The following is a 144,179-nucleotide window of genomic DNA, read 5'->3' as shown; positions in this document are numbered from 1 at the left end:
ACATTATGTATTCAAGCTTTTGAAATAGCTTGTCCGTGATCCCATACAGTGCAGTAAGGGGTGTCTGAGATGGCTTTGTTTATATGTAGACAGGCACTAGTAAGCTCATCTCGCAAGAAAAACATTACATTTGATGAATCTGTATCTCTGTCCAGTGTCCCGCTTTGTTTGTAGTTCTTGTAGTCCACAGTGACAGGTAATTTATTTCAGGCTAACATCTATAATCAACAAAGACGTGGATGGAAAAATGATGCAAAGTATATCACCCTGGCAACCCATTTGTATAGCCGTATAGGACGGAGTCTATTGTATGGGCTGCTTTGTTGTTACTTGGTGATGGGGTCAGTTTCCAGGTCTCTGAAATATTTATCTGGTGTTTTGAGAACTTTGCCAGCACGCCATTGCATTGTCTGTGTTATAACTTGAGCTGGTTTATATATTTCATCATTTTCTGCCCATTGTGCTCAATACAATCTGATCAGGTGATTTGTTTCGTTGCTCTATAAAAACTGTTTGCTCTTGACCTTTTTGAGTTATCTGTGTTGTCTGCTCATGAAGCGAAACAGTCAAATGTGCTACAGGTATTACCTCTCCGAGTTTTGAATACGCTCAAGAATTGGTTTCCATATGTCTGGTAGTACAAGACCAGAATAATCTCACATCAGTATAACTTAAGTGGTCTCAGAAAATGCACATCAAATTAAATGTCAGTTCTTAAAAAAAAAAGAGCCAAAGGGTATGCTGCTTATCTGTATTCCCTTATGTGGATTAAGTTCCATAGTTGTGCATTCAGAAACTCACTGAGAATGCAAGCTGACCTATCTTTGACTTTAGTGTAGGAATGTTTTGAAAGATTTGTTCTACGTTACTTTACTTTTTAAGTAAATTGTTCAACAACAATAATAGTACATACAGAAAGTACAACAACAGTATTATGTAAATATCTTGCTATATGAATGTGGTTGTAGTTCAGTAACATGCGAGTCCAGTAGGAAAGTGCCACTCGATACCATCTCTGTACCATAGTGCCACCACAGTATTTTTTTTGTAAAGGGCTGTGAAACTGGTTACTGTATTTACTTACTAGTATTACATAATTCTTTCTTGTGGTAAAGAAAACAAAGCCTATCCTTTTGGTCTTTGAAGCCGTTGCGTTACCATCAAAGAGACATGTTTTTCTTTGTGGTCATTAACAATACAGTGGTAATTTATTAATCTATTATTTGTCTTTTACATCTACAGAGCAGTTATCCCATCTGGGAGGACTTCATCAGCAAAGCTGTGAAGCTGCAGTCGCAACTCAGGTAAGTTTTATTTCGGCCCGCATGTTTACCATCACCCATGCTCCGGTGGTGAAAAGGAGCGATGCTGTTTGGGGTTATTTGTCATTTTTTAATATATTTTAACAGAGTGAAGCCCTGAGTACAGCAGACCATTGATAGATCTTTATTAAACGGTGGCGTTCACCTGTGCAGTGTTAAGGGGAAACATGCGGCCCTCCCTTAGAACTTGTAGCTATAATTTGTAGCCTGTGAAGATCTGCAGTTGTCATTAAAGCCCGATCTTGTGTTTCTACTTAAGCTGTGAAGAATGCATGACCCTCCTCAGCTTAATGCAGACGTGAGAGCCATGTTTGCAAGATGTAGTCGTTTCTGCACCTGTACAGATTGCATTGAACTTTAAACAATAAATTTTTGGGGGGGAAGGTAAGCTTATAAATTATATCGTATTAAATCGTATTAAATTATTATTATTATATTGTTTTAAATTAAATTGTATCTGACAGTTCAAATTATAAATCATTATTATGAGTTTTAATAATGATTTATAATTTGAACTGTCAGATATGATGCATTGTGTGTGAAATGTAGCGGCATCTAGTGGTGAGGTTGCGAATTGCAACCAACGGCTCACTCCACCCATCCCTTTTGAAGCACTACGGTGGCTGACACAGGACTAAGATATCGTCACATTTTCGCTTCTTTGCCGAAGGAGATAACGTATTTACGATATGTGCTCTGTAGACTCAGTTAGTCGGTTTAGGGCTACTGTAGAAACAGCATGGCGAATTCTATGTTAGGGGACCCGTGGTGTATGTAGATAGAAATAGCTCATTCTAAGGTAATAAAAACATAACACTTCATTATGTAAGGTCTTTATACACTTAAGACATAGTTGTGTATATTATATTATATTGTATTTCTGTCAATACATCCTCTTAAAAATTACACATTGGACCTCTAAATGTTGCAGAATTGTTGTCATTTGTCATCATCAGTATGCAAACTAACCTACAATTGTATGTTTTAAACATAAGGGTTTGGTTCCAAAATGAGTTTAAAAAAAAAATCATGGTTTTTATTATGTTAGCATGTTTTATTGTGTTAGTTAGTTGTATTTTTTGAGTTATTATGGCTTAAATCAAAACAAACCAACTGCAGTTCGATTGATATTAATTGAAATGCAAAATAAATAAAAAAAATTGAAAATTTTTAAAAACGTTTTGGAACAAAACTCTTCATATATTAGATGTAAAAGTTTTAAATTGCAGCCTTAACAGATCATATTTAAAGATGAACAGACCTGTGTTTGTCAACATAATACTCTTCATCATGACATCATGTGTTCACAGCTTTGCTTTAAAGTCCACATAAGGGTTAATATAGCTACATTAGTTCCCTGAATTTAATGGTTGCTGCGGTTTAAGCACCACTGAGAGAGTCATGCAGATCGCGAGCATTGGTTTCCTTCATGTGCGTTGGTGAATGGAGAGTTTCCATCAAGCCATGAAATATCTTTCATTTCAACTATAACAAACACACTGAGAACCTCTGATGTGTCTTGGCTAAATATCCACTTTAAGCAGACTTAATTCTCTGTGATATTGCCAACGTGCTAAAATTTCAACGTGATATTCAATAGTAGGCATTAAAGAGATATTCCAGATGTGCTTTTGAAGATCTTTAATGGCAGATACACGAGGCACCCGTTTAACTGTGCGTCCTCATTTGTTGGTGAGTCATACCTATTCAGTACCTCAGCGACTCTGTTTACACAGGCAGTTGTAAATATGGGGAAATTTCATCTGCAAAAAACACGTCTGTTTGGTCAGGCCAGGCAATAGAAAGGTCAAGAGCGACATTACGCATGTTCAGACCGACAGCATGTTCAATGGCTCAAACCTGAACGTGTAACTAACCTTGGTTATCTTTAAACTCTAAGTCTTACAATATGCGGTTTGATCGTGCAAAGAGAACGTGTTTTAAAATTTGATGCCCTTCATTCTTAAAAGACCATTTAATTTGGGTTTGGGGTAGAGCATATTCACATTTTGGTTAGTGGTTAGCTTGAGAGAACGTTGCTTTCAACTAAAGACCAGTATTTAAAGTCCCCATGCGTAGGATACTCCCAGGTACACTTCTTTGAAATTTTGGTAAAACTACTTCTCCTATAAGAGCTGATGGTTAAAGTTCATCTCTGTTCTGTGATCAGTCTCTGTAATGCTAGGGCACTGTTGTCTGTTGGGAAGTACCTAATGAAATCCAAGTCTCACGTGCTCAATAATCACATCTCTTTCAAAGAGGCTAAAGACGCTGTGCTCCAAAATTACAGTTTTGTTTTCTGGGTCGTCCGTTTAGTTTGTGGCTAAATATCGCGTCTCTTTTCCTGTCTGATCTGACCGCAGCGACGGTTCTGAAAATCCAGCATGCACATGATCCGAGACGTGCCTTTTTCCCCTTTCCCGCTCTGATTCGTAAAGCAGCTGCTTCTATCTCCATATTTCTTCCAGTTTTTATAGCCACTTTAACTTTTGACACGTTCACTTGTGAACCCGATGCCCTCCAGCGGTTTGTGTGGGTCTGTTTACGTTCCGGCCTATAAGATACTAACCCGTGTTATACGGCTAATGTTTAATTGCTTCTGGTACTTGCGTTGTTACACTCAAACCTTGATGTTATTGAATAAGTTGAGTCTTCACTTCTGTCTAGCATTATGAAGGAGTGTGTTGGATTATTGCTTCTATTGGTCATCATGTGAGGGATGTTGTTTTTATTGGTGTGGGAATTCACAAGGGTTGTGATTCTCTTGTAAAAAGAAACGGCATCGTTCAGCAACTCCTCTGAATGCCAGAGATGATTGGAAATGTTTACAGGCGAAAGTGAAATGAAATAATAACAAACTCAACAAGCTTACTAAAACGCTTTAAAGGGATAGTTCACCCAAAAATGAAAAATCTGTCATCATTTACTCAACCTCTTTTCATTTCAAGCCTGTATAACTGTCTTTCTTCCGCAGAACACAAAAGAAGATATTTTGAAGAATGTTGTTAACAGCCCCCCATTCATTTGCATTGGTTACAATAGAAGTGAATGGGGGGGGCTGTGCTGTTCTGTTACCAACATTTTTCAAAATATCTTCTTTTGTGTTCTGCAGAAAAAACAACGCTGAACGATGCAGGTTATGTCATCAAACCCCTCCCTGTCACACGTTTCTGTTTGATCACACCGTTGGTTTATTTCAAATTATCAAAACATCATGTTGCGTAGGCCATTGAGTAGTGTACAGTAGACTGCCTGTGGCACTCCCCGCCTAGTATCTGTTTTGCCATTTGCGTCACGCATTCTAAAACCAGATCTGATCAAACACGGTTGTACGGCCGTTCATGAGGTCTGTCACATGACCTCCCAGTCAAACCTTTGCATGCTGCCGTGGAAACGCGCGATCAGATTTCACAGTTGTCTGCTTGTGTCAGGCGCTCCACCCGCGTTGGAGGAATTCTTGTAGTACCGAGGCAAGCGTTGACTTTCCATTTTCACTCCGTCTCGTTTTCCATTCAGTCTCTGGAATGGCGCAGCATTCCCGGTCATGTTACGTTTGAAGTTCGTGCATTATCAGTGCATGATATGGGTCTTTGAGTCTGTACACAGCTGGCAGACAAACACAGAAGTCTAGCAACCAGCACATGAGTGAATGTCTCTTTATGAAGCCATTAACCCCCATCAACATCCGTTCACCTCCAACAATGAAATAACCTTTGATATCATCATACGAGTGAAGTTAACAACCAGGTGCCCCTGGTACACATGAGTTTGAATGTCTTAGATAAGGGTGGAATGTTGACCAGGTGTGTGTGATTTTTCTTTTTCAGGACAACTGTGGTTGCAGTGGCAGCATTCCTGGACGCTTTTCAGAAAGTGGCTGACCTTGCCACCAGCACACGAGGTGAGCAGATGGAGGAGATGCAGAGATGCTTGAGGGGGAGAGAGGGAGGAGCTAAAATAAGATTACGGAAATACAGCTTTATTTGGCCCTTTGCTAGGAGTGATGTGCTTTTAGTGGCATTTAAACTCTGTTTCCTTCACAATCTGTGTGCAAATGCATCTTATCGGTGAATGTAGTATAAGACGAAGCACCGTGCATGTCCTAATGAGGTTGAGATTTCAAGGAAAGGAAGATGATGACTTGTTAGTCTCCTCTTATAGGTGTAGTTCACCCAAAAATTCTTTTATCATTTATTCACCCTCATGTCATTCCAAACCTGTATGGCTTTCTTTCTTCTACAGAACAAAAAAATATATATTTTGAAGAACATTGGTAACCAAACAACATTGACCACCATTCACTTCCATTATATGAACACAAAACCACTAGGGATGTAACAAGTCGCTCGGCTCACGATGCAATTCACGATACTGATCTCCCGATACGATTTATTTTTACTAAATGAGTTGAGACAAATTAGAAATGAACCACTGCCCTTTTATTATTTCTTAAATGCAGCACATTTCTTTGTGAAAGAAGTCCCTGTGAACCGGAAGTTGCGATCGTTTTTGCTTCCGTATTTTGACACATTTCCGAGTTAAATGGGATTTCGAATGAGAAAAATAGTGGGCGTGGCTTTCATCTTTCTCTGCGATTTGATTGGATATATAAAAACAGCCATTGCATTTTGAAATGGAACTGGCAGCAGACTGACAGTTGAAGGGGGGGAGTTAACGGATGCTCCGCCCAAGCCATCTAACATACGTCATTTAAGATGAGTAGTCATTACACGAAGGAAGTGCATTTTCAGATTTTAACTAAAGATTATGAGGGCACACAAATTTTAAAAAGAGAATGACCCACATTGATAATCTTTTTACAATAAATGCTGCAATACTTCATAAAAAAACAGGCATTGTAATTTTACATTTCACTGGAACTTTAATGTCAAATAACAAAACTAAACTGCAATTTTAAAACAAATTTCAAATCAAATAAAAAATGCAGAATTCTCTTTAATATAAACAAACTAAGACTTTGTGCTTTTCTTGGATTTTTTACATTTTACATTTAAAATTTATGTTTTCCAAGTTTGCAGTAAACCCAGCGGCCCCCACTGTTCAAAACATGTATTGCGATTTCAAATAACATCTCAACCGGCTTGAATCATCACATATTATAATCGATTTTCAACTGGCTCACGGTGAATCGTTACATCCCTAAAAAACACTGAGGCATTCCTTAGGTGTTTCACATATACAGGTTTTAAACAACATGAGGGTGAATAAATGATAACAGAATTTGTATATTTGGCTCAACAGTCCCTTTAAGAATGTTTTTTGTTAGCTACTGTTTTAAGTGGATCTTTGGACTACTTGATTTTATTTGATCAAAAGTTTCCTGATTTTTGCTTGATATCCGCTATTACTCTTCTGGGCAACCAATTTCCTACATAGCTGTGGTAGTTTTTCCAGTGTCATTTTGTAGTCTTTTTCTTCTCATGTTTTAATGTAACAAACTCAAATCAATATTTCACGACCACTTTATTTCTTTAGTAAGTGCAAAATCTATTTACGATCAGCTGGTCATTACCTTGCAGGTTTTTTTTGCGATAATGATCGGCTGACTGTAGATTATGCATATTTTTTTGGTCAAATATGAAATAGGCAAACTGTCAATGTCACAGAATATGAAAAAGAATTGAGAAAGGAGAGGTACCTACTACGGTAAAAGGACAGCGTCTGAGGTAGCCTCAGTCTTGGTCTTCACACCCAGATCTCCACACAATCCTATTAATAGTCACCTATAAAGCACTTTCATTCATCACTGGCCTGCAGAGCTCTGGAGCTCCCTGTCATCTCTCTTTCTTTCTCTGTCTCTCTTCATATTGCCTCTTCTCTGACTGATGTAACCTGGTGAAACAGGTCTACAGTGTAAACGCAGATGGTCTTCTCTCCACATTGACAGTATTGTTGGCTGCCATCCGTGTCATTCTTCATTGGTGCATCACTCACTCATCCAAGTTAGACTTGAAAACACGTAAGAATGTATTTCAGTTTTGCACCATAGTAATTGAGCAAGACAAAATGTAAATGCCAATGACTTGAACATTAAACACTAAACACAGACATTGACTTAAAACATTCATTTAACAGCTTCCAAGTTGGTGCAGTGGAAAAACAAAGAAGTACAAATCAGCTTTTAGGGCATTTTTTAACTACGGCTGCACAGGTGTCATCACACATTACCACCATGTGAACATGTGTGAAGGCTAAACTTTCAGTTTACTTGCTGTTTGCAGGTGTGGCAATAAGTTTATTAGGCATGTGGTTATATGGGTGTGTGTTTTTTGGGAGGAGATGCCAAAACTGATTTTGATCTCTGATGTGACTAAAAAGAGCCACAATAGCAGTGATGCTCTCCAAGGGCCACGCTCAACTATATACAGTATATGTGGGTTTTATTGAATGTTACTGGGTGTTTACCCATAGCATACGAATACTAGGAGTCTCAGGTTAGACCACATGTAGTCTCTAGATACAGGTCATTAGTCACATAACACTGACCTTTTTCCCTTCTCTTTATTCTACTCTTTTCGTATTCTTCATTGAATGTGTTACGCATTCATAAACACCGTCTCGATTTTCTGCAAGGTAAAGCAACAAGGTGGTGTGACCTCCTCGCGGCATCAAATCTCAGAGGCATGCAGCAGTCTCCATAGCAACCAAATGGAAATTGTGTGTGTGTGCGGCCAGGATCACACCCTGTTCGATTCACTTTTATAACTCAGCTGTTGCCTCAGTGATGTCACATCTGCCTAACATTTGCGCTGCCAAATTGCTCATTTCCGCTGAATGCAGAACGTACACGTTTAATTAAATCTTCGAGCCTTTATGCCTGTTATCAGCTCACATCTCGGATCTGTTTGACGGGAAGAGCGCTTGATTTATTCACCACACACATGCACCCCCCCCATCTCCCCCATCAGCGTTTCTTTCGATGGGTTAATGACTGTTGGTTTTGCTAAGCCTGTGGGAGTGACAGATGCACAGATATGTATCGTACATACATGTCAGAGCATTAACCCATTTCCCACAATTCTCATGATCGTGACCGGCCTCCGTCTGAAAGGAAATTCAGGGGATATTGTCGTCGGTACTGATTTGTCTGAATGAGCATGGGTGGAGTTGACAGTGCCTCAGTCATGGCTGCCATTTTTGTCTTTCATATCTCTGAGCTTGCTTTTATATTCGGCACTTGAAAAACAGATTGGGGGTGAGGGGCTGTCACCATGACAACATATTTGGATGTTTAAGAAATGGGATGGTGGGGGTTTGGGATTGGGGGATGAGGTCTCTTTATTTCATCAGCTTTATTTATTTCATACACTTAGCCCATCCGCTTTAAACATCACAGCATTAATATTAGACGAATAATTACAGAAAATGACATGCCATCTCATTTCAATCTGATGATACGGTGTTAAAAGTTATATAAAAATGTCATCCCGCTGGGGTTATTAAAGCAGGATTAAGCCACACAGCAGTGGATTGTGGGAATGTGTCTATGGTCAGCAGTTATTACCTGTTTTTTACACCTTTTTGTTTTTCCACTGCACAAATTTTGAGACTGTTAAATGTATTTGTGTTTATGTTTACCCATGATGCACTAGTCTGTTTAAACACATGTTTCATGTCAGTTAGAGATGCTGGAAGTGGAATCTGACCTCTGGAGTTTGAGATGTACGTGCTCGAGCAGCATTACACTCCTGTTTCACTTTCAGGCTATAAATAAGTGTCCCGTTGCAGTGCGATGTATCAGTGTTGTCGGTGCTTTTGTTGTAGCACATAAAAGAAAGAAATATAAGGCAATATAAACATGTTTTTGATGTGACATGATCAATAGACTGGTTTATTCGATTTGGTTACTGATTAAACTTAATTACAGAATAGTGCATCTTAAAAAAATTAAAAGACCTTTCCAACTTTTTTATTTAATAAGCATTTCTAGATGTATGTGGCCATTTCAAGCAGTGTCTGTTTAATATTAACCAAACCTCGGGAGTGACAACGTCACCCAACAGCAATGTGAAAGACAGCATGACAAGAAACAAAAAATCTGTGAATATGAAAAAATATAAAAGTGAATATGAACTTGTTTTCTTTGCAGTATTTGAGGTATGAAAAAATATGCTCTTTTAAAGAAATTCTGTTATTTTGACCTGTTTCTCCAGTTTTCGTTTTCTGCAAATAGATGCAAATAGAAATTTGGAAGAAATAGTGTTAGTAGTTCACAGAATTAAACAAAAATGATCATTTTACCTAAACACATAAATAGTAAACTCAGAAAAACAGAAAATAATTTTGAAAGGGTCTCTTAATTTTTCCTGCGACTGTATATTTTTTGTTGCTCGTCCTATGTATGCACTTACTGTATATATTTGGAATATGCATATACAGCTTGGGCTGGCTGTTTGGGTCACATCTTATATTCTATACATTCTTTATTTATAGGTCACACGAATCATTCATGTTTCACATGTTAGTCTGATCTACAGAGATGTTAAGAGTGAGTAGCTGTCATCTCTTGAAAGAAATAGTGCAGTTTCTTACGTGTTAAGAGCCTGCATGCCTGTGCACAACCCTGAGATTTAAAATCTGTCAGACGTGAAGCGTGTTGGTGATGTGCTGACATGCTCAGGAGAGAGTTTCAACATTGACGTGTTTTCTTTGGCACCGATCATGGCTTTGCTTGTCATCGAATGAGTATGTTTTTGAAACAAAGGATTTGTGGAGATTTACAGTATCAACTTATTCTAATCTTCACTGTCCAAGCGGTGATTTAAAGTTTGAAGTGCGTGATGTTGTTCTTTTTTTTTTTAAGGAATCCTGTGAGGAATCCTTTGTGAAAAAAACAATCCTCTCATTGTTTTGGAATCTTTTTCTTTGTTCAAATTTTTCTCTCTTTTATCAGATTTAACGTCTTGAAACGTATCTCAACGGCATCATCGTGCTTCATTTGTATTCATAACCTGTAAAAGATGTCCAGATTTTCTCTCCCCGTCTCTTAATGCTTCATGACTTGTTTACCACAAGGCCATTAATTATTAAACTCAATTTTCACAGATTTGATTAAATAATTAAGCAGATGCATGGAGATAAAATCATGTGTCTCAAGCCGGGCAAAGTCTTACAGTCAAGACATGAAACCATTGACCTCTCCTTCCAAGTACAATATCTGCCTTGAGGTTTTCATAGTAAACCTTAAACTCGAAAATCACAAAGGCAGACACTTAAACACTCAGCAGATCATAAGTAAAATTCAAAGCCGCCCGTCTGCTCAGTATTTGCGTGAACACTGAAGCCAATTCATTTTCCCATCTATTCTGATTACCCTCAGATCATTTTTCCTCTGAATGTCTAAATGCTCCCCGTGGGCAGATTGAAGCGGCCTTGTGTGCGGGTCTGTGTAAATGCTTCGACTTTATTCTGTTCCATTGTGAAGGCAGAGGCTCGAACTGGGCCGCCCATTCAGGCTACTGTACGGCCCAACAGTGGGTCCATTGTGAGCTTTGTGGGGTCAAGTCTTCACCCCTGCTAATGCCAAATGATAGAGCTTGTGAACAAATGGGCATGAAGTCATGGCTTTGAGATAAATGTGATCCAAAGTGAGGCCTGGTTTTGGCCCGTAGTTAATTGGGCCTTATCTGCAGTCGCCTCCATCCCGAGTTCAGTTTCACATGTACCCCATTTCACAGGATGGAATGGGCGGCTGTAAGCAAACCACAATATGTGCAGCTCTGTTGTAAAGCCAACTAGGTTTATGACATTACAGAAACTGCCTATTGCAATACAGACCCAGAATACAGTCCCTCATATATTGACTGCTGTAGCGCCGGATGATGTTATCATGGGGCTTAACCTCTGACCTCAGAGCTGTCATCACAGTAGTGAGTGATCGCTTCTTTGCTGCACTCACATTGTTATCTAGCCACAAATGTAATTATGTCTAAATTTGTTTGACATGTAGTAGAATAACTTAGTATAACTATGTTTTAAGATGTCCTCAGGCAATCCGAATGGTGCTTTGTTATTCTGGGGCCGGAGTCACGAAACTGTTCTTAAGACCAAATATAAGATTGTTCTTAAGATACATTATAGAATGTCCGTAAGTATGTTCCTAAGTGCGATTGTCAAACATTTCTTAAAAAGTTCTTTTTTCGTAAGAAAGCGTGTAACACGCCGGTCCTCTCGAAAATGCGTGTCAGGGTCATGATTCGACTCCTCTAGGTGTGAACATGACACGCATGTATGAAGGTGGAGTAATGTTTTCAGAACGGGGCGATTTTCTCATGTTTTTATCATTCATGATGTGTACTGGGTGTACATGGTATTTTGTGTATGTGCACAGCGCACAGTTTCAATAATTGCTGCCGGAACGTCAGCTTCGATTGTGAAATGGTTTTGGCTCTTGTGTGTCTTGTAACTGGTTGCGTCATTACTGTTCGCTTATGTTGTGAAACACCATTGGCTGCGTGCATTGCTTCCTGGAGCACGGTCGTCGGTGATTAAAACCTGCTCTGCTCAGCCACACAATCGTACGGCTATAAAAGACTCTGAATGCAATGGGACCTGTTCATAATGTTTTATACTATTTTTGCTACGTGACTTCTATTTGCTTGTTTTTTAATCGTCAGGAGGTGGGTAGGTTTAGGGTAGGAGTTAGGGCTGTGCAAAAATATCGATACATGTAACTATCGCAATATTTTTTTTTTCAATAGTGTATCGATAGTGATACCTATACTATCAATATATATTTTTAAATCATGTCATATACATACGGCCAAAAGTAAGTGGAAGCGAGCATGGCGAAAAATATAAGAACGCTTGGATCTCTCAGAGCTGATGTGTGGGTGTGCTTTGGTTTTCAAAAGAAGTCATGGAGTAATGAGTTATATAAAATAATGCCGTTTGTAGGCTTCGCAAGTCATGACACAAGTCACTTGGCTACAGCAGTGCATTAGACAGAAGGTTTATTAAGAAAAGTAACAATGACATTTATTGTGCTTTCACGGATGTGACACCAGCACATTTACAGCACGGATGAACCAGAGGTTTAAACTGCCCATGTTCATTGTTTTAAGTGTAATGCACCACAACAGCCAAGTGACTTGCGTGACCCACCTTATTCCCCTGTGCTACCCACTTGAGGGGCGCAATCCACAGTTTGAGAACCCAAACGGTCCATGCATCACACATCATGGACACTCTGCAGAGGTAAGGGATGTTTTTACACTTATCCTTACAGAAAACCCCCGGTGGTGCACAGCATGTTGTATTTCTAGCTCTACTTTTTACATTTTCTATTTAAAGTATTGCAATATACCGCAAATGTGTATCGTATCGAAATGCACTCACCTAAAGGATTATTAGGAACACCTGTTCAATTTCTCATTAATGCAATTATCTAATCAACCAATCACATGGCAGTTGCTTCAATGCATTTAGGGGTGTGGTCCTGGTCAAGACAATCTCCTGAACTCCAAACTGAATGTCAGAATGGGAAAGAAAGGTGATTTAAGCAATTTTGAGCGTGGCATGGTTGTTGGTGCCAGACGGGCCGGTCTGAGTATTTCACAATCTGCTCAGTTACTGGGATTTTCACGCACAACCATTTCTAGGGTTTACAAAGAATGGTGTGAAAAGGGAAAAACATCCAGTATGCGGCAGTCCTGTGGGCGAAAATGCCTTGTTGATGCTAGAGGTCAGAGGAGAATGGGCCGACTGATTCAAGCTGATAGAAGAGCAACTTTGACTGAAATAACCACTCGTTACAACCGAGGTATGCAGCAAAGCATTTGTGAAGCCACAACACGCACAACCTTGAGGCAGATGGGCTACAACAGCAGAAGACCCCACCGGGTACCACTCATCTCCACTACAAATAGGAAAAAGAGGCTACAATTTGCACGAGCTCACCAAAATTGGACAGTTGAAGACTGGAAAAATGTTGCCTGGTCTGATGAGTCTCGATTTCTGTTGAGACATTCAAATGGTAGAGTCAGAATTTGGCGTAAACAGAATGAGAACATGGATCCATCATGCCTTGTTACCACTGTGCAGGCTGGTGGTGGTGGTGTAATGGTGTGGGGGATGTTTTCTTGGCACACTTTAGGCCCCTTAGTGCCAATTGGGCATCGTTTAAATGCCACGGCCTACCTGAGCATTGTTTCTGACCATGTCCATCCCTTTATGACCACCATGTACCCATCCTCTAATGGCTACTTCCAGCAGGATAATGCACCATGTCACAAAGCTCGAATCATTTCAAATTGGTTTCTTGAACATGACAATGAGTTCACTGTACTAGAATGGCCCCCACAGTCACCAGATCTCAACCCGATAGAACATCTTTGGGATGTGGTGGAACGGGAGCTTCGTGCCCTGGATGTGCATCCCACAAATCTCCATCAACTGCAAGATGCTATCCTATCAATATGGGCCAACATTTCTAAAGAATGCTTTCAGCACCTTGTTGAATCAATGCCACGTAGAATTAAGGCAGTTCTGAAGGCGAAAGGGGGTCAAACACCGTATTAGTATGGTGTTCCTAATAATCCTTTAGGTGAGTGTACATACCAATATATTGTATCGTGACCCATCTATCGTGATATGTATCGTATCGGGAGGCACTTGCCAATACACAGCCCTAGTAGGAGTGGGGTTAGTGCTGTAAAATATCTATTATAAAAGTACAATTAATACGTATTTTTAAAATCGTTTCAGTTTTACAAGTGCAAAGAACTGAGCGTGTCATGTTCACGCCTAGAGGAGTCAAAGCATGACACTGACACGCTCTTTCGAGTGGACCTTTGTGTCTGTTACACACTTTGGTGTGATACCGGGTTGCAAAATGATATGCTTTGTCAATGATTACACTTGCCTGCTCGTGTGGTAACTGTATATACTGTATGTTTATCTATACAATAAACTTTTTTTGTGTAACAAGCACCTAGCATTCTTATATATTAGCATGTGATGTGTTAAACAGCATTTGCGATCGCATGGCTAAAATGTTAGCAAGTGTTACTAAATTATATTTTACCTATTATAATACTTTTTGTGTGTTACTACGGCATAATATTCTCTCCATTTCGAGTCACTTTGTCCCAGAATAAATGTAAAAAGCACTCCGTTTTTAATAATGAAAGCTAAAGTAAGGGAGCTAGACCTATGATTATTATATCAATATAAAAATTCCTCAATGGCAAGTAAACGTTACAATTATGATTGTGGCTCAATACAATACATGTCAAATGTGAAACAACCAAATACATGAATTAAACATCTTATCTTTTGAGATTTAAGACAACTGTGAGGCTGTCCTAATTTTAAGATGATATTACGACTGCTTTTGTATCGAGAATTTGGATTCTTCTTCATTTTTCCCTAAGATTAATCTTAAGAAGTTTTTTTCGTGAGTACATAATTCTAATTTAAGAAAAAAGTTAGGAATGTTAAGAAAAAAATATGTCAGAATTTTCTTAAGAATGTTTTGTGAATCTGGCCCCTGGTCTCTAGATATAGCTCATGTCCAGCCCAAAATGGGTCTATTGAATTTGTTTTATTATGATTTTTTTATTTGTTTATCATTTGCCAAGCAAAAAGCAGAATGAAAGCAACATTTTTTTCTTTTCTTTTTTGATTAACAGAAATAAGCAAGCATATACAGTAAGATAACACAACAACAAGAAACAATTAAAGGCAATTTTCCATTTACATTTGAGAAATCCTAAACATGATTGCTTAACTTTGTTTGCATATTTTCTTGTGTTATCCTATTCCTTAGCTTCAATGCTGTACCTACTTAGCATTAAAGGAGTAGTTCACCCAAAAATGAAAATTCTGTGAGCATTTACTCACCCTCTTGTCATTTCAAACCTGTACAACTTTCTTATGCAGAACACAAAAGAAGAATTTTTAAAGAATGTAACTGAACAATGGCGGTACCCATTCACTTCTATTGTACAGACACAAAACCAATGCAAAGTCAATGAGTACCGCAATTGTTTGGTTACCAAAATTATTTTGACTTAAGGAGGTTTATGTTTTGGCTTGCCGCTTGTCCCAAACATCCCAAAAGTCAATTTTCACATCTCTATTCACATGGTCTTCACAGTTAAGTCATTGTGCATATAAATAGCTTCACGAGCACCAGGGTAAGCGAATTCAGCCAAAAGAGTGTGTGTTATTGTTCGCGCAGCCCGCTGCACTTCTGTCAGCACCTACGATGAGCTCAGACTCGTCCAAGACGATCACATTTCAAGGAAAACCTGTTCCTCTCCGTATCTTTTAAAGTCTTTGGAAAGCGATTCATCTGTGTGGTGTGTCACTCTACGTGTTCTTGGAGACTTTTCAGTGTTGTTGTTTTTTCTGATTTGTGGCTTTAATTATTTATTCGGTTTGTTTCCTCAACATCTGATGTGCAGTTTGAACAAGTTGCATTGTTCTTCAGATGTGCTTGCAGCAAAAACATGATGGTGTACTGTGAAAAACAACACTGTTTTTTTAGCTTTGTGATTTTGATCAGGAAATCTTCTCATTGTGTTGTTCCAGTACAAATAAAAAGCATTCTCGCTGTCTTTCTAAATCAGTATTGTTTGCTTTAGTTGTGGTTGGTGAACAAAGGCGAAATCCAGCTTGAGCTATGGCAGTATGTTTTAGACTAGTTTTAAGGAACACGCGGCAGGCCGCATGCCTGTCGCTTTCTAATCTGTCGTCATAATTGACTTCATATGAAATGCCGCGAGAGATTTTGCTGATGAAGAGGCCAGCGCTCAAGTTTGCCATCTCAACGCAGTTTCATCATAATCAAGTCAGATGAGATGAAATAAATACCCAGAATGCCCAGCACTGATGGCTGTGGTTACGTGTAAAATGAAGGATCATCCAGAATGTATGTTAATGCTGTATTTGAGTGGGCACATTATCCGAGATTGTCCCCTGATTTGACGGGCGCTGTCCCAAAAACCATCTCCTGCCTCATTTTACAGCCGTCCTTCTCTACCAAACGCTTAAGGTATCAAACCAAAGGCCATGGGTTCGTTGCCCAGGGAATGCATGTATGGGTAAAAAGTCTAGCTGGAATGCATCTTGGTTAAAAATGTTTGCCAAATGCATAAATGCAAATGTTTTTCTTGGAACCCAGCTTTTTTCCACCCAGCCGGTTTTTCAAAAATGGTTTGACATAGTGACTCATTGGGAAGAAATGACTGAAACCAAACCTCTTGTTGTGGTTGAAGTCTCTGCCTTTATTTTTGAATCTCTCTTATCCTGTTCCCAATTCAAATCCTTTATTATTTGAAGTCACAGAGCCATCACTGAAATTCAATGGGATGGGGACAAAATTTCATGGCTGGGGTTCCTCACACTTCAGTTGTTTAAGTGGGCTGTACTACAGAGAACCTTGTGGCACCTTCCATCGCAAAACCCAGGAGGACACTGTTACTACCCCTAAAAGAATGTTACTATGAAAGTCTAATGGCAACTCCAGAAGAATCCTCACGGGAATATCCCACGACGATGCTGAGGCAGCAGAGAGGGTCAGATGGGAGTGTGAGCTCAAACCTGAGGCTGTGGTAAAAGTGTGTGGGTTCATTTTCAGGGTTTCTTGCATTCCTGAATCATAGTCAGACATAGCAGAAGTCTAGAGAGGCCCCTCAGTGACAGGCGAGGCTCTCAGCTGTCTCCATAAAATGTTAAAACAGCATACCTCTGAGGGAAAGAAAATAATGCACAAAGTTTTAGAAATTTGGGATGTGTAAATGGATGGCTATATTTCAATGTTCTAATCATAGTCAAATGGAAGCCCTCAATAATTTGTTTAGTATCTTGATACCAAAATGAGGGATATTAGGGACGTATGTTCAACGAATAAATCGGGAAAGTGACTATAAACCTTTGTTCTTTACTTTGACCTTTGTTTGCAGGAAATGGGAAAACTAGGGAATAGCCAAAAAGCTATGTGGTGTTAGCTGGAAAGAGGGCAGATGTGAACGGGTCTTCAGCCCCTCTGAGGGTACCTCTAATTGAAAACCATTTGCTGTCATTTCACAATACACATGGCTGGCAATGCATTCTTAATCTAGTAATGAGGCGGTTAGCGGCCCGATACTGACCCCTGCGTCAGTCTTGCAGGGTTGTTAACAGTAGCTGGGTGGGTGTGAAGGTAATGACCATGTTTTAATGTTGCTGGCTAGACATACGCTGCCATTTTTATTAGGGCCCGAGCACGGAGGAGCAAGCCACCGGCTTGCACCGTAGTGCAGAGCCCTTTTGTTTCTGTGTTGTTTATTCTTCTTCTTCTTCTTCTTCTTCTTCTTCTTCTTCTCCCTCTTTGATCACTAATTTGAAGGCCTAAACATGCTCAAAAACTCACAATAATTTGCACACGCATCAGACCTTGCAAAAATTTACATCTGATATGGGTTTTAAAATTAGGCGTGGCAAAATGGCTTGCTAGCGCCACCTAGAACTGCCCAGGCCACTACGCAATACGTACATGCACCAAATTTGGTGGGCTGATAGAACACCCCGAATCATTAAGAAAAGTCTCTTGGAGCATATCTCTAAACCCAACAGGAAGTCCGTTATTTTTGATTTCCTGTGCAATTTTGTAATTTGTTTCAATTTCCAGTCGTCGTACTTTAACGAACTCCTCCTAGAGTTTTAATCCGATCAACATCATCTTCATGTCATTCTAATCTTGAGGTCTTTGCGAAGCTAAATTGCGGAGATCTTGACTTTTCGTGGGGAAACGTGACCCTGGCGGCCTGCCAAAGTTTGGCGTTTCGCCATGAACAGGAAGTTGTTGTAACTCAGGCATACAATGTCCAACAGGCCCCAGACTTCACCCAGACATCACACATTTGATAAAAGTCTTGGCCTGAAGACATCTACTTGGTAATATTCAGATACAGTTATAGCGCCACCTGCTGGCAACAGGAAGTGGCATGTTTTAAACTGTGATTGACTCCTCATAGACATTTCAACAGATCAGCATCATATTTGAAGTGTACAGCCAGTATGATCTTCAGACCTTTGTGAAGATACATTGCAAGTTCCTGACTTTTCGTTGAGGGGCGTGTCCGTGGCGGCCTGACAAAGTTTGATGTTTCGCCATGAAACAGGAAGCTATAGTAACTCAGGTACACAATGTCTGACCAGCCCCAAACTTCACATGTTTGATAAGAGACCTGGCCTGAAGACATCTACATGGTAATTTTCAGATACAGTTATAGCGCCACCTACAGGAAACCGGAAGTGACATGTTTTAAACTGTGATTAACTCCTCATAGAGATTCCAACAGGTCAGCATCATATTTGGCCAGTATGATCTTCAGACATTTGTGATGATACAATGAAAGATCCTAACTTTTTGCTGAGGGGCGTGTCCGTGGTGGCGTGACAAAGTATGATGTTTCGCCATGAAACAGGAAGCTATAGTAACTCAGGTACACAATGTCTGACCAGACCCAAACTTCACATGTTTGAGAAGAGTCCTGGCCTGAACACATATCCATGTCACTGTTCACTCATAGCAATAGCGCCACCAGCTGGCAAAAGGGAATGTGACACATTTAAATAAATAACAGGAAATCTAGTACATGTAAATAAATTAAAGTCTTTCTGTAATATAACTTTCTAGACCTTTGTGATGATACATTGCAAGTTCCAGACTTTTCATGCGGGGCGTGTCCGTGGAGGCGTGACAACGTTTGATGTTTCGCCATGAAACAGGAAGCTATAGTAACTCAGGCACGCAATGTCCGACCGTATACGTTCATATGTTTTATAAGAGTCCTGGCCTGAACACATATCCACGTCAGTGTTCACTTATAGTAATAGCGCCACCAGCTGGCAATAGGAAATATGGCACGGAAAGATCTATAATGTAATGTAACTTAATGTAATGCACGTTGCCCACCGTTCACTGTTCCTGAGGCCGACGGGTGGTGATGGCACAGGGTTGCGGTTGCACTTTTGCGCGAGGGCCCGATCATCGCTGCTTGCAGCTTTAATTGACTTTATAATCACTAACATCGTGCATGTGTTTGCAGTTACACTGTACCAATTACATACGCCGTCCTCTGTATAACCCCCTTCAGACTCTGACCCTTGTCCGATGGCGACCGTTTTTCAGCACGTGGTGATTGTCCCGCAGTTCCTGCGTCGGAATATGATTTAGAAATTATCTTGTAAATCACCGCTGTGTGTGTTTAGAACAAAGCCAAATGAACCGTGGCCAGAAATGCTCCGATTTCATTTCTGAGGTTAAGGTTCAGTTGGTGGGGGGGGGTCGGGGGTGCTCAGTAGCACTACAGACTTTGAACGTTTAGATGAATCTGAAGGCTTTAATAAGCACGTCAATAAATGTTGTCGATAGTGAAAAATGGACCATTAGTGAGCACTACATGCATCATTTTCCAATTTACTGTAGTATAAAAGGTAATTGCAGATGTAGTCTAGTGCATTATGGAGGATGTAAAGCAAGTACTTTTGTGTACATGAGTTAACTGTCAACTCAATTTAGCTGAATGGCTAATCCATTTTAGCGACATAAAGTGACACCTGAAACCTGACGATTTTGCAAGACGTAAACAACACTGGTCCAGAAGAACTTCCTGTTAAGTTTTCGTATCACACAAATGGAAAACATAAAATTAAATACTGAAACAGGAAGGCTGTGTGTGTGAGTGAGTGCATATACTATATATATATATATATATATATATATACTGTATATATATATATATATTAGGGCTGTCAACGTTAACGCGTTAACGCATGCGATTAATTTTTTCAAATTAACGCGTGAGAAAATATTTATCGCAATTAACGCAGCATCCGTTTGTTTTGACATCCTTTGTCTAGCGTTACATTATGTAATCACGCTCTTATTCGTGTACAGGCTTTTAAACCACTTAAGCGCGATTTGAAACAGTTGCTTTGACGCGTTCAATGGAGATAGACTGCTTCTAAACTGTGGGACGCGGCAAAACGCAACGCGAGGTCCAGTCTGGTGTAAACAGTCACCTGCTAAGGGCTGCGTCGGTGAATCTCTGTCAGACAGCGCATCCGTGTTAAGTTCTCTTTCGTGCTTGAATGGATAAAACCACACAAGATTATGTCAGAAAGCCCGTTTTGTCTAGCATTTTCTTAAGCACAGACTTCAAAGTGTAAAATAAAATCTTAAATGAATGCAAAGTGTTGTGAAAATGGGAGTGCGGTGACGGTCAGATCTGCGAACTGAGACAGCTCTTAAAGGGACCACGTTCTTAAACGTGCTGCTCTGACTCCTGTCACTAATGTTAATCAAAGAACAAAATAAAAGAAGAAATCAATGTGATTTTGTAGCTTTAATGAGAATTCTTCTGCATTTAATTTATAATTTAGCATTAATAAAGACTGTAAAGTGTCCTTCAATTCCTGTATGTTTCCTACATGAGCTCTCAATTATACTGTTGAATGGCTATAATTCATGTTAAAATAATCAATTTAATAGAGACATCAGTTACAGTACTAATATCAAAATGCTAGCTTTCATAAAATGATGCTGTTAAAGAAATATGTTGTTTCTACATCAATTTGAAGATTAAATGTGAAATTATTAAAATGTAAAAGTATATTTTAAAATATAATAGTTATGTGCGATTAATCGTGATTAATCACAGAAAAAATGTGTGATTAATCCGATTAATTTTTTTAATCGATTGACAGCACTAATATATATATATATATTATATATATATAATATATATATTTACTGTATATATATATATATATATATATATATATACAGGTGCTGGTCATATAATTAGAATATCATCAAAAAGTTGATTTATTTCACTAATTCCATTCAAAAAGTGAAACTTGTATATTATATTCATTCATTACACACAGACTGATATATTTCAAATGTTTATTTCTTTTAATTTGATGATTATAATCTGACAACTAATGAAAATCCCAAATTCAGTATCTCAGAAAATTAGAATATTACTTAAGACCAATACAAAGAAAGGATTTTTAGAAATCTTGGCCAACTGAAAAGTATGAACATGAAAAGTATGAGCATGTACAGCACTCAATACTTAGTTGGGGCTCCTTTTGCCTGAATTACTGCAGCAATGCGGCGTGGCATGGAGTCGATCAGTCTGTGGCACTGCTCAGGTGTTATGAGAGCCCAGGTTGCTCTGATAGTGGCCTTCAGCTCTTCTGCATTGTTGGGTCTGGCATATCGCATCTTCCTCTTCACAATACCCCATAGATTTTCTATGGGGTTAAGGTCAGGCGAGTTTGCTGGCCAATTAAGAACAGGGATACCATGGTCCTTAAACCAGGTACTGGTAGCTTTGGCACTGTGTGCAGGTGCCAAGTCCTGTTGGAAAATGAAATCTGCATCTCCATAAAGTTGGTCAGCAGCAGGAAGCATCAGAAGCGTCTCGCCTGGGCTAAAGACAAAAAGGACTGGACTGCTGCTGAGTGGTCCAAAGTTATGTTCTCTGATGAAAGTAAATTTTGCATTTCCTTTGGAAATCAGGGTCCCAGAGTCTGGAGGAAGAGAGGAGAGGCACAGAATCCACGTTGCTTGAGGTCCAGTGTAAAGTTTCCACAGTCAGTGATGGTTTGGGGTGCCATGTCATCTGCTGGTGTTGGTCCACTGTGTTTTCTGAGGTCCAAGGTCAACGCAGCCGTATACCAGGAAGTTTTAGAGCACTTCATGCTTCCTGCTGCTGACCAACTTTATGGAGATGCAGATTTCGAAAGATCGAAAGATAGATTTGCCAGTCGGTTCGATGTGTTCATTGTGTGAATGTGTGGACTGCTGGGACAAGCAATTAAGCCTTTAATAGGCCAGACGCAAAGAGATGTCCCAGCCCTGATTTACGACGTGGCCTGAATCTGTGCATCTTTGCTTTACATTTATGCATGTATAGCTTTTGTCCTGCCTGATTTTTAAATCCACAACTCGAGAAAGCAGGTTTGTGATTCGCTTCAGTTCAGTGGAGCTTCATCTGGCATCATGCTTGACTTGATTTGCTTAAACCACCTTCTCTGTTTGGACTGTACATTTTGGATGGAAACGCACATGCTGACAGCATTGTTTATTTTCACACATAACTGTTGTTTTAGCACCCAATTTACAAAAGGCATTATGCAAATAAAGTAATGGCAGAAAGACGTCCAAGAATTCAGTGCTGAATGCAGTTTGGACACTGCAATGAGCAACTGTCAACAACTGTTTGGTCAATTTGCCCTTACCACTGTGGTCTTGCGCCTGAGGCAATGGGTTTTTATAGCCAAAATAAATTCTAATATGAGCTCATCACAACATTTAACATATATCATCATTAGACCGTTCAGCATTAAAATTCTGTGGGTCTTTGAATATATTCTTTGTAGGTTTTCCTGGAATTTAGCAGCGATGGCTGAAGTGATGAAAAATGACTCTAAATATGATGTGCATTAAAATGTGACAAAGCATAACTCATAGCTACGAATGTAGTGCACTCGCATATCAATTTTGGGTGAGTGCCCACCCACGGTCGAACAAGTAAATAAAATGTGAAAGTGTTTGAGGGGTTGTTTTTCCCTGGCAACATGTTGTATCATAAAACATCCTCCAGGGTGCAAGTCTGTTTTCTTCATAAGATGTGGCTGAACTCAGTGTTTCTATATGTGAGGGTATAATGTCCATGTTCTGTTTTCCTTTTCTTCAGTTTGGATATGTTTCGGACAGGTTGTTTCAAGGACACAATGTACAACGAATATACAAAAGCATATCATGTCGGAAGCGTTGAGGACAGGAACAGATTTCTGCTTTCTGCAAAACAGGGGGAGGCTCATCTGTCTATTTCCTACCTGGGTCGACCATCTGCCATGGGAACAGGCCGTTCAGTGGCTTTTTGGATGAAGATGCCCTTCAATAGACTGATCTGAGAACAGTTTTCAAAGCAACTCAGTATGTGGAGTTGGCATTAAGACTGGTCCTAGAACACAACCCTGGGGCACTTTTGCTGCAGTCATACAGTCTGTAAACATGACCTATGCAGTCTATCTAGTATCTACTGAGATTTAAGCAATCCTTCCCCCTGCCGAAGTGGGTAGTTTTTCAAATGCCAGCATGTTTTTCCCCATGGCAAAGTTAAAGCAAGGGAACTGGGTGCAAAGTTGAAAGCTTCGCATATGAGTCATTTGCCATATAAATAGTATTGAGACCTATAAACTCAAACATCAAAAAATTGGCTTGTAGTTCACAAGCCATTGGCCCTTGATTTATAGTTTGGCTAGAAACAGCCAAATGGCTAATATAATGAAAACAAGACCTCATTCTGTCACCAGCACAGCTTGTTATTTCAACTACAGACCTTCATAATACATGGTTAGTTTAGCTTATCTATACTAACTGACAAACTAATACAGACATAGTGAATACTCATCTTTACATGCAAGTGAGAAATTATTTAAGAATGCATAAGGGTATAGGGGTTTCTTAGCAAGGTGCAGTGAATTTTGAAGCCCCATTCGCTTCCATTATTTTGCATGTTGAATTTAACTATATGAAAAACAGCTCTGTTGTGCTAAAGAGTGACAGTTTGTGGTTGTTGCCATGGTAGTAGCAGTCACGTATCATGTCATCAACATCATCTTTGATGAATCTGTCAGTCACCTCAGAGTGAAGAGATCATAAATTCAGCTTTTCCAGAATAAGCTTTGTGGCACGAAAATAACAATCTCACATTCAGGAAATACAGTGGGTTTATGGTTTAATTTTCTCACTATGTACAATGTCATCTGTAAGTGAGCCTTACGAGATCAACACATTGTCATTTCCTCGTGTGCTGTTCCTGTAGAGTTAGACAGATGAGGCAATGAAGTAAATACTGGTCATGCTTTTACAGGAGGCTTGACTTTGTCCCGTTATCTGTCCTGATCCGATTTGCCAACGTGCTATCAGTCACGGCAGTCAGTAGATGGTTTTTATCTGTACAAGCTGCTCCGGTCTTGCTGAAGCTGGCTAACCTGTTATCGTTCTCTGTGGTTCAGTCTTTTCACCAGTGCATTAGGACTAATGTAAGCTGTCGACAAGCCAGCTTGAGGATAAGACCATAAGACCAAAGTATTTATTTTTCCACAGTTACACCTACTGTATGTTGAAGTTGTATTTCGAGAAGCCACAGGCTTATCCTCAAAATAGTGGAGATTTTCTCTGGTCAATTATTCAGGTCATGATCCGCATGTCTTGGTAGTATGGGCTCATCCACCCGACAGTTTAAATGAACATTCCTATTTTTTTCCCCTGAAGGATCCATCAGAAGTTAATTTGTGGTTGCGACTAGATGCTTTTCAGCAAAACAAAACGCAAGTGTTCTGCTGTGAGCGTCTCTTTTTTTTTAACCCACAATTCCCCATTCAATATTTGTGATCATCACTTGCTTTCTGTTTCCAGACAAGCCGTGATGCTTGTCCCGCTTTGGGATTCAACTCTGACAGACTGATACGTGACCCAAATAATCTTGTCACAGGAATGTGTGTCAGGCATAGCTAGATTAGAGGTAGATGCCTGCTTTTGCCCAGAAAAGAAGAAGGCTTTGGAAGCTTTGAAGGGTTTACAGAGCTGTTGGATTGATTGGTGGTAGTGGATAGCATGATAAACTAACACCGCAGCATGGAGAATAGACCTCTGGGCTTCAGCGAAGAACAAGACACAGCTTTGCTCACGGGACACTTGAGAAATGAAATTCAAACCCTTCGAATCCAGTAGCTTGGCCTGCGAGGGAAATGCAGTTCAGGGGAATGTAGTCATCTCTTCTCCTTTCCCATCATGCTCCTCTCCAGGTATCTTCTTACAGTGAGTTGTTATCACAGGTGAAACCCACGCATACTTCAAGTCTTAAATGTGTGTGGATATCCTCAGTGGAACTGTTGGAATGTGTAGATAAGCAGAACAGAATATATATCTTCTCACATGGGTGGTTTCGCTTCTACATGATATATTGCTCAACCTTGGCAACATTATGAATGACTACAAAATACTTGAAGTAGAATTCATAAGAAAACAATTTTATGAATGCCGCAAATGACATTATCTGCAATTACTCCATACATGATTCTCGATTCACAATTTAATCATGAAATTTTGAACAAAAAGCAAAAAAGGGAACTTGAAATTCAACGGACAGAAATTTGTTATTTTGTTAAAAAATTGACAACATTCAAGGTTTAATGGAACGTTTTGTATAAACCAAAAAATGTATAGATCTCTCACTAAAAAATAAAGCTGAATTTGACAACAAACTTAAAATTAAGAAAAGAATTAAAGGTGCTGTGTGTAATTTTTTGTAGGCTCTATTGACAGAAATGCTATATAATATAGTGTCTTCAGAGGTGTTTAAAGACCTTACATAACGAAGCGTTATGTTTTATGACCTTAGAATGATCTATTTCTATCTACAAACACCGCGAGTCCCCTTGCATGGAATTCGCCATGTTGTTTTTTTTCAGTATCCCTAAACAGTAGGGGTGTGATGAGATAACGCGAGATCACAATATCCTCATGCAATTTGCATGATGGAGTGCTGGGCTCGAAATTGCGACCATTTTAGTCGCATATGCTCCCTAAATTTAACCTGTGCGACCTCAAAATATTTTTGAGAGCATTTGTGTGAGTGCACATTTTGTTGTGGTGCGACCTTTTTTCATTACTGTGCAGAACACGCTAATACTGTGCTGTGCTGTGCTGTGCTGTGATCTACAGAACACCTGTCATCCATGTAGACAACGGGATTTTCCATCCCGCTGCGCTACTTTCCCCCCGTTTCTCTATGTAAACACGTGCTTGACGGATGGGTTTCAACCTTCACACAAGTCTCTCGCATCTGAAAGCACCTAATGTTTACGGCGGTTCGCGCTGCCAGCAGCACTTTGGGAGCGTGCTGCTGAAAAGCAGCGGACTGTACCACAAGTAGAGTATAGTAATTGCAAGTTCACATTACATTATTTTAAATACATTCACAGGCAAACCTCTTTAAAAACGGATCATCTGTCTCTTACATATGTGCAATGTTAGCATAAAACATGATGTGAAGTAGTTTTATCTATGAGGGTTCAGTCAGTGGAGAAAGGAGGATTGACAGTGTGACATGATTGCCAGCTCTGCTAAAATGAGCACTATATGAAAGCGTATAGAGAAAACAACCACAGCTGCACCTGTTAAGAAAACGAAGCATCATTTTTGTGCAATTACTGCCTGTCAGTTGAGTTTGTGACAAAACATTTTTCAGTGTTTATGTATTGTTTATTACTGCATAATATAATTCAATTAAAATAGAAGTTTAATTTGTTTCATAAAGTACAATATGATTTTATAATGCCTACTTCTTTTGCATTTTGTGATTTTAATGTGAATAAAAGACTTTCCCATATATTTCATCATTTAGGATTTCTTAAAAAAAGTCTAAAAATCTCGTCTCGTTCTCGTGAACTCAGTCTCGTGTCTCATCTCGTGGGATAAGGGTCTCGTCACACCCCTACTAAACAGACAGACTGCTCTACAGAGCACGCTTCGTAAATACGTGATCTCATCCGGGAAAGAAACAAAAACGTGATGTCATCTTAGTCCTGTGTCAGCCACCATTGTGCTTTGAATAGAAGGGGGGGTGGAGTGAGCCGTTGGCTGCAATTCACAACCTCACCGCTTGATGCTGCTAAAAAATACACAATGGTCCTTTAAGAAAGCTAAACCCGAAGAGAGAACCTCTTAAATTAGTTGAAGTAAAAAATTAAGCATTAAACATAAGTTGACGCAGGTCACATGTTCACATATCTTAATCGTTTTGTACCATAAAATGCAACACATCAATATATATAGTTGCACCCCCATGAACCATACAAAACGCTCAATTTACTGACCAGTTTCATTTTATCAGGTTAATCGATCGTTGTTGTGTGTGTATTTCTAATTGCCGTAAAGTCATGTTCTCTTTGGAATAATAATTTTTTAAAGCCCTTCACCTAAATTTAGATCTGGCCTATATGGAATCTATGCTAGCATCTGTGGCTATTTCTGCTGCTTGGCATAGTTTCACATGACACACACGCACACACGCACAGGCTTTGGTTGACTATCCCCGTGGGGACAGACACACACACACACACACACACACACACACACACACACACACACACACACACACAGGCTTTGGTTGACTATCCCCGTGGGGACAGTCCATAGGCGTAATGTTTTTATACTGTACAAACTGTATATTCTATCCCCTATCCCTAACCCAACCCCTAAACCTAAAGATCATAGAACACTTTTTGCATTTTTAGATTTGTAAAAAATATTGTTCTGTACAATTTATTAGCTTTTTTGCCCCTGGGGACCTCAATTTTGGTCCCCACGGTGACACGAGTCCCCATGTGTTGGTGTGCATTCAGGTTTAGGTCCCCACCGGGATATACAAACATGAACACACACACACACACAAAGTCTTCTTCTCAGCAACATTTCACCCAAGACTTATTTTTGTGTCTTTTTTTGTGACTTGCACGCATGCAGAAAAGCCCCTTAATTGTTCCACCAGCAAGATTTTTCTTAAAATGGCAAGTACCAATCTGATATGCTAAAATGTGGACTGTATTGTTGAAAGTCAAAAGTCTATTTACATATGTTAGGTACAGTTCAGCTTGACCCAGTAATATAATGCATCATCTGAAAGCAACACGCAATATAGCAATATCTGTAGGCTGTGGTTGCCTGTGGATTTTAGCATCTCGCCATTAGTCATTTTACAACAGCTTCCTGTGTGATTTTCAGAACAAGAATATCTAAAACCTATTCGTGATTTCCTCAATGGCATTTTTGCACATTAATCAATAGATTGTCTAGATACGACCAGTTTAAAAATGCCTACATTTAAGACTCCGGAATAAAAAGAAGGCCTTTTAGGGAGGTTGTGTGCATTGCAACTTTTTTCTTTATGTTCTATAAAAGGGAAATTATATAGTATAAATGCAAAGGAAACGTGTGGTGGTCTGACCGTGAATAGGAGAGACAGGAATATAGCAGCCAAGTAGGTTTCGAAATATACCATGAGGCTTTTCTGTGGGCTCGTGCCAGATGCGCTGCGGCCCCTGTCCTGAACTGAAGCCAATCCACAGATTTTGACTAGCGTATGTATACATAATGTATTATTATACCACGTGTCCTATTTTCCATTACTCATGTAGCCCCCATATACCAGACCATAGAAACTAAGAATCTTGGTAACCAACTGATCAACATTTGTATGTATCTTTTGTCCACAGCACTTTTTCCCCCAAACCTCCTGTATCCCTGAATACTTCTGGTATGCTGGCAGCTGTCAAGTGTGCCTCCCTGAGACCAGTCGGCAGGCTCAGCAAGTTTGCATGCATGCGTGTATCGACGTACCAGCCGAGTCTTGCGGTTTTCCTAATGCACACATCACCCAGCCCTTCTCCTCCCACAAGCCTGTGCGGCGCTCACTCACCACCTGTCTGTCCTGCTCTGGGTGGGTGTAGTCATGTAGTCCATCAGCTGTTGCTGATAGATGCAGTGGTGTGGTTCGGATGGTGGCTAATTAAAAGGCGCATATGTAGGCCACCTCTGCGAACGACACCCTCTGTTAACCTCACGCTGCTTTTTGCGCAAGCTCATGGCAAGGAGGCTGTTGGGAGCGTGCGGCTGCCACTCCTTCGGCTGCTTGAGTTTGCCGTGGAAGCTGCGTCCGCCCTACATGTTGTAGCATGATTTTGCCTCCCGGCCTCGATTAGAGGGATCCTGCATTTAGCCACATGTTGTCACAGTCAGTATCAGAGGGAAATCTGATAATCTCATTCTCAGGTGATTTGTTAATACACGTCTATAACACGCGTGATTAGGGCTGCATGATAAATCGTTAATTAATCGCACGTGATTAGGCGATTTACTACGATTGTTTTTGCGCAGTTCTTCAGTAAAGTACGGTTAAATGCTGCTGCATCTGAAAGCCAGAAGTTGCTCTCGCACAGAAGTACAACACCACATGTAGTTCCAGAAAATGCTTATATTTATAATGATGATGTTTGACAGGTGTTGCTTTTTCAAATGCACGTTATAAGCACCTAAAACTCATATTGATTTCAGATGGGGTAGCACTTAATACTGATCAAAGAGTCGTCCTTCACGGACAAGCTGCACATAAACACATAATCATAACCGTTGCGATAACGCAATCGACAGGTCGATTTACGTGTTATTTTTGTGAAATTAGTGAAATCGTGCAGCCCTACGCGTGATGTATATCTGTGCGTTTGGTAAAGTGTGGGGCACTTCGCGGCATTCATGCTTATTGTTGCAAAGAACCATATGAAGGTGATTGATTGTGAAGGTCTAGAAAATGCTTTTAGGATTGTTTGTTTTGCTTCAGGTAAACCAGTCTTATAATGATGGCTTAGTTTTTAGAAAGAAGTAAGATAAAAAAACAATAAATATACGAGTTACATCTTTTTGCTTTAGGGGCATTTATATGCTAGCGTGCTTTGAAAATGTACAAAATTCGAAGATTTCGAATATTTCTTTCCATACTGAGAAGAACTGAAGACCTGATCCATCATTTATGTTCGGTTAACTGCCTCTTATTGTATTTCACATTATCCATACTTTTGCTACTAGTAAACAGATATATTTCTTTTGTGTTAATCGCAGTATGCTTGAATCCTAGACTATCATGCAGTGATTTGTTCTGTATCATTTAAAGGGATACTCCACCCAAAAATGAAAGTTCTGTCATCATTACTCGCCCTGGTTGTTCTAAACCTGTATACATTTCTTTGTTCTGATAAACAGAAATAAAGATATTTGGGAAAATGGTTTTTTTTTTTTGTTAGGTGGAACACAGAATAAGATATTGTAAAGAATGTAGGAAGGCTAACAGTTCTAGAGCACCTTTGACTGCCATTTTAATTTTTCATACTATGGTAGTCAGTGATGTCCCAGAAATGTCCGTTTCCAAATACCTTTCTCCGTGTTCAGCAGAACAAAGAAATGTATTGCAACAACCTGGAGGGGGGAGGGAGTAATTTAAGACAGAATTTTCATTTTTGGGTGGAGTATCCCTTTAAAGCAGACCATTGGGTGAGTGGGAAGTGGGGGATGTCAGGACTCAGGGGTCTCAGTGTGGCTTCGACAGAAGTCAATGAAAGTGGCTGCCTGTAGGCTAAATGTAATCGAATTTGTCACGGCTGTCAGAGCGATCATATCCCCACTGTCAGGGTCTCAGACAACAATATGAATGGCAAATCTCCAGCAGCTTTGCTTAAAAGCTCTGAACTAAAGTTTTAGATCGCCTAAAATTAAAAATATGGACAGTTTTGTTTGTTTTAATGAAGCCGTGCTTCAGATTAAGTTTAGATTATTTTACCTTTGAGAGCAACATTTGTTTAAAGTACTGTGCACCTTCGGCACTGTGGTGCATTCTTGGAGAACATAAATAGCAGCTTCATGCTGGTGGCTTTTCAAAGCCCTGCATTTCGGAAATGCCATGCCTTTGGTCTCCATGGTTAGCCCGAACCCTCTGGAGCGGTTTCATCCCCAGCTGCAGCAAAGCAGCAATCATCTCGATCAGTCAGGGGCCGGTCCGGGATCTCCTTCCTCACTGCCTCTAATTAACCATCAACAAGCCACTTGTTGGTTCTTATCTCATGCGTCTGGCTGGTGGGAAACGAGAACATCTGGACGGCAAATAATCTTTAGTGTTTCACTAATAAGCTCCCTTAAGTTACATAACAAGAAACAGTGAGTAGTGTCAATCTGTTGGTAATTAGGCCTCTATCCATTTTCTCAGGATGCGGATTTCTCCTCATACTGTACGTTATCATTAGTGCTGCTTGCTGAGGCACTTTTACTCATCTGTGGGGTTAGAGCTTTGTAATATTTGTCACGTGATGCAAGGTCTGCATAAACTTAAATGAGACTTCAAATCATGCGGCATGTTGAGCATAGATGTGGTATTATTTTTTCTAGGCGATATGATATAATATTTTCTCCTGGTGCACAATTAAACAGTTGGAGAAAAATTGGGTCAAGAAGCAACCGTGCAGCACCCAATCAAAACACCCCAGCAACCTCATAGCAACGTTCTGAAACCAATCAGAACACTCAGAGCAAACCCTTAGCAAGGCCCTAGCAGAGCCATTGAGAGAGAGAGTTGCGTCAACTCCGTTGACTCCAATGGAACAGTTTTTTCACAACAATGGCGGTTCATGGAGCCTATCAATAGTTTCCGGAAGTTACCAGTAGCGCATGGAACTGCAGGAAAACAGACCGATTGTGATGAACTTTTAACCCATTTAAAGACGTAAGTCTTATAAAGTATTCATAAAAATGAAAGAAATAAAGCATTTATAAACATAACGTTCTGGAACTATCTCAAGGCTCCATGAATCGAAAATTTTGAAAGTTTACTTCATATTTCTTTAGACAGATTTTGTAGCTCCGTTCAACTCTATCTGTTTCTTTGGCGTTCGCTCTTATGACTGCAGGTGTCTCCTGGGTCCTAAAGCACACCCAATTACTCACGACACATGCAGACAGAGGATTTTCTGATTTGTGTTGCGTTTAAATGAATGTCTGATTTACTTCAGGTTGTGTTCAACAAAAGAAACTTTTACCTAATGACCCCATTGTGCCAGAATTAATATTAATGTTATTTATTTGATGTTAATGACAACAAAAAGTGCTTTTAGCAAGTCACATGAATATAAAACTAGGTATCAGTACTTTTTGGATATTTCCAGCAGATTGTAAAAAAATAACGATAATACTGATAACCGTGATAATTGTGTTCACTAGAATCGTCATACCGTTACATCTCTATTCCGTTGTCACGACTCTCTCTCTCTTTTAATGGCTCTGGGCCCTGGCAACCACCCACATTTTTCTCAGAAAATATATTAAAAATGGAGCTGTAAGAAAAAGCTACGTAGGACCAGTTAGACAACACTGCGCATGATATATAGTCTACATTAAATTAGCTTAATCTTGTTTAGGACCGCTGGCACAAATTGAGGATACTTATTCGTACTTGTTGACACTTTTAGACAATACTCCCAAGATTATTTGGCCCCGAACTGACGTAAAACAGTTGCTATTATCTCTCATTATGTAAACTGCCTCTTTAAGGGAAACTTGAAACTCTGTACAGAACATTCTCTCAACCGTACCTGCACCCTCAGGGACGAAAAGCCAATTTTTTTGTTGCTGTAATGCAGCCCAATTACATTTGCCAATGTTTGCGTTTCTATTTCTTCTTCACTAATTTTGTTTCCCCTAGTATCAGAGAAAGCTTGTGTAATGCAATGCTTGTGTGATGTGAAATGAGTGAAATCTGCATATTTTTCTTGTGTCTCAGATGAGATGGTTAATCCTTAGCGTGCACGATTGGATTTTCACACAGAAACCACAACAAACAACACTAGACTGAGATGTACTGTACAGCGAGAATGAAATGTGAAGCTAATTGAAGCACACAATTGATACATGACCCGCTTAAGTTTGCTTTCGTGAGGTCATGTGACATTTCTCTTTCTGCCTAATGGCCTAATGTTACCTGTGACAAATGACAATACCGTCGCTTTGATATGTTGATGTCACCTGTATGCTTTACAGCAGGTGTTGACATGAAACATCACAAATTATCTCAAGGCATCTAACCTGTTTTAATGATAGAAACGTCATTACCACAGGATTACAGAATATTCTCTTATACCCAAGCATGTTGTTATAGTATGCTGAGTCACGGGACACAGTTTATTTAAAACCGCTCATAGGACATTATTTGTACATCCCTCGACACACCCTGTATCGGTTGGCCAGTTTTTTTCTAAATCTCTAGTGCATTCCTTTCATAGCACCTTCTAAAACCTTGCTGGGGAACCATTCACTGACCCTTCCCTCCATACGAGCTACCAAGTGTTATATAATGCCTACAAAGAATGAGAAAGCATCTGTCAGAGAGGACATCCAATGGTATGTATGAATGGACTTTCCTTTTCCCTAAGAGACTCACTATTGTAGATGAGTTACATACCAGCTGTTATGCAATTGCAGAAGGCATGTAAAATTGAAGTCTTGGAATATCTAATACCTTTGTCCAGTTGAAGGCTGGTCTTTGATCTTGTATTGGGAAAAATGGGTGGGGCCAATTGTCCCTAAGATTTAAACAGAATTTGGAGATGTCTTACAGCAAGGTTTCTTCAGAAAATGAAAACATCAAAAACAATTACAGTTCTTGAAGCGGATCTTTATACTCGGGTGCCTCTTTCTTCCAGAACATTTTGTCCAGCTGTGAACAGAGGGGCTGCAGTCAGATAGACATTATGCAAATGCATCTGTTGTAGAAGCTCAAATATAAGGGGGTTTCAGTCCGCCAGCATACAATCAGATTTGGGAAGAGCAGATGTATTGAGTGTGACCTCTGAGATTTTCCAGAAACGGGTGATAGCCTTTCAGACACGAACTGGCAGTGTACTGCATATAATGGTATGGTAATAGTAATGCTTACTGTTGAGATGCTGCTCAACAGTTTTGTTCAAAAATTATTTAATCATTTGCTCATCCTCATGACATTACAAACGAGAATGACTTTCTTCTGCAAAACACGAAAGAAGAGACAGTATTTTGAAGAACGTTGGTAACCACATCGGACCCCATTGACTACATTTCTCAAAATATCTTCTTTTGTGTCTTACGGAAGAAAGACTCATATACAGGTTTTGAATGACACGAGGGTTACTACATGATAACAGAATGTGTATTTGTGGGTGAATTATCTCTTAAACTACACTTTATCAGTTAACCAATAGCCAAATATGAATCCATTTCAGATGTATAGCACAAACACACTTTCAGCAAAACAACAACAACATTTTTTGGGGGGTTTTAAATGATAAAACAATAGATAAACTGGTAAAAATCCTGACAAAAATAATCTTTTGACCATTTACATTACATTTATGCATTTGGCAGACGCTTTTATCCAAAGCGACTTACATTACATTGTACTATACATTTCTGACTATGTGCAATCCCCTGGGATCAAACCCATGACCTTGGTGTTGCCAGTGCCATGCTCTAACCACTGAGCCACAGGAAAGCTCAGTGCATTTAATGCATTTAATTAAAAGCAAACATAGACTTAGACTAAGTCCAGTTGTTTCGGAAAAAAGGTCAAGCATTCATGATTTGCAGATGCCACATAGTTTAACATTGTTTTATCCTATGCAACAATATTTATACATCAGGTGTGGCTTAAGTGTATCCAAATACTTTTTGGAGCCGCTGTAAATGCTTATGACCATAAAGCTGTTTCTGTAAGCTCCTTTGACAGCATTTCTCCACAGTTGTCGCTGAGGCAGTGTCGTCTGAGGGCTCTGTCCCCTTAAGGGCTCCTCCTCCATCCCCGGTGTCCTTTACGCTTGTGTTGGCAGGGAAGTGCCACATACCGACTCCTCTCGCTGTCTTTCAGAGGGAATCTGGAGTAAAGGACAGTCTGTGTATCATCACCTCACTCTTGAAGCCCCTGCGGTGAACTGTCTCTCACATGTGCTCTCTCTGCATTGAAGGGGTCTGCCATTTTACAGACCCATTACACAGATCTTAGATCTGCTGCCTTTCTAATGCAGGCTGGATTTTGGCTCTGGGTGGGAAACTTGTCCCAGATCAGTGTGAAAGGGCAAAAATGATTTCTAGCCCTCCTTGATCTTGGTAAACATGATGTCAAGGAAATGGTGATTTAAAGTTGCTTTGCAAATTAACATGTGGTTTTGTTTTTTTTAAGTGATGGAAACCTGCTTGATATTGAAGAAAATTGTTATATGCGATAATTTATTAAATAATTAATAGGCATTGCGATAATGCTTTGTGAAATCAATTACATAATTTGATAAATTATATTATAATATACTTGACCTACATATATTTGCAACACATGTTTTATATTCCTTCTGCAGGGAAAAGAAAACATCACTGCAACTTCTGAAAGGGAACAGCCGCGTTTTACTGTTGCAATACATAAAAACAAATCTGACATCGCAAACCATGATGAACCATATCGAAACCATTTTTGTTCATTTTGATACATTGTGCAGCCCTAAATTCAACCAGTATTGTAGTATTGTAGCAATTAGTCCAACGACACTTGGTACACTATAAAAAAAAGGAAATGTACTGGTAATTTTTTCGACATTATAGATTTTTTTTACTATAAAATTTTTTTTAGATTCTATAAACAGCATAATGCAGTGCAGAATTCAAAATACAAGTGAAACATCTGTAAATAAATTAGGGCTGTCAAACGATTAATCTTGATAAATCGCATCCAGAATAAAAGTTTGTGTTTACATAATATACGTCTGTGTACTGTGCATATTTATTTTGTATTTATAGACACATTCACATACATGTATGTATATATTAGTAAATATTTAGATGTTTATATTTACCAATAATTTGTAATTATGATAAAATGTTTATTAGTTTTATACGTTATATTTTTCTTAAATATATGCATGTATGTGTATGGTTTTATAAATACAAAATAAGCATAGTACACAAACAAATATTATGTAAACTAGACATCTGCCCGATTAACCGAAAATATCACGTGATTTATACACAACTTGTGAGTGAAGTACGGTAAAATGCTGCTGCATCCAAAAGCCAGAGGGCGCTCTTGTGCAGAAACTCCAAATGCGCACTGCAGAAGAAGACCATAACACACGTAGTTCTAGGAAATGCATAAGGTCATGTTTTTATCACTGTTCCTCAAGCCTCCTCAGGTATTTTCATGATAATAAAGTATATTTATAATGATCATGTTTGACGGGTGTTGCTTTTTTAAATGCACGTTATAAGCGACTCAAACTCACACTGCTTTTAGATCGAGCAGCATTTCCTACTGATCCCAGACAAGCTACGCAACAATAAAATAATCGATACCTTGCATTATCGCAGCCAGCTCGGTTTCAGCAGGATTTAGTGGTAAACGTGATTAATCGTGCACATGTCTAATGTAAACACAAACTTTTATTTTGGATGCGATTAATCACGATTAATCGTTTAACAGCCCTAAAAAAATTATGCAGAAAATTCCTTCATAATGTAATATATTGTGCTGATTTATTTTACATTGTATGGTTATTAGATAACATCAAGAGACACAAACAGATAAAATATCTGCTATTACTAAATAACAGGCACACAGAGAGAAAACAATTGTTATTAATATTTGTTTATCATAACATCAAAATGTGACTAGAGTAGGACAAGAAGCAGAGACACAGATGGGCGGGACTGCAATGCACCAGTCATACAGGCCAGTCATGTCAAGGCTATTTATAATGGCCGCCAATCTACACATCAGGCATTCTGGGAGGAGATGAAACATTTGGAGCGCAGTGCCGCAGCTGTGCTAAAAATACACTCAGAGGTCACAGGATCTGAATCACTCTAGAAAGCAGCTTTTAAATACCATTCCCACTGCGACCGGGGCTGAGCAGGATAAATAGGAAAGAAAACAACCCTCCGTGTCACGTTTTGGCTCTCCAGCGTTTTTTTAAGCAGTCTTTCATGTCAAAGAGAGAGGCGCATCATTACCCAGCCCTGTGCTAAGTGCAGACCCTAGCACGTCTTTGTAATTATCACCTTTTTACAGTCAAGTAGTAGCTAGTGGTCGACTATTATGTGGGTTTCCGATGGCCATACGTGTTTTGTATGTTTGGGCCAAACTCAGCAGCGATGAAGGGAATACAGGTGATGCCCATCTTCTCAGACACTAGTAATGATGGAGGACAGAGACGTCCTCCTGCCGCCATCGCGACCATGATGACCATATTCATGAGACACTAAAGAGGCTATTGAAAACGTATTTTTCTGTCAACTACAGCCACTAATGTCTTAGATTTTCCAGAGCAACAGGGGTCACATTTTTTCCTTATTTTCCTCTTTGTTTTGTTGTTGTTACTGACAGGAGGCTTCAGTACAGCCTCAGATATTGTTGATATATGAGATTTCTTGATGTGTTGTGGCCGAGCGGGAAATGAGGGCCCCTAAGAAACTGACAAGTGACTTATGTGAGGTCGTCCCTCAGTGAAGTCGATCCGCACTGAACCGCAAACAGACGGTTTTGTTACTAAAACTCTGAAACGTTGTCTGCAATACGTCAGCAGAAGACGTTCTGATTTGTGAGGGAATCTGATTTGTGTCATTTACAGCAGAGACAAGACACAAACTACCTCACATTGGGTCTTTTCATGGGTCTTATGTAAACACATGGCCTTCAACAGCACTTGTAATCTAATTTCAGGCTGATACGTGATTTTTAGCAGTTATGTCACAAGCTGTGTCTGGACTTGTTAGTTTTCCCTGGAGTTTCTTTGGAGCTGATTTCAGAGCTGTAACGCCTACATCTGTCCAAAGAAGGGGCTACCAACTAGAAATGTATCACAACTGTCATCTAATAAGCATCTGGTTGGTTTGTTAGGTCCATTTATCTACATTTTTATTGTGAATATTTTATGTGGAAGACTATAATTGGTGTATTAACACATCACTATAGCTGTAGACAGGTAACTTGAGTAAACTGTAAAATCCAAGACCCCTGAATTCATTTACATTTAGTCATTTAGCAGACGCTTTTATCCAAAGCGACTTACAAATGAGGTAAACAATAGAAGCAACTGGAACAACATAAGGACAACAAAAAGCATAAGTGCAGTAAAAAATGGTCTGATATAGCCTACCACAGTATACAAAGCAACGATTTTTTTTTTTAAGGATAGAAAGAGTAGAAAAGAAACAGAAGTCAGAACTAATCGGTCAGGTGTTGACGGAAGAGATGTGTTTTCAGCCGATTCTTCAGTCTTGTTTCATTGTACACTGTATATTCTTATAAAAAACATCTGATGATGGTCAGGTGAACCCCAAAACCAGTTGAAATTGTGAAACGCAAAAGAAGACATTTACATTTGGCAGATGCTTTTATCCAAAGCGACTTACATTGCATTATACTATACATTTGTTTCTAATTATGTGCAATCCCTGGGATCGAACACATGACCTTGGCGTTTTTAGCACCATGCTCTAACCACTGAGCCACAGGAAAGACATTTTGAGAAGTGTTTCTCAGTGATTCCATACAATGGAAGTCAATGGGGGCCAATTAGGGCTGGGCGATATGGCAAAAAAGTAAACTCGATAGTTTTTTTCTATATTGATCGATAACGATATTTATTTCGATATATATTTAATTAAAAAAACTGTATTTAAAAGAATCTATTTTAAATACAGTTTATTAACTAAAGTTAACCTTTAACCAGTTAAAATTCAATTAAATGAATTAGGGATGTGCACGAATATTCGAAAATTCGAATATTCGATCCGCAATAACTATTCGAATATTAAAGATGCTATTCGAATATTCCTATTTTTCATAAGAATAAAACTGCGTCACCACAAGGTTAAGTGACGTTACAGAAGACCTTAGAGTTGTCACGTATTATTTAAGCTTCTTCACTTCTTCTGTAATGATTTTTTAATGTACAGAAAATATAAAAATCATTTGTATGTGTTCCTAAATCTTTGTTCACTCAGATCGCAAGCTAGTTTAAATAGTTTAAGTTTACACACTGGATGCCCTGATCGCGTTTTATGCTCGGCTCACATCACCATATTAAAATGTTTCAAAACTGGTGAGCCACAGAATTCGTTAACATTACTTACATTAGGTATAAAAATATCAACGTAATATTAAATGATTAACAATAATTAATTTATTACCATTACTTGTTTGCAGCGGTTGTTCTTAGTAAATCCATATTCGTTCGTTAAAAATATATGAAGTAATGCTAATTTCAACCACTTGAAGCATGAAAATGTACGTTTTACTGCAACAAATGTTAATGAATTTGGCCTTAACATAAGACTGGCACATTTTTCAGTACCTAAAAGCAAGAATTTTCCTTCTAGAAGTTCAAATAGGGTCGTCGCCTTCAAGTTACAGCCTGTAAATAAATTTGCACGGATGCTTTTTTTGTTTGTTTTAAAACGCGCTGTAATTCCTTACCTTAGTTGAAATAAATAGGCTTATCTTATTTATTGATGCAAATCCAATGCAAAGCTAAACAAGACAGACACTGAAAACAATATTTTTATGTGCTGATCAGCAGAATATCTTCCTCAGGTGACGGTCACGTAATCAGGGAATCAAGCGTATGGCTCCATCTTTGTTGCGGGGTATTCTTTAGGATCTTAACAGTCGGCATGAGGTATCAAGCCCATTTACTTTATTTATTATCAACATTATAAACAATAAAGCCAGATATTCCAGATATAGATCTGGGTTTTGTTACCGGGAGTTAGAGAAGAGCAGCGCGTTTTCTCAGCTGTCGGCTAGTTAACCGTCGGCTTGTTGAACAGACTTTCACCAGAGTAAAATAGACCTATATGCTTGTTTTTCTTATCAAGAACATGTAAAACAAAATAAACAAGATAACCATATATCACAGACTGTCAATATACGTTGCGTTTTGTTTGTTTTGTTTTGTCCGTTTTTTTTTTGTATTATACCGTTCCGCGCAGGTTTAAATGCAGTTTTTATGTATTTTTCTATTTTTTCAACATAAAAAACGATATACAGGACATAATATTAATGCATTATGAATATTTAATGATAATTATAAGCTTAATGTGAAATTGTGACTAAATAAAAATGTAACAAATTACGTCATTATTAACTTAATTTAAATAAACCAATATTCGAATATTCGTTTTTTATGAGCTCAAATATTCGAATATGAAATTATTGAAAAATGCCCATCCCTAAAATGAATGCACTGTTGCAACACAGAGTATATTAGGCCATAAACAACATGTACCAGTTCATTCAGTCTCATTTTGACTCAATTGACTCGTTAAGTAAAGGGAGTGTTCATTCAGTACATTCAACCAATGAAAGGGCTCCGTTACCGAGTACATTCGAACGCTATTGGCTCAACACCTGCGCACATACATAACGCTGCAATAATGCCTTGCTCGAGTAGTGGGATTCATTCAATGTATTCAGTGATTGTGAAAAAAATAAGACACTTGATAAACCGCGTGATGACAACTCGAGGTTAGTTTCACCTTTGTTTCCGCTTCCAGTCATGTTTTCCTCCTCGTGTTGAGTTTTCTTTGCCAAGTGCAGTATGAAATGGACTTTGTACTTTGATGCGCATGATAAAAGCTGCAAGCTGACTGACTGTTGTTGCGTTTTTTCTGCGTTCTGTTAGACTGTAAGATTAATCCATATCGAGTCAAAATGCCAATAGCTTATCATCGTTTTTGAAATACATTCTATCGCGATTCGATATGATATCGTTTATCGGCACAGCCCTAGGGCCAATGTTGTTCGGTTACCAACGCTCTTCAAGACATCTTATTTTGTGTTCTGCTGAATAAAGAAAGTCAGACAGGTTTAAAATGACATGAGGGTGAGTAATGTAATAAAATAATTTTCATTTTTTGGTCGTTTGGATCTTTTTTTAACAAACCATCATCCATTAGAAAACCTTTGCTTTTGGTGAATGGAGTGGATTAAATACAATGATGCTTTCGTGCAACAGAATCCATGCGATTAAATGTGGAAAGCTTCATTTTTCTGTCTGGCTTTCAGCGACAGACCACCTCTAAGGAGGGGTCGGGGTGGAAATATTACTGTGACTGCATTGTCATTTGTCTCTGGGTAATATGAAAAGGAGGCTTGTGCTATCTCCGCATGTGCCCCTTTCTTGGCCTTTTCTGAGTCTCATTCGCCGTATACAAAAACGACAAATCATAACCAAAGCTATAACCAAAACGTCTCACTTTTTACAGAGACAGAGAGCTGATTTTTAAGGTTAAAATGGGGCTTTATGTAGTGGGTAGGATGAAATCCGGATGAATGAGTTTATTTAACTGGGAAATAAGCAGTGGACTGTTCTTGACAGCGTGGAGCATGCGCTGTTGCTTTAAGAGCATCAGGCTATGGGAATAGAGATGTGAATAGAGAACAAATGTGATTCATAAGTCTATTAAAGCCATGTTTTCTTACAGGGATCACTGGGCTCTTTTCAGATTTGTAGGAACTGTGAAGTGAATGTAAATAAATGAATGGTGTTGGGGCTTCATGTTACCACTCTTTATTCTGGTTTCAGACTCTACTAGTAAAGGAATGTTTCAGATTCAAAGCAAGTTAAGCTCTATTGGCATGTGTGTTGTTTCACTGACTGTATTACCACAGGTAATAGTTTTATCCTTCAGTTCGTTTAAACAAAACGCATATTTACATTAATACACATACAATGGAAGTCTATAGGCCAAGACATACACTGGGTTCCAAATTATTATGCAAATGATATCTTTCTCTGGTTTTCCTAATTTGTCGATGCAAATGACAGTCAGTATAATTTTCAAGTAATCAACAGTTAGGGTACATTTGGAATTTTATTGAACAAACCTCCCACTGACAACAGTATTTATTTAAAAAATGAAAAACTCAAAATGCACTGTTCCAAATTATTATGCACAACAGAGTTTGAAAACATTTCATAGGTTGTAAAAAACTGAAAATGGTCATTTGTTGAATTTGCAGCATTAGGAGGTCATATTTACTGAAATCAAAAGCTATTTCAATCAAAAACATCCTAACAGGGAAATTAACATAGGACCCCTTCTTTGATATCACCTTCACAATTCTTGCATCCATTGAACTTGTGAGTTTTTGGATAGTTTCTGATTGAATTTCTTTGCAGGATGTCAGAATAGCCTCCCAGAGCTGCTGTTTTGATGCTAACTGCCTCCCACCATCATAGATCTTTCGCTTGAGGATGCTCCAAAGGTTCTCAATAGGGTTGAGGTCAGGGGAGGATGGTGGCCACACCATGAGTTTCTCTCCTTTTATGCCCATAGCAGCCAATGACACAGAGGTATTCTTTGCAGCATGAGATGGTGCATTGTCATGCATGAAGATGATTTTGCTACGGAAGGCATGGTTCTTCTTTTTGTACCATGGAAGAAAGTGCTCAGTCAGAAACTCTACATACCTTGCAGAGTTCATTTTCACACCTTCAGGGACCCTAAAGGGGCCCACCAGCTGTCTCCCCATGATTCCAGCCCAAAACATGACTCCGCCACCTCCTTGCTGACGTCGCAGCGTTGTTGGGACATGGTGGCCATCCACCAACCATCCACTACTCCATCCATCTGGACCATCCAGGGTTGCACGGCACTCATCAGTAAACAAGACTGTTTGAAAATTAGTCTTCATGTATGTGTGGGCCCACTGCAACCGTTTCTGCTTGTGAGCATTGGTTAGGGGTGGCCGAATAGTAGGTTTATGCACAACTGCAAGCATCTGGAGGATCCTACACCTTGAGGTTTTTGGGACTCCCGAGGCACCAGCAGCTTCAAATACCTGTTTGCTGCTTTGCAATGGCATTTTTGCAGCTGCTCTCTTAATCCGATGAATTTGTCTGGAAGAAACCTTCCTCATTCTGCCTTTATCTGCACGAACCCTTCTGTGCTCTGAATCAGCCACAAATGTCTTCACTGTACGATGATCTCGCTTAAGTTTTCGTGAAATATCTAATGTTTTCATACCTTGTCCAAGACATTGCACTATTTGACGCTTTTCGGCAGCAGACAGATCCTTTTTCTTTCCCATATTGCTTGAAACCTGTGGCCTGCTTAATAATGTGGAACGTCCTTCTTAAGTAGTTTTCCTTTAATTGGGCTCACCTGGCAAACTACTTATCACAGGTGTCTGAGATTGATTTCAGTGATCCAAAGAGCACTGAGACACAATACCATCCATAAGTTTAATTGAACAATATAAAATTAAATGTTTACGACACTTAAATCCAATTTGCATAATAATTTGGAACGCAGTGTAAGTGGGATAAATGTTAAAGTAAACAATGTTTAAAAAGTATAGCCACACAACTATAATGGCTTTCTAACCTTGTCTGTGCAAAGCTAAATTCATTCTACTGTTCCATTTCAACCCAGGAACGTTCTCATAATGTGCAAGGTACGTTTCTGTGGGAATTGTCAGTTAAACGCTGTTTGACTGCAACACTCATAAAGATAAGAATGTAAAATAAAATGCACTTTTATGTTTAAAACAGAGATGGCGATAAAGAGGCAAAAGTTACTTTAATAAAATTGCAAGCTACTCATTTCTCCTTATGAAGGAGCAATGTGGAGATTTTAGTGGCATCTAGCGGTGAAGTTGCGAATTGCAACCAACGGCTCCCCCTCCCTTTCGAAGCACCATGGCAACTGACACAGGACAAACATGTCATCACGTTCTCGCTTCTTTACCGAAGGAGATAACATTTATGAAACGTGCTGTGTAGAGTAGTTTGTCCATTTAGGACTACTGTAGAAACAACATGGCGGATTCCATGTAAGGGGACCCGTGGTGTATGTAGATAGAAATAACTCATTCTAAGGTATTAAAAACATAACGCTTTATTATGTAAGGTCTTTACACACCTCTGAACACATAGTTATGTTATTATATTGCATTTCTGTTAATAGATCCTCCTAAAAATTACACACTGGACCTTTAACTTCAACTTGTATTGTAAGTGTATCACTGTAAATCAACAAGTCACAAGTCAAGTCAAAATTATTCTGTGTCTGTGGTTTATCGAGAGCATCTTCAGTTCCAATTTACTTATTTTGGACCTGGAATATTCTTTCATTATGTATAAAGAAGAGCAGTGCATTCTTTTTCTTCAATTTGGCCACTATTCAGGCTAATTCATGCACCGCAGTTGATTTATTCCTCGCTTGACGGTCCAAGTTAGATCATTTTATTGAAAACTCTGGCCTTTCGGAGCACATTTCTTCACCTGACCGCAATATTTCACGTTGCGGGTTTGTAATAAGGGGTTTGGTGTGACGGCCACAGAGGCTTGTGGTTAAAACCGGCTGATTTTGTTTACGAGATCACTGGACCCTTTCAAGATGTCTGAACTGTGTCTCTTACACACACAAACTCACACGCACCATTGAAGGAAGCACGTATTGTTTGGGGCCAAGAGCAGAGCGCAGGTCACCCCTGGGCAGGCTGAGGTGAAGTTAAAGCATAATTCCTACAGCATGCTCATAGATTTTGACGTTGGGGGATGGTGTCTAGGTCCAAATGAACCTCTCCATCTTTTTTTTGCTCCCTGACAAGCGAAAGCACAAAGGCAGTTTGTCATTTCTGAGCAAGATTAAAAGTCACTTCCAACAGGGCTGCTCATTTATTCTCTGGTGACTGGTGCTCTGGGCCGCTCAGAGCCAAGTGGCTCTCTATAGGGCCAGACAAAAGCAGCGCTTCACAATGCCCAATGCTTTTCTCGTGAGGGGCCCTTCTGGAGCACAACAACCTGGCATTGGCCTCCCCGTCTGGGGCATGGCTGGTCCGTCTCTCTCTCTCGCTCGATCTCTCTCTCTCTCTGGTCACCAGGTGACAGGAATCACTCGCACATCCTCATTACACCTGCTCGATCCTCATCCCCTGCTGTCAAAACCTCCGAGTGAGATTCCGCTCTTTTAAAGACCCTCCAAATTCAGGAAGTCACGAATGAAAGAAGCTCTGTGTTTCACAATAATCTCCTGTGGAATCATTGTAATCTCAGTACATTGGAAATTACTTGACACTGGTGAAAGTGGTTTAGAGAGCAGACGTTTTTTGCTTTGTGTGGTCACTCTTGGTGTGTGTGTGTTTAGAAGGACTCAAGGGATTTTGAGAAGGTTGTTAATGATGAGGACTTGTATTCAAGAGCTTCAGTATATGACCCCAGTAGCCGTAGGGCAGAACTGTCGATCAAACACTATTGTTGCAGTGGGAGGACAGGCAGGATATTGTGGATATTGATAGTTCCTTTTTACTTTATATAAATATATATATTTTTTATTGAATATTGATTTTATTGAAAAATAGCAGTGTCAACCTTCTATACTTCTATACTGGTTTGGCATAGCATGAAGATGAGTAAATGATGACAGTATTTTTGTGTTAAGTGAACCCTCCGTTCAATCTTAAAGCAACACTTTGTAGGTTTTTTTTACCTTAAAATAATGTCTCTAAAATTATTTCAGTGGTAGAACAGCTCTTAACTGGACGAATTCTACTGCCGCTGCTACCTAAGCAGCCTCATAGTGGCCACAACCACACTCTGTAAGCCCCACCCATCCCCTGCCTGCGGAAAAGTGCGATATGGTTTCCAAACATTACTGTATTCGCCGGTTTCATCAGCTTAGTAAATAAATTCCTGTGTATTGCGCTGCCCACGGGGAAGCTTATAACAGCGACATTATTTACGACACTGGTAATAGACAATTGCGCTTATCAACCACATGGGGGAGCCGTGAGCAAAAGTTCTAAAGTGTTCTAAAGTGTTGTTTTAAAGGGGTCCTATTTTGCCTATTTAAAGTCTCTATTATGTTTATGATGTGCTAAACAATAGGTGTTCATGTTTGGATTTTCAAAAAATGCTTTATATATTCACCTGTGTTTTACACCGTCATCTCGATTCTCAGAAAACAGGCTGTTGAGTTCCTAGTTCTATTAAGTTCCTCCTTCCGAAATGCTCTGATTGGTCAAGCTGAGCCAGTATTTTGTGATTGGTCTACAGCTTAGATTGTGTGTTTAGATGGCCCGCCCATTACTCTATCTGTGGGGATTCATATCTATTTCAGGGGGCAGGGTCGATGTAAATTTTTGGATTCATAATGTCACTAACCCAGGAAAACGTTTGTTGTAGTCCCAACGAGCGGTTGTCTCTGCCCATGTATTAGTCAATGAAACATGTGGACAAAGCCACAGGAGGGAGTCCCTGTCATAGGGACAATGTCTCCGTCTGTGTGCTTTAGGGTCACCCAGCTGCTCAGTATGGTCATTTTTGTCCACTCTCAAGAGACCCAGGTCCTTTTGGGGTGTCTGCTTTCAGGAGAATTTGTCAAGAACATTTAAAAAGAACTCTTAACAAAAGGCAAAGGCTTTTGTTGAAGGGATGAGGCCATGCACTGTGTTTATCACAGGGCTGTAACGGTGGCAATGAGGTGTTAAGCTTGTGGGTCACTCCTGTTACCTCAGTGTGACCCTTTTGTCAATGTTAGGGTCAGAATGTGAAGGATCTGCTCCCTCTGTCTCTCCCTAACATCTTTGTAAGCTTATGAGCTCTGCGACTCATTGTGTGGTGCTTTTCTGATATGTTGTTGTGTTTCTGTGTTTCAGGTGGCACCAGAGACATCGGCTCAGCGCTCACCAGGATGTGCATGAGACACAGAAGCATTGAAGCCAAACTACGGCACTTCTCAATGTAAATATCCACTAATATCTCAAGTTGCACAATACAGGCCAATGGAGCACGTTTTATGAATGACTTCTGTTGTGATCACTAGAAATGTACACACATATCCCATTTAAGTACGATTTAGTGAATATGAAGTTTTGTTCTAAAAGAAAAAACACAGAAGTAGTGCAACTATTTAGCAAAATCATCAGTGTATCTATAGGAGTATTTATGTAGAGATCCCATTAAATATTTACTTTTCATACATTACAGAGCCCAGACATTTGATGTTACACCCGCAGGCGGATTAATAGATCATCAAGTCAAGATGTATGATCTTCCATAATAAGGATTACCATAAACCAGCAGTCTTACTGGCATTTTGTGTTAGTTTTATTCGTAGGGAACAAGGATGGTTGTTATTGTGGTGGTAAAGTCGCAGGGAACCCCAGTTCAGCTCTCCCAGAATTCCATGTGGCATACAAAGTCCGAGCTCTAATTTGGGAGAAATTCTTTATGCGTCTCCATGGCTATGCTATAAATCAGACATTTGTGGTCAGGCTGTTAGATTCCTGACAACGGCCCCAAAAACAGGGATTGCTGGAGTTTTCAAGTTCCTCCCCTACCTTCCAGCTCCCAGCATGCCATGAGAAATAGTGACAAGTTGCCAATGATTAACCCGAGCATACAGTAGGCAAACAAATAAAGATTGCTGGAAAGCGGCATTCTCATCTCAGGACTAAGGCTTTTGTGGTGGTCTTAAATAAATAAAAAGATTAGGTGAAAATGTAACAGACTTGTACAACTTTTGAAATTAATAAAACACATTTATCGACCACAACTAAAATACACTTTTAAATGAGATTTTATAATACTCCTAAGCAAACGTCAGATTTTTAATGTTGCTTTTATGTAGTTATGGGACTATGACATAAATGTGCATTTCTGTTCCACCAATTTCTTCCTTATTGTTTTGCAGGGCATTTATTGAATGTCTGATAAACCCACTCCAGGAGCAGATGGAGGAATGGAAGCGAGGGGCAAACACGCTGGATAAAGATCATGCTAAAGGTAAGCGAATCATTCACACCAACTGTATCTTACTTATAACGCATCTCTTTCTCTATGAAATAATTTGTTTCCAGTAGGATCAGTCAAACCAGTGCAAAAGTGTTATATAACCGATACAGCTGTGTTTCTAACAGATGTGCATCTCATTGGGGTTTTCCCCCTACATATAAGGTCACCGTTGTATCTTTATCTTCACAGAATACAAGCGAGCTCGACAGGAGATCAAGAAGAAATCTTCAGATACCCTCAAACTCCAGAAGAAAGCAAAGAAAGGTAAGCATATCTCTAATGACATCACTTCCTGTGGGATAACCTTATCTGGACACTGCACGCGGAACGTTACGGAATGCGTCCAGTTAAACCCGCCAGATAGTTCTTATCTGTCATAAGTTCACAGAAATATGTGGTGATTGGAAACCCTACAGCATCTTTCTGCAAATGACACTAGCAAAAAAAAGACTTTATTAGTAGCCCAAATATATATTAAACAGAGTGGGGATTACACAAATGATTAGAAACAGCCTATGATTTACTGACTTGTATTGTAGTATTACGCTGTACCTGCCTGCTATGACGAAATGATGATGTAATCTCTTTTTCAGTTCTCAGTTGATAACATTCTGCATGCTGTGTACAAAAAATATCATTCTAATTAGAGTAATTTAATTAAATTTAAAACACTACCATAATCTACAATGTAGGTATTTTAGATATTTAAATGTCATGATTTTTTTTCTTATTACAAATGAGATAATAACACTGTGCAAAAAAATCGTTAATGGGAAACTCCACCCAAAAATGAAAATTCTGTCATCAATTACTTGTTCCAAATCTGAATAAATGTCTTTGTTCTGCTGAACACGTAGAAAAATATTTGTAAGAATGTCAGTAACCAAACAGATCCCATACCCCATTGACTCCCATAGTATTTATTTTCTCTACTATGGCAGTAAATAGGGGATGAGATTCTTCCAAATATCTTCCTTTGTGTTCAGCAGAACAAAGACATTTATACAGGTTTGGAACAAACTGAAGGTGAGTAAATGATGATGGAATTTTCATTTTTGGGTGACCAATCCCTTTAACGATCCTAATAATAGCTTAAATATATCTTGGTAATGCATATTTCTGTAACAATTTTGCTCCAATGAAAAATGTGCATTAAATGATGCCTTTATTTTCTTTAAAGTTTGGGGTAAATTAAAACCGCATTTGTTGTCTGATGATTGGTCATGTGGTCTTGAGAAAGAATGTTGTATCATTTGGTTACAGGGTACAGGCCTTCTAGTTTCTTAGTTTATATTGTTACCTGTACAAACATTTTTCAGGTGTACCGCAAAAATAACAGACGTTTCTGTAATCGTATACAGTAATTTCAGTGTCGTTGAAAGACGCGCACTCTCAGTTGTTTTGCTCTCGGTTTGTGGAAACGCATTTCTGAAATCGCGTCCTCCAATTAGAGAAAGGTGCTTTCTCACGTAACACATAATTAACGCAACCCCACGTCATACAGAAATCCAGTTTTTCCAGACTACAATGCGCTCTGTGTACGCAACAAAGCGTTCGTCTCAAACCTCACCCCGAACAGGAAGGCGCTCTCGACTCTGGGCTCAGGGGCATATGAGAAACAGACTGTTTTTCTGGGACATCACGGTACATTTTCAACTTCCAACCTGTGACAAAACCTCTCAGTGTCTTTTAGAATGAATGCTGGGTCACATCAAAGACAGTAATATGACTCTGTACCAGCGTACAGTATGTGACATGAAACGGATCAGTGTTAGAATTTCACAGGAGTTCTCTATTGTCTCAGGTCACATTCTTCATGCTCTTTAGCTCAGTTTGTTCATAAAAAGGCGGGTAGAATTTCTGTAAGGCCATGTGATTATAGTCACGAGACTGACAAAAACATTTCCTTTGTGCACCTATACCCCTTTTTCTTTTCTATGCCATCTTTTGCACCTGTTGTAAGCAGCTGATGCTCTGGGTAAGTGTGTGTGTGTGTTCTCATTGACCTGTGTGTGTGTGTGTGTGTCCGAAGACCCAGCTCGTATGCCAATGTCTCATTTTGCCCCTTATGCTCACTGACTGGTCAGTTTCCACATTCCCCCTGTGTGTATGGTCCAGTTTTACCCCTTCGCCCTAAAAGGCAGAGTTCTGTTTTCCTGTTCCTTAGCTTTACCGAACCACAAAAACAGCCATTTCGAAGAAGACAAAGTGACGATTTTCCACTCCATACCCCAGAGGAGCCCAATTACCAGAGCTCTGTGTGTGTTTACACTAATGAATATGGATGTAGTGCAGTTTCCTCTAATTGGTGACCGCTGTGTAATGAAAAGGCCACTTTCGGGGGTAAATACGTTGTTAGTAAACTACATTTTTAATCTCTGCTGAGGGTTTTCAGAGGGTTTCCTTTAACTTCTGTGTCGTCCTGTCGGAGAGCAAGATGGGTGTTGTGCACGATGCGTGAATATGTTCAGGGGTCAAATGTCAGTTTAGCACAAAGCTGTCTTTCTCTCAAGTCATGATTTGTTCATGCCAGATTCTCTGTTTGACTGAAAGAACTTGAAAGTCTTGTTAAATGCTGTGAATGTGTTTGTATGACCTGGGGTCAGGTTGACGGAGGACTGCGATTGTGGGACACGTGCACATTCATCTTGAGAATGTCTACGGCTGATCCTCAGAATTGGAGTTTTGTGGGTTTTAGTCCGTATGTATTATAGCTTTGAAGTCATCTGTATGTTAAATGGGTAACACTTTACAATGTTGTATTTGTTAACATGAGTTAATGCATTTGCTAACATGAACTAACACAGAACAATCATTGTACAGCATTTATTCATCTTAGTTCATATTAAGTTCAGCATTTACTAATGCATTTTTTAAATGAAAAGCTGTAAGTAGCTGTTTACATGTACGCATTTGGCAGACGCTTTTATCCAAAGCGACTTACATTGCATTATCCTATACATTTGTTTCTAAGTATGTGCAATCCCCTGGAATCGAACCCACGACCTTGGCGTTGTCAGCGCCATGCTCTAACCACTGAGCTACAGGAAAACTAAATGTTTACAATGTTTACATTGTTAATGCACAGTGAACTAAAGTGAACGATTGTATTGACATTAACTAACATTATCAAAGATTAATAAATGTTGAAAAACTATATTGCTCATTGTCAGTTCATGTTAGCTATTGTATTTACTACTGTTAACATTTTACGTATTGAACTCCTATAAAAAGAAATGCACTTTTAGCAGATCTGAAGTATTTAGTTTCCTGGAAAAGTGGACCAATAGAATGCATCAGTTCTAGAAAGATTCCCATGTAATTGGGTATAAAGCATCATGTTGCTCCAAACATTAGAAAAAAAGATTAAGTATCTAAAAGAAATTAATTAATCTCTGTAATGTCAAGTTTGTTTCTATTCTGTCATTGCGCTAAATTAGGAATCAGAATCAGCAGACAAGACTATAGTGGAAATCCAATCTGTGTTGTCTGACCCACATTTGAAAAGCCATGTAAACACAGTCTGCTTCCACTGAAATGCCAAACAAGTGCATGAACAGCAGAAATACTGACAGCACGGCGACGTCACATTCTCAGAGAGAGAGAGAGAGATGTCTAGTGATCCATCATGACTCCTGTGTAATGTTTTTTTTCAGTCGAACCTCATATAGAGTTATAATTACCCTGGTTAACCCCTCCCTGCCCTCTCTTTCATCTCACCACCTCCTCAGTCTTGTTTGTTTCAGACTCGTGTCCAGTGCTTTCCATACGTCTCCATGTAAGCAAATGTACACTGGCGGGTAATTGCTGGTCTTGTATTGGGCCTGTTGTCTCTTCTGTGTGCATGTGCTGTTGTTTTCAGGACAGACGCTTTGTTTTAGCTTGGCTCTGGTCCGCACATGCATGTGGATCTAGCATCTCTTGCATCTGGATCTAAACCTGATTAGATGTTCTCAGCACATGCACGGGGATGTGCCGATCTGTGTCTCTGTGACATAAACAGTACGTCTGAGGTGGTTGTTTTAGGACATTATGTGCGTAGTGCCATGTTTTCTTGTCTTGTGTTTTACCCGGTAGGAAACTTTATTCCGTCTTGCTTTATTACTAGTGTTTTGTTTGTCAAGGCTAGTATGACTATAAGTGTTCCTCATGCTTGGGATTAAACTCTTAACCACAAGTATTTAATATGTGCCCGATATTTGTTCTACAGACGTGATTTATACAACAATTGTTGTTGCAAGGTGTGCTGTTAATAAACCATTAGACGTAATCTCAACTGACTAGTGAAAAACTGAATATCATAGGGTCGGTCCTTTATAAATGACCACCTAAAACTCCTGGGCAATGCCATAGCAACCACCCAGCGATGGCATACTAACGCCCTGGCGAGCGGCCACAACGCCCCTGGCATTGTGGCAAGTTTTGCATGGGTGGCCACAACTCACAAATCTAGTTTTGCTTGTCGTCTCTGCTTTAGGGTGTTAAAGTATTGCAAAATGTAGAGGAAATGACTTGTTTACGGTTTTGTAGGTGAACAGTTATCTCCAGACAAAATACAGTTTTAAGAAATCCAAAATGTAGATACAAAGAGGTTCCTACTGCTCTGATTTATAGGCGGTGGAAAACCAAAATGTGCTCACCGGAATCACTTTAATTGCACATTAAGGATTACTTAGGGTTATTATGTACAAATGGATTATACATTTCTTTAAATGTCAGTTTTAGCTTCCAGCCCCGTCATTCTCAACGTTCAGGAACTGTAGTCATAAAGCCAAACCGAGCATAAATCAACATGTGCTACACTGTAAAAAAAAAAACGTAGTTTTACAGAATTTTTCTTTTACTTTTTACAGATTTTCCAAGTAAAATGTAAAAACCCTGAGAATTTTTCTGTTGTTTTACAGATTTTTATGTATTTTTGAAATACGGTCAAAAAAACGTAAAATTACAGAAAAAAAGCAAATTTACAAGAAAACGTGAAACACGTAGTTTTACAGGGGAAAAAAACGCTTATTTCCAGCGCCCCAGCTGCCAGAAAATTCAAAAACGGTCAAAAACTGTACAATTACAGAAAAAGACAGCACATTTACAAGAAAATCGGGGAAAACAATTGATTATATATTTTTTTTTAATAAATATTATTTTACAGTATATATCTGTCGCTCGAGCTGACAGAAAATTTCTGTGTTTTTACAGTTTTTTTTACAGTGTATCTACAAATAAATAGCATCTCTTTCAAGTGGATCACTCAGGAAGTCAAGTTGTTTTCATATCGTCTTCAATTGACCAGAACATCTATTCTTATGAGTCCTTATTACCTGTAGCTCAGAAAACTAACCTAAAATACGATGGGTGAACTCAAGCTGGACTTTATCCAGGTCCTCCGCTTAAAATACTCTTATCTTAGATCCTGATGGGGGGGTGTTGAAGGTCATTGGGTGCTGTGGGTCCAGGACAGCTGACACTCCCAGGTCGTGTCCTCAGGACGCACCGGGCACATGGGCTGCTGCCAACGTGTCTGCCGGCTTCGCACGCTGGGTGGAGCTTTATTGAAGAATTTTGGACTGTGAGAAGAGACAGGACACATTTGGCATATAGACACGGATATGCACAATACTGCTCTGTAAATTCTGCAAAATTATATTTCAGTGATGTACAAAACACTTGCTAGGCTAGTTGTTGAGATCAGAGTTGAAACGGGGTGATAGGGCCGAAATACTCTGACATAATCCAGACATGTTTGGTAATTTGTTCTGCCCTTTGTCGCAGGGAGAGGAGATATTCAGCCACAGCTGGACAGCGCCATGCAGGACGTGAGTGATAAATACATCTTGCTGGAGGAGACGGAGAAGCAGGCGGTCAGGAAGGCGCTGATCGAGGAGAGGGGGCGATTCTGTGCCTTCGTATCTATGCTTAAACCTGTGGTGGTGAGCGGCTTTTTTCTTCTACAACATTACTGACATGGGGAAAATGAAAGTCTTCTTTGAAGCTGTTTTCATGCCTGAAATTTATTTTGTGATAAGCAAGTTTGGCATTTCTTTGTTTAGTTAACATGATTAAATTACAAATGACAACTGCTTACATTATGAAATACGTTTTATATCTTGTCATCGGTCAGGATGAAGAAATGTCTATGCTGGGAGAGATCATTCACCTGCAGACCATTGCTGATGACCTAAAGGCTTTGACCATGGACCCCCACAAACTGCCACCTGCCAGTGAGCAGGTCTGTGGACGTTTGGCCCAACTCTGAGCCAAACAGATGAAGCATTTTATCATAATTAAACATGTTATCTACAGAGCTGAAGTATGCGTTGAAATAACTCAAATGAAAAACATTTTAATGACCCTGTTAGTGGTTAATGTGATAGTTCACCCAAAAAATAAAAATTCTGTCATCATTTACTCACCCTCTTGTCATTTCAAACCTGCATAACTATCTTTCTTCCACAGAACACAAAAGATGATATTTTGAAGAATGTTGTTGACTGGCACCAATTCACTTGCATTGGTTTTGTGTCAATACAATAGAAGTGAATGGGTGCCGGCGCTGTTCGGTTACCACCTTTTTTTTAATATCTTCTTTTGCTTTCTGAGGAAGAAAGAAAGTCATAAAGGTTTGAAATGACAAGAGGGTAGTGTTGTTTTTGGGGGCCTGTTTTAATTTTAGTTTTAGTCTAGTCTTTGTGTCAAGATGTCATTTTAGTTTTTATTAGTTTTAGTCACGTTCATACTCTTTTTAGTCTAGTCAAGTTTCAGTCGACTAAAAGTCTGAGCATTTTAGTCATATTTTAGTCAGAATTATCCATGACTATTTTCGTCTAGTTTTAGTCGAAGAAAACTGATGACATTTTAGTCGACGAAAGCTGATGACATTTACTCTAGTTTTAGTCAATGGAAATTGTATTTTAGTCTCTTTTTAGTAATGCAATTCTATTTAACCCAGTCAATATAGTATAAGTACCTAGTAGTATAGACGAAAGCAAAATTTTCTTTTAGCCAAACCCATTTCAAACAAGGTTATCTTATTATATTATTGTTACCTTATAGACTCAAGAATACATCCATTCCAGACACGGAAGACGCTCTGATTTGAATTTACGGCCATCGGTCCCTTTCTCTGTGTCAGACTTAACTTTGTTGTCATTTACGCTAACTCACCGCAGCTGCATCTTCTAAATAATGCCGCGAGTGGGGCTTGAGGAAGTGACGTCGCCTGCGTCTGCGCAGTGCGACCTGATGCAGCCCCTGAAGTGAGACACAGGAAACAGAAAAACTGCAAAATAATAATAATAACGCGACTAAACGAGACGAAATAACGTTATAATATTTCGTCTCGTCTCGGTCAACGAAAATGAAGAGACATTTTAGCATAGTTTTTATTTTGTAAACCACATTTAGTCTCGTTTTTATTCGTCAACAAAATTGCATTATACATTTAATTATAGTCATCGTCACATGACCAGCATTTACGTTGTGTCTCGTCTCGTTTTCGTCACGTGATAAAGGTTCGTTGACGACGATATTTAGTCATAATTTTTGTTGACGAAAGCAACACTACAATAGGGTGAGTAAATGATGACAGAATTTTCATTTTTGGGTGAACTAGCTCTTTAAGACAAGGAGCAGGTCACGAGTCATCAGCTTTGCGGCCTTGGGCAGGGCACATAACCCCTGGTTATCCCTGCAGGATTTCCCCGTCATCATTTACTGACGACTTTGCATAAAAATCACAAAAAATAAGTCACATCAAGCCTAGTCAGGGGATTATAAATAGACCGCTTTAGTTTCAGGAATCTGGTAGTAGATTCAAAAATATACATACTGTTTATAGTGCAGGGTTGCCAGGTCTGCGTAACTAAACTAGCCTACTAAAATACTACTAAAAAACATGTCACCCCAAAATATATATACTGTATATTACAATCGCTGCTTTGCATTATACACAGAATTTCTTGAAATTGATAATCACAGTTTAGTAGTCATCATAAACACAGTGTTTTCATACATAACTTACCATAAGAATGACAGCCGATGAACAAAATCCTTGCTAACACTTCATTTGAATGTTCCCTTGTTAGACATGTTACACAATTACATGTAACTAATCGTAAACCACACCCAAAACCTAACCCTATAGTAAGTACATGTATTTAATTATTATAACTCAGTACTTAAATATATAATTATATTGTATGTATTTAATGTATAATGAGACATTTCTTTAACTCACTGAATAAATAACTGTTTAAAGGTACCCAAGTTCTGCAGGAACACCATGGACTTGGCAACCCTAGTTCAGTGAAACATTCCAGTTATTTCAGATCAACCATTAGACAACTGTTTATTGTATTTGGCTTATATTCTGCGATGTTGTACTAATGCTGTCTTCTTTAGCATGGTTGAATACACTTCATTGCCACCAAACATCTCATGTGTCAGAAAGAAAGGTGATTTCATGAGCGGTCTGCTCCTTGTATTATAGTTGGAAGAGAGACAGGTTATTTGCATCGCGTTCCCAGTGCATACTGAAAGCCCAGAGGCATTCGAGCTCTTAGATTGACATCTGTTGCTGAAACGCGGTATATTAGAAGCAGTTTCTCATGTTTTTTGTTTGTCCCTAGGATGTTTCCTAAAATGTAATTATCTACGTGTGACAAGCTTGACTGCTATTGGACACCTTTTGATAATGCATTGAAATATAAACTGCTTCATGTATGTATGTGTGTATCCTATAGGTCATTCATGATCTGAAAGGCTCAGACTACAGCTGGTCGTATCAAACCCCTCCATCTTCTCCCAGTACCACTATGTCCAGGAAGTCCAGCATGTGCAGGTAAGCTGATGTATCGATGGCAGAAGTACTAAACGTAGCTGATTAAACCTCATAACTATAACTACAGTAAAAAGGTAGCGCCCTCTAGTGGTACCTCTATACTCCTCTTAAAAATGTAAACGCAGCGTATACATATTTTTAAATGAGCATGTTTCTCATTGTGATGACTGTTGAATTACCCATTTTAACGGGTTGATTGTAGGGTTCAGAGTTGAGGGTTCGAGGTCTCTGCACATGAGATGTTTACTTACACTAATGTGTGTCTGTGTATTGGAATGCTACAGCCTGCATGACGTGTGAAGATTTGTTTATTAATAGGGGTCTGTTTATTAAGAGTCTGTTCCAGTTTGCTGTAAACAAACTGAATGATATTTTCTGAGAATGATGTCGATGAGCATGAGTTGCTAGGGAGTTCACTGTGGGGGAACGTTATAAAACTCAATAAAAATGTCTTGTATCTATAAGTAAAGGCCCAATAAACCAATAATTTTGAGGTTATCGATTCCAAAGTCTAATGCCAGTCTTATTAGTGGATAATGCACAGTTATCTCAGTAACATATTAAATTGATTTATAAAGACCTATTTAGATGATAAATCATAATGTTCAGACAGAGACATCTGTCAGTAAGCTATTCATTGGTAGATTCACACGAAAGTATAAAGGACATGTTGTTCAAACTAATGGAAGCTGAACAGTCATCATGTTTACATAATTTATTTTGATGACGCGGGTGAAGCAGAAATTACGCACATAACCTTTAAATTATTCTTGGCTATATTTACATTGCATTAGCTCAAATATTTATATTTTATTTTTATTACCAAACTGATATTGGCCAACCTCTAGCATTTGAAGTTTATTTACTTTTTCTGCTTAACAATACTAAGATTAAATTATAGCAGAAAGTACATTTAAAATAATACAAATATGAGATATAAAATAAGATACAAAAACAATGATAGAGATATGAAATATGCATCCATTCACTCACGCACATAGAGCGTAAACAAAGTATAAAACATTCAAGTACAACATTTCTTACGTTGATTTTCTATGAAACACTTAAAAATTATTTTGACCTAGAGCCTCCAAAGGAAATGACGTAGGATGAAATCACTTCTTTTTGTACAAACCTCAGTAACTTAGAAAACTGATCTGGAATCAGTGCCTCTAATTTTTGAGTTATGAATATGACCTTTCAGCAAGATTTCCAACAAATTCCATATATCTGTCCAGCTGCGTGAATCAATCATTATATTCTGCATTGTTGTTCTGACCCAGTGTTGAAGTTTCACTCTGCAACAGTTGTCGGATCACACAATATAACTGGCAAGCGCTCAGAATTCACAGCTTTAAGTGACAAATGAATGCTTTTTTAATGACCGTAGTGCACTCGTCCCGCCTGCAGGAGCTCTGAGCATGAGAAATACGCTTGCTGGCACGGCTTCTGCCCCTTTGTCACCTCTCATATTGATGTATTCCACCATTGTATCCTTCTCAACAAGCAACAAGCCCCCCACCCGCTGGATACTCACACACTTTAAGAGCATTGGCCGAGGGTGCTGATTTTAGAGCAAGTAGCTAAAAATATCAATCAGGGCAGGTTGTAATTATCTTCTATCACATCATTTGACTGCTCTGGATCTGCAGCTTTTCTTACTTCAAGCCCTCTGGTCATAAACTACTGCTCTTCTTTGAAAGCTATATAAGCATCACGCACATTGAAATAGCATAACCTCTTACTGACCCGCTGTAGTAGTTGTGCACTTGTGTATGCCCAGAATTTTATTGTTATTATTATCACTACTCTTGTTTTTTTTAGTTAGGTTTGATGAAGCAAGCATTACTATTACTATTGATATTTTATCATGCACATTTGTGTTCTGATGGATAAGACAGACAAAAAATGTCAGATGAACAGTTCAAAATATAATGCACTCAAAAATAATGTCTAAAAATTAAAAGTTATTTTTTCTCCCTTATGTCATACAAAATCTGTATATGAAACTTTATTATTTAACACAAAATATATTTTGATAAATGTCTCTGTGGTTTTGTGTCCATACAATAAAAGTCAATGGCGGACAATGTTGTGTGGTTACCAACATTGTTTAAAATATTTTCTTTTGTGTTCTGCAGAAGAAAGTCATACAGGTTTGGAATGAGGATGAGTAAATTATGAAAGATTTTTTTATTTTAACCACCCAGAACACCCTAGCAACCATATTGCAGTGCACCCAAAATCACTCTGAAACACTCAAATATATATACTGTATATCAACGGCCTGTAACCACCTAAAACACCGTAAAAATGCAGCTGCGCATTTTTGCACATCACCACTCACATATTCTTAAACATCTAGTTTTCTAACTGAGATTGTCCTGAAGGGAAGGATCCATTCTGTTTACTATGATTTTGATATTTTCACACCTCTAATTTGGTTTTGGCTTAGAGTTTTGTTGCGTTTTGTTTATGTTTGTCTGCCTGCTGCATTGGGTTTGTGTGGAGTGTTAATAGTTCCTGGTCTCCTCCTCTTCTCTGTTTGTCCCCTCCCCCTGCCTGTGCCCCACCCCCTCCACTTCGGTTCTGTCCCTAACAGCAGTCTGAACAGTGTGAACAGTAGTGACTCCAGATCCAGTGGGTCGCACTCTCACTCCCCTTCCCCACACTATCGCTATCGCAGCTCCACACTGCCCCAGCAGGCCCCGGCACGCCTCTCCAGCATCTCCTCCCACGACTCGGGCTTCATCTCGCAAGACGCCTTCCAGTCCAAGTCACCGTCCCCGATGCCCTCTGAATCTGCCCCGCAGGTAAGAGCCCGAAGTGAGGCAATGTGCCTACAATGTTTTGCAATGTTCTCATTTCCCAATGCACTGTTTGTAAACATCAATGACAGGAAACTTTTCGACTGATAATAAAGTAGCCCTCTCCACCCACCTGTTGCCTTTTCCCTCGATGTGAAAAATCAGTCAAAGTGTCATCGTCTTGACGTTTAAGAGGCTGAAGGTGTTGTATTTCATTGCTTAAGGCTGCACGCTACCTATAAAGATGCCCTGTGGCGATTGTCAGCTAAGGCTTACGTCTCTGTTAGTATCGGTCAACTGTACCCACAGCAGGGAATGCTGCTCAACTCTGCGGTTCATTCCCATGTCAGTCAGTAACCAATTACAATCAGTCAAGAACAAGCTGAACAGGTGCCTTTAGACTACTTGCCACTACAAGAACATATGCCGAGTTTGCTAAATGAATCCCCTTTTGAGAAAGTGGGTGGGTGGTAATGTTGGGAATATCAGTTAGAATGAGTTGTAGGTTTTTTTTAAGGATAGTTTACGCAAAAAAAATTCTGTCGTAATTTATTTACCTTATGTCATTTAAAACCTCTATGTGGAGCACACAAGATATTTTGAGAAATGTCTCTCAGTGGTTTTGTGTCCATACAATGGAAGTCAATGGAGGCCAATGTTGTGTGGTTACAAACGCTCTTCAAAATATCTTCTTTTGTGTTCTACAGAAGAAAGAAAGTCTGAGGGGCGATTCACATTTCGCGTCTTTTGCGCACGCAAGTTCGTTATTTTAGATGTAGACACGCCGCAGGCGCGCGCAAATAGGGAGCGATGCTCATACGATGCGACGCACATCTTTCTAGGCGCGTCAGTGCTACATTTAGATGGAAATTATTCAATTTTTCAGAATGCCGCGCATGCACCTTGGGTCATTTGACTAGAGAAAGCGGCGCGGCTCGCGTCTTCCACGCGGTTTTAGACGCGAAATGTGAATCGCCCCATACAGGTTTGAAATGACATGAGGGTGAATAAATGAATTTTCTTTTTTTGTGAACTATCTCTAAGTTCAGCTAAATGTTATATTGTTACTGTCACATTCAAATGGGTTAGGAAATATTCTAATGTGCTATTATGCGACTTTATACAATATGAATGCTAAATTGGTGACCCCGATCTACTGTATATTGGCACAGATTTGTCATAGTTTTGTCATCGTCTAAACCTGTTGAAAACCAAGCAAAACCGCTCAGGTTAAAAAATACAAGCCAGGCTACATTAAAAACAGGTTCACTCACTCTCGTTGGACAAAACTCATAATTCCTTTGCAAGTAATCATCAAAATGTCATTTTGTATGATCGTCACTTCCATTTTAAATCATGCAAGCGAAATCAGTCGAAAAGCAAATGGACTTGCCAATTGAAAGGAAGTCCTTTTGAATTACAATGTGGACCTCAAACAAACAAATCTGGACGCTCAAACAGACGGCCATTCTGTTAGCTGTAACTAGAGGTGCAGAAATGAAACGCACACACTCTTTTCAAACCTACTCATTATAGACGGTTTCTTTGGACGCACATATCATATTAATATTTTATTGTATATTAACTGTATTAAATTTAAACTACTCAACATTATGTTGCCGCTGAAACTGTCTATACACATTGTATAGAAGAGAATGGAGGAATATTACAGTTCAGGAAGTCTATCGCTACACACTTGACTTAACCGTGACCCCTGCCTCACAGATCCTAGACTAGTTTGTTATGCAAGAATAAAATAAAATGGCCCTTCTATAGAAACAAATGCCTTCAAATTCACCTAAAAGCGTGGAAAATGTTGCCACTTTCTTGGCAATTGCCGCAGTCTTATGGGTGCCTGAGGAAACATGACGGAACTCCCCAAAGAAACAATGGTTTTCAAACAGCGGGAAGACTTTATGTTCACCCTAACTGAAACATTCAATGCACTGACCGCAACTCCGCTTGGCAAAGTTGTCGAAGGGATTTGAGCTTTGCCATGCTTTGCTAGTGATGTCATCGACTGGCCCCCCCTCAAGTAGGTCCCAGCTAGGTCTCAGAGCTTCCAACATCCGTGGCTGGCCCGCTCAATTGGAAAGAGCTTTGGCGGTTAGGCAGCTGCCCGCCTCTCACACGCTCTAACTGTCCAGCTGTCTGTTGTTTTGTCAGTTTTCATCCGTCCAAGAATCTGACAAACATGAATTAGTCAAAGCTTGCGGCTCAGTTTGACTCTCGCTGAATGAAACTGGTGTCGCTGGGTTTTTTTTGCGCTGTAGATTTGGCACCCCAACTCTGCTGAAACTTTCTCTGTGGTTTCTGTGTTGTTTTGATTTATTTTACAGCCTCTAACCTCCTGCTTTATATGCCTCTCTCTCTCTCTCTCTCTCTCTCTCTCTCTTTGTGTGTCCAAATGTGTTGACCTTGTGCCTCCTTTTGCTGTTCGTACTCTTTTGTGTGTGCCGCTCTGTTTTGTGTTTGCGTTTTCTTCCATGTCTGGTTTCTGAACTTGTGTGTGCTGTCGTTATCTCTGTCCTCCATTTGTCTTGCACGTCTCAGACTACCTCCAGCTCCGCCTCCTCGGATGCCTCTGAGACCTGTCAATCAATCAGCGAGTGCAGTTCTCCCACTTCCATTGGCTCAGGTGGAGCCGCCGCCTGTTCAGAAAAGGTGAAACCCTAGTGGCCCTCATGTCTCCCAAAACACCACTGTACCGCGTACCTGCCACTATATTTCAATATCCCGGGTTCAGGAATTTGCATATGCTTGTGTTATGCCAGACAATTATGCCCATGTGTCACCGATTTATTTTCTGAATGTTTTTCATGCATCTGCCATTTATTTTGTTGATTTAAGTTTCCAAGCCACAATCCACAGATGTTTCTTTATCCTGTGTTCATTCATTAATTTCATCAATTTGTTGTGTTTTTATTTCCATGTCCCATTCACTCCCTGCATGTGCTCAGTTATCAAACGGCTATGATCATTACGGCCTGGGAGAGTCGTCGTACCTGAGTGGAGGGGGTATGGGAGGGACGTTCCCTTACTTTCCCCCCGCCTCCTCCATTTCCTCTTCCTCCTCCTCCTCTTCCTCCACGCTGCGTTCATGGTCACGTCCTGGCTCAGCCCTCATGTCCGATTTCCCTCACTATTGCACCCTGGGCCCAGGCATGATCCCTTCCTCCAAAGTCCCCGGCTGGAAGGTTTGTCCATTCACACGTTTACTGTCAACCCATTTTTATTCTTAAGTTTATCCCTCGACCATCAGATGTGACACATTCACTAGATTTGCTTTAATATTTGAAATGACAAAAAAACTATGGATGGTTACGAGTTTAGTGTTACATTTTTTGTTGGTTGTTTTTAGAGCTAGAAATAGTTGAACGAGTTACTAGCCCAAATAGCATTACATGTATTTCTTCCAGGAAACAAAGAGATTTCAGAAGAATGTTTGGGTACTTTATTCTATACAATGAAAGTTTTATGGACTGGAGCTGTCAAGACAAAAAGTACCATTAAAATAGCATAAAATGAGTCCATAATTAAAGCACTACCCCATGTCTTCCCATTGTTTGAGTAACAGAAAGTCACTCATTCGTCATTAGTGAAGGTTATCCACTACCTCCACCAAGTGGCCAGTGTTTAAATAACATGTGCCCACAGCCCAGTGATACGCTTGTTGTTGTTTCAGGACTGGGCTAAACCTGGACCTTATGATCAGCCCATGGTCAACACATTGAGGAGAAAAAAGGAACCAAAGGAAGCAGTGGACACAAACGGCAGTTCAAACGGGACCATCCCCTCCTCTCAACCAATCACAAGCATTTCTCCTCCTGGGGACGCTCAGGGTGCCAGGAGCATGAATGTGGTGCCGAAGGTCAGTCACTCACACAGATACTCACATACATTTAACATGACCAAAGCATCAAACATTTACTTTTAGTTTAGATCAGATATCATTCCAGATATTACAGGAATTAACTCAACTCAACTTTATTTATATAGCGCTTTTACAATTTTCATTGTTACGAAGCAGCTGTACATGAGACATATTGACTATAAGCAAAATAATTAAAGTTGTACCTGCAGAAACAAGAAAAGGTTGAAAACACAGAAGACAGACATACCCACATACAAAACACTCCACACACACAATATGCACACGTACTAACACACATAGACATAGAGACACACACACACACACACCGGATGCGCACGCACACACACACAACACACACACACGTACGTACACAGACAAGTACGCACACACACACACACACACGCTCAGTGAGAGCACACATTTAGGATAAAGGAGAGAGAAGCACAGGTCAAAATACACTCACCTAAAGGATTATTAGGAACACCTGTTCAATTTCTCATTAATGCAATTATCTAATCAACCAATCACATGGCAGTTGCTTCAATGCATTTAGGGGTGTGGTCCTGGTCAAGACAATCTCCTGAACTCCAAACTGAATGTCAGAATGGGAAAGAAAGGTGATTTAAGCAATTTTGAGCGTGGCATGGTTGTTGGTGCCAGACGGGCCGGTCTGAGTATTTCACAATCTGCTCAGTTACTGGGATTTTCACGCACAACCATTTCTAGGGTTTACAAAGAATGGTGTGAAAAGGGAAAAACATCCAGTATGCGGCAGTCCTGTGGGCGAAAATGCCTTGTTGATGCTAGAGGTCAGAGGAGAATGGGCCGACTGATTCAAGCTGATAGAAGAGCAACTTTGACTGAAATAACCACTCGTTACAACCGAGGTATGCAGCAAAGCATTTGTGAAGCCACAACACGCACAACCTTGAGGCAGATGGGCTACAACAGCAGAAGACCCCACCGGGTACCACTCATCTCCACTACAAATAGGAAAAAGAGGCTACAATTTGCACGAGCTCACCAAAATTGGACAGTTGAAGACTGGAAAAATGTTGCCTGGTCTGATGAGTCTCGATTTCTGTTGAGACATTCAAATGGTAGAGTCAGAATTTGGCGTAAACAGAATGAGAACATGGATCCATCATGCCTTGTTACCACTGTGCAGGCTGGTGGTGGTGGTGTAATGGTGTGGGGGATGTTTTCTTGGCACACTTTAGGCCCCTTAGTGCCAATTGGGCATCGTTTAAATGCCACGGCCTACCTGAGCATTGTTTCTGACCATGTCCATCCCTTTATGACCACCATGTACCCATCCTCTAATGGCTACTTCCAGCAGGATAATGCACCATGTCACAAAGCTCGAATCATTTCAAATTGGTTTCTTGAACATGACAATGAGTTCACTGTACTAGAATGGCCCCCACAGTCACCAGATCTCAACCCGATAGAACATCTTTGGGATGTGGTGGAACGGGAGCTTCGTGCCCTGGATGTGCATCCCACAAATCTCCATCAACTGCAAGATGCTATCCTATCAATATGGGCCAACATTTCTAAAGAATGCTTTCAGCACCTTGTTGAATCAATGCCACGTAGAATTAAGGCAGTTCTGAAGGCGAAAGGGGGTCAAACACCGTATTAGTATGGTGTTCCTAATAATCCTTTAGGTGAGTGTATACAGACTATAAATTCCTATATGCAATATTAATTAAGTAAAACTTTAAAATTCTAAAGCAGCCCCCCCGGTCAGGCAATATCAACAGTATGCAAACGGTGGCGAGGAACACAAAACTCTAATCGAGAAAAAAAACCTCAGGAGAACCCAGGCCCAACCAGGGGATTCCAGTTCCCCTCTGGCAAAAGCTGCTGCCTCTGCACAAGCTCCAGAGAGCTTGCACAACAAGGCTAAATAAAATAAATAAACTCTAATAATAAAATAAATTTAGTTTAAGATTATCATTAATAATCTAATAGCATTTTGAAATTTTGTGGTGAAGACGATGTCAGGACCGCGTCCTTTCTTTATCCAGCTCTATCATCTCAGCTCTTGTCAGGTCCCCACTTCCCATTCTCCGCTCTACCATCAGGTCAGGCCATGAACTGCATCCTGCTCGCTGTGGTAACCTTGGAACAATGAGACAAGACTGGCTGAGAGTAGAGTACTGTTCTGTACTCTTTGATGCAACAAGTACATCAGTTGTGTTTTTGGTTCCGGTTGATCTAACTAATGCAGCCTAAACCCTCATGAAGATTTATATTATGGAAGAGTAGTGTATGCAAGATTAAAAAGATGCGTCTTTAGTCTAGATTTAAACTGACAGAGTGTGTCTGCCTCCCGGACAGTGCAGGGAAGACTATTCCAAAGTTTAGGCGCTAGATAGGAAAAGGATCTACCACCTGCACTTGATTTTGAAATTCTAGGTATTACCAACTGACAGGACGCCTGAGAGCGTAATGCACGTGAAGGACTGTAATACAAAAGGAGTTCATTCAAGTACTGAGGAGCTAAACCATGTAAGGCTTTATAGGTAATAAGCAAGATTTTAAAGTTAACGCGATGCTTTATAGGTAACCAGTGCAAGGTTGACAGAACCGGGCTAATATGTTCATACTTTTTTGTACGCGTAAGAACTCGAGCTGCCGCGTTTTGGACCAATTGGAGTTTTTGTAATAAGCCTGCAGGGCAACCACCTAACAGTGCATTACAGTAGATCTAGTCTTGATGTCATGAATGCATGAATTAACTTCTCTGCATCTGAGATTGACAGCATATGACGTAGTTTAGATATATTCTTAAAATGGAAAAACGCAATTTTACAGGTGTTGGCGACGTGGCTCTCAAATGACAGATTACTATCGAATAGAACGCCAAGATTCTTTGCTGACGACGAGGGTTTTATGAACATCCGTCAATAGTTAAGACAGTATTCTTGGTTGTTACTTATAGCAGTTTTCGGTCCAATAAGTAACACTTCCGTTTTGTCCGAGTTCAGTAATAAAAAGTTGTTACTCATCCAGTTTTTTATATCGACTATGCATTCCATTATTCGATGGAACTGCTGTGTTTCATGAGGCTTCGAGGAAATATAAAGTTGAGTATCATCAGCATAACAGTGAAAGCTAACTCCGTGTCGCTTTATTATATCTCCTAGAGGTAGCATGTATAATGCGAAGAGCAGAGGCCCTAAGACTGAGCCCTGTGGTACACCGTACTGGACTTGCGATTTGCGTGACACCTCATTGTTTATTGCTACAAATTGAAAACGGTCGGATAAATAAGATTTAAACCATTTCAAAGCTATTCCCTTAATGCCGACATAATTTTCGAGTCTATGTAGGAGTGTGCTGTGGTCAATGGTATCGAATGCAGCACTAAGGTCTAGCAGCACCAATAACGAGATACAACCTCGGTCAGACGCCAATAGCAGATCATTTGTAACTCTGATCAAAGCAGTCTCTGTACTGTGACATGCTCTAAATCCAGACTGGAATTCTTCATTGATGTCATTCCTTTGGAGGAAGGAGCATAATTGAGTTGAAACTACTTTTTCCAGAACTTTAGATATGAAAGGTAGATTCGATATAGGCCTGTAGTTCCTTAGTTCTCTAGGGTCGAGTTGGGGTTTTTTGACAAGGGGCCTTATAACAGCCACCTTATATGCTTTAGGCACATGTCCTAATGTCAGAGATGAGTTAATAATACCAAGAAGAGGATCTATAATTTCTGGGAGCATCTCTTTCAGTAGATTTGTAGGTATAGGGTCTAGTATGCATGTTGTTGATTTAGATGATCTAATAATTTTAGACAGCTCATCTTGATCTACGGTATAAAATAATAGCATTTTCTCCTTAAGGGCGCTGTAGTTAGTTTGTTCAGCGGGTTTCACTTCTGATTGCATTGTTATAATTTTTTCTCTAATATCTTGGATTTTATATGTGAAGTAGTTCATAAATTCATCACTGCTATGCTGATATACAGGATCAGAATTACTTTACATTGATGCGTGCAAGTGTGTAAAGGCTGTAAATTCACATCAAATGTGTCCATTAATCGTGATATTTAAGTGGTTGAGACTTACTGGGCTTTAAACCTTTTTGGTTACAAGCTCCAAATTTGAACCATCATTTGTGTTGAGTTTTTCTTTGTTTGGTGATTGTGTAGGTGGATGATATGGAGGTCCACCAGGAGCTGACCCTGGCTCTGACCCGCGGCCTTCAGCTGGACACTCAGCGCTCCAGTCGAGACTCCCTGCAGTGTTCCAGTGGCTACAGCACTCAGACGACAACACCCTGCTGCTCCGAGGACACCATTCCCTCACAAGGTGCTTATTGTCAACTCGAGAAGTTTTGATGCAAACAGGTTTAATTTAGAAAAGGCAGGATATTGTGTTCCAAACGTGAAATGCTATTGATATCTTGCTCTCATAAACAAATCACATTCATTCCTTATTAATATTTTTCTAGGTTGTAGAATAATGAAAATGATGGACAGGCTGACAGAAGTGGTTAGGCAGGAATCTCAGTGGACAGTGACGTTTGCGGATGACATTGTGATATGTAGTGAGAGCAGGGAGCAGGTGGAGGAAAACCTGGAGAGATGAGATATGCGCTGGAAAGATGCGGAATGAAAGTCAGCTACAGCAAGACAGAACACGTGTGTGAATGAAAGGGAGGGATGTGAAACAGTGAGGTTGCAAGGAGTAGAGGTGAAAAAGGTATCGGATTTTAAAGGGGTCATACGAATATTATCGATGTAATGCAATGTGTATACACGGTTTAAGGTTCAAAAATGCTATATTTTCCACATACCGTGCATGTTTGTATCTTCTCTTTGCCCCGCCTCTCTGAAACGTGTGGATTTTTTACAAAGCTCATCGCTCTGAAAAGCGAGGTGTGCTATGATTGGCCGGTTAACCAGTGCGTAGTGATTGGTCGAATACTGCAAGCGTGTGATGGAAATGTGACGCCTCTTACCATATTTGGAACATCAGGTTCCAAAGCAATTGTACTGACAGGTACGCCCACCTTACTTGCGTATACATTTGGGCGGTCAAATCATACCACGAACTGACGTAGATTTGTGGGGGTGTGGTTACACGAGGCGTTTCAGGCAGGTCTGGGTGAGCATTCGCTTTTAGATAGCATGCATCTTTTGTTCCGACACTTTCATTTTTGCAGTTTTACGTGTCTAATACATGCATGGGCAACTTATAACACACCAAAGACACAGAAAAACACGTATTCGGCCCGTAAGACCCCTTTAAGTATTTGGGGTCAACTCTTCAGAGCCGTTGGGGAGGTTGGAATGTAGGTGAAGAGGATAGTTCAGGCAGGGTGGAGTTGCTGGAGAAGAGTGTTAGGAGTGATGTGTGACAAAAGAGTACCATGTAACGGTGGCCGCCCTATTTCAGAAAAAACAGTAGCGTTTATGGGTTTTGAACTCCGGTCTCCCTCGGAGTAGCGAGTGGCTCTTACCGCTAGACCACGTGGGCACAAAAAATATATATATATATATGTGTAGTTTAAATTACAGTTGTTCGGGCGCCAGAGAGGATGAATCCCGTCACAAAATCACAATATCCCGGATAGCAAACCACCGGTTACATTAATTTCCCCAAAAGTCAAAATCCCAGACACATTTAGTTTTCGTGGTTTATTTGAAACTGTCCAAAACAAATATATACAAATGTCCAAGGGGAAAACAGCCCAGCACAGTCATCTTCCGTGCAAGGAAGTAAGAGTTAACACCACACGGTAACCAAAAGCAAACCAGAGCAAAAAACGAAATATGGAAATCCATCCAAAAACAAACAAAAAAAAAAAACCCAAAGAAACACGTCATCCTATTTCCGTGCCAAGGAAACAGATCCACATCCATATGCATCCATACAAGAGGAAAAAAAAGAAAGAATAAACACTTAGTTATATTTAAACAATAACGTCAAAGGGCAACACAACAGCTAAATAGGAGAAGGTGCGGATGTAGTGTATGTGTGTAATGGATGCATAGAGTTAACGTACTGACCAGATAAGTGATCCTGAAAGGAACAGGAGAGTTTAGACGAATTTTGCCAGACACCCACACAGTAGAGTACATGAACCGCCAAGCTTTGCCAGCTACTCCAAATGGTTAATCATTAAGTGCTTTTTCGAGAAGTACCATAAACTCCACCACACTCCATATCTCGCTCACAGGAGGCCGCAATTCAACAAGCGCTCATCTTCGACAGTTTCTCCCTGCAATCCATCCAATCCACGCACTTTCTGACGACGCGTTCTCCTCTTCCGTACAAACACATTTCCTTTTATCTACTTCCTTCCGCTTATAATTACATGACTCCGCCCATTTTCTCAAAATGAATGAAAAAATAGATTTGTGGCTTTTTTTATATGCACTGCCACAACCAGCAAGAACTAAAGGAAAGGTGTACAAGACGGTAGTGAGACCAGAGACGGCTGCACTGACGAAAAGACAGGAGGCAGAGCTGGAGGAGGCAGAGCTGGAGGTGGCAGAGCTGAAGATGACAGAGCTGAAGATGTTGAGATTCTGTTTGGGAGTGACACGGATCACATCAGAGGGACAGCTCAGGTTGGATGTTTTGGCCAGATTGAGATTGTCTGGACATGTGCAGAGGAGGGATAGTGAATATATTGGTAATAGGATGATGTAGATGAAAAAAGAGGAAGACCAAAGAGGAGATTTATGGATATGGTGAAGGAGGACATGCTGGTAGTTGGGGTGAGAGAAGAAGATGCAAGGGACAAGGACAGATGGAAGCAGATGATTTGCTGTGGCAATGCCTGAAGGGAGGAGCCAAATGTAGTAGTAGTAGAATAATGAAAAACTTATTAAAATAATAATGTGATGAGAATTATGTTGTGACTAAAGAAAATTAAAACAAATTAAAGCTATGTTATATTTTAGTTGTCTTTCAAGTAGCTACCATTTGCCTTGAATTGGCATTTTATCAGCCAGTATTGAAGTAGTTCCCATCTGTTTGGGGTCTTATTGGCTGCCTTTCACTCATTATTTAGTCCAAATCATCCATTTCACAACTTAAAGAATTTCTAATGAGAAAAGTAGTGGGCGTGGATTTCGTCGTTCCCTGCGATTTGATTGGATGTATAAAAACAGCCGTTGCATTTTGAAATGGAACTGGGAGCAGACTGACAGTTGAAGGGGAGGAGCCGACCAACATAAGTCATTTAATATAGATAGTCATTACAGGACGGAAGTGATTTTTTAGATTTTAACTAAAGATTATGAGGGCACGCACATTTTAAAGAGAGAATGACCCACATTGATAAACTATTTACAATGAACGCTGCAATATTTCTTGAAAAAAATAGGTATTGTAATTTTTTATTTCACTGGGACTTCTTAATGCAATTTTTTTATAAAACGCAAGAAGTTATTATGTTTTTACAATTATATTTTTGTCTACAAAAATGATTTCAAATGTATAAGCACAAATGCCTTTAGATCAAACATTATAGATTACAAATTACATTTCAGTCAATTGATTCAAAGCTTTTGAATGGTATTGTAGTTTTATGAGGTCATGACTTCCTTACCTATAATTATTTGTTATGCCCTTTTGTTTCAGTTTCCGACTACGACTATTTTTCGGTAAGTGGAGAACCAGAGGGGGATCAGCAGGATTTTGACAAATCGTCGACTATCCCACGCAACAGCGACATCAGCCAGTCCTACCGCAAGATGTTTCAGGCCAAGCGTCCTGCTTCCACGGCCGGTCTTCCTTCCACACCCGGCCCTGTCATTGTCACGCCCGGTGTGGCCACAATCCGTCGTACACCCTCTACCAAACCCTCCGTCCGTAGAGCAACCATGGGCACCGGCCCGATACCCATCAAAACCCCAGTCATCCCAGTGAAGACGCCAACTGTGCCGGATTTTCAAGGTGGGTTCCCCGGCCCACTAGAGGGCAGCAGTGAAGAGGGAGAGGAGCCAGCCAGCCCTGACTCACCCAACCAGGGAGAAGACAGGGAGCGGGTGGGAATCCTGCCTGTTGCATCCTGGAGTGGGCAGGCGTCCACTAACCCTCCTCTGCCACCTGGACCACATGGTTCACCCGGAGGTTCGGGTGGACTTGAAGAAGACCCAGAAGACTTGGACTTAGAAGACCCGCAGAGTGACACCATGCTTCTGGCAATCCGCAGAGGAGTCAAGCTAAAGAAGACCATGACCAATGATCGCTCTGCGCCAAAAATTGCATGAAAGAGCGTTAAGTTATATGTATAAATACTGTACAAAGACTGTTAATAAGCCTTAATAGAGGGAAATCATGCATAGCAACTGTTTTACTGGTGACAAGCTGCAGAAAAGCAGTGAAGACCACACGCTGTGGGACATCTTTGCACATCTCGATGTGGCCTAATGTCCCAAGACTGTTAAAGGAGTTTTACGCACGATTCTATTTGCCTCCCGGCGCTTTTAAGTTTGCAGTAGTTTAAACATTTATATTCTTTAAATATATAACACAAGCATGCAGCCGTACTTCTGTAACTTGAGTTGATTTAGATGAACTCGATATAAACTTAATCTACAAAAACTAAATGTTTAGATTTTAGTTACGACACAAATGGCATGTTATTATACTTTGTTATTAATTCCCTGCCTGAAAATACTTTACGCATTAGCGGACAAACGTACTTTTATCTGTTTGTATGGAAATGTAAATATTGACAGAGGTAAGAAGGAACCCACAGATTTTATTTATTTATCTGCTTTAATCCTTTACCAGATAAACTTTCCAAGATTATTTTGTATATTGTGTTAATACAGAACAAGGTAAATTAGTCAGTACAAGCACACACACACACTTTACAGCCGTTTTTAGGACAGCTTTTCTTCTTTGAAGTTCTTAGTGCAGCTGAATGCAGATGTAAAGCAGTACTGTAGAATAGTAAGCGCTATACTATCAATACTTAAGTTGACAGTGGTGGAGCGGTGCCCAAATAATTTAAGCCTGGCACGGTATATTTGTGAATGTGCTTAATATGGCAAACTAGGATTTACAAAGTGCAAATCTGAGGAAATGTAATATACAGTTGACCTTGTCAATAACGTCATGAAGACCAGGACGTGATGTTACGAAGCTTGTCTTGTTGTACCATCTATATCCAACAAGTATGAATGCTTTAAACTGTCAAACCGAGCACAAATCAAACGTCACCAAAAACACATCAGAGAGGTCAGATGGATTTTGTAAGGGGTGTGACTGAGTCCTAAATCATTTCATGTTTCCACTGTTTGGCACACACGCTGCGTATTTAGTTTTCTTCCGACCAGTGTGTAATTCACACATCCATCACCTTCCTTTTCTCCGTCAGTTTTTTCTTCTGCAGCTTTAAATGGAGCAAAACTGTGTTTATTGTGTGTGTAATTTTTGTAAAGATCACATCGTCAGATGCATTGATTCTGTTTGTATTGTTTTTGTACAAATTTATTTTTCATTCATTCAAACCCAGTAGAGGACAGCAGGTCCACACTCACCTTTGGTCTGTAGACACGCGTTGTTTAGGGGAAGCACAATTTCTCACCGTGTCCATTTCATTATATTGATGTACAGTATCCAATCTCAATGTACCATGTAGTCATACTGTGTGAAACCGTCAAATACAAATTTACAGTTATGTGACAAGTCAGTGATCAGAATTATTTCTTCTCAGTGAACCAGCCTAGTAATGTTGTCTCAGTACAAACGTGTAAAAAAATTTGTGAAATTCGTAACAAATTAGCGGATGCTTCCTTGCATATGATGCTATAATCTTGTATGTACTCTCGCTCTCTACTAAAATGTTTTAAAATGTCTATGTAAAAATCTTCGGTTCTAAACAGCCTGTATTTCAGATGATGAATATCTAGCTATTTAATTTCAGAGCATTTGGAGATATTTTTAAAGCTACCAAATTCTGTCTATGCTGATTTTGTGCTAACAAAAATGTTCTTTTTCTAAAGGCTGATATCTAGTACAAGTTAGCTTTGTTTTTGTTCGCAGTATCATAGTTTGAGTAGTTTGTACTGAGAGTTGATTTCAACTATGTGCAGTTGAAGTTAAAATCACTTTCTGTATGTTTTCCTGTATACTTACTGCTGCATATATAAAATATAGTTATTGAATGATCTGGGGTCTTTGTTTTATATTGGTGTTAAGTCTTTATCCTGCTTTTATAATAACTTGATGAAAATGAAACGGATGACTTCTAGTGAGTCTATGATTTGGAAAAATGTCAGTAACTAAACAGATCTCATCCCCCATTTACTGCCATAGTAGGGAAAATAAATACTATGGGAGTCAATGGGGGATGAGACCTGTTTGGTTACTGACATTCTTCCGAATATCTTCCTTTGTGTTTAGCAGAACAAAGAAATGTATACAGGTTTGGAACAATCTGAGGGTGAGTAAACGATGACAAAAACATAAAAATAAAATATTCCAGCTTTCAATATTAAAGCTTACATCTTTTGACACATTACTGGTGATTATTCTAAAAGCAGTCTTTTGCAAGCATTTGAAGAGTGTACAATTACTGTGAGGTCAGAACTTTGATTCTACCGATGAAAATTATGACTCAGGGCATCCATCAGGATCCAGAGAACTCTGCCTCAGCTTGCAGGACATCATCTTTAAATCAAAAACAGGTGGACTTTCAATAAGATAGCATAAGCATTCAACAATATTCAAAATAATAAAAACTCCTATCCATGCTAACTTTAAGATGCTATTATCAAGTATTCAGCCATAAGACTTAGGGATGATTGGCAGCAAGTCATGTGAGTTTCCATACAAAAAATGGAAAAAAATCCTAAATGTTCTCACAAACTCACCAAAAATATCAGCATCCACATCAACTCCAGCACAATCTTTTAGGAGCACATTGGTTTCAGGTGGCAAGTGGAGCTTGTATGAAGCTTAGAAATTAAAGAAACAGAGTTCAATGTCATGTCAACAAATTGAAACAATACATTTTTGTCTACCATTTTCAAATGCTAGTGATACTGTCAAATTTTATTAAAACACACTAAAAAGAATAATGGCTTAACCATTCAGATAATATAACGTAAGAGTAAACTTAAATGGTAGTTAAATACAAAGTAAGAGATGCAAGTAAGAAGTTTAATTTTATCATTACCACATAACACATACAGGTAACATACTTTAACATGAAACATGAATAGTAGACATAGGCTTATATAATTTCACAATCAAGTAATTATACCTGTTATAGTACAACGAAAGTAGTTCATGTAATCTTACCTTGAAGAATGAATTTATAGAATTTACACAGTCGTTTTTCGTAGAGATTCGGATCCATTTCGGGTGTCCTCTGCACTCCGCCTAAACCAGCATTTATTCAGAATAAAACACTCGTTGTTAGGATTTGAACGTAGTAGTTATGTTCATTTAATCTACTTGTAACTAAACTAGCACATGATACCGCCGAAATGCAGAAAACCATGCGTTTGTCATGCACGTGTTAGCTGTAGCCTATTTGCCATGCTCGTTAGCTAATGGCGACAGTAAGAGCTAAAATAATACATGGATTTTTGATCAATTGACCAAGCCATCAAGTTTTGCTTACAAATATATATGATACTTATAAAGCGTAAGCTTGATATTATTTCTCCTGTCTGCCTCGCAGGTGCTGTAAATCAGCAGTTAGAAAGCCACTAACTTTACCTGCTGCCTCTGCACCCATCCAGCGCGGTTGATCCACCAATTATGATTAACAAAACGACAACGTTTTTTTGTCAAACAAACACAATAAACTGGATGGAGGAGAGTAGATTGTGGCATTTAACGGGTATTTTACGATGCATGTAGCACATTAGCCTACGTTACCTCGAACCAACAACATGATGTCTGAATGTGTTTTTCCATACTTTCATACAAACTGAACAGCTATCAGCTTGTTGTTGTGCATATATAAACGGGCTCATTACCTATTATGTGACAAACATAAAACGAACAAATATGATAAATATGTCATTCATTTTACCGCCAATTTTAGGCCTATTTTTTAATCGTTCATATCTCGTGTACATAACTTATAATTATGGCTTAAAACAGTTTTATACTAACAAACTAGTTCGTGCTCTCGTTTAATTAAGTCGTGGCCGTGTTAACGATGGTTTAAAATAGGGCAGTTAACAGTTTAGCACAACGTGGCGATTTAACATTAACCAGACTTTAAAACAGTTGCAAAAGAAATTAAAGTGGTCACCACAACAAATTTTTCTGCATTTCGTGCATTCATTTGGTTTAATAATAATTATCATGCAATAACATCTGATTTACCTGCTGTCTTCTCGTCCTCGTGCAAAATAAAATGGCGGCCTTCAGACAGGTGGCAGTCATTCAGTGGAGGCGTGGCCTGATTTGAGAATACACTCTTGTTTTCTTGCGGAAAACAATGGTAGTGTAGTTTTATTACTATATAGTGTTAAAATAATGTCAACACTGGGAATTCAACACCGTCCCTGAACATTTGACACCAGCGATTTTGCTGTGTATAAGATATAAGAAAATCCACACAAAAATTCCGTATCTCACATAATATTTTAATATATTTATAAGGGGTGAACTCATAGAACTCAAGTGTACAGGAGCCAAACATCTCAGAGGTAAATTCTGACACATAAGGCCTCACATGGGCCGCTCTCTGGGGCGGGTGACAAACTGCCACCACAAGGGTGGGAGATCACCCTCCTTGCGGGCAGGAGGCAGGGCCTCGGATTTAGGACCATCAGCAGGTGTTTCAGCCTGCAGTTGCTGGACCTACACAACAAAATAGAGTAATGTGATCGTTTTATATCTATTCACTGGGATACCAACCCAATTAACCTGATCTATTGCACTTTACTGACTAAAATTACTCTTCATAGCTTTCTGACTGTTGTCTGAATGAGTGTGTCAGAAAAGTGTGAGAATGGCAAGTTAAATGCATTCCTGTCTGAATGCAGTGTTCCCCTGATAGCAAGACTTTCCCCTGCATGTATATATAAAATACAGTCTTAAATCTAAAGGTTATGCATAACAGAAATGTTGCCCCGAGTTCGACAGTAACTATTTTAATGTGCAAAATAACCTGCAGGCGAGGCAAACATTTCAGTATTGATTTAGGATTGGTACACCCTTAATTATTACCACAGACAGAAAATCTTTTGCACATCAAGTATGTCTCAAAGTTAGAAGCTCCAGCTTGGAACGGAAACATGCAGTGTGACTTTGTGTAAGGAGCACACATACCTCTCTATCCCAGCTCTGAGCTCTCAGCTTCTTCCATTGCTCTCTCTTAGCAAAGTAATCAGGGTACATGGCTTTCTCTGATGGGTGCCAGTGATCCAGACACCATTCAGGGACCTAGAGATGCAGAAACTTAAATAACAGAGACACATACTGTATATAATATACAGAATTTCCCACTTACTTTGTAGCACTCATATCTCTCGTAGGATGTTCCTCCAGGTGAGTCTGGGAACAGGTAGGGCTGTGGGTGCTGATTGGCCCAGAACTCTTCCTCACCTGCCTTCAGCATCAGGGTGGCCTTGATCATGTCTATCTCAGGTTTGTTCTCATCAAAGCGTGCTCGCAGCAAACATGCATAGAAACGATATTTATCCCTGAAAGACAAGACAGAGAACCTGATACTAGTACGAAACGAGCCTTTTCACATTTAACACACTTTGGTTTCTAATTAACAAACAAGTCTCTATGCTCATATTTGAACTTTAACTACAATTGTCATAGTCGTAATGTTAATTTATTTTTTAGTATGGATCTACTTTATGTATAAATATGTAACCCAGTGTTACAGTAGTAAAAGTATAAATAAAATGATAAATGTCAGAAATTCTAATGGTTTACAAAATTTGTATCTCATTCGTTTATATTAAATCCTAATTGTGAATATTAAAAACTGTAAATCTTTTTTTTTACTTCGGAAAAACCAAGCTATATTTAATACCTCACCTCAACAAATAAATACATGTTTGTATAGTGTATTATATTTTATGAACATCTGTTTATTATGTGTACATTATTTTATTATTTATTATATTATATTTTAATAGATTGCTTGTGTTCAACTCAAACAGGCCAATTTTTACGTTTTATTAAACACTTTCTTAATACTGCAAATTTACTTTCTGCACATCTACTATCTATTACAGTAGTCTACTAGCTTTCAAACAGGTCAGATGAAAATCACTGGTAATAAAATCAATAATGACAATAACAAATCAACGTTAGCAGAAAACTAGGATTCAAGTTTGAAACATGATGCATCAAACGCCTGAGTTTTGACCTGACCTCAAACAAGTTTTATATAGTTTATATTTATACAGTTTGAGCTAAAGTAAAATGAGTATTCCACACTGCCTTGGACAGGACAATGCTTTCCTTTTAGCAAATGCGGGACGCTGTTGTCATCACTACAAAAACAAACAAAACCAAATAATCCCAACTTTCTTAGCAAAGTAACAATACCACATGAATGTATATAAGCAAAAACAAACACACCTAAATAAATGCATCACCTCCAGTAAAACTTAAAACCAACTGACTTGGATGTAGATCAATTGAAACGTTTTATTCATCGCAAACCACCCAAACAACAGCAGCGGAGTTAACGTTAGCACGATCTCTGCAGTCCTCTAAAACACTGCTGTTTGTTTGCTCTGATCCGCCGTTAAATGTTGATAAAGCTAAGACATATGCAACTGAACGATTCAGCATGTGTCGAGATCTTACCTGAAAATACACCATGATTCTAAATGTCTCAGCGATTTCTTGTAAAGTCGAAGGACTTTCTGCTGGTGGGTCAGGAAGGCCGTCGCCATCTTTCCCACTGTGTCACCTTCACAGGAATCTCACAGATGAGCATAGGAGAGCTGGACTCAGCGCTGCCACCTGTAGGCCTGGAGACGCAACGGCAGACCCTCTGACTTTCGGAGTTTGCATGAATAAATGCCCCGTTTTTATGGTATATAAATATATATGGAACCCCATATTAACACATTTCTTTAAATAATTTTAAGTCTGTGTACATTAGATGGCATGGCAGACAAATGTTTACGCCTGTGCCTGTTTTGCCTCTGTTATGTAACAAAAACGTGCAACAATAATTCTCTAGTGTACTAGACAGTCCCAACATGTTTTTTTTGTGGGGTGACAGGTGTGTCGTATTTGCAGGGGTGGGGCTCCTCCTTCGATCAATCTCTTGCCATTTTAAAGTCAATAATCTGACGTACGTTTCTAATATAACCTGTCGTATAAATATGTAGCCCTCTCCATTTAATTATATATGGGTTTATGTTGTGTATTACTCTCCGTTTCAGATGTTTATCTCTATTCTGTATTCGAAATATTTTCGAAATATTCTAAATTTTGTATCTAATATACAATTTGTATTATATAGTTACTATGTAAAGTATTTAGTAGTTTGTATTTGATTTTCCTGGGGGTAACACCCGTGAAAATCTACTGTTACGACAAAAAGTGTAGTCTTGGTGTACACCAAATTCGAGGACTTTATTTAAAAAAATTAAAAATCAATGCCAATGACAAATAAGAGGATGAACACAAGGTGGCACCGTTTTACACTCTTTTCTATTTTTTCCATTTGATGAGGCCTTGCCTCGCTTGCACGCTTGCAGGTGTAATTGACATATTAGAAATTGAAAATTGCATTAAAATCTCATTACAGCGTAAAATCGTATTAAACACGGGCAAAAGCTACCACAGTAAAATAACCTTGGGCTCCGGTTCGCAACGCCGGTCGCTTACAATGACGTAAAATGATATTTGGGAAATGTAGTTCTGTGGGCTGAAGTGACTCCGCCCCTCCAGCGACCGCGCTGGGAAAAGAACTACAGCTCCCGAAGAGACGTTGCCTCAAGGGGCGTGGTTTGGTTGTTTTTATATCGATAAAAATAGTACGTTAAGGGCAGCGCTAAGTTTGTGAGGAGACTGCGCATGAATGACGATACTGATGTGCTGTGGAGAAGCAGAAAAAGATCGTCATCACTAACGTTACGCACAGGCTGTGGCTTGTATTCCAGCGGAAAGTAATAGCTGGCGAGGACAGGGAGGGCGGACATCACGAGGGCAGAGCGGCAGACAGAAGTCAGTTTACACCCAGTGTACATGACAAGAGAAATGTTACGGTTTGTTTCATTTTTATCTTGACCCGGGCGGAGCATACGAATAATGGACGTATGAAAACCTACACTACCCCAAACCGTGCTTTCGCTTTTAATTCAATGCAGAAGAATATTTAACACTTTTCTTTTGACGGGACACACCAACAATCTCGTCGAGGTAAGCGAGCTTCACTTTTATTGTTGTTTACAACTTATCATCTGAGTCATACGACGTACACGTTTACGGACACTATGCTGTCACGTATTCAAACGCTGTCATCCCCAACTTTCCAATAAGGTTGACCGACATCTATCAGCCCACTTCACACAAATGCTGCCCTGCTTGCGAAGCGCCCTGCGGCCGAGCGTCGCGCTCCTACGGCGCGTCAGTGGCGCGGTGCCGCGGGTGCACGGCTGCGGTCTGGGCACACATCCGCACAAGGATCCGATGGAGCCGCTGAACTCTCCGCAAGGCGCTAGGGAATTCATCTACAGCCTGCATCCCACTGAACGCACATGCCTCCTGCGAGAACTGCACAGGTTTGAGTCAATGGCCATAGCTCAAGGTAAAGATACACATTCATATAACCTTATATAGAACATACCTAGTCCATGCATAAAGGACATGCTGACAGCATGAGGGTAAACATAGTAATAGAATAGAATAGAATGTAGAATATAAATTAATGGAATGGAATAGAATAGAATAAAGTGGATTAGAGTAGAACAGTAAAGAACAGAACAGAATAAAAATAAGTGACATATATGAATAAAGATACGTATAGGGGCAAGGTAACGCAACAGAACAGAACAAAATGGAATAGAAGAGAATAAAGTGGAACAGAATAGACAGAACAATTGACATGACGCAAATAAAACAATGAAGAAGAATATACAGATAAGGGCAAGATAAAGCAACAGAAAACAATACATTATCCTATTCCTCCTTGTTATATTGCAAAGTGAAACATAATAGAATAATGTGAAACAGGTCGAAATGTATATTTGCATTCCAATTTTTATTTGGGAAAGCAATTAATTGTTATGTTGCTGGTGCTGTTCAAAAAGATGAATATAACCATTATTACAAATCCTGTGATCCCAGTTCTTCAGTGCACACAAGGCACCCTGTGATCAGCCATGTCTTGAGAATCACATGAGAAAGATATGTGCTTATTACATGACCTTCACACGTAATGTTTTTTTTTAATCTTATTCAGCCAGTATTAAACAATCTCGTTCTTATAGGTCATCTTTCGTTTGGCTATATTTAGTATTGTAATTAACATGCTACAAATCTGAGATACATTCCAGATTTTACCACAGTTTCACACAGCACATAACAAAATTTGTGTTACATTCCAAAGCGTCAATGTTTGAGTAAAGAGTATTTCCTCTCTTCAGTCCGAGCACCCCCTCCACAAAGCTCATCGGAAGATGAAGGTCTGTGTGGCTGATGTTTGCTGCCTGCCGCTTCAGGTGTCTTTATGAGAAGGCATGGACAGTAAAAAATGTGTGCGTTTTAAAGTTAACACTAACACAAATGTTCTTATATCAGAGACGCAAGACAGATTTGAATGCTTATGATGAATAAGTGGATGAAATGCCTGAATATTCATTTTAATTGTGTGATCGCATGCAGGACTTTGTATTAAAACGACTTTGGGCAGATTTAACCCATTATTAACCTCAGAACCCCAAAGCTGCATGTAAAAGCCATTTCGATGTACGAGTATGAGTGAGGCAGAATGTTTTTCTCTCCTTCTGCTTTAAAAGAAATAATCATTTTGTCAGAATGCATGAGGGCTTTTTGAGATGCATGATACATTATCTGAAAATGTATTATGGTTATGGTAGAAAAGGCACGTTCTTTATATTGGATCAGATTCCTTGGATCAATGTCTGAACTGTGCCTTTTTTAGTGTGCAAAGAGCAGAGCCAGTAAAAACGTGTTATTAACTATAAATAGCTTATGCATGAATAAAACTCGCCCTCATGTTGTTCCAAACCCAGGGCCATGCACAGAACTTTTGAGGGGCATGTGCTGAAACTGAAAAAGGGCACCCCCCCTTTATTGGTCACATCTTAATGACAAATTAAATCAAACAAAATAATAGTCTCAAAAGCTTTAGTTTTACTCACTGTTAATAACAGAGTCTAACAGGTAGGAAATATAAAGAAATCGAATGAAGTTCTCAAACAGTTTACAGTCTTTTCTAAATTAAATACAGAAGAATCCTCATTAAAGATACAAAACGCTTTAATTTCTTCTTTTCTTTTATTCTTAGATTATCATAGTGACAGGAGTCACAGCAGCAGGTTTAAGATTGCGGCCCCTTTAAGAGCTGACCCTCTGCGCAGATCTGACACATTCCCCAATTTGCTTTGTGCTAAACAAAATGTGCTTTAAGGCATAATCTTGTGTGTTTTTGTTCTTTCAAGCACGAAGGAGAACGTAATACGGGTGCGCTGTCTGACACATTCTGACAGAAATCAGTGGCGCAGCCTTTAGCCCGTGTATAGGCGGTGTATACACCAGACGGGACCGCTGTGGCGTTGCGTTGTGCCGCACAGCTGGAAGTTGTCTCTATAGTATAGATATGTCTATACTGTACGCGTCAAAGTAACAGTTTAAAATCACGCCTTTAATGGTTGAAAGGCTTTTACATGAATAAGAGCGTGATTGTTTAATGTAACGCTAGAAGAAGGATGACAAAAAATTGCAATAAATATTTTTATTGTGTTATTCTGAAAAGGTGATGCCATCTGGGAAAAAAACAATAGAAATAGAAACATATTGCAAGTTTTGATTACATATGAAAAAGCTGGTTTCAAGCCCCTTCCAAATCCAAGTTTTTACAGCGTGAACAGAATTAACCATGCGCCCATACAAAACGATTGATTAATAAATTAAGTGTATTGTCAATCATAAATTAAAAAATACATTTCTTAGATATACTTTACCAAGGTGACGAGGATCACTCAGTGGCTTTGTGTCACACTCAAATGCTGTTAACGTTACAGGTTTTTCACCAGCGCATGTGTGCAAATGTGCTTTTTGTCCATCATCATTAAAACGGCGACATCACCGTTTTAATCAACCGGTTATACAACGTTGTTGTAGGTACGTATATGGGTGCTAATTTATAAAAGATGAAATGCTGTGTGCACAGGCAATTAAGTGCAGGCAAATGCTAGCCCTCTCTATCCGGTTCCAAATGTCTCAAACTTTAAATACATAAAAACGAAAATTTTAGACATATTGTTTCTTGTGTAAAGAAAACGCTGTACTTGTTCAAACAACAAGATCTTTATTTATTGACAACATTACCCTTGCAAGATGTTCAGCTGCTGTGCGTGAAATGAACTGCAGTTCGGTCAAGATAGAGGGGGGTGGAGCCATGAGGTTTTACTGACAGTTTGAGCGTATCCAACCAGATTTAGTCACAAGCTCTTTTTAACCTTTCATTGGCTAGATATTTGTAAAACATGCAGACAGACGTAAAGGGTGACCAATAGCATTGATTTAATGAAAAAAAAACTCCACCATAAAAGGGCACTTCAGAGTGTAAGGGCAAAAAGGGCATGTGCTCTGCACAGGTTGAGCCCTATCTGTGCACGTGCCTGTCCAAACCCATGACTTTTATTCTTCTTTAGAAGCAATTTTGAAGCTGTCGTTTCCTAACATTGTGCCGCTGCAAAACATCTTTTGTGTTGCACAGGTGAAAGAAAATCAGACATGTTTAGAATGACATGAGGCTAGAGAAATAATGAAAACACATTCTTATTTTTGGGTGAATTATCCCTTTAAGGTGTATTATTGACTATTTAACACATGTCAGAATACAAAAGAGCCTCATCTATTTTCACCTAGTCCTGTTTTATCAGAATTTGGTTCCCGGAAAGAAAGTCATTAAATTATAGTTACAGCAGCACACCCACTTTGCTGTTCACATTTCTCAGCTTAGAAACCCCTTTAGTCTATATAAGATCTAATTTGTCAAGATGGTTAATATTGTCTGGACTGATTTAATATCTCAGTGGTGTGTGGTATTCAAACTGAATGTACAACTGAGTTCACCCTGCAGTGGTGTGGGTTAGTGGTTCAAGATCTGGGTTAGCAGCAAAGGTTATGAGTTCAAATATGGTGTGATTCATTTTTTACTGCTATTGTGCCCTCAATCAATAGACGCAAATACAGGCTGTTCTGAGGGACCATGTCAATAAGAATAAACAGCATAATACAAATCAGGTGTTGCCAAACTGTGTGTCACGGATAACCAAAGACTTTGTCATGGCTCTGCCACAGGACCAAGAAAAACATGACTAAGTGAGGCAGAGCCATGACAGAAGCCCCCCCTTTAATGAGCACCTCCAGGTGCTCACCAAGGGGTAGACGGACGAGACAGGGTAGACTGAGACAGTGACAAGAATAAACAGAACATGGAAAATAAGATCAGGGGCAAACATGCAAACACAATCATGGGGTTGGGGTGACATAGTAGAAATAACAAACATGGGAGGGGGGGTGGGGCAAAACAAGAGTTCATGGGGGGAGGAGTTTTAATCACCGGCTGCGCTCGAGGGCGTGGAGTCCTGGGGGACTTTGTGGTCCTGGGGGGAACCGCCGACTGGAATGTCGGTGGGACAAGGCTGGGCACCGGTTGGAAGGCCGGCTGCTGCACCGGACTGGACACCGGACTGGACCTCGGCTGGATCACCGGACTGGACGCCGTACTGGACGCCGCACTGGACGCAGGACCGGAACCCGGCTGGACCGGGCTGGGCACACGACTGCAAACTGGACAGGGCACTGGACTGGACGCCGGCTGGATCACCGGACTGGATGCGGGCTGCACCGGCTGGTAAGCCGGCCGCACCGGCTGGGACGCCGGCTAGATCGCCGGCTGCACCGGACTGGACTCCTGCTGCACCGGACTGGATGCCGGCTTGATCACCGGCTGGGACGCCGGCTGCACCGGCTGGGGAGAGGCCCGCGCTGCCCACCGCGGCCTCTTTTTCTTCAGCCAAGCCACCCGTCTGGTGGTCGGCTGAAGGAAGGAGGTGAAGGGTACAGCTGGCTCGGGGTTGGAGGCCTCTGACGAGGAACCCCAGGATTCTCGCCTTCCCCGTTTGCCACAGAGGCTCCCTGGTGGTGGAGAGGACGGTGTGGCGACGCCCACAACCCCGATCTTCAGGGGACGGCCCTCAGGGATCGCGGACAGCGGAGATGAGTAGGTGAGTTGAACTGAGACCCTGGACTCTGATCGATCCACGGCATACAGCCATATCGCATCAAAGTCCAGCGGTCTCAGCGACCTCATCTCCGCACGCGAGAGTGGCTCCCTGAGACTGGCGTTGAACAGCGTCACCAACTCCTCCTCCCCGAACACCGTCTCCTCTGCGACTTCGAGGAACCGGCCCGCGTAGTCATCTATGTCTCCGGTTCCCTGGCGAATGCCGCAGAGGAGACGAGCCTGGTGGGAGCGAACCGTGTCCATCCTGCCTGCTGGGTTCATTATAGGCTCGTGGATTCTGTCACAGATTGCGTGGCTGAGAACCCAATTGCAGGCGACCAGGACGTAAGGGGTTAACAAAGAATATATTTATTGTAACAAAAAACAAAAGTATAAAACAAAACACCCACGATGGGGAAAAACCAAGAAAACAAGATCACATGCAGTAGACAGGACATAGAATAACTAAGACTGGGTAAACTGAACAGTACTAGGCAAACGCAAAATAACAGACTTACAAAACTCGACTTTGACTTGGAGGATATACTGAACACTGGTACGGACAGGAACAAGCACATACAATCCACGAGCACAGGACAAAGAAACATGAGGGCATTAAATAGGGAAGACAAACGAAGGATAACGACACAGGGCAGGTGAGGGTAATCAAACACGGCGGGAAACAATACAGGAAACGAGAGGGGCGGGGCCAATGACGAGACACTGGAGAGAACGCATATTATTGTCAAAAGGACAATAATATGTTTCTCTCCACACATAACCAAAGACTTTGTCATGGCTCTGCCACAAGACCAAGAAAAACATGACTAAGTGAGGGAGAGCCATGACATTGTGGGTGCATTACTTTTGTTTTGGGGAAAAAAGTTTATTGCAATGGCTAACAAAATGACACTTGTTCATTGGTTCATGCTTTTGTGGATGAAGCATGCGTTTCACACTACCGTTTTGATTACTTAGATTGGATGTTTTTCACAAATAATTCCTGTAGATACATATAATTTATTCCATAGTTTTGATGAGTTTAATGTGTAAAATATGTATAACAAGTTTGACCTTTTTTAGGTCATAATCATGCAGCCCTACCTAAAGATTTTTGGGTAACACTTCAGTATAGGGGGCAATTCTCACTATTAACTAGTTGTTATTAGCATGCCTGTTATTGGCATATTGGCTGTTTACTTATAAAACATATATTCTGCATGACCATACTCTACATCCCTAAACCTACCCAATACCTAAACCTAACAACTACCTTACTAACTATTAATAAGCAACAAATTAAGAGTTTGTTGGGGGAAAAAGTAGTAGTTAATGGTTTGTTAATAGCATATACTGACTCCCCTATACTGAAGTGTGACCGATTTTTTTATATGGCAATTAAACTTAAATTCATTCTTGACAAGTAAAAACCGACTGTCTCTTTAAACAGAATTAATGAATGTGTGTTTTCTATATTTTAAAAATGGTACTATGTCTAGATTATACCTGTCTAGGGGGGCCCCAGATTGAAATAGTTTGGTAACCCGTTATAAATTTGAGATTAGAAAGTTCCTGCAAATTGAAGAATAATTGCATAGCCTTTTTTATTTTCTCATGACGGGCAGAGAATGATCAATGTGTTTGGTGTGTTGGTCTCTGGCCAGTTTTTAGCCGGTTTCCATGGAGATTAGATGTTAGTGAAGCATGGGGGTCTAAACAAATTTTGAGCCGATTTCAGGTATAAACGGACTGATACATTCTCATACCTAATTTACTGGGGTTTTTTTCATTAGGTAGCACATATAAACGGTCACAGAAAAAAATAAGAGACCACTTCAGTTTTGCCTTTAATCAGTATTTCTGCATATTGCTGCTGTCTTTCTTGTATCTTCATATTTTTATTTTTGCCATAAATCATTATTATTAGTCACCCTTTATTCTTGTCGCTTGGTTTTACAAATATCTAACCAATAAAAGTATCAAAAGTATTTATTCATTTAAAACGTACAGTGTTTTTTCCATTTCCTGAAAAACAGTGAATTTGGACATCCAATGTTTCAGAAGGACAGCGACAATATATTGTAAGGGTTACAGTCCAGTGTCAACAAAAACAAACCTCAAGAAGACATTAAAGCAACACAACAGCAATGTCAAATACCGTGTCCTAACCAAACGCGATGCTATGAGAGAAGCAATTTGTTTGTCCGTACCTAACGTGAAAAGGGGGCGGGACGCGAGAATCAATCACAAAACACAGCCAATCAGAACTGTTTTTCTTTGTCCGCTGCAGCTGAAGAGTGCACATACAGAGAGGCGTCCTGTTCTCATGTCTCCAGTGATGCCTCACCGGACGCTATGCTATAATTTCAGAATCTAAACATATTGATCAAATGTATACAGCCGGTCCTCAGCCATGTTTGGCGATTAATATTCATGAGGTGCAGAACTTACATCGAATGAGATCGTTGTGTGGGCGGAGCTGTCAGCTGCGACATCACAGAAATAGAAACGGTTTCTAAAATAGAAACGGTGTTCGCAGCGCTGTCGCGGCTGTTAGGACAAAACCTGGAAACGATACCTTTTATCGCGTGTCGTGGCGTCGCATCGCGTTTTGCTGGATTCACAGGGTACGCAGTGAGCGGTGGAATTGCATGCCGCAAAGAGCCGTGCCCGTGGAAGTTGCGGGATTTTGGATGCACGCGCACCGCCTCCTCTCCGCCAACGAAGCGGCCCGCGTTTTTGCCGCTTACCGCTTGTTTCCATTTGAAAATGAACTGGACAGACAGACGCGATTGCCGCGTGCCGTGTTTATCCACCATTTGGTTAGGACACGTTGAAAGACCGAGAGAATGCAAAGACTAATGATAGTTGTCAAAAATCAGGCTAATTCCATCATATATTCATTTTTGAACTGAACAAACATTAGTATTGTGTTGTTGGAATATGAATATGAACAGTATTCAAGATTTGCAAAAATTGCATCTATTTTGTTATCTTGACCAGTTTGTCCTGTTTAAATTTCAAAAACTATATTTTTATTTGGAATTTGGAAGAAATGTTGTCATTAGTTCACACAATAAAATTACTGTACCAAAAAAACACATGCCAAAATTCTAAAAATCTGATGATTATTATTTTGGAGTGACCTCTTCATTTTTGCTGTGGCTGTATTTACAGGTCTAGCTTCAATGTGATCCTGCGGATGTATGTAATTGGGCAATTCCGCGAAAATGTCAACCTAGCCACGAAAAAATTAAGTTTTTACCAGCGGTTTTTACTATGGTAACAGCACATATTTTAACATTTGGTGGTTCAAATACCCATGTGAGTTCTCTCTTCAAATTTGTAAAGCATTTGTTTTATTTTTAGTGCATGATTTTTCATAGTCAGGTAATCCATTTTCAGGATTGTCACATCCATAACGCTACATATTCCTCATAAATGGACACATGAAAATTAATATAAAGTAACTATTTTATGTTCTATAAAGAGGCATCCCTTCTCCATTCATTGGGTATTATTGCTTCAGGATTGTGCATTTTATTTTACAGAAATCCTACAAAGTTTATCCTCTCCCAAAAACCGCGTCCTTTTTTTGTCACACCCATAACGCATGTTTATTTCCCTTTTATAAATATATATTTTTTTCATAGACTGACATTTTTTTATGTTTAGACTCTATCAACAAGAGTTCAGTAAAATATAAACAGATGGTTCAATATAATCGTAACAAATTCATTCTCTGAGCATTTTTATGTCACATCCGTAACGCAAAATGTCACGTCCATAACGCTGGAATTGCCCAATTACAGTATTAGTGGTTGACAGTACGATAGGCCAAAGAGGATGTTTTCCCATGATACAGCATGACTGTACATTTCACCAGCTTTCCATAACATCTTAATTTTTTCAAAAATACACACCCCATATGCTAACACCTTTAGTAATGTATTTAAATTAAATTAAAATAGCAGAAATGCTAGAATTTTAACAACAAACCCTTTGTGTTTTATTTAGCAATATTTTTAACATTTTACTTTAAAAGTTTTATGTTTTAAAGTTTTTACTTTTAAAGTTTTAACATTTTGTTCATGTGAGATGGTCACACATCAGTTGTTCAGAACAGTAGCTCCACACGTGCACACCAATACAGCAACAGCGTTTCACTCTGAACCCTTATTATTGTTTGAATATATCAGGTTTATTGAGCAGGGTGTGTTGTTTATATGAAGTTTGTGTGTAACGGGGACAATGTGTACATGCTGTAGCACATCAGCTCTTACATTGTGCTGTCTGATATGAGTCTGAGGAGCTTAGACTTTATTACGCATCTCATAAAGCCATGTGTTATGTAACTAAATAGCATTCACATTTCAGATATGCAGTACAATACACAGCCAATCGTGTCGTTTCCCTCAAGTCATTTTCAACACACTGACAAGCCTTTTTGGATTGTTTCTGCTGGCCGCGTTAAGATAATGGTTTAGATTTTCAGATTTTTACTTGCTCCCCCTCCCAACACTACTTTGACAGATTTTTTGTACATGGTGAAACTGTTAATTGTTTTGGTTTTGTTCACACATAGCATGCAAATGAAACATTTCAGGCAGTCTTACAACTTCTGATCTGAAAAAACGACAATAAATTTATAGCACAGCAGCTGTAGTCATTAACGCTCATTTGCTTAAATCTTTTTGATTTAAACTTTTATCTAACTGGCTAACAAACAAAGATTTTGTCACAATTGTAAGAATGACAACATTTTGTTTTTAAGCAACACTGTGTCTTATGATGTGTGTGACAAGTTCACAAGTTTCACAAGAAAAAAAAGATTTAAGTTTGCAAGGCTTAAAAATACATTTACAGATGCAGTAATGACAGCGTGACAGTGGTCCGATAGAGGAAGTGACAGTTTCAGCAGCCGGCCTTAAACTCTCTCTCACTGGCCCAGACCAACAAGCCTGTTACAAGCCTTATCGTGTTTCACCTGCGTTGCTTTAGTTTAAAATAATACTGTACTGTATGGTTAATGCTGTATGGATAACGCCAGTGCGCTTTGCAATAATGCTAAGATCTATGACTGACATCATGAGAACAAACTGAGAATCGGTTTAAAACTCCTGGTTCAGTTTTCCATATCATCACTTCACGTGTGAGTGAAGCTGCTGAATCAGTGTGCCTGTCATGCTGATTCTTTATGTTTATTAATGTCACCTTCACACGAGTTCACTCTCGGGCTCCTCTTACCATACTCGTGATCGGTGCTTTCACAGGACTCCTGCTAATTATGGCCACATCCCTGTCGATGATGGAGGAGGTCATGTTGTCCTTCAGCTTATCACTGAAGCCTTGCCTGATCTGTTCTGTGTAATATGCTCTGTGTGCTGCTCAGACATGACCTCTCCATGGAATCTCCATGGAGATTACAGCATATTTGAATACTTTCCTCCTTATGAAAAGTATTGTGGCAGTACTATAGTACCATGAGGCCATCAGATGGTAATACCATGGTGCTGAATTAGTAGAACGATACGATCTTGTATTCATAACTCGGCAATAAAAATACCACGGTAAGCTAAAAGAAGCGTTTGACTCAAGTATCAGTGTTTTTGTTAATTAGACTTTAATTGGACACCTGCACACTTGTTTTGTATGTACACAGTATTTCCTGTTATTTCTTGCACCCTCCTGTAGCTCCTGTAGGTTGACATTTGCATGGAATTGCTCAAATGGTTGTTTGTGTAAATATCTGACTGGTAGATACATGATGACAATAGGAGGAGTTTGTGGAAGGGACAGCAAATTTACTTGTAGCCACAATTTTAATGGTTTAAAGGTATCCAGCCATGGTTTGTACCATGCAAATGCTCATTGACTTTCCTACAATACTTGTTAGTTTTGCTCTCAGTATAGCACACAGATGTAGAGGAGCTAGATGAAGCCCAGAGACAACAGATGATCATGTGTTTCTCTCTCAGACCCTCTGGGGGACAAACAGATTGACAGAGGGGAAATTGACTATATGCCGCTCTATAGCACTGAAAGCAGCATTTATTTTTTTGGTTGCAGTGCCAGATTCACTAAAGGAGCCCAGTTTGGTGCAGTTTCCCATCTTGCGGGCCATTTCTGAGTGAGGTGTTTTGGAGAAGCAACAGAATTACATAATTGAATGAGTTTTCAGAGGCGCTATTTCAGCTCACTAACACCTAATAGCGCTATATTATCTGAATTTGGCACAACTGTCAAAAAATTGTTTGAGCTAAAAAGTGATTAAGATTTTTTACTTAGAAATGCCATCCATCACAAAATTGGCACAGCGTGTGTTTCAGCGAGGATTTAGTCTCTCTCTTCCTTCTTTTTTGACCCTTCAAGCGTGTGTCAGCGTGTTTGTGTGTGTGCAGCATCTCTCTGCAGCGCGCATGCTTTATCTCTCAGGATTCAGCACTCTCTCTCTCATCCTGGAATCACTTTGAGGGCGCAAGCTGCCTTGATTATATCCTGCTTGTGCTTTATTTTGCTTTAATTGGTGTTTGGGGATTTGACAAGATTTATACCTGTAGAACTGTCCTGGGTGTTCAAAACGTGACCCCTTTCCCAGACTTCCTGCATTACTTTGCCAATCTTAGAACTTCCTTAAGTCATTGCTCTTTTCCTACGCTCCCTTTGAACAATTACAGCAAGTTATTTTGATGATGTCACCTATTGTAATCAGGTAGATTTAGTAATTAAATGCATAAAAATATAAATCATCATAAAACTGTCAGTGGTTCTTGATTCTGATTGGTTGAGCCGAGTTCTAAGCTGTTATAAAATACCCCGGTAACCCACTGCTTATTGCTTTAATATAAAGCACGGGTACCTTCAAGACTAAGTGTAAATGGCCTCTGTTTTGATTGTCTTCCTAAGACCAATTATAGCCAATATCACTGAAGCTGTTACATGTTAGTCAGGTGGTAAAGCAAGATATCTTTTCCATACCCTTATGTAAACACGTGAATGAGCAGGTGAGGTTATGGGGCACCAGTAACATCAGATAACTAACTGCTGCTGCAGAGGAAAATCTGGTTTCTCTGTCCCGGATGTGCTTGTACAACTCACATGCAGGCTCAGCCCAGGGAAAGAGAATTTAAACAGAATAAAGCTCTTTAAATAAAGAAACCTAAGGTCCACAATCCTTAGCAGCGCTTGCTTAGGCACAGTACAAGCGAAATCTGATAAAAAACTGCAGTTTCACTTTTTATTTGCACATTAGAGGATTGTAATAACGGAATTATCAAATATCAAAACAATATATTAGCAGTATTTGTTAAATGTGTTGCAGTTACATTTGTAAGCTGGTCAATGTAAAAGACATTAGAGCAGAACTGGTCTATTTAAGCTGTAGGCACATGTTTAACAATCAGGTCCTTTATCTCTGCTCATTCTGACTGTACATATTTCTTGTGTACTGTGGATCAGTGGATTGGCTGACGGCTGGCTCGTAGTAAGCCTGTCATTGTTTGATTCATGTGCTCGGCTGGATATAAGCCTTTATTGATTTTCCTCATCGTTGGTCTCACTGTATGGAATTTCCCATTTTACAACATGTATGTCAGCAAACACGGACTCATTTAATGTCCATTTACTGTTCATATACAGGTTTTACTGGAGTCTGTGGCTTTGTAAGTATAGTAATATTATACCATGAATGGGTGTAATGGGAATCTGAATTGTGGATTAAATTTACCCATGTGTGTGTTTCAGAAACATATGGCAAATTCTGAATGTACTTATGCATCAGAGATTTTACATGTGAATCACATGCATTCTAAACAGTGTGTTGTGTCATCTGATTATATATTTTAAAAAAACATGGTCCCTGGAGAACAATTCAACATTTTAACATAGAGTATGTCCTGTTGTTTTATTAAAAACCTGGTAACCATATATTCTTTAATTTGTTCGGCAAAGACCGCTCTGAGCTTCTGCTTTGCAAGGTATTTAATCATTTTGAAAGCAGTTAGATTAATAGTGTTGCATGGCAATTATTCAAATTATTGGATTATTCAAGATCTGCATTACGTAGAAATTATATATACTGTATATATATACTTTTGTCAGTGAGTCAGATGATTGGAATGCACATCTAGTGATGATTAGTATTTTATGAAGTGATGTTGTATTAAAGTTTTGAATAACATGTATGTATGTGTATTGTAGGTGTTTGTCTCGGTTTGCGCTTACTGCAATCTTTTCTGAAGACTGACATAGCAAAGTAACAATAGGGCTGTGAATTGGCAAGTGCCTCCCGATACGATACGTCACGATAGATGGGTCACGATACAATATATTGCTATGTATTTCGATACGATACACATTTGCGATATATTGCAATACTTTAAATAGAAAATGTAAAAAGTAGAGCTAGAAATGCAACATGCTGTGCACCACCGGAGGTTTTCTGTAAGGATAAGTGTAAAAATATCCCTTACCTCTGCAGAGTGGCCATGATGTGCGATGCATGGACCTTTAGATCAGAGGTTTGGGTTCTCAAATTGTGGATTGCGCCCCTCAAGTGGGTAGCACAGGGGAATAAGGTGGGTCACGCCAGTCACTTGGCTGTTGTGGTGCATTACAGTTAAAACAATGAACATGGGCAATTTAAACCTCTGGTTCATCCGTGCTGTAAATGTGCTGGTGTCACATACGTGAAAGCACAATAAATGTCATTGTTACTTGTCTTAATAAACTTTTTGTCTAATGCACGGCAGTAGCCAAGTGACTTGTGTCATGACTTGCGAAGCCTACAAACAGCATTATTTTATATAACTCATTACTCCATGACTTATTTTGTAAACCAAAGCACACCCACACATCAGCTCTGAGAGCTCGAAGCGTTCTTATATTTTTCGCCATGCTCACTTCCACTTACTTTTGGCCGTATGTACATGACATGATTTAAAAAATATATTGATAGTATAGGTATCACTATCGATACACTATCGAAAAAAAATATTGCGATAGTTACATGTATCAATATTTTTGCACAGCCCTAAGTAACAATAGGCTGAAACAGCAGGTCCTCCGTTTAGTGTAGTGCAGCACAATAGAGGCTGGTTTGATTCACATTTGTAGTTTTTTTACATAGTACACTAGAAAACTAAACATCCGTCATATAGCATCCACACAGGAAAGCTTTAATGTCCTACCAGCAGAATAACTACAGGGAGAGGATGCTGTATATAGAGCACAATACTGTCTTTTCCTTGGATAGTTTGGGTTCTTGTGTTGAACACAAGAGAAGATATTTTGAAGAGTGTGGGAAACCAGTTCTTCAAAAGGGCCCCAGATATTCTTCCAAATATCTTTCTTTGTGTTCGGCTCAACAAGAAAATCTGTATACATGTAGGTTGAAACAACTTCTGGGTGAGTAAATGATGGCAGCATTTTTATTCCTGTGTTAACTATCCTTTTAACTTAATTGAATCAAAAGACAATTTAAAGGGGTCATATGACACGCCTAAAACGAATATTATCGGTTGTTTTAGATGTAAGGCAATGTGTATACACAATTTAAGGTTCAAAAGCGCTGTATTTTCCACATACCGTGCATGTTTGTATCTACTCTTTGCCCCGCCTCTCTGAAATGCACAGATTTTTTACAAAGCTCATCGCTCTGAAAAGCAAGGTGTGCTATGATTGGCCAGTTAACCAGTGCATAGTGATTGGTCGAATACTGAACATCAGGTTCCAAAGCAATTGTACTGACAGGTACGCCCATCTTACTTGCGTATACATCTGGGCGGTCTTAGTCAAATCATACCACGAACTGACGTATAGATTTGTGGGGTGTGGTTACACGAGACGTTTCAGGCAGGTCTGGGTGAGCATTCGCTTTCAGAAAGAATGCATCTTTTGTTCCGACACCTTTATTTTTGCAATTTTATGTGTCTAATACATGCATGGGCAACTTATATCACACCAAAGACACAGAAAAACACGTATTCGCTCCATATGACCCATTTAATGTAAAAAGATATACAGTATAGTGCTCTATTCTGGTACATCTTATTCCTCCCTCGAGAGAGCTGTCGATTTGATTGAGTTATTAGATTTCAGTTTAAATTAACAAAAGAGTTTATATATGCCTACAGGAATAAATCATGCATTTTGCATGCTGAGCTGTTATCCAAAACGTCTTTTCTATGATTTTGATAGAACTCTTACTGTGAGCGTTCCCACCAAATGCGACTTGCGCGAATAAATCGCGCTATTCGCGTGTAGTTGGACGCTTGAACATTTTGAGTTTACTCGCTTCATTCGTGCGTGAAATTCACTTCAGAACAGATGCGAATTCGCATCATGGGAGGGGCTTCTGCCAGGCGGCTCCAGTCTCGTGTGTATATATATATATAGCTCAAATTGAGTAAAGATCGTTTTTTACAATTTACCAGATTGTCCAACCTCCTCACTTTCTTCCAAGCAAGATCCTTTTTATTCCTGTTTCGATAATAGTAATATGTATCGTACAGCTCCGGGTATCCACATACAGCGACGATGATTTTGTCCTCCATTGTTGTTTCGGATTTCTGCCTCTGCTCGCTACGTCATAATCACGTCACTACTAGAGCAAGCTCCTGATTGGTTAACGCGGCGCAAATTTTTGCCAAAGTTCAGATTTTTCAACTCATTTTCAACCCATTCACGCCGCCTCATTCGCGCGAATCGCGCCGCAGGATGTCCTATCGCGTCTTTGCATTGACTTAACATGTAAATCACTCGTGCTTAACGCTTCATTCGCGTTTGGTGGGAACGCAGCATAAGAGTTACACCCTGTCTACACTGGACGCGACGCGACAAGAGACAATAGAACGCATTAGAACCCATTATAATTATTTATTTTGTCTACACTGGATGCGACAATCCCATTAGAACACCCATAGACACGGTGTTATTTTATCATCATAATCTTATCACGCGGTTTTCTCGTCAGTTTACGGTGATAATTTTGTCCTCCTGTTATTTAAAAGCTGAAGCATCCAGCTGCTTTGTTGATGACACCCAACAGAGAACTCAACAGATGATTTTCTACACACAGCCAGTCATGAGTCATGTGACCGGAGAGATGAAATAGCTTTCTCACGCTCTGATGACTCATGGGAATGAGGTGTCTCATTTCCAGCCATCTCACTGGCTCTCTGATCATTTGGTATGGGATCTTTTTCACCTCCTGTCGCTTTTGCTAGTTGAGGCGTTCTCTCAAATTTGGGACATGCATTTATTGTTCACAGTGCATTACAGGTGTAGCGTAATTTTTAGACCAATCATTTCAGTGTTGACCTATAGAGGACTAGTGAGATGTGAGATATCTATCTTCATATTCCAAATTTTACATTTGAGCGTGAGCCTAAATTACTTATTGATGCTTTTTGACCCGCCTCGATCAGTCATCTGTAATGAGTGCCGACCTGTTCAAAACTGGATTTTTACTTTTTCTTCAAGAAAAAAAGTTGAGCTTGCTCATGCAGAACTTGCCAGGACAATGCTAAGGCGGTTGCTTGTTCTTTAACCAATCCCATGTGGTTGCCAGATGCTTTCTTTTAAAAACGTCCCCAAAGCATGTGACTGTAGGTCATATACTGTAAACTTAAATGACATTTTAAAGTTAAAGGTCCAGTGTATAATTTTTTGGAAGATCTATTGATCTAACATACACATGACCTTACCTAATGAAGCATTATGTTTTTATTACCTTAGAATGAGCTATTTCTATCTACGTACACTGCGGGTCCCCTTGCATGGAATTCCCCATGTTTCTACTAGGGATGCTCATATTGACCGTTTAACCGTTAACCGATAGTAAAAATTTTGACCGGTTAATATTATCAGTAAACGATTTAAAAGGTGTTTATTAAGTAGTAAGTTTAATAATATTAATCATATTTTTTAAGAATAAAAATAATTTAGTAATACGTTTTAAATAACTATTAAATCATACATGTTTTTAGTTTTCTGTATGGTGAAAGAAAAACATGCTAAGCATTAACTCATGGAGCGTGCAGACGCGTGCGACTAGGTGTAAATCCCCTTCGAATTGTTTTCGAGACGGATTAAAATCTGATCACGCAAGTCAGTTGATGAAACTGGACAAGTGTAATTCATCTGATTGTTGAGGCCACCTTTGTCAGGGCTTTACTCCTCGACATCTTAGTGCTGTGTCAGCCACTGTAGTGCTTCGAACGGTGATCCGTTGTTTGCAATTTGCAACCTCACCACTAGATGCCACTAAAATCACCACACTGCTTCCTAAGCCCTCTAGCTGGCGTATAAATAACAACAGTGTTGTGGCCACTGCGACTACGTTTAAATGTAATGTGTGTACTTTTTATAGTCCCTTACCTGATTTGCAAAATTTACATTGATGCATTTTGCTAAAACTTTTACGCCAAAAACAGATCCCACAATAAGGGGTGCTTATTTTGAGACCGTTCATGTGGGTCCTATTTGAGGGAAATTACAAACAACCTATGGTCAGACAGTTTGAGGACATGTTGCGCTGACGAAGTGTTCAGGATGGTAGCTTGGGTGTCCTTGCACAAATACATATAGACCCCACATATGCTTAATTTTGAATCATGATTTGCAGTTGGCTATAGTAAGCAATACATCCAACAGATATACATCCTTTGTCTTTTATCAGGCACTGTATTTTCTGTGCAGAGCACTCTTGGAAGACTTAAGTCACATCAAACGCGTCAGTTTGTGCCCGGGAGCACAAACACAGGAGCCTCTCAGTTGCTGTTAACACACTGCAGGAGAGCCTGAGCCTTTCAAAGCCCTGCCAGTACTTCTGACACAATTACTCTAAAATAGCCCCAAGACAAACCCTGCAGGACACAGTGCTGATGCCAGCACAGGTGTGAAGCTCAGAAACCTTCAGAATGAGCTCACTACTTTGACTGATCAATAACGTAGTATAGATCTAGTATTCATGTGGCAGGGAGGACATTAAAATTGCATGTAATTACAATGCGTAGCACTCTAAATTCTGCATTAGACGTTTAATTGTGGCTGGGTGGGAACACAGCTGTGAGATAATACACATGCAGGGGAAGAGACGGTGTCCTGTGTGAGAGGTCATCTAAGATTTGCAGTTGGGTGCTTGACATGACATTTTACACAGTGTGACCTGCTTTAGTTTTAGAAGATATTTAAATTATAGTAATATAACTTAAATGTTTTTTGTGTAATTTAGACATGCAGATATGAGGTTATTTTAATTGGGAGACTGAATGTCATTTTAAATGTCATTCACACAGCTGGACTGCACAGCATCTCAACAGTAACAAAAATGATAGGGAAAGCCCAAAGGTTTTACAGTAGTTAAAATATATACCTTTTACATTGAAATAAATGATAACCTAACATATTTTTTGTTTGTATAGTCTCAGCCTTGGAAAGACATCTGACACGTGCTGGAAACAAAACTAAAAAACACATTTTCAATACAGCAAACTGTAATTTGAGTGATGTGTGTTTCAATATTTAGAAAGTGATTTTTTATTGTAAAGTTGGATTGTGAAAAGTGTGGAAAATGAATTTACAATTCAGACCACATGGGCTTATCCACAGAAACGTTTTTATTTCTAAGAAGTTCATGGGGAGATGTAACAATTAACAGTTTAAAGTCCCAGTGAAATTAAAAATTACAATGCCTATTTTTTTCATGAAATATTGCAGTGTTTATTGTAAATAGTTTATCAATGTGGGTCATTCTCTTTTTAAAATTTGTGTGCACTCATAATCTTTAGTTAAAATCTGAAAATGCACTTCCTTCCTGTTATGACTATCCATCTTAAATGATGTATGTTAGACGGCTTGGGCTGAGTATCTGTTAACTCCTCCCCTTCAACTGTCAGTCTGCTGCCAGTTCCATTTCAAAATGCAACAGCTGTTTTTATACATCCAATCAAATCGCAGAGAAAGACAAAAGCCACGGCCACTATTTTTCTCATTAGAATTTCCCTTTCACTCGGAAATGCGTCAAAATACGGAAGTAAAAATGATCGCAACTGCCAGTTCACAGGGACTAAAGTGCGTCTCAGCTTTGTCTTAAAGTTTTGTCTTAAAAATGAAAGGTTTATTCTAAATATTTTCAACACACGGAGGTCACTACACAGAGTATATCTTCTAAACAAAAAGGACACAAATACTGTACGTAGACATATGAAAATCCCTGGAATTTTTTTAAAAAATCAAGGCTTGTTTTACATTCCCGAGCAATAAGAAAATCCGGACTAAATTGTCATAAGTTCATAAATGCTATGAGATAATTTGGTTTTGAAGGTTCGTATGAAATATTCTATTTGCACATCTTCTTGGCAATGATGAGCATAGGATGATGTGAATTTGCTGGGGTTTTCTGAAGGGTATATTTATGAATTTCTGTCCAGTTGAAGCAATAAGAATGTTAAAAAGATATCCTTTGGTATTTTGGTCTTAACTCCTGAATCTGATCAACAAAATAAGAGAAATATGATTAGAGGTGGTGAGTGAGTGAGTGAGTGTATTGGCTGTTGCCTTTTATTCCACTGACATCTCAGAAATGTTTCTTAATTTAGCACTTTCAACATATTCCTAGGCTACACCATATCAAATCAAAAGTTATATATTTCCCTCAGGATAAAGTGTTGTGGAATAGATTTTTATGTGCACGGTTGGCAGTTTTTATCACAAGCACACTATATGCAACCCTGAAAAAAATAATGTCTATTGTTGACTCGGGCAGTTTTGATTCTTCAATAACAAAAACATAATCAGTGACCTTTTCAATGCAACGATTTTACAGTTTCGCAGGTACCAGGAAGAATTTTAGATCAGAAACGCTTTTTAGAGGGATGAAGTTAGTTTCTAAACCAGAAATAAAGAAACTACCCGTAGCACAAGCTTGTTGACTGGCTGAACGCATGGAACAGTGTTTTAAACTGTTACAAGACATAAACATACAGGAAGCTAATGTTAGCAGCATTTACCTGATGTGTTTGTCTGCACATTGTTTTTTTTCTCCGTCTCGGTGATATGTAGCACTTTAAATTGTCGAATGGAGATTTCATCTCTTTGTCATTCTTTCTGCTTTTTCAATGGCGACTTATGTCAATAATACCAGGGTTTTGCCTGCATAGAGAAATTGGAGGCTGCCGCCTCTGCCAAATGTCGTGCTGCCTCAGGGTCTCGCCAAAATTATGTTGTGATTCTTCACTATGGAATTCCAGACCTGACTTAATTAAAAATAAATAAATACAAAAATAAATCCATGAAGAAATGTAAAAAAGCAAAAATAAATGAGTATTTATACTTTTATTTCCTTATTTATGGGTAATTATATATTTTTTCACATTTATTTATTTTTTCATTTATTTATTTCTACATTTATTTATTTCCACATTTATTTATTTCCACATTTATTCATGTATATATGTATTTATTCCTACATTTATTTATTTTCACATTTATTTATTTATGTATTTCTTTGTCTGTATGCTAATGAGTGGGGGCGTGTTTCACCTCAGACATTAGCAATCGATCTCAGAGCGGCGGTGCTGAAGCTTTAAAGCCACAGGGACACCTTGTGGTGTGACCAAACGAAACGAGGTTGACGAAGTTGCATAGAGAAGGCAATCTAGTCATTTAATATCACCCTAACTGTATGTAGATAGGGCTACCACACATAGCCTACATACTCTTTATTAGGGACATTGCCGTAAAACATTATCCGGTCGAGATTTCTAAAATGTCTTTGCACACATGAACAGAAACTGCACAACAACAGGTCTGCTATGAGACACTTGGAAGAATACACTTGGACATGGAAGCGCGTGAAATTATCCACTAGTTATCACATTTATTGTAAATTCTCTGGATGGAGCTGATAAGATCTTGATTTGTTTGTCGATGAGACTCGCACAAACCAGCTCAGAACGCCGAGAGAAACCAGCGCATTTCACTGAAGCCTACGCAAGCATTATGATCAATGCGTTTGAAACACATCTGCAAATACAGTTTACATTCGCGTTTCCTAACTTTGCAATGCATAACACGTGGCATTTCGAATGCTTAAATTATAACGCATATTTCCATAGGCGTAAGTTGCGGGTGGGTCATGTCCCCACCACTTTTTGCCAAAGTCAATTTTGTCCCCACCACTTATTGGAAGAAATAAAAAATACGGAGTGTCTATTTACCGTTGCTTTGTAAGCAGAGGCAATTTCTAACAACTGCGCCCATCAGTTTCAGATTGGAATAGACAAAATGTAAGAAAGGCACATGAAAATCAGCTTCTCTAATGGCGTAGAGCGTAAAGCATGTGTTACCTACTTCATGTCGTCGTGGGTTAGGGACTGCTGTCCGCTGAACTTTTTCCCTATCACATATCAGATTGTAAAGGTATTTATTTGTAATAAACGATGAAAATATTTGAAAATGGCTGTTCAAGTCATACATGTACCAAACATTTTGCGCTTAATTGCACTTTGATGTTATATATTCGTCCTTATTGTTCTCGACATGCCGTTGCTATCGTCTATTGCAAGATTAATTACATTTTGATACTTGATAGAAAACTCCAATAAATGGAAAAAGTCACAACTTTGTGGTTTCATGACTTCAAAACAATAAGTGAAAATGAGATTTTTTAAAGATATTATTTTTCCATCTGTTTCCCCTGTATACTTGAATGTTTGTCCTTATTAGCAGGGGGTTCCCAAATGTCTCAATACTTGACCCAACAACAGGTAATCTGTGTCGAACACAAATTTTTAACATGGGAAAAACACATTCGTTTCAGTAGTTTTTATTTTATCATGATTAATACGTTTAATTACATACGGCAACAGCCATCCTTACATATAATAAAGCACAACATGCTTTAAATGATCTATTGATGAAAACATGATATAGTTCAAAAACAAATGGAAGCAGATCTGATATGTGGAAATTTAGAATAGTTTAGCGGATTCGAACCTGCTTCACGGCTGTGTTCTTTATTATTTGTCATGCGTCTTTCGCACTAACGTTACACCACTGAAGCCATCGATAGAGCGGCATAGTTTTTATACTGTTTTCTATAGGAGGAGTCACCTACATTTTTCGCGCTTGTGACTCCCATGAATATTCCCAACGAGTTATTACAGAAACTATTTATTAAAATATTGTAGTGCTGCAACGACGCGTCGACGTCGTCGATTACGTCGACTACTAAAATACGTCGTGCGTGAAATGCGTCGACGCTTCGTATTATTTACGTTTATCTGCTGTAATAGCAGTTTCTGTTCCCGGGCGTGTGTAAGTTAATCAGCAGAACAAGAGAAAGTATAATACACCCGACAAAAAGCGATCGAGAGCCTCGGACGCAGTAAGTTAGTGAATGGACGGAGGAATTCCCCCTAACGTTACCCCCAGAATGCGATCATCACAGCATGGACACGCAATCACAAACGGACGGAGAGGGGAACGTAGATGTAGACTTTCATAATAAATTACTTTTTTGTAATGTAAAACTACGCTTTACATTAATGATTTACATTAACATTAAGTTAGTGTATGTGAACCTTTGCAGATTGTGACCCTGCTTAAATTACTCTTAAGCTTCAAAAAGGACTAACTATCATGAAACCACCAATGCACTTTTTATGTCATTCGATAGCTTTATGCGAGGAATAAACCAATATAGCATAATTAAGAAACTCTGACCTCTGCTGGTGCTGTCTGTCAATCTCCAGTCAGCATGCGTGTGTACGGTGACGGTCAGGACGCTACTCTTTCCAACATGTTCCAATGTTTTCATTATTCTTCATAATGACAAGATGATAGTCTATGGTTTTGTTTAAAATGTTTTTGCTAGAGACCGTGAGTTAACGTTACTCGCTGAGTATAGCTTAGTTTATTAGAAGCACTGGAAGCGGTCTGAATATGTTGCGTCTTCATACGAAATAACTCTTTTTAAACCTCTGATTTAACTGTATACTGTCGGATTGGTGCAACGCACTATGTGTTAAACATGTAACATATCATCTCTTCTCGTTGTGTTCTAACTATTATTTACTTTGAGGAGCAAAATGATCCCCGGGACTTCAGAAGGAGTAGGTGCTTTAAGCGCATCATTGTGCGTCCAGGATGCGCATAACTGTAAATAACGAAGTGAATGCATTTAAGCGCATCATTCTGAGTTCCGGGTGCGCGGGCTCGCTTTAACGCCACTCTGCATTAAATTGAATTCAAATCCAAATCCAAATCCAAATCCATTAAAGTCTTTTATACGGTGATAGTTTTGTACAATAAACAGAGAGATAGTAGTATTTTACTTTTACTCAATTACATTATGAGGCTGAAAATAGAGTCGGATATTACTTGGAGGAAAAAAATATAGAGCATATATCATGCTCTAGTATTTCATATACACATTTTTTAATGTTTTTACATTTACATTTAGTCATTTAGCAGACGCTTTTATCCAAAGCGACCTACAGATGAGGGAAACAATGGAAGCAATTGGAACAACATAAGGACAACAAAAAGCATAAGTGCAATAAAACATTTTTTTACCTTTAATACCGTACTTAAGTACATAAAAAATTTTTTTTTTTTTACTTTTAAAATTAAAACTACTTAATTAAAAGAAGATGGTGATTTTAATGTAAACACGGATTAAAATGTTAAAACAACAATATTTATTTATAAAATGTAGTGGAGTAAAAAGTATGATTTGCTTTATAATGTAAGAAAATACTAGAACTTATTAATCCTTTGGCAAACTTTGCAAATAAACAATAAGGTAATCCAAAAAATCTTTATTAGATTAATAAAAAATAATAATCGTTAGATTAGTCGACCAATCGAAAAAATAATTGTTAGATTAGTCGACAATTAAAATAATCGTTAGCTGCAGCCCTAAAATATTGTTTGTGTCATCTTTGTCCCCACCACTTTTCAAAACAAAGTTACGCCACTGCATATTTCATAGATGCTGCTCTTAGATACTAAGAGTTTAATGAAAAGTCATCAATTGGATTTAGGGACCCGGGATTAAATCAAACCAATAGCGCATGCTCATGTAAACGCAGTGAGACACGCATCTCACGCCATCGATACGTGCCTATCATGCCCATTCAAAGAGCACCGTTAGGTAGCCTACAGGTACATCTCAAAAAAATTGAATATCATGAAAAAGGTCAATATTTTTTGTCACTCAGAAAGTGAAACCTATACAGTATATTATATAGATTCATTACACATAGAGTGAGTATTTCAAGCCTTTATTTTTTGAAATTTTGATGATTATGGCTTACAGATAATGAAAACCCAAAATTCAGTGTCTCAGAAAATTAGAATATTAATAAAGAAAAAGGATATTTTAAACAGAAATGTCAGGGTTCTGAAAAGTATGTTCATTTCTATGCACTCAATACTCGGTTGGGCCATAAATAAATAAATGTAGAAATAAATAAATGTAGGAATAAATACATGTATACATGAATAAATGTGGAAATAAATAAAAGTGGAAATAAATAAATGTATTAATAAATAAATGAAAAAATAAATAAACGTGAAAAATTTTATAATTATACATAAATAAGGAAATAAAAGAATAAATACTCGTTTATTTTTGCTTTTTTACATTTCTTCATGGATTTATTTTTTGTATTTATTTATTTTTTATTAAGTCACGTTTGGAATTCCATACGTCACAAGAAATGCTGCGTGCATTTAACAGTTGCGACATTACGCCACAGTGGAGGCGCTGTTTCGTTATGAGCACACTGAGGCGCTAAAAAGAGTTGCAGAACAAGAGTCAGCCTGTGTTTCACGGCTGTTTGTTTTGCATCCAACTACGTTTCATTTCTTGAAATTTCTTAAATTAACATGACGTACATCATTGTAATGTTTTTAGCTGTGCAGTTGGATCGTTGAATCAGCGTATACTGTATACAGCGAGTTCGCCAGTATGAACGCACATTGAGTTCAGAACGACTCGCACACGAATGACTCATTTGAACCGATTCATTTAAACTATTGAACTTTTCAGTCACTATATAGCGAATATAAGAGATCCTTGAATCATTTAAAGTGAACCACAGTGAATGCAAGATGTGAATGAGCTTTGCTCATTTAGAAAGACTGGTTAATTCAGTTGGCTATTGTGGGCTGAAAAATGAAAATGAAAAATGATAAAAAAGCGTTATTTGATTAAAAAAAACATATCTGTTTGGTTGAATAAAAGTAATGTTTTATATAACTTAATAATTGTCATTTTTATCTAACTTTATTATAACTTTTAATATGTCAAACTCAAAGTCACTTTGGGTAAGCCACTTAAAGGTACGGTAGGCCTGCGTGTGTGTGTAAAAGATCAGGATGGCACCACCTCCACCTCATTTTGAGCCAGGAAAAGCCCTGAATACCTTTCGGTTATCACGAAACTCTAATCGATGAATATGCCAACGATATTTGAAAGCTATGAGTGAGATATATTCTCAGTGAATAACAGCTGAAGTTTAAGTCTCCAGTCCAAGCCTTGGCAGAGTTAAAATAGAGTGCACAAATCATCTCTCATTGACATCTCGGCCCTCATGTATAAAACTTTTGCAGAGATTTCATGCTTAAAGTGTTCGTAAACAACAGCTTGCCTTGGACACTCGCTTTTGGGTTTCTCCGAAGAAACAAAGTCATGAGGGTAAACCATTGTTTGGATGCTCTATTCCTTAAACGGGTTTGAAAACTTTGTGACATTGACTGCTGGTTCGAGACCGTCCCTCGTACGCAGGCAGCATCTCTTATGAGCTGAGCTGTGGTTTGTTTGGACTCCTGTGGATGTCTCCTTGTGCTGCGTATCACTATGCAGACCTTTCTGACGTCATAGCATAGTCTAATTCATATTCCCCGCTGTCATGCACAAGAATGACTGTGTGTGGAGTCTTCTTTCTCCTTAAGAAAAAATGACATCCTTTTGTGTTTTATTGCTGAAACAGACTTTATATTCTCTTACAGAGCAATTTGAGATGGCACCCCCGACGACTGCACAGCTGAGATACGGTAAGTTAATGTATGGGTGCGGGCAAATCCACGTGTGTGCATCACAAAGAAACCATTTCCTAAATTGCTGCTCACCGACAGGCTTCAATCAGGATGATTTCTCCTTTTCTCAAGAGGGTAAAGCTTGAAAAGATCTGAGTGCACTAGTTAAAAGAGCAGAACTACTTAAATAGCGACTCATCACTTAGCCAGAAACACCCTGCATATTTTCCCGCACGCATCATCGTAACACAATCTCTGATGGAAAGAACGTGGATCTGTTGTCGTAGTTACTCAGCTGTTTCTTAGAGACAGCCTCACCGTTCACCTCAGCACCATCGTGTGATGTTGATAAGGGCCTATGCACATAGAACAAGCCTCTGATAGTCAGTCTATTAAAGGATTAAAATAGATCCAGACCGGTTGGAGGGTCAGAAAGGTTCTGTTTATACGATATCCACACAGCTATTATATTGATGTGTTGGTTATGATACAATAATATTTGGATGTGTTACAGTTGCATTTAAGCATTTGGCAGACAATTTCATCCCAAAGCGGCTCATGGACGGTCCATTCAAAATGTCAATTTTCTTAATGTGTTTGTTTCATGGGAATTAAACCAATGACTCTTGTGCTGCTAACACAATGCTCTACAAATGAAGGTAAAGAATCACATGTGTTGTGAAAACTGTGACAGATGTATATTGATTATTTTTTATCTGCATTGGACTTTGCACAAACTCTGTTCTGAATTAAGATTACCTGCATGTTTTTAGAATACGATTCTATGCATATTTTGCACATAAAAATGCAGTGAAAGAACAACAAAAGAACATGACTTCAACAGGAAATGACAACATAACATAATACAACAGTTAAAATAAAAGACAACAACAAACCAAAACATATATACAGTCGCAGAAAGAAAATAAGAGACTAAATCATTTTTGGGGTTTTTCTTTTTTACTATTTATAGGTACTGTTTATAGGTATGTGTTTAAATGTTTGTTTCTATTTGCATTTATTTGCAGAAAATGGAAACTGGAGAAACACATCAAAATAACCAGAATAAATGCTCTGTATTTTTTCAGACCTCAAATATTGCAAAGAAAACAAGTTCATATTCACTTTTATGGTAATATTTGTATATGTATTTACAAAAAGTTATTATTTATGTGATAACCTTGATTTTTATCACAGTTTTTATGCGTCTTGTCATGCTGTCAGGTTTGGTTTTGTTGAAATTCATCAGACAATGGACTGGGACGGTCACAATACATCTAGAAATGCTGATCAAAGAAGATTATGGAATGATCTCTTATTTTTTTCCGCGACTGTACATTACACACCCACACTCTATATTAATGCAGTAAGTTGCTAAGGTTTATAGCTGGCAACTGTAAACAGACTAATGAACTATATAACTTGGCAGAAGTTAATTTTGTTAAGTGTAACTGTTATTTTATTACTTTGCTGGCATGTGTATTTTTCCTAATTACACGCTTTGCTAAAATCACTGTACAACATGGCTTTATTACTTTATCAATATTTCACAACCCAGCATTACAGTAACTATGCTGAACATAATGAAAAGCAGACGGTACTGAGCTGGAGCCATTTCACTGATGTTACACTGTTACTCAGCATTTTACTCAAATGCATTCAGTTTAATTTCAGCCATAAACATACTTACAAATAATGCTATATTCATGTGAAAGTAATGTTGGAGTTCTTTTTGTCTGAAAGATTGCTGTGTCTAATAATGTTCCTTCTAACAGTCGCCTCTGTTTTGCCATTTCAGTTTTGCTCCATAATGCCATTCCATTCGTTGGGTTTGGTTTCCTGGATAATGCCATCATGATAGTCGCAGTAAGTTTCTCTTACCAAACATTATTCTGCCCTTTAATTGTATTTTGTGTGTTTAACAGCTCTTAAATCTTTTACACATTCTAAGTTTTATCATTTTGATTATGGGAATGCCAGAAAATATAAAATAACACTTGCATTGAAACCTTTTTTTAAGGTCAAATAGCTATGTCTCGCATAGTTATGTAACGATACTTCGTATTACGATATTTCGCGATGCAAAAATGTTACGATGCGCATCATAGAGAGATGGGGATATTTTACGTTATGTTTAATTATATTCGTTCAGCGGTCAAGACACTACCTACTCTGCGCCAGTGCATCACGTGTGCTTATCTCACATATGCGGTAGAGAGAGAAGCACAAGACACAATCTGTGTGATTTTTCTCATTCATTACTGTCTCAAGTAAAGACAGCGCAGCTTCAAAGATTCATGAGCCAATAGCGCTTGAGCGTGAGCTCTGTCAGAGCGTTTCATTGGTTGAATGTACTGAATGAACACGCCCTTCACTGAACAAACGAGTCAAAATGAGACTGAATGAACTGCTACATGTCGTTCATGGTCTAATATTCTCTGTGTTACAACAATGCATAACCAGTAGTTACTCAACTTTTCTGAAAAATAAAGGAAATGACCTGGTTTAATTTAATTCCAAGGTAAAGTAAATTATGTCGAAACAGTTAAATCTTTGTATGGAACATTTAATTACACCAATTAAATTAAATTACACCCAGTAAATCCAGATAGATTTTAGTAGACTAATATAATGTAGATTTCGTCAACTAAAAATAGACTAAAACTGTTATAAATTGGGATGACTAAAACTAAATTGCATTTTAGTCAAAAGACTATGACTAAAACTAAATCAAAATTTGCTGTCAAAATTGACACTGATCTTAATTCTAATTTCAGTTAAGACTTAAAATGTTAAAATTCTTTATTAAGTTGTATGTGCAACAAAATAAGTTACTGAAATTGTTAATATTTTGAAAATAAATGTTATTTGAATTTCAGTTTCATTTTTGAATTTTGTTCAAAATATCGAGATGTGTATCGTGAACCCAGCATCGAGATATGTACTGAATCGTGAGCTGAGTGTATCGGTACACCCCTAGTCTCGCAGCTCACAAAGGGGAAAACCAATGAGAAAAAATGTTCTGATCAGCACTATTAAATAAAAAAATAATAAGACAAATCGACCACTTTAGATGTTTTGCAATACCCAGTTAGATTCCTGAACTGAATAATAAAGCTGTAACCACACATTTGTTGTGTATGTTCTTAGAAACCCAAAACCTAAAAATAGTGCTCACAAAGCCTGAAATTTGTTCTGGCAGTCAGACGTCTGGCTAGAATGGACACACTAAATGTTTAATGGTTTTCTCTGCAGGGCACCCATATTGAATTATCTATAGGAGTCATACTGGGGATCTCGACCATGGCCGGTAAGTGATTGTATGACATGACTTGTTCCGCATGATTTCACAGTTTTGGTGAATCTGGATATTGTAATGCTCACCGGGATCAACCAGCTGCAGGTTCATAGTGAATGTGGCAGGCAGCCAAAGATGAGAGGAACAGAAAGAGAGAAGGACTTCATGAATATTGACAAAAAAACCTTCCTGTTCCTGCTGTCTGTAGTCTCATATTTTTTTCAAAGGCTCACTTGATTTCAAAACAATAGATATTTAAATTCTACATTTTATGAGGAAATATTTGATATTTTAAATGAATACATCTTATATACAGGACCCCTATACAACAGGGTTGGGCATCATTTATAATTGAAGAATTGGCTTGCTTAATCATGAGACTTGGTATTTGAATGAATTGGCCACCACCTGCAATGAGTTTAATTGAAACAACACGAATTGAACTGCAATGGGGTATATGAATGCGGGTCGACGACGTACTTCAACTAAAATCTCAGCCAGGCTGTTACATCCGGCACCTTTTTGCTTCAGGATGCACATAGGATTACAATCAACAACGGGAGTCTAATTATTCAAACACTTCGCCATACGTCGGCAACCAAAAAGGAGATGCATTTCAGGCTATCCGTTTAAAGGTACATCAACAAATATGAAAAAAAGAGGCATGATCACAGAGGCGCTTAACAATGCTTACCCATAGTTCTGTCGGTTCGCCGAAATTTGAACTTTTCTTAATAAACACATCGTTAACACATGGTGAAAAATCCCGTTAGTGTTATGAGAGCGGAAGTGACCTAGTTTAGATTTTAGCGGATTTTACCCCAATCAAAGGAAATTAAACCAAAGGAGGTGATGCAAAGCTGTCCTGAGCAGCAGAGGAATGATATATGATCAAATTCCTATTCGGTGTCCGGCTGAGAGGAAAGCAAGGCAATTGATTTTCTTATTTGGCCGTCTGCTATGAATGCAACCCTTCACTTGTGTTTGTAAGATCAGCTTAAGCCTTTGCAGAGAATCATAGGAGCTCTTATAACAAAGCACTAAAACCACCATTGATAACACTGTAACCACCGTCAGGGCTTTGCTTCAGTTTTCTCTTTTATCTTTGTCGTCCATTAGGATGCTGAACAACAGAAATTTAATTATAAAACGGTCAGTTCTGGTCCTTGATTCTGATTGGTTGAGCAGAGTTCTAAGTAAGGGATAATGTACAGGCAGCCGGTTGTTATCGCAGAAATAGGAAAAGCCGTTTACTTTCGGGTTTAAGGTAAGAAACAACGTTCAAATGTCACGAACAGGCAATTTGGATTAATCATTTGTAAATAGAATGTCATATATGTTATTAAAATATATATTTACATTTAATTTGTCAAAAAAACCCTGTCAAAATTATTTTCTGCATTCGTGTTTTATTAGTTTTGAGAGGTTGTTATCTGGGAATAACGAACCTGCAAATGTCGCGACTGGCCAATCAGAATCAAGCGTTCCAATGAGCCGCGTAATAAGCCGCTATAAAATACCCCGATTTATAACTGCTGACCGCATTACATATCCTAAATATCACTTTATTTACTTAATTTTATGAAACCTTGCTACGCATATGGAATAACTCCGCTTCGCGTCATGCCACAACCCCCTTAGCTGTTATAAAATGCAGTGTTACCCACTGCTTCTTGGGGCTTATTGCTTTATTATCTTCTGTCTAATCTTCTGTCTGTCTTCAATCTAATGATGACTGAGAAACATGATCACGAAAAATACAATTTCATAGCAATTGTATTGTTATTGTAAAGTTAAATGGTAAATATGCAGTATAGTATACTCTAAATAATAATTAAATAAATTAAAATCAATTTTCATACATTTTGACTATTATAACTTTATTACTAAATAATAACAAAGATTATCTGGCAATATTCACAATGTAACAAAATATAATTTTATTTATTTAATTGAATCTACATATTCAATGTGTCATCCAGCATGTACTGTACTAAAATAAATTCACTCAGGATCTCCTTCAAGCAGAGGTAAAACCCTTCAAAATTCTGTCGTTTTGTTTTTATCATATTTTCTCAGTTGTAAGATACAGTCGTAATAATTTTTTAATACTTTTGTTTTTATGACTGTGCCTTTAAGAGCATACATGTTTTGTATAGTATTACTAAAGTAATATAGTATAGGATAGAGCATAGTATTTGTGGTAGGAACTTCTTTATTAAAGCACGGTTCATTTGTTTTGCATCTGTGCCGGTGTGTTTGAGACAGGATTCACTCTGTACTCCGCAGGCTGCAGAGATATTTCAGGTCTGTTAGACTACAAGATATTGTTTGATCTTATAGAGACCAATCGATGCTGTGTCTCCCTCTCTTCATTCTCTCTCTGTGTGCTGGTGGAACACAAATTGATGCACTCAGAACAGGTGTGGTGAATCTCTTGAAAAAGCAAGAGATATAGTAAATAGGCGAAAGAGATTTTACAGCTCACACCTTCAGGAACACAGGGTTTACGAGAGCAGACTAAATTCTGTCTGAAATCCCTTTTATGTGTTGTACTTTGTTTTGATGTGGTTTGCATACCGCAAAATGGCTGACACTGACACTGGACATTCTGTAAATCTATATCACAGTCTCGCTCTGCATTTGAGTTCATCACCGTTTGATAAAACATTCGGCTGTTATGTGCAGTAAAACACTGTTTTGCACTTTTTTTGTTATCTCATAGAAGTGATGCTAAAGGGAGATCTTCAGATTAAGTAGTTTTACTGGTCAAAGTTGTGCTAGGGCTGCTCGATTATGACAAAAATCATAATCACGATTATTTTGGCCAATATTGAGATCCTGATTATTTAACACGACTACTCACTAACTTTTGAAAAAACATAGAAAATTAAAAAAAACTCTGCTTTTAAACTGTGAATTAAACTGAAACATAAATGTAAGGAAATAGCACAGCATCAAAAACAGTTTTTGTAATCGTTGAAGGCCAAAATTGACGATTACAATTAATTTTTGATTAATTGCACGGCCCTAGCTTGTGCTCTTTGAAATAAACCTTGCATGATATTTTCTAATCAAGTGACTTTCGTACATTGTCTTGTGTGGCGTAAGTGTCCTAATGTCTTTTTGGAAAGCATTTATTTAAATATGATTCTTTGCCAAATATTAGTTGTGATAGCAGATGGCCATAATAATAAATCTGATAAATGTGATTTTAATTAGCAATGGGGCTTACTAAGGCAATACATATGTGGGGTTAGGGACTCAAACAAGCCTCTAACTGTGAGTGTAACCTGACATCATTTGTGTGGATTGGTCAACCAAAAAGAAAAATTCTGTCATCATTTACTCATCCACTTCATGTCATTCCAAACCTGTTTGCCTTTCTTTCTTCTGCAGAACACAAAGGAAAATATTTGAAGAACATTGGTAAAAAACAACACTGGAACCCATTGTATGGACACAAAACCACTGAGACCTATCTCAAAATATCTTATTTTTTGTTCCAGGTTTTGAACAACATTGTGGTAAATAAATAAAGACAGAATTGTTATTTTTGGGTGAACTAATCCTTTGAATAGAGATGTGCTGTTTTCTTTCGAGGATTTTTTCAATTGATTGACTTTTAAATAAAACTGTGCCAAAATCCTTTAGGCTCACACTGAAGGAGGGACCTGAGCCACATTTTGAGAATCGAAAATTCAAGATTTAGAGATGAGCTCTCATAGAGACTGAGACTTGGGACTTAAGGGCCATAGCAAACGCATTGCTAGGTCAGAATACCTTAGCAACTGCATAGCAATGCCCTGATGACCGTCAATAACACCTTAACATCAGCCTATGCGTTTACACAGGCATGCATCATTCACATTTCCCTTTTTTTAAATCTAATATTCAGGCAATTTTTCGCATCGTTTCAAAGGGGCCGTTTTCAGCCTGCTGTTAGGAATAATGACGGAATGATTATACATTTTGTTTGGGAAAGGTTTATTTAGCAGCTGCTGTGTCTGAAAGACTCCTCCGAGCTCTAATGGCACTTTGACATCTAAAGCTATTGATCGGATAAACCATCCTACATCCCAGAATTACCCACTGTGGGGCTGTTATTCAATCTGACAGTCCTCACAGAGGTCAACCTCAGCAAACCACAACAAGCCCTGTTAGCAGTGTGTGAGGACATGTTAGCCATCTTGTTCGTGATAAAGTACATTTGACACAAAGAACTGGGATGATTTCAGACTGGTTGTTTGCACTCAGTGACAAATGTATATTGATTTATGTACTTTGCTTGTTCTACCTAAGGAATTGAAAAAGATGTATTTTATCAACATATCTCTGTCCTTTTTTTGCAGCTGCTGCCCTTGGAAACCTGGTCTCGGACTTGGCTGGACTCGGGTAAGAGCTCAAGTCTGATCATTCTAGAAATTGCTTCAAACTCAAGCTGAGACATTCAGCTGCTGTAAACTTTGTTGGTGTCACAGCAAACGATAGTGCAGGAAAAATCTGACCTATAGTTTATTGCAGGCAAGTGATGAGAATGAATGAGTCAACATGATGCCTGAAAAAGAACAGAGCATGTGCAAATACAGAAAAAGCTGGAAACACAGTGGGCTGATGGAAATGTCTCCTTTTCACGAGTAAAGACACATTTGGTGTATATCATATAGGGCTGGGCAAAAAAATCGAAAAATCGATTTTTTTAAATGCGGTCGATTCAATATCGATTCTCAAAAGCTGTGAATCGATATTTTTCTTTCATATTTCCGCAAGCACTGAACATTCATTAACGTGAATGTTATTGCTACTACTATCCACTAGATGTCACTTTTCTTTTTACAACAGGGAGCATATCCTTCATTCATTGCTTAATTAACATGGCGGATGCGGTGTGTCGTCGAATTTAACATCCCCTTCACAGAAAAGGCAGCGGTTCATATGATCGCAGCCCCTCTTTACAGCTAATTTTGTGAAATTTTATTTGTTATACTGTATCTTAAATGTAAAATAACCTGTTCTGTTTCAATATACCCAAGTTTAATATACAGGTTTGTGGCTCTTCGTTTCATTTTTTAATTCACCATTGTAATGTAATATTTACTGATCTTTTGTAGAAATAACTATAGGATTTGTATTCGATCTATAATCATTGACTCGAATGGAATCGAATCGAGAGCTTGTGAATCGGAATCGAATCGGAACATCAGAATCGATTCCCGGCCCTAATATCATATCAATATCAGTAAACTCTTAGGTAACTTGAAAAAACCTAGCGAAACAAAAATGAGCTAGTTCTATATGACCGAATGATTGACCTTATAACATTCACTTGTGAATGTGAAAAGTAAAGTAAAAAATGTTTTATGTTTTAGCTATTCAACCCTTTTACTCACTTTATTTTATATAAAGCAATATTCAGATCCAGGATTCCTTTGCTTAGTATTTCTTTCCATTAGGAATGCTGAGCAAATTTTAAAATATAGGTTTTAGGTCGGAAACAGGCACATAGGCTTGATTCAGAGAATAATTAGAAAACAAACAAACATTTAGGAATAAATGCAGATGGAAAGGTGCTGCATGAAAGTCTTTCTTTGATGTTTTGAGCGTATCGATGAAACCTCGGGGTGTACAAATTGACTGTTTTTCAGGAAATGAAAAACGCTGTACTTTTTAAATGTTTAAATGCTGTGTTGACAAAGTTGACAAGCACTTTGTGATCCTTTTTATTGGTTATCAAATTCCAGCGACAAACATGAAGGATGACACATATGAATGATTTCTGACCAAAACAAATCACAAAATATGGACCTTCATAATATCAGAAGGACAGCAGCGATATGTTTATTTGTACATGCTCTATAAGGAATGTTTTTGGTATTTTGTTCTGGTGAAATTGACCTTTGAGTTACCTATAAACTAAAACACCATCTGTTTGGTAACTACAGTATATAACACAACCTTTCCGATATCTTGAATTGAGTTGATGTACAGATCCAGACACAACATCTAGCCGCTTTTCTCAGCAGATGGACATTTGAATATTCATTTTCACTCAGCGTTCTGGCAGCTGAGCTGATGTTCAGACACCTGTGCTCAGTATGGAGGAATATGTGAAGGATAATATAGTCATTATCTTAAAATAAACCCCGACAAGACCCTGATGTGAGGCAATGATCACCACCTGACTGTACATTATTTGATATTTACTGTACAAACCAACACACTACAATATTAACCTGTACACAAAACATGGACCATGGATGATATCTGTCTATTGGTTGCAATACTCTTGTCTGTCATTAAATATGAAATGTCGCAGACAGAGGAGAAAGATGAATGCTGAATTCGTGAGTGTAATGTTAGATTTCTCTCTGTACTGTATTAGAGGTGATCCTGTAAGAATCTGGAGGTGTTCGAGCTGTCAGGAGCAGCTGCCCTAATGATTTCACCTATTACACAATAATAATCAAAGTGTGGAGAAAACTTCCTGGCGGATCTTACATCGGCCTCTCGAGAGCTTTAGACCATATCCGAGCCAATTACTGAAAGTGTGCATCTCTCTCTCTCCTGCTGTTTACTGTGCTGTTATGTGTTTGACCTTCTCTCCATACCGCCATCATTCAGGCGTCTCCATCCGAGAAACACATCTTTTACAATATCGCCTACCAAATGCAGCATACGTTGTGTTTTCTTTTCTTTTCAGCATGGTGAACAAAATGCTTAGGATTTAGACCATTTAAAGGTCCAGTATTTCATTTTTTGGAGGATCTATTGATATAAATACAATACGATATACAGAACTATGACTTCAGAGGTGTATAAAGACATTACATAATGAAGCGTTATGCTTTTATTACCTTAGAATGAGCTGTTTCTATCTACATACACCGCGGGTCCCCTCGCATGGAATTTGCCATGTTGTTTTCGTAAATTCGTTATCTCCTTCGGCGATAGGGTGACCACCACCCAACAAACCAAATGTGGGACAAGTAATCCATTTGTGTGGGACACCATTGAAGGTAGCACAAACCTGTAATATAATAACGGAATGAAAACATTTTTATATAATATTTTAGCTTATAAAAATAATTTATTATTTAGTCCATTCCAACTACAATTAAGGCATAGATAAAATGTTATATAACATAAAACAATTTTAATGGCGATTTCAATTTAAGGTTCACTGTCTCTTTAAATTTTGAGCAAAGATCAGACGTAGAGTTATAATGTTGAATGCTTTGAAGATCTTCTCAAAAAGAGAAAACTAAAGGAATAAAGAACAAACAAATAATGAAAAAGAGTTTCTCTTTTAAAATGTATTATTTTTTTATTTTAATACGCTAACCACAACCTATAGGCTAAACACAGTTTCAAAGCCACACATTTTACGATATTTTAGTGAGTTTTTATTCGGCAAATTGACATGGGAGGATCGCCACCCGATCTAGACGTCGCAGCCTCTTGATGACTGAAATCACTGCCTTATTCTCATACACTGAATAAAAGTCAGGCTTTAAAAAATAGTTGCGTTTGTTTGAGCTCGTTGGACACCGTGCACCGGGTTTCTGCTTTTGACACAGCACTGCTAAAAATAGTTTCTGGTTAAAGAGCGTGTTTCTTAATGTGACAACTATAAACTAACAGACTGATGAAAATGCGGGACATTTTCTCAATATGCGACGTGCGGGACAAGGGTTGAAAATGCTGTGCGGTACAACGCAAAACGGGATGGGTGGTCACCCTATTCGGCGATGAAGTGAAAACGGGATGACATCTTAGTTCTGTGTCAGCCACTGTAGTGCTTTAAAAGGAAGGGAGGGGTGGAGTTAGCCGTTGGTTGGAATTCGCAACCTTACCACTAGATGCCGCTAAATTCCAACACTGGTCCTTTAATAAATGTGTATCAAAAAAGGTTATTTAGTTTTCTCATGACCAGAAGATATTTTTATAAATGTCTCAGTAGTTTTGTGTTCATACAATGGAAGTCAACGGGGGCCAATTTTTGTTTGGTTACCAGCGTTCTTCAAAATATCATTTATGTTCTGCGAAAGAAAGTTGCACCCTTTAAATGCACTGTTTGTGCCGAAGACTTTATTAAAATCACTATTTTGGCATTTGAAGAGTAAATAGTCCTTTAAAGTCCTATTTTGGTTTATGTTGTGTCCAACAAGTTTAAATACAAACCCGATTCCAAAAAAGTTGGGACACTGTACAAATTGTGAATAAAAAAGGAATGCAATAATTTACGAATCTCATAAACTTATACTTTATTCACAATAGAATATAGATAACATATCAAATGTTGAAAGTGAGACATTTTGAAATGTCATGCCAAATATTGGCTCATTTTGGATTTCATGAGAGCTACACATTCCAAAAAAGTTGGGACAGGTAGCAATAAGAGGCCGGAAAAGTTAAATGTACATATAAGGAACAGCTGGAGGACCAATTTGCAACTTATTAGGTCAATTGGCAACATGATTGGGTATAAAAAGAGCCACTCAGAGTGGCAGTGTCTCTCAGAAGTCAAGATGGGCAGAGGATCACCAATTCCCCCAATGCTGCGGCGAAAAATAGTGGAGCAATATCAGAAAGGAGTTTCTCAGAGAAAAATTGCAAAGAGTTTGAAGTTATCATCATCTACAGTGCATAATATCATCCAAAGATTCAGAGAATCTGGAACAATCTCTGTGCGTAAGGGTCAAGGCCGGAAAACCATACTGGATGCCCGTGATCTTCGGGCCCTTAGACGGCACTGCATCACATACAGGAATGCTACTGTAATGGAAATCACAACATGGGCTCAGGAATACTTCCAGAAAACATTGTCGGTGAACACAATCCACCGTGCCATTCGCCGTTGCCGGCTAAAACTCTATAGGTCAAAAAAGAAGCCATATCTAAACATGATCCAGAAGCGCAGGCGTTTTCTCTGGGCCAAGGCTCATTTAAAATGGACTGTGGCAAAGTGGAAAACTGTTCTGTGGTCAGACGAATCAAAATTTGAAGTTCTTTTTGAAAAACTGGGACGCCATGTCATCCGGACTTAAGAGGACAAGGACAACCCAAGTTGTTATCAGCGCTCAGTTCAGAAGCCTGCATCTCTGATGGTATGGGGTTGCATGAGTGCGTGTGGCATGGGCAGCTTACACATCTGGAAAGGAATGCTGAAAGGTATATCCAAGTTCTAGAACAACATATGCTCCCATCCAGACGTCGTCTCTTTCAGGGAAGACCTTGCATTTTCCAACATGACAATGCCAGACCACATACTGCATCAATTACAACATCATGGCTGCATAGAAGAAGGATCCGGGTACTGAAATGGCCAGCCTGCAGTCCAGATCTTTCACCCATAGAAAACATTTGGCGCATCATAAAGAGGAAGATGCGACAAAGAAGACCCAAGACAGTCGAGCAACTAGAAGCCTGTATTAGACAAGAATGGGACAACATTCCTATTCCTAAACTTGAGCAACTTGTCTCCTCAGTCCCCAGACGTTTGCAGACTGTTATAAAAAGAAGAGGGGATGCCACACAGTGGTAAACGTGGCCTTGTCCCAACTTTTTTGAGATGTGTTGATGCCATGAAATTTAAAATCAACTTATTTTTCCCTTAAAATGATACATTCTCTCAGTTTAAACATTTGATATGTCATCTATGTTGTATTCTGAATAAAATATTGAAATTTGAAACTTCCACATCATTGCATTCTGTTTTTATTCACAATTTGTACAGTGTCCCAACTTTTTTGGAATCGGGTTTGTACATACAAGGTGTAAAAACACAATTATTTTGTTACAGTAAGGCCGATTCACATTTCGTGTCTTTTGTGCGCAAGTTCGTTATTTTAAATGTAGACATGCGGGAGGCGCGTGCAAATAGGGAGCAATGCGCATGCGGTGCGGCACGCACATTTTTCTAGGCATGTCGGCGCCACATCGAGATGGAAATAGATAACTTTTCGGAGTTCCGCGCACGCACCGCGGATCATTTGAAGAGAGAAAGCGGCGCTGCTCGTGTTTTCCGCATGGTTTTTGACGCGAAATGTGAATCGCCCCTTAGGCAGTTATTATTACTTTTCTTCTTGACTGACCCTCAAATGATTTGTTCAACGAATCTTCCGAATCATGGTCAGATGGTCCAGCGCGAACAAGGCTCACGAGCTACAGTGTTTGGGGAAGAATAGTGAAGTTTTCATGGGAAGTCCTAACAAAACGTAGGCGGGGACTATATGTAGTGACGTAAATCCACGGCGGTTCGCGAATCAGGCTAGAGCACGACTCGTTTGCGTGATTCTGAGTCGACTCCCTTTTTTCCAAGCCAATAACTTTGTTATTCATTCACCGTTGGCTTTACAACTTGGCAGACTACTTACATTCACACTGCATGAAATGTAATTTACATGATCTCGTAATATGTACTCTTTAAGATAAATAATATAGTAACTCATGGGCAGGAGGTTTGCTGTTGAGTCTAAATGTGAAATTCAGACTTGTTTCTGAGCGTCTCTGTGCTCGGAACAGGTGTGTGATTGCTTGAGTTAAAATAATCTATTTGACAAAAAAAATCCATATTTATCTAGATCACTGAGCACATTGGTTCAGTATCTGAGCTCAGCTCATTACGTGTTGTATTGAAAGAAGCAGCCAGTAATCTGGCCACAGCACACAAGTCTCATGCCTGTGAAATATTGTTGCAGAGGGAGTCTTTCACCTCCTCAATCTGCTGTTTACTGCAGCACTTGTTTGTTTTCAATCACAACTGCTCCAGGTGGAATATTCCTCTACATTGGCATGATGAGTGAGGGTTTGAGCAGAGCCTCTCTGGGGTTGAGCTGATAGTCCGCGGAATGAAATGTGAAGTAGCTGTAACAAGGCAATGATGTGTGCTCTGGCTTTATATATCTCTCATACTTCACACATTGGCTGATAGATGAATTTGAGTTTATGAGACTGTTGCTGATGAACTGAAGAAATGTATTTTATGAAGCGTGATTTTTTTCCAACAGTATTATCTGTTTACAGATATTGCTTTGATGAGCTATGTAAATGCTTTCTGTCTGTTCATTTCAGGGTCATTATAGATTTGCCTTTCATTTTGTAACGATATTATTTTAAATGATTTACTTAGTTTTGGTTAGCAACTGCGGCTTTGTTAGTTGTCATTTATTAGACACAATTTATTTTGTGCTTAACCATCAAGGCTGTCAATCATTTGCAATATTTAATAGAAACATGTATGACATGGCACAGCAATTAATTACTTAATTACTGAATAACATACAATATAGACCGTTTCAAAGCAACAACATAAATCAAACGTTACTGCGCATATGCGCATTCGTGGACTGCCCTTAATTTACGGTAAACATTCGCAAAGAAGAGAGTGCCTGTAGATTATTTCTGATAATACGCAAAAGAAACAGAATATTTTGAATTTAGACTGCGATACCAAGCTCAACCTCTAGATGTCAATGTACCAAACGGTTTCTTTAAATGCAACCGAACTACAGGACCCATTCAACAAAATGTTAATTTAAACAAATGAACATACAACAAAATTCAACAAATCGTCTATTTAATACAATTATTATACAATAAAATATTAATATAAATTAATATGAACATAAATTATAAATAGTTTTAATATTAGACACTAGCCAGACTGATAAACCGGAAGTTAACTGCAGTCCAGATGTATCTGCCACTTGTTGAGTCTCTTGCAGTCAATACAAAACAAAGCGGCACATTGCCAAGAAAACTAGCAAAACCGCAGAAAAAGAAAAACTGTACAGCCTGGTTGTGTCGAGACACCTTAAAACTGGTAATAACTGTTTGATCTCAGTGTTTCTCCCACAGAGAGATACTTACACCATGTTACACCATGTCTTGATTTGAGTTTTGCTTTGGTTTTGTTTCTATTGTGCTATTTCAGTTTATGAAAATGTTTTTTAAAGAAATATATTTCAGTACACAGTGATAACCCTTGTTCTTTCACATTTATATCAGACAGGCTGAGTTTTGACAGTATATGTCTGCGTGTGAATCAGTCTTGCAGGTTACGTGGAAGCGCTGGCCTGTAGGTTGGGTATGCAGATTCCTGATCTGAGTCCCAAACAGGCAGACATGTGGCAGACCAGAGTCAGTTCTCACACCGTAAGTAGTTATTTCACACTTTCCTTTAGGCAAATGGTGCTGTACCATAGACAGACAAAGAAAACCGCCCTTATCTATCAAGTAACTGTTTAAATCTACTTAAGGAGGACTGCAGAGGACAAGGAAATGTTATTCTTTCTTCAGGCTTCTCCGTCAATGTCTCTACAATATCTCGGATTAGAGAAACTCTTGCCATTGGGTGGCTTTGCAGTTAGACGAGCGCTTCTTTTCTCAGACTTGTTCTCAAACACTGAATGCCCTTCGTTTCTGTTTCCTCCTGAATGAATTTACCTTCTGCAGAGGTTACTTTTTTTCAGAAAATAAATTAAATCGACTACCAACTTTCTAGGAATGGAGCAAAAATCACATTTGACTCTTGTGCTATGAGTTTTTGGAAATGCCAGAAGACTAAAATGCCAGAGTTGGTTCATTGTAATTTCTGATCTGTGTGGTCGCAGAGGCAGAGTTATTATAGTTTTGATTTGAGTTTTATTCATATTTTAAATTTGCTTTTATTTTGAGATTTTTAGTTTTTGTGTTAATTTTAGTTAAAGTTTTAGCAATTTTGGTATAAGCTTTTGTCATTTTATAATTTATTGGTTTATTTTTAATGTTGCTATATAAGATTAATTCATTTTTATTTGAGTTTTTGTTTATTGTTATAATTTTACTGCTTTAAACTTACTTCAGTTTATTTTTGAGGCAACATTTCAATGTTTCCTTGAGTTAAGTTTTTCCAATAATATTTAGGTCAATATTTTATTTGATTTCAATGAACAGGAACATTTTAGTAAACTAAAATAACCTTGCGCAGAGGAAATAATAAACAGTGATGTTGGGATGTGTATAACAAGATAAATGCTTAAAATTGTATTCTAGATGCAGTAGCATTAAAAATAAACACTTCAATAGTATAGTAAATATAAATAATAAATACACAACAAGTTAGATGGCACAATTAATTGCAGTACATTTTATTGCATTCATTTGTTATCAGGTTTTTTTTATCAAAGGGATAGTAAACCCAAAAGTGCCCCAGAACTGTTTGCTGTCCTATATTCTTCAAAATGTCTTCTTTTGTGTTCAACAGAACAAAAAAAATGATAAAGTATTTTTTCTTACTATGGGAGTCAATGGGGGGCAAAATCTGTCTGGTTATAAGCATTCTTCCAAATATCTTATTCTGTGTTCATCAGAACAAAGAAGTTTATACAGATTTGGAACAACTCGAAGGTGAGTAAATGATGACAGAATTTTTGGGTGAAGTATCCCTTTAATCTCACAGAGTTTTTTTCCAAAGCTTAAGTGGGTAATGAGAAATGTTCTTCAAAATACAGAATATAATTTATTGGAGGGCTGCGGGGAGTAATGTTATTTGGCACTCTGATGACCAATCTTTCACTCTGAAAGATTTCTCCACGTTATATCACATTTACTATGTAACAGGTTAACACGACAAACCTGCTGAAGTGTAAAATTCTAATTACATCTCTGAGGATGCTTGAAAAGGTCAGGTTTACACATCGGGCTAAACTACATTTGACACTAATAAAGATCAATCGGTTTGGCCATGACACTGCACGACACAACAAGATGTTTGTTCACCAGCCAGTACACTCTGTATTAGGCTGACAATAAATGAGACAATCATTTGCCACTTCTAAACATGAAACCCTTTTAATCGCTGTAAGTTGCTGGATGGGTTTTCAGGTTTCTCTTTCCTCCGTTGTCATGTTTACTATAAAAACAGCAAGTTGGCGCAAGATAACAAAGGGCTTGTCCTGTAGTGTAGTGGCTTGCTATTGCTAGGGCAGGTGATATTGTCTAAGGGGCATTTTTGTTTTTTTGAGCATGCAAACAAGACGAGTCATTGATATAGAGATCCGGTTACATGAGTTAGAAAGACTAAACCTTAAAAGTGTATATCTGCTGAGAGTTTGTCAACGTCTAGGAGTGCACAAGCCTATAGATGACCTTAAAGGACTAAAAGAATCGTAACTTGAAAGCATCTATAAGCAGTATAGCCTTGTGCACGCATGACATCAATAAGAAAGCTGAGTTGCTAGAATTTCAACAGTCATAACTCTCAACAGAACAAACTGCTGTCAGATTTGGTGTAAAGTCTGTATGTGTGAAAGATCTTATCGAGCTCAGCTGAACAGAAAAATAACTGCATCAAAACACCAAAGTTTCTATCACTGGTTGAGTCCCTGATTTTGCTTTGAGATGCCTGTCGAATTCATTTCATTACCGTCTGCACCCTTAAAAAACGGTGCTTCACAGTGATGCCATAGAAGAACCATTTATGGTTGAATGGCTCCATAAAGAACCTTTCACATCTAAGGAATAGGGATGTAACAATATCAAAATCTTACTGCACGATAATACCTTGGTATAAAGCCCACTGTGCGATGTTTACTGCAATATTTAAAATGCCAAATGATGACTTGGAAACCATAAGCATCCTCTTTTCTTTATCTTAAGCATAAAAGGTTATTCTTTTTTTGAACATTCTCTATTTTAGGCCCGGAAAACCTAGCATTTCATACAGTCATGTGACACCGCGGTAATATTGAGACAATTTTGCTATTGCGATAACACAATGTCGATAATATTGTTACATCCCTATTAAAGAACTGAAGAGAAATTTGTTTTACTTCACACCATTGCTAGAACAACACCGTGCTTTGGGTTTCTTGTGCATTTCATTTGTTCTCTTCTCTTGCTTTCTCAGGGTAAAGCCATCGGTGTGTTCATCGGCTGCGTACTAGGCATGTTTCCTTTACTCTTCTTCAAAGATGACGACGAGAAAAAGAAAGAAGGAAAAAAAGTTCAGACGGCTTCCAAGGACACCAAAAGCGCGTGATGAGCCTCTGTGTCGGAAATCTCATGTAAAGACGGACTAATCTGAAGAACAAACCGATCGCATTTAGACTCTCGTGCCAGCGGCTGCAGCAGGTTAAACTAACCATCTGGCAGCAAGTGCATGAGTTTTTATCTTTTAATTGTGTTGAACCCCCCGCAGCGATGCACAAATGAAACCGGAGAATTCTAGTGGTTACTTTGTTTTTAATTGTGATGTATAGTTTTATTTCAGTCTTAATAGAAGTGTGGTGTTAGGAGACCCCCGTATAAATTGTATGATAATATTCTTGACCCTCCATTGATCCCATTGAGGCAGAGATCATCAGGCCACTGACGCCTGAGTGATGCTGAAGAAACGTCATGAACTTATGAAGGCTGCTTTGGGTGCACAACAGTTTGTTTGTTTAATGGTAAGTTACGGCACGATTTTCCTAAAAATCCTAAATGAGTGGGAATGAATACTAAGGTATTTCTACAGAAGTTCTTTATATAACACTACACTGATTTTAAAATGAAGTTTGTTGTAATTGTTCAAGTATGTTACAAAGAACCGAAGTCAAATTAAAGTAACCGCACACACGCACAATTATGTATTTCAGAGCAAGCAAACAAAAAAATGGATTAAGTTCTTGTCTAGAAGTTATTTTATTTGAGTGTTGTTATTGTCTTTAATCATCTCAACCCCCACACTAAGCTTGGAACATTACACTAAGCTTGGAAATCAGAAACGATGCTTCCTCTTCCCGCCACCAGTTGGCACCATTGAGTCATGTTGTAGAATTACCACTGGGGCATATGAGGGGAAAAAAGAGTTTAATGTTTTTAAGTTCAGACAGTTTTTTTTTAATTCAAAATTCATTTGTTTGCTGGATTGTTATGTGCCTTAATGGATGTGCAGTCAATTGTTGCCATACATGCATTTGGAAATCTGAATGCTTTCATTTGTAGACTAATGCTTAGTGATTGGCTTGGGGTTTCTCTGATGTATCTGGCCCATAACAGACATTTTAACCTATTAACCTAAACACAGGACATAACTGCTGCTTTGAGGTTGTCAATGTCATCATCTCGAGTCCAGAACAATTTTTGCCACAATTCTTGCACAGACATTTTGTCATGCTATGTATACATATATGTTTGTTGTGTTGTCCGGTTGGCTGTTTATTTTGTTTGTTTCGAATACTTTGTTTGTTTAGTCTGCAAAATTAACACATCAACATGAAACCGCATTTACAACTCATTTAACTTTTGTAATGGGGAAAGCAAGATATAGAATGAAATGAAGGTGGGATTTTATTCAGCAGGAAGTGGCAGAAGGGTTTTTTTATGACAGGTGGTTTGAGTTGGGGTTTAAAAAACAAAACAAAGCTTGGTGACTTTTAAAAATATAAAGGAATTTGATCAAAGAATATGATGGTAAAGATTTTATGAATAATAATATTGTGCACTATTGAGTTGTTCACAGCAAGACGATGTGTTCAGACAGTCAAAAGAATTGATTTTGATTTCACGTTGATTTAAAGAATGTCCAGAACACAGATTAGGTCTTTATATTAAATTACGCTCTTAATAGTTCTCTTTTAATTCTGCATTGTTGTCTATTATGACTTAAGAAAGATGAATGTCTTAACAGAGCATTCTGATACTTCACAGCCTCTGTGAGCACAGCTGACTGGATCTTTCGTAAGATTGCGCAACACCGTAACCATGGCAACTGTCCGTCTCTTCATTGGAGAGCCACACTACTGAGCTCGGTGGTAGCATCAGGCTGGTCTAAAAATAACAAGATTTTTATATAATTTAAGGGTTGGAGATAAAGGAAGCACAAACACTTTTTGCTCTCAGACGAACTAAAGCTAGCATGACGAACTGTTGTGCATGTGTGTCGTTCTCAGTTGTGAAGTCAAAGATCAATGAGATTATATCTAACCACATAATAGAGATTTTGGCAAGTACTGGAATATATAATGTATAATATGTGGTTCAAATCACACAGTCAGCTTTGTCCTGTAATGATATAACAGTGGTGTGCATTTGAAACGTAACTTTGAAACTATGCATCATGATGAATGAAAACAAATGGAAGGAGACGTTTTATACCTGCATGCACCTCAAATGATTTATTTATGTTATAAGAATATTATAAGTAGTCATCTGTCAATCATTGTTTAGATTTTTGTTAGATAAACTTTGTTTATTGTTCAGTCTTATTTGCATGTTGTTATGGGAACTTTATGTTGCACTGAATAAATCAGCATCATGTCCATAAAAAGAAAACTGACAAAAAATCACTGTAAACCGTTGCTGAATAATTTGAGTGATTGACGTTTATGTGTCTGCTAAAATTTTGCAATACACGCCAGCTCAGTTATAATGAAAGTTGTTCTGCTGTATGAAAGTGATTGTTTAAAACAAATAAAAAAAGCAACATTTAATGAGACAGGCTAGTAAAATTGATGCGTGCAATATGTGCAGTACAGTTAGAACCTGTAGAAGATCTGCATACAAATGATAATTTGTTTACAATTAATATTCATGTTTTGATAGAAGTGAAATGGGCAAGATGGATTCATCTCCTGTAAATGCTCATATTATCGTAGTGTTTATCCACTAAGAATACATTTCATAAATCACACAATGACATTATAGAGAATCCATTGCTTCCAAAATGTAGCAGCAGTTGAGAGAGGGCCATGTTCTGCTCTTTGTGCACAAAGCGATGTCTAAAACAAATTTGTTTACCGAAGAACTTAATCGGTCTGCACAGACCTGAACCCTCTTGAGCACATTTAGGATAAATTGAAACACTGTCTGCAAGCCAGACTCCATCCCACAATGTCAATGCCAGACCTTACTGATGCTCTTGTGTCCCCGCAGTCATGTTCCATCAAATAAGCCTTCCATAAAGAATAACATCTATTAGAGAGAATCTCAATATTAGTGGTTTAAGCTCAAATGGGTGTGGTGTGTGACCAGAGACTTGACATGTTGACAATCCAGTTCAAGATAAATGTATTTACACACGTTTATTAGCTCAAAGGTGATTTGTTGCCAAATCAGTGGTGCAGTGAAAGCATTTGAGGTTGCACATTAGATGTTGTGTGATTTGTTGGTGATGCCGTCTTTTATAGGAAAATCGAGCCTGTTTTTGTGACTTTAAGAAGGTTTTAAGAAAGTGCCCGTTTGCATTTAAATGGTTAGACAGTCGTGTTTTTTTCTTTGGCAAGTGAAGTACACGGTCAACTTCAGAGTGTCTAAAGTCAACTTTTCTTAATGGGATTGAGCCTTGTGTGTGCTGTGATCAAAGGATTCGCCGCTTTTGTGTCTCTGTACAGTCAAAAGATCTCTGCATCTTGTCAGGAGGGTTAATGGAGCTTCTAGAGTCTGTGAGATGTGACCTCTGCACTCTCATCTCCAGTCACAAACAAACAGGATCTATTCAATTCACCATATAAATGTTGTCTCTGCTACTTACACAAGTTCCCTTCGGATGTGAATTGAGTTTGTTTGATGTGAGACCAGAGGAAGTAGCCGAGGGTTGAGTTCTGCTTTAGCTTAATAACGTATGGATGGAGGCAAACTGTAGCATCTGTGTCTTGACACTTGTGCTGCAGATTTCTGTGAGTCACCTTCTATATGGTTTGTTATGACTTACAGCTACAAATATATGCTAGAATGAAAGGCTGAGATGTGTAATGCCTTGGCATCCTCGTGCATGCATTAACATTTAACATTAGTAGCTGACAGATCACCTTCCTTTACCCTGGACCTCTTTATACTGTTGACATTATATTCAGTACGTCATATTAATCACCTAGGTTTTCCTATATCCAAAGAAATAAGCAATTTAATGCAATTTTAGCTTCTTACAATTCGAGTTGAGCTGGAGTTCACAACCAATGGTCTGAAGTACTAAGAACACCATCCCTCAAAAGTATTGTTCTGGCAGAAAATGGTGTAAAACACTGCAAATCTTCTGTCATGTTCTAGACCTTGTCACTTCTCATTCTTTACCTGCTCTCTCTTTATACCATTGCAGACCAACACCTGTTGTGGTTATGGATTGTAACATAAAACAGAAAGTTTGACCCAAAATTCGGATTAGACGAGCCACATTCGAAGGCATTGAAAAATGACTATAGACCCATTAATGCAGCATTTTTCTGTTGCCTAGCAACTATAAACTGCCTATAATTAGAACTGCCTAAAATGACCTGTATACTTTGCGGACCACTTTTAAAAATGTCCTACCTACAGAACCTTAAAATCTTAATATGTTACAAAAGCAATACAATGATTTTACAACAAGTGAAGTGTAGATGCTAAATTACCTTGCAACCAACTTCTGTGTGGAGTTCTCACCTTGAATATAGCCATAGATGCTAGCATGACGTCAAGCGAGAAAGAAAAAAAAACACTTAATTAACTAATAGATGCTTCTTAACATTGTCTTATTTTAAATAAAAAACAACATTCAATGGGCTTGAAAATGCCTCTGCAATATTTAACAATTGCTATTCATAAATATCAAAATATTGTAAATAAATAATAAAATACTTGATTTATAATCTCAACTCATTTACCAAATTTTTATTTGACTTAACATTTCAGTAGCCCATGGTTAAATTGTTGGAGCATACAGGTGCACAGAATATTCTGGTTTAATTACATTTTAATGTAACAAATTCTAGTCTTTGATTAAGTTGCGAAAGATTGAATTGTCTTAACTTAGTCCGGTCAACCACATCTCTCACAACATTCAAAAAACTACTTAAAACCCATCTCTTCTGTGAATACTTGACAGAAAAATGAGAAGAAGAAAAAACACTAACCCTCTCTCTTTCTCTCGGTAGTGGTCTAGCTTTTGTTGAAACTAGTACCTTTGTATTAGCACCTATTGTATTATTGCTCCTGTGTTACATATCGCTTACTGCTCCCAGAACTCTCTGTAAGTCACTTTGGATAAAAGTGTCTGCTAAATGACTAAATGTAAATGTCTTAAAATTTCAGTCTTCAATGCAATCCTGCTGATGTCACTATAGTGATAAAGTGTGTGAGGCCCACTTCATCATGTAAATTACACGTTCATGCATTTAACAGATGCTTTTAACTACAGTGTATTCAACATACATTTATGATCATGTGTGATCTCTATCATAAAGAGAGAGAATACTGAACGTTGCTCTGCTATTTCTTATTTGCAGAGCTCCCTCTGGTGTCTAAATGCTGATTGTGTCACCCATTTACCGGGATAGTTCACCCAAAAATAAACATACTGTCATCGTTTACTCACCCTCTTGTCATTTCAGCATGACTTTTTTTCTTCTGCAGAACACAAAAGAAGATATTTTGAAAAATGTTAGCTGGACCCCATTCACTTGCATTGGTTTTGTGTCCATACAGAAGAAGGGAATGGGGTCCAGTGCTGTTCGGTTACCAACTTTCAATATCTTCTTTTGTGTTCTGCGGAAGGAAGAAAGTCATAAAGGTTTGAAAGGGTGAGTAAATGATGACAGAATTTTCATTTTTGGGTGAACTATCACTTTAAATATTTTCTTTATATTGTTATAGTTATTATAAATATAATTATTATAAATATTTAATTATATTTATATTTATAAAATATTTACAATATTTATTTATTAAAAATGTTTTACAAATATATATTTTGTATATGGGCTATGAATATACAGTACTGTATAAAAAAAAGACAGAAAATAATTAAAATAAATAAATATTATAAAAAATAAAAGGGCTAAAACATTAAAAGTTGCGTTCAGGTTTGCTTTGATGGTTAATTATCCAGCAGACTGTAAACTCAACCCATGTCTGACATGACTTTCATTCACACATTAGACTCAATACAGTACATTCCTTTGAAATGACACACAGCAATGCAAATAGTTACACAAGACCTGATTCATCATTTACCCCCACAGAGGAACTGGGGTGAGTGAGAACTGATCTAGAATCAGAATTCCATAGTGACAAAACAGCCCAGAACTGGTTTTTCGGCTAATGACATGCAAGGTAAGACCTTTGTGAGAGCTTAACATCCAGTTATGCGACCAGTGATATGAATACACAGAAACATGAGTATGATGGTTGTCAGGAGAAACAACAGCACATAGATATCACAGCGGGGGTCTGTGTATTCATTTATTTTCCATTCAGAGATGAGAGTTGTAGTCTGTTTGTGGGTGGGGTCACATGCATGTTGTCATTTACTCCACACAAAGCCTTGCTGAACTCGCAGAGTGAGTTTCTGTCCAGTGTGTTTAATATATAAAAACCCCACCTATACGCAAGTTCACACAACAACCTGTCGTTGCGGTTTGGGGTGATGTAGTAGTCTACCTGGTCTAATAACCAAAAGCTTGTAGGTTTAGATAACAAACAAGAACAAAATAGAACACAGTCACAGTGTTTGCCTGCAGAATATGCTGCCCTCACAAAGTATGTGGATACTAAGTAATAACTTACAGTACAGATGCTTGAATGCATGATATAGAAAAATATACATTTGTGAGGTTTAGTAATAAAAACAAAAGATTTAGGGGTGGTTTCCCAGAGAGGGCTTAAGTTAGTCCCAGACTAAGATGCATGTTAGAGCTATCTTACCTAGAAAGTGACATGTCTTAAATATATCAGTGCCTTTGTTTTGTCTCAATATGCACACCAATGTTATTTTTTTTCTAAGGCATGTTTATGTTCAAATTTAATAGAAAAGGTTTTGTTCGGATGCTTTCAGGTTGTCAAACATTAGTGGAAATGTCAGTTTAATGTTAAGAACTACACCTGTGGTTACTCTTGTATGAACTTCACACAACCACTGAACATCACATTGAGACCAGGTGGTTAAAGTAATTTAAATATGACTGAATGAAAATATATCTAGAAAAAAGACTACACCCATTCGTTGTCAAATTATAGCACTATACACAACAGTGGCTGTAGTGTGTCAATATTTACAAAATACAAACCCACCGTTTTTCATGTCTTAAAGACCCAGTGAAGTGTGACTAAATCTGCAGCTGTGTTCGATGCATTGACAAACCTGAAAAATGGTCAAGGGTGTATCCTTTAATAAAGGTACAGATATGTGTACAAATATGTATCTCTGAGGTACTAATATGCACTTATTAGGTGCAAAGCCCGGAGGAAAGGAAAATCAAACATACAGTAAGATCTCATTCTCATCTCAAATCTTTCTCCTAGACAGAAATTAGATCAAGTGAGCATCAAATTGAGACATAAGGTTAAGTCTCCTGCTTCTCACATGTTTCTCCTGAGACAAAAAATGTCAAAATTCAGAAGAGATCTCCATAACATCTCACACTGTGCTCAGATTATTGTCCTTCGCTAAAGACTCTAACATTCTCACAATAATCTCCTGTAAAATTTCATAAGAGATTTCAATAACACCACACACTGTGCTCAGATTATTCCCTTTAGCTAGAGACTAACATTCTCACATTTATCTCCTCTAAAGTTTCATAAGAGATCTCTGTAACATCTCACACTGTGCTCAGATTATTCCCTTTAGCTAGAGACTAACATTCTCACATGTATATCCTCTAAAGTTTCATAAGAGATCTCAATAACATCTCACACTGTGCTCAGATTATTCCCTTTACCTAAAGACTCTAAAATTCTCACATTTATCTCCTCTAAAGTTTCATAAGAGATCTCCGTAACATCTCACACTGTGCTCAGATTATTCCCCTCAGCTAGAGACTAACATTCTCACATATATCTCCTCTAAAGTTTCATAAGAGATCTCAATAACATCTCACACTGTGCTCAGATTATTCCCTTTAGCTAGAGACTAACATTCTCGCATGTATCTCCTCTAAAGTTTCATAAGAGATCTCAATAACATCTCACACTTAGCTAGAAACTCTAACATTCTCAGATTTATCACCTCTAAAGTTTAAAGAGAATATGTAAAAATAATCATATTAGTTGGGGATTCAGTCATAAACCATTTAATGTGCCATTCCAACCATACCGGGTTGGCCATTCAGCAAAGAAAACTCAATGGTTACTTATCCTGTTTTTCTTCCTGATAACAGCATATGGTACAGTACTTTACTATTTCTAGCAATAGATAATGTGCCATATGCACTCAAATTGTACAGCTTTCTTATTGTATCAACAAATAAAGAGTAACATAAACCTTATTTCTGCATATTTTCACTATTAAAACAGGCTTATTTATTGGTGCGCACTTTGTAAAGTTGTTGAACTCTCATCAACTTTAAGAGGATACGTATACAATTTAAAATCTGACAGTTAAAAAAAATGTACAGGATGTTTCTCTTATGCATTGTTTAAGTAATCACAGAAAAAATGAACTATGAGTATATGACTAGAAAAATGTCGCCCAACCAGAATATGTGATTTCCCCCCAGTCCAGCCAGCCTAGTACCGGGCCTGGCCCCAGGGACAGCTTGGGTACATTTTTGACCATTTTTTTCCCGACAGTGTGTGAATTAAGAGTGACATTCTTAGCGGCTCCTGCTCTTTTAAAATAGCCAATAGCAGGGACGGACACTATTCTTTAGATTCTAGGGCTGAAAAATTTGATGAGAAGCTGAAGCGCAGAATGATGTCATAACATTTTTTCATCCATTTTAGTGGAAGTGACTGTAAGATTTAAATGCTTTAGATCTTCTAAATATGAATTTTGTCAATGTTTTGGATCACACTTGTTTTTAGATATCCTTACGGCTAACATATTGATACTAAAAGCAAAAAAACTCAGTTTTCATGGGGATTTTAAATGCTTTAACTAACCATTTACTAACCATGCAAGATTACAGTAAAAACACTAAGAATATATAGCAATAGCCAGAACACCACTCTGGCAGATTACAGATGAGTTTTGCAAAAGACTTGCATTTTCTTTATCGTTTTTTTGTTATTGCCGTTGTCTTCATAATGGTTGTTAGGGCGTTTCTAAGTGGTTTCCTATAAGCCCAAGTACGAAGAGTTCAAAAAATGAATTTATTTAGGCATCACATTCAAACACATGTAATACTAATAACTGAAGCCTACTTGTTTGATTAGTCTTTCAGTTGACATTTGAAATAGTATTTTCATTCATAGCATTTCAATACCGCATTGTCGTTTCACATCCTCAAGATGCACATCTCAACAATACAAAACCGAGATATTAAAAATGAAACCACAAACATATCAAAACATTCTTCAACGTCAGTATAAAGTCCTCACTCAGCTGTACCCGGAATAAATTAGGTGGCATTATAATTAGGGACACTTTCACGGCTCTAGCACTGTGAGACCCTGAATCAAGGGCCGCATTCATTTACTTAGTAACGGTGTCACATACTGGCTTCCACTCGCACTGTGTGCAGCGCAGGAACAGTATGGCCTCATTGAGCCTGTCCAGAACCTGATCTGTGCCTGTGAACCGTTGCTCCAGCAATTGTGTGTCTGTTTGAATGGCAAGTTACGCTATGTGTGTGTGTGTTTGTGTGTGTGTGTTTGTGTGCGCCTAAGTGCTGCTCTGCCAGCGAGCCAAGGCCCAGCTCTTTGTATGTGCATCACACAAAGTGGCCTTTGTCTGCCCATGCCTCTGCTCTCTCCGTCCACGCACACACATTCGAGGCATTCAGTCCACCTTCAGGTTATTGTTGGAGTGCCTGGCATGGCTTAGAGTCTTGGAGCCCCTGGGTTTGCTGGGCAAGAGGATCATAGCCAGAATGCTGATGATATGCACATGAAAGTACATCGACCTGAGGAACGGAAAGGACACGCGGAGATCAGATTAACAGCACAAGCTACAATCGTAAAGCAGCATTTTTTTCTGACTGCATTACTAAAAATACATTTTAGGTTTAATTATTAAAGATTTTCTATAAAAAAGAAAAAGTATTTCATAAGAAGCATTATGATTTTTGGCATTGTGACATTACTTTCATCACAATTACACAAATTTCTCCTCCTAAATTGTCCATGACAGGCCTAAGATCCATTTGCCCGTCGCAAATGCATTCTTAGTTTATTGCTTTCATGTTCAAGAGTTACACCTCTAAAATAATCTTTTTAAGTTTTTTTTGCTGTTGTCTATGACCTTTTGTCACCTTAACCAGAAAACTAATCTCATAAGAAAAACTGCTATATCTATGGTTTTTTAAGGTAATACGCAAGCCTAGTCTGTTTTTACTTTTGCCATTTTATTCTACTTTCAAGTGATACTTCACACAAAAATGATAATTCTGTCATGAATTACTCACTCTCTAGTTGTTCCAAACCTGCATAAATTTCTTTGTTTGGTTGAACACAGAGAAAGATATTTGGACGAATGCTTGTAACCAAACAGTTCTTTGAACCCATTGACTCCCATAGTAGGAAAAATGACAATGGTAGTCAATGGTGCACCAGAACTGTTTGCTGTCCTACATTCGTCAAAATATCTTCTTTTGTGTTTAACAGAACAAAAAAACGAATAAAGTAATTTCTACTACTATGGGAGTCAATGGTGGCCAAGTAAGGTTTGGTTTTAAGCATTCTACCAGATATCTTTCTCTGTGTACAACATCAGAACAAAGAAATTTATACAGATTGAGAAACAACTCAAAGGTGTTCCAAAAAACAAATGAGCTAAGCAGGGCTGAGCCTGGTCAGTACCTGGATGGGAGACCTGTTGGGAAAGCTAGGTTGCTGCTGGAAGAGGTGTTAGTGAGGCCAGCAGGGTGCTCACCCTGTGGTCTGTGTGGGTCCTAATGCCCCGAAATAGTGATGGGGACATAATACGTCAAAAAGCACCGTCCTTCGGATGAGACGTTAAACCGAGGTACTGATTCTCTGTGGTCATTAAAAATCCCAGGATGTCCTTTGAATAAGAGTAGGGGTGTAACCCCGGCATCCTGGCCAAATTCGCCCATTCGCCTCTATACATCATGGCCTCCTAATCATCCCCATATGTACAAATTGGCTTCATAACTCTGTCTCCTCTCCTACAATAAGCTGGCGTGTGGTGGGCGTTCTGGCGCAATATGGCTGCCGTCGCATCATCATCGTCGCACATTGGTGGTGGTTGAGGAGATCCCCCTTCCATGTAAAGCGCTTTGAGTGTCCAGAAAAGCGCTATATAAATGTAACAAATTATTATTATTTTTGGGTGAACTATCCCTTAATATTCGAATGTTAGTAAAAATAGGAAAAACAAAACACTTTTAGATATCAGTCTGCTTTTGTGATTAACATTGAATGCACTTATTTTTGGTAGCTCGTTTGAAGCCATTTAGATAAAAAGCACATACAAAAGACACGAAACACATACCGCATTAGATCTGCTTTCTGTTTCTGCCGTTCCGCATAAATCCTAAGATAATAATCAATCGTTTGCCTATGCAATACACGCCAAACAGATACGGTACCTGTAATACATCACTGTGGGCTCCACTGCCAGCAGAAGGAAAGGCATAACAATGTAACAGATAGTCAGCTGAGTGGCAGCCCAGGTCACCACATCGTAACACAACTTGAGCTGGCGGGAGGACAAGAAATACTGCCGGAAGTTTCTGCGCACCTGATAAGATCGAAGCAAAAGAAAAGGGGGTGATGAGCGAGTGGTTTACAGGTGTGGCTGAGAATAAATACTGATAAACGAGTCATCTGACATGGATTCATACGAGTCAGTGTGTAACATTGCATGTGTCCTGTGAGGGGAAACGGAAACAGATACTGAGAGAACGAGAGTGTTAAGCGTGTAAAATGCAGTGCAACTGCACAGATGCGAGGAAAGATACAGCAGGAGCCTGAAGTGAATTGAGCTAAATCTGACTGAACTTTATTTTGGGGACATGTAAATAAAGAAAATTAATCTTTCTAAAAATGCTAAATGCTTACTGTAACAAGGAAGGCGGGACGAGAGCTGTGAGGAAACGGTGCGAGGCCGGTGACGCGAGTGATAATGAGTGTCTCGCATCTCTCATGGAGGAGCTACGGAAGCATAAAAGGACGAGTGACAGGCGTGTACGACGAGAGAGGACCAGGCCTGGACATTGTGTTAAGTTTTATTTATGTTTGTGTAGGCAGTTGACCGTGAGGTAGCTGTCGGCCCTTTACTTTCGTTTTGTTGTTTGTTTATTTTATTATTAAAAGTTGGTTATCATTCGCCAGTTCCCGCCTCCTTTCTTCGTATTCCTGGAACTGTATTACACTTACAACTAGGGCCAGTCTAAAGTAAATATAAATATGCTGTATATGAAAACAATAGGAATCAGCGGTCTCCACAATATAAACAATGTTTAAATTAATAAGTTAATAGAAATGCTCAGTATAAAAACAATACCGAAGGAAATGTCACAAGATACAAAAGCAAATTTATTTATGTGCGAGACTCACAGCGCGAGCTGCAAAGGTGATGGGTACAGCTGAGATGAAAGTAAAGTAGTATCCTGGGTAAACTCCGTGCCAGATGGCCGACAGCACAAATGTGAGGGGCGTGCGGTAATACGGAGCTCGATCGTAACACACGCTGAGGCAAAGCACAGGAAAACATGTGAAATAACAGAGCAGACTGTTAATAACGGTAATAAATAGCAGAAAAGATGAAAACTACAGATGCACCAATATACATAAGTTATACATAAGAATAAAATGCACCTTTTCAGCCACAAAGCAGTCTGTATATTCCAGCTGTCAATAAATGATTTTAAACTTGCCGCAGTCTGCGGGGGAAAAAAACATTGTTTTTACTGATATGATACAATATATTTGACAAAATGTTGATATTGAAGATCCACAATACAACAAAAAACTGCAGTAGTGAACAAACCTCAATCTTCCAGATGTAAACGTTGGAGACGAGGTCCCAGGACACTTTTCCATTCTCATCCATGCCGCTGATTCCATACCCCGCTGCATTATGAATGGCATCCGCTGTAAATCAGACCATACATGGATGTTTATTAAACCAGTAGTTTTTTTGCTGAAGATTTTACACAATTCCCAATTTTTCCCCCCCATGATCATTAAAACCCTGATATCGAAAAATTGGTTGTAGAATTATCGCATACTCTTACGTGTTGTTCTTGTGTTTCTGCCTACACTGAATAGCACGAAATAAAAAGTAAACAGTTCAGCCAGTATGTGTATGATCTTTGACACACTTTCAGCCCATCACACTGTCTCCGTATCTGGTAACAATCCACTTCTCCCATCCGCTTACCGAGGGTCCACGCAAAGTAGAACTTGGGTCTGGCTGCCTGGATGGAAATGAAGGCGTAGGCCAGTCTGGTAATGAATGAGGCCTCGCTGATGAATTGCGGGTCCACGTTGTAGGTTATAGGGAATGCTTTGGTGATGATGAAGAACCACACCAGACAGCCAACGCACACCAGAAGCTTATTAATCACGGCCCTCTGTGAAAGAACAGTAGTCATTTATCTCAATGGAGGAAATGAACTCCGAAACCAGAAGCACTCTGGGAAATATGCATGACAACGTGGTGGCGCTGCTGTTAATTCACAAAACCACAGAAGCCTCGACAGTTTAAAGCAATTGAGGGTTTGATCATGACAACTGTTAGTCCAATATTACAACAACAGACAAACAAATGACACAAAACACAAATTTAAAGGCACAGTTTTCGTTTTTTGGTGTTCTATATCTTCAAATTTTCATAAAATTGAATTGCCTAACCACACAAACCAGCCTAAAACATTCTATTCTCCTGAACTGTTTACTCTTAGTTTGTTTGTGAGCCAGTGTGATGGGTCTTTCTTTCTAAGGGAATTGGTTGGATGAATCTGTCTTTGTGTCTCACCACAGGCGACGGTTCAGGCATTTTGTCCCAGCCATTCTGCTGCGAGCTGGCGTCTTTAACACTTCTCAGTCTGCCCTGAACATGATGGCCCTCTATAAACTCCATGTAGTCCTTATAGTTACTGCAAGGCCCCACCAGGACGCTCAGGAAATTTATATTGTAGCTGAGGTACTTCAACAGCGATGGCTTCGAGCTGTAAAGGGAGATAATAGATTCACAATGCAGAATGAGGCAGCGAAGAGTTTTACTTGTTCTTACATAACACTGAATGGAAACATTTACTGATGTCCACCGAGAAACATCTGCATCATGTAGAGCATTGCATACGAATGTGGGTAAATTGATCCCAATCAGTCATATGAGAATGTTTCATTTAGACTTCTGTGTTAAGCTGTTTCACGAAATAAGCTGTTTCTACATTAACTAAAATATGTTTTAATCCTAAACATTGAGAGGAAGTTGACGGACACAGTATTTGAGTTCTCAGGTCAAAGTTTTGTGTTTATTTGTTATTGTTTTATCTGTTTATTGACTCTTTTTTTCTTTTAAAGCAATATGCATACTGATATTATTTAAAACTTCTATTTCTATTAAAATTCTGAGATGAAAATCTCGATGTATAAATTCAATAATAAAATCCTAAATATTTGAGATATAAAATTTGAGATTCAACAGATTATTACCAAACAGACAGCATTATAAAGCTTTAGCCAAAATTACCATATCGTCGCTGTCCTTCCGAAACCTTGGATGTCCAAATTGTTTTTTAGGAGATGAAAAAACACTGTACTTTTAAATGTCAAAGTTGACAACTTGTTGATACTTTTTATTGATTAGATATTTGCAAAACCCAGTGACAAAACATGAAGGGTAATATTAAGGATTTATGGCCAAAATAAAAATCACTAAATATGGACAAAATGTATTGAAGACAGCAGTGATATGGAGAATTTGATCAGATTATATGCGAACAATTATTTGCCATTACTGTTAAAATAAGTTAAATATTCATACTGTACTGCCAGCCGCCTCTGATCTTCTGTAAGTTTCTCCTGCTTTTGACACATTCCTGAAACATTGAAAAACAACAAGTGTTTCCTTCACTGAAAGACTAAACTCATGTTTAACATGTGCAGTACACAACACATTTATGGCATAGTGTTTTAGATAAAACAGGAGAAATAATCTCACCATCATGCACCTGAAAAGCCAGTAAGGTGATCTTTTGTGTAATGATCATTAAAGGCCTGAAATTTAGAGGAGACATGTGAGATAAATTCACAACATACAGTGTTTCTTTTACATTACAAACAACATGAAACATTACTTTAAATGTGGTTTCAGCCACATTTGTAGACTAAAGCTATAGCTTTTGAGGATGGTTTAAATTCAATTGCTAAAAACACACAGCAAACATATTCACAAGTCCATGTCTGTCCCAAGTATAAGTCTTAAGTTATAATTATAAGTCAAAGTTTATTTATATGTGAGTAAGTTTTGATATATTTACAGTTGAAAATGTACAAAATATCTTTATGGAACATCTTTACTTAATATTCTAATGTTATTTCGCATAAAAAGAAAATTCTTAATTTTGACCCAAACAATGTATTTTTGGCTATTAATACAAATGTTCTCATGCTACTTAAGATTGGTTTTCTGACCCGGGGTCACATATAGAAAAGTTTTATATAGTTTTGAATCATTTTTTTTGGAAGAGGTTTTATTTGAATTAGATGATCATTTTATCTTTAATATCATTCACTCTGAAAATGTGTAGTTTACTGTTATACTGTTATATAACTACTGCTCAAAAGAATAACTTTTTGGTCAAGTTTTCTTTTTTTGGTATAGGCCCAGTAGGACATTTCTCTCTGTTTTCCCAATAGTAAATGGGTGGCATCACCCCAGTACACGACATGTTTAATCCCTACACACATTTCATCATAATTATGAATGATTCCTTGTTTCTGAAATGTTTTATGTGACAATGTTTTTATTCCACAGGTAAAAACAGTTCATTTTGCTAAAAAGCTCTCATGTTCTCTATACATCAATGCTGCCATTAAAACTCTAAGCATGGATGAGCCTTTTTTTTGTCATGCCGTGCCGTGACCCATTTGTGACCTCTCATACTATTGTGGGTTGATTTGCAGTAATAGGCAGGCAAATAATATGCTCTCTGTCCTGCGTGCATACTGCTGACTTTGTGCGACAGGGGTCACGTGACGTTGGTCGTGTTTGGCACAGGCCAGAATTGGCAGGGCGAGTGCCACAGTAAAAAAACGTGCCCGTGAAACATCACAGCCAAAGTTTTCTCTGTGTTGCCAACTTTTTTAGTAACTTTTTTAGACAGGATTTCCATCAGCATACTACCATAAGACAACCTAATCATCTCTAAATATAGTTAATTGGATGATGCTGTTAAAACACGCTTGCCAAATCACCTTCTCATTGAACGGAAAAAACCCCGTCAGCAATCGACGGCTGTACGTCGTGTCTGGAATGCAGAGAACGGCAGTAAACACGAGAAATAGAACAAGAGGCTGCTGATGGAGGGAAAGATCGACAAATAAACAGGCAGAGAACTTCCTAATAGGATTCAGCTGATGTGACTCGTGCCTCCCTGCGGGACAAACGCCGGCCTGAGGGCCGTGACTGGATGACGTCAACAGCCTGCGCAGGTAACTGTTATCTCTCATTCTTATTTATCCAAGGGTGTGTAAAAACCCCAGCAGATGAAAACGGACAAAACTCGCAGATAAGAAACCAAGCCAAGCCTTGAGGAGTGGCCAGATCAACACAGACGTAGACGGGCAATTTTATGTGTGCAAGACTTGGCATATGAGATACGTGATTGATAAATGCGGTTTAATCTCACCGAAGTAAAACATTTAACAAAAATATTTTCTTCCTTTATCTCCCTTCATGGGCTGTGCCTAGCTTAAGATATTGAAGAATGATTTTCTTTGTTTCAAATCTTATTGGACACAGCTGAGAGTAAAGAGACTTGTTTAAGAGCACAGTTCAGTCACAGTTCAGACTGTGGTTTCAGGTCTATTTTCAGCGCTGACTCTTCAACTGACCACAATTCTTCAAAATTTGCCTTCCCACTACCCATAAATCTCTTCGGTTGGACTAAGAAACCCTTACTCAACCATTAAACGCCCTACAGCCTATTGCTATAATTTTGTAAAGGGTTGACCCACACAAAATTCCATCGCATTTGACCGAAACGCCATGCTTTTTTAAACCACGACCCACAGAGTCACCTAAGGATTAACATTAATAAATACAAAAGGACAGCAGACTACCAGATAAACCTCTCACCCTGAGAAGTCTGTGGACAGTATTCCATAGTTGAATATGATGACTCTGCTCACTTGGCAAATTGTGAGGTATCCGATCGATACAACCATTGTGTACCTGGAATAAGAGCATAAAGTGTTTCGGGGTTTCACAGAAGCATGCTGAGTTTCTAGTTAATGGATAAACAAAATTGACACCGTTTGCACTGCACGGTCATGATCAAAGCCTCTTCATAGACTTTAAGAGCACAAAACTCTAATGCGAACGTAATGATTCATTTTATGGTGGCAAACCATAAAAAAAACATCTGATTATATACAGTATGAAAAGGAGCTGATGTCATCTATTTAATGCCTTAGTAGGCCTACACATACAAAAGCAGTCCGGTTGTCCTTGCCACTATAGTTATGTAAATCTGCTTTCTGTTGGTATACCAGTTTTGAAATTCTTTCTTTAGTGGTCAGGTCAAAAACAAAAGGCCACCACCAACTCCGTCACAACGATTGGAAAAAGCTGTAAAACAATGCAAGACAGGTCCTACAGGACTTGATTCCTGTTTGATACCATCACTAAGTACAACCTAAAAAAAGACACCCACCCTGTCCTGTAAAGCAACCCCCACCCCAAAATACAGGTTTCAAAGTTCAGAATGCTTTGGGTGATAATTGTTGCACAAAGCAATGAGGAATTACTCGCCTGTGAACATTGTGGATACTGGCTTTGAGTATAATCCCATAGCAGGCCAACACCAAAATGAAGACGTGCACGGCATACCTGTCAAAGCAAGAACATCCACTAGAAATGATTTAGGATAGCAACATAATTACAATCTTTGTTTTCTGGCCAAGGTATCATTTAAAATATCAAGCTAAAACATGCTGGGATGTCCCTGCGATGGGATAAAATAAACCTTAGCCTCAAACTTAATTGGCTTCCCTCTTATCAAGTTTGTGGCATCCTTTAATAAGCATTCAATGCACAACAATATAATTGATGTAATAGGTTGGATGGGGTGGATGTCACTTCCTCTTCATTACGAAATGTAAAATAATAGTAACACTACTGTATTGAGATCAACAGGTGGTGGAGGGAAAGACTGTGACTAGTGTGAATGTTTAAAAATATTTATATTTAATTTTTTTCAATATTTATATGTTTGCATCTAAACAAACAAATAAACGCAAGTCGTATAAATTATTTATAAAATGATACCATCACATAAGTTGATATTTTACCATAAATTAAAACATTTCTGTAAATGTATTAATTGACATAAACTAGTTTGGAAACCTTATAGACTGCTGGACAGGTCTTACCAGCCAAAGCAGAACATGATGAATGAAGCACCGAGGAGAGCAGCGACGGCATGTCTGACCTCAGGTGTGGTGAACTGAGGAGTGAGATACAGACGAAACCAGACTGCAGCTGCCAGTCCAAACACCTGACACACAATGAAATTCACCTGTACAAGAGAGGAGAGCTTAACATGCTAAATATATCCTAAAATACATAATGATCACAACATGTGACAAGAATATGATCAGAACCAACAGTTACGAATTTATAAGCTCCAATGACACCAGATGAAAAGTTGTTACACACTGTCTTCTTTTAGAAAGTTCTGTCTGGATCTGTCCAACCCAACATCTGATAACCTTTGTTACATGACAGTATGATACTTTTGGGGCAACGTCTTTAAAATAGAGAAGAATTAAAATATGAAGTTTTCCAGGACAGACGCATCATGACAGATATAACAAATCACTGACCTGATCCAGAGGAACTCCCACCAGATCACTCAACGGATTTAACAGCGAGGATCCAGTGGTTTTAAACTCGATGTCTGTGTTCTCGTCCATTCTGCATAGTGTAGATGAGTGACTACGAGTTTCGAGATCAAAGCGTCGCACTGCTCGTATCGCCAAACATTGCAGGTGAAGCGTCGCGTCCGGGCGCTCGCGCTGTCTATCAGGAGTTCAGCATCTCGAAGGAGGTTTTGCGTCGAAGACAGAAACTAAATCCCCCCGTCCACTGTGAAAAATTTAGATAAAGTTGAAGCAGGTTGTCAAGGCGGGGCTGGTGAAGCTGTCAGATGGGCGTGTAGATTGAGCTCATTGGAGTGTGTTGAAATCCCAACCTCCCACATATCAGATGAGATCAGACCAAGAGTCTAGCAGTGTTTAAAACATAAGAATTAAGACCAGATCAAGGAAATCGTCTCTATGTTATATATATATATATTATGAGGGGCCAAACAGGAAATAATTATATAAAATCTGAATATATAGTTATAAATCCTAAATATATAAATGTAAATCCGAATATATTGTTATAAATCCTAAATATATAAATGTAAATCCGAATATATTGTTATAAGTCTGAATATACAGTTTTAATTTTTAATATATAAATGTAAATTCTGAATATATAAATGTAAACCCTGAATATATAAATATAAACCCTGAATATATAAATGTAAATCCTGAATAGATAAATATAAATTTTGAATATATAAATGTAAACCCTGAATATATAAATGTAAGCCCTGAATATATAAATGTAAATCCGAATATATAGTTATAAGTCTGAATATACAGTTATAAGTTTGAATATATAAATGTAAATCCTGAATATATAAATGTAAAATTTGAATATATAAATGTAAACCCTGAATATATAAATGTAAATCCTGAATATATAAATGTAAATTTTGAATATATAAATGTAAACCCTGAATATATAAATGTAATCATGAATATATACTTATAAGTTTGAATATATAAATGTAAATCCCAATATATATTTATTAACTCTATCTCAATATAAACGTGTTTATGATCAGGCATGTCATTAGATGGACATTACATTTTTTTATTTTAATGAAAAAGTTGGCACAATATTAGGGCAAATATTGCACTATTAAATTAAAATGTAATGTATTATTGGAACAAACTGCTACTTTACAAAAGTCTGTCCATAGTGCCAGACTGTGCCAGAAGGACA

General features: G+C 38.6%; 4 protein-coding genes across 13 annotated transcripts in view; 2 read left to right on the top strand and 2 right to left on the bottom strand.

The window, feature by feature from the left end:
* LOC130558149 (protein MTSS 1-like) overlaps positions 1-73,944 on the top strand; it is a 75,043-nt gene extending 1,099 nt beyond the window's left edge. The window contains exons 2-16 of one of the 7 annotated variants that reach the window (XM_057340410.1): positions 1,243-1,304; positions 5,150-5,223; positions 46,637-46,721; positions 47,674-47,765; positions 47,964-48,038; positions 49,741-49,752; positions 53,544-53,701; positions 53,893-54,000; positions 56,513-56,610; positions 59,213-59,423; positions 61,971-62,081; positions 62,378-62,614; positions 63,103-63,288; positions 67,457-67,616; positions 70,902-73,944. In XM_057340410.1, coding sequence (XP_057196393.1) covers positions 1,243-1,304; positions 5,150-5,223; positions 46,637-46,721; positions 47,674-47,765; positions 47,964-48,038; positions 49,741-49,752; positions 53,544-53,701; positions 53,893-54,000; positions 56,513-56,610; positions 59,213-59,423; positions 61,971-62,081; positions 62,378-62,614; positions 63,103-63,288; positions 67,457-67,616; positions 70,902-71,533 — 2,301 coding nt within the window. In that variant the 3' untranslated portion in view covers positions 71,534-73,944. The remainder of the gene's footprint in view (positions 1-1,242; positions 1,305-5,149; positions 5,224-46,636; positions 46,722-47,673; positions 47,766-47,963; positions 48,039-49,740; positions 49,753-53,543; positions 53,702-53,892; positions 54,001-56,512; positions 56,611-59,212; positions 59,424-61,970; positions 62,082-62,377; positions 62,615-63,102; positions 63,289-67,456; positions 67,617-70,901) is intronic. The other 6 variants (XM_057340411.1, XM_057340412.1, XM_057340413.1 and 3 more) reach the window with 6 other exon arrangements.
* Positions 72,735-78,188, bottom strand: ndufb9 (NADH:ubiquinone oxidoreductase subunit B9). 3 transcript variants are annotated; one of them, XM_057340419.1, is made up of 7 exons: positions 78,072-78,188; positions 76,750-76,942; positions 76,569-76,682; positions 75,000-76,097; positions 74,577-74,657; positions 74,147-74,230; positions 72,735-73,943 (listed from the first exon to the last, which is right to left on the bottom strand). In XM_057340419.1, exons 1-4 carry the CDS (start codon positions 78,158-78,160, stop codon positions 75,966-75,968), a joined length of 528 nt encoding a protein of 175 aa, XP_057196402.1. In that variant the 5' UTR covers positions 78,161-78,188; the 3' UTR covers positions 72,735-73,943; positions 74,147-74,230; positions 74,577-74,657; positions 75,000-75,965. The 3 variants fall into 3 exon arrangements, with proteins under 3 accessions (XP_057196402.1, XP_057196403.1, XP_057196401.1); XM_057340420.1 differs by having other exon boundaries at positions 75,618-76,097; XM_057340418.1 differs by having other exon boundaries at positions 74,577-76,097.
* A 1,043-nt stretch (positions 78,189-79,231) lies between these two features.
* Positions 79,232-126,783, top strand: tmem65 (transmembrane protein 65). 2 transcript variants are annotated; one of them, XM_057339884.1, is made up of 9 exons: positions 79,232-79,640; positions 79,761-80,028; positions 105,721-105,765; positions 107,546-107,613; positions 109,003-109,057; positions 113,398-113,440; positions 121,096-121,201; positions 122,398-122,434; positions 123,936-124,017. In XM_057339884.1, exons 2-9 carry the CDS (start codon positions 79,794-79,796, stop codon positions 123,938-123,940), a joined length of 594 nt encoding a protein of 197 aa, XP_057195867.1. In that variant the 5' UTR covers positions 79,232-79,640; positions 79,761-79,793; the 3' UTR covers positions 123,941-124,017. The 2 variants fall into 2 exon arrangements, with proteins under 2 accessions (XP_057195867.1, XP_057195866.1); XM_057339883.1 differs by lacking the exon at positions 122,398-122,434 and having other exon boundaries at positions 79,234-79,640; positions 123,936-126,783.
* A 4,731-nt stretch (positions 126,784-131,514) lies between these two features.
* On the bottom strand, positions 131,515-143,248 carry mboat1 (membrane bound O-acyltransferase domain containing 1). Its single transcript, XM_057340550.1, has 13 exons — positions 142,946-143,248; positions 142,493-142,638; positions 141,873-141,950; positions 141,198-141,293; positions 139,059-139,114; positions 138,882-138,936; positions 137,868-138,060; positions 137,271-137,463; positions 136,878-136,981; positions 136,706-136,770; positions 136,445-136,577; positions 135,475-135,626; positions 131,515-133,827 (listed from the first exon to the last, which is right to left on the bottom strand). The coding sequence occupies exons 1-13, from the start codon at positions 143,033-143,035 to the stop codon at positions 133,704-133,706; spliced, it is 1,485 nt and encodes a 494-aa protein (XP_057196533.1). The 5' UTR covers positions 143,036-143,248; the 3' UTR covers positions 131,515-133,703.
* Positions 143,249-144,179: the final 931 nt, after the last annotated feature.

The sequence above is a fragment of the Triplophysa rosa genome, linkage group LG8, assembly GCF_024868665.1.
Source record: "Triplophysa rosa linkage group LG8, Trosa_1v2, whole genome shotgun sequence".
Lineage (NCBI taxonomy): Eukaryota > Metazoa > Chordata > Actinopteri > Cypriniformes > Nemacheilidae > Triplophysa > Triplophysa rosa.
The sequence above is the reverse complement of the archived record's forward strand: the minus strand, read 5'-3'. Positions and strand labels throughout refer to the sequence as shown.

What these genes read in the sequence shown, in the direction of transcription:
- mboat1 (XM_057340550.1), bottom strand. Translation starts at nt 143,035, where the DNA reads ATGGACGAGAACACAGACATCGAGTTTAAAACCACTGGATCCTCGCTG. An exon ending in CTGTCCACAGACTTCTCAGG is followed by an intron (nt 139,115 to 141,197) that starts GTGAGAGGTTTA and finishes TCTAAATTTCAG; the next exon opens with GCCTTTAATGATCATTACAC. An exon ending in CCCACAGTGATGTATTACAG is followed by an intron (nt 133,828 to 135,474) that starts GTACCGTATCTG and finishes TCCGTTCCTCAG; the next exon opens with GTCGATGTACTTTCATGTGC.
- tmem65 (XM_057339883.1), top strand. Translation starts at nt 79,794, where the DNA reads ATGCTGCCCTGCTTGCGAAGCGCCCTGCGGCCGAGCGTCGCGCTCCTA. An exon ending in GTCAATGGCCATAGCTCAAG is followed by an intron (nt 80,029 to 105,720) that starts GTAAAGATACAC and finishes ATTCTCTTACAG; the next exon opens with AGCAATTTGAGATGGCACCC. An exon ending in GACTGCACAGCTGAGATACG is followed by an intron (nt 105,766 to 107,545) that starts GTAAGTTAATGT and finishes TTGCCATTTCAG; the next exon opens with TTTTGCTCCATAATGCCATT.
- ndufb9 (XM_057340418.1), bottom strand. Translation starts at nt 78,160, where the DNA reads ATGGCGACGGCCTTCCTGACCCACCAGCAGAAAGTCCTTCGACTTTAC. An exon ending in GAATCATGGTGTATTTTCAG is followed by an intron (nt 76,943 to 78,071) that starts GTAAGATCTCGA and finishes CTTGTCTTTCAG; the next exon opens with GGATAAATATCGTTTCTATG. An exon ending in AGAGATATGAGTGCTACAAA is followed by an intron (nt 76,683 to 76,749) that starts GTAAGTGGGAAA and finishes CTGCATCTCTAG; the next exon opens with GTCCCTGAATGGTGTCTGGA.